The 144,179-nt window shown below is 46.9% G+C and overlaps 2 protein-coding genes and 2 long non-coding RNA genes across 9 annotated transcripts; all 4 read right to left on the bottom strand.

Annotated features, from left to right (window-relative positions):
- Window positions 1-13,246: 13,246 nt before the first annotated feature.
- LOC144933766 (procollagen-lysine,2-oxoglutarate 5-dioxygenase 1-like) lies at window positions 13,247-58,572 on the bottom strand. Of its 2 annotated transcripts, XM_078858852.1 has the most exons (19): window positions 58,350-58,572; window positions 43,088-43,179; window positions 41,895-42,034; window positions 40,225-40,388; window positions 39,584-39,690; window positions 36,908-36,971; window positions 34,557-34,654; window positions 32,628-32,729; window positions 31,175-31,306; window positions 27,897-28,018; window positions 25,530-25,634; window positions 25,283-25,408; window positions 23,261-23,402; window positions 21,913-22,026; window positions 21,003-21,068; window positions 19,822-19,926; window positions 18,993-19,139; window positions 16,844-16,969; window positions 13,247-16,196 (listed from the first exon to the last, which is right to left on the bottom strand). In XM_078858852.1, exons 1-19 carry the CDS (start codon window positions 58,474-58,476, stop codon window positions 16,041-16,043), a joined length of 2,235 nt encoding a protein of 744 aa, XP_078714978.1. In that variant the 5' UTR covers window positions 58,477-58,572; the 3' UTR covers window positions 13,247-16,040. The 2 variants fall into 2 exon arrangements, with proteins under 2 accessions (XP_078714978.1, XP_078714979.1); XM_078858853.1 differs by lacking the exon at window positions 43,088-43,179 and having other exon boundaries at window positions 58,350-58,571.
- Window positions 58,573-61,486: 2,914 nt separating this feature from the next.
- Window positions 61,487-76,274, bottom strand: LOC144933699 (uncharacterized). Its single transcript, XR_013637079.1, has 5 exons — window positions 76,130-76,274; window positions 72,828-72,909; window positions 67,040-67,105; window positions 63,115-63,264; window positions 61,487-62,586 (listed from the first exon to the last, which is right to left on the bottom strand). It is a non-coding gene; the product is annotated as an uncharacterized LOC144933699 (long non-coding RNA).
- Window positions 76,275-80,112: 3,838 nt separating this feature from the next.
- On the bottom strand, window positions 80,113-104,283 carry LOC144933700 (uncharacterized). The gene is made up of 4 exons (XR_013637080.1): window positions 104,254-104,283; window positions 99,680-99,726; window positions 81,956-82,066; window positions 80,113-80,181 (listed from the first exon to the last, which is right to left on the bottom strand). It is a non-coding gene; the product is annotated as an uncharacterized LOC144933700 (long non-coding RNA).
- A 5,532-nt stretch (window positions 104,284-109,815) lies between these two features.
- On the bottom strand, window positions 109,816-138,998 carry GTF2H3 (general transcription factor IIH subunit 3). Of its 5 annotated transcripts, none has more exons than XM_078858856.1 (14): window positions 138,946-138,998; window positions 132,521-132,600; window positions 131,859-131,965; window positions 130,571-130,719; window positions 130,330-130,395; window positions 128,810-128,839; window positions 124,857-124,888; window positions 124,156-124,230; window positions 123,281-123,335; window positions 118,274-118,341; window positions 117,863-117,998; window positions 117,293-117,329; window positions 114,911-114,955; window positions 109,816-111,159 (listed from the first exon to the last, which is right to left on the bottom strand). In XM_078858856.1, the coding sequence occupies exons 1-14, from the start codon at window positions 138,953-138,955 to the stop codon at window positions 111,078-111,080; spliced, it is 972 nt and encodes a 323-aa protein (XP_078714982.1). In that variant the 5' UTR covers window positions 138,956-138,998; the 3' UTR covers window positions 109,816-111,077. The 5 variants fall into 5 exon arrangements, 4 of the variants coding, with proteins under 4 accessions (XP_078714982.1, XP_078714983.1, XP_078714980.1 ...); XR_013637089.1 differs by having other exon boundaries at window positions 111,103-111,159; window positions 113,412-114,955; XM_078858857.1 differs by lacking the exon at window positions 114,911-114,955.
- Between the last annotated feature and the right edge of the window lie 5,181 nt (window positions 138,999-144,179).

A 144,179-nucleotide genomic window follows, 5' to 3' on the forward strand; every position in this document is an offset into this window, starting at 1 on the left:
CGTGGTGGCACCCCTTGCATGACTGGGTATGCACTATGCACGAATCTCCACGTACTGTGGCCATATGCACCTGTGCGAATTTACTCTGCTTGTTAAATTGGTTTATTTACCGTATTTCCGTTAACCGTAAGCATAAAAAATAATTGGTTAAACTCGGTTACCGTTTCGCCGCACATCAATTGTAATCGTTTTTTCTCATGTTAATAAATACATAGGAGGTTTGATTAAACAAAGCAGTTGTATACTTATGTGCCCGTGCTTAATTTGTCTTTCGATGATTTACCTTGTAAAAAAAAAATCAGGCCATGTATCTCACCCCCTAAAAGGGCATCTCGCACCCCCAGGAGGTGCATGCACCCCAGGTTAAGACGTCATCACTGAACCCATCAGGTGTAGATATCAGAGGCAGAGGAAGGGGAAGGTATTGTAATCATATGTAGATTACTAATCAGTTCATTAGCATGTGTTTCCTCTATGAGGAATTGTAGTTGTAAGATGTATTACATAATAATATACTTCGAGACAGCACTAAGACTGTAGCTGTCAGAGCGGTTAAATTATTTGTATTTCTCTCAATTTCAATGGATTCTAAAATTAGTCATGGCCAGTAATGATTAGTTTTATACAACACTTCAACGTTATCAATATCAATTGAGTGTCATTGTTGGCAAGCATGTTCTGTAACTGCCGACAGTTGTGTTTGAGAGTATTAATATTTATTTGGTGTTCCTTTAGTCTTACGCTAATGTCACGTCCCTTCTGTCCAATATAGCATCTGTCGCATAAAAAAATAATCCGATACACACCTTCTGTTGATAACTTAGGCAATTCATCTTTATTACAAGGTATTCGTTTTTTTATTTTGTGTACCGTGCCAAATCTTACGTAATTTTTTTGATTTTTCCATAACTCTAGCAATATATGGTATTTTCATTGTTTTTAATGACCTTATCGCTTTCAGTAGTATAGCTGTTCGATCTTGGTTTGGCATTCAATGCTCTGTTAATTTGAGAATGATTGTAGTCATTTAATCATAGCGCTTCATTAACATGTTTAATCTTTCTTCTCAGACTTTCACTATCTGACACTGTTTTAGCCCAATGTATGATCGTCTTGATAAGAGAGGATTTCTGTGCCAGGTGATGATGCGTTCATATAGGTGTAGAGACGTAAATAGCGTCTCTACGATGTATATGCCAACGACAACTACAATTGGTAAAGGAGGGTGCATGTACCTCTCGAAGGAGCCAAGGGAGACTTGGCGGAGAAGCAGGCCCTACAGAGCAGGGTCCTGTCGCAGAGAGAGAGAGGGGACGTGGCAACTCAGGGGAGTGAAGGGGGCCCAGAAACGGGGGCCCCAGATGACATGTGACGCTTGCTCTGGTTCTGTCTCGAGAGACTGAGGAGGGGGCGTGGCCGGAGGCGGAGCGAGGCCACACTCGGGAGGATAAGAGGGACGGGGGCAGAGTGATCGTGGTTGTCTGGCGAAGGAGCTGACCGTGCGGCATTGCTTCGGGGGTCTGAGAGCGTCGGTCGTCGGGGACTCAGTTTTACCCCTTTGGGGGTCTGGAGTAACTCCGGGTATTGTTAACCCGTAGCCCTGTTCAGTTGTTAATACATCATGGTGCTTCCAGGCTTCTGTGTGTGCCTCGTGAGACATACACTACATCTGGTGCCAGAAGTGAAAATACTGTATCGCTAGGTGATAGCGTAGGCTTAAAATGTACACAAGAAGAAGACAACCTACCAGGGCTTCTTCGGAGGAAGAAGATGAAGAGGGGGTGATCCCCCAGACAGCCCCAGGAGAGGCGGCCCTGGAGACGGACCGCGAGGGGTTTAGGCCTGCGGAGCAGCGCCAAGAGCGTGACCTCGCCACGCCGCCAGCAGCGGGGAGAGACAGGCGGGCGCGTGGTCGTGCTTGGCCGACCTACTATCCGTTGTGGTGGTGCTCGTCACGGAGATGGATCTGGACGAGCCGGCTGAACGAGTCGGAAGACCGGAGCCGCAGGGCGAAGACTCTGCCGCTGCTATGTCCCGCTTGCGGGAATGCGAGAAGCGCGGGAAATGCAGCTTGCGCAAACGGCCGCCATTTTACGCGGTGCGCGGGACGGGGTTCCCGCCATTGCAAGCGTCTTGCCAAAAATGCAAATGGTGGGGCCTGCTCTGAAGAGGCGCCTTCCATTTGTGAAGGAATTCGTCGCTGCTGGGGGGGGACTGGGTGGCCTTCAGCCGCCGCTTCACTGCTACATGCGACCTGGTGGGATGGACGGAGGGGGGAGCGCTACGAGCTCTCCCGACTGTTTTGGATGATGCTGCCATGGGAGCATTCTACTCTATTCGAGCTGAGGATCGGGTGACGTTGGCACAAGCTCTCACACAGATGGCAGGGATTTTCGACTCGCTTTCGAACATGCGCCATAGGTTTGCTGCGTGGAGACGAGAGGAGGCCGAACCACCTCTTGTTTTTGGCAGTGCGCTCATCTCGCTGGCCCAGGCCGCATACCCAAAGATGGACAAAGACGGCCTCGACGCTCTGGTCCTGGATCGCATGCTAGGCCTGACCCGAGACCTCGACATTGTGCTACCAGCCGAAGACGACTTGACGTCGCTAAAAGTCACGAGGTGCCTTCAGGCCTACCTCAGCATCAAGCGCCGCTCAACGGTGGCAGCGTGCACGGGTCCTGCCGAGGAGAGAGCAGCACCCGACGAGGTCGAGTTCTCCCAGGCCTTCGCATCGCTCGATGCCAGCAGGTGGTGGAGGGCCGAGAGGAGACAGAGGGATGACCGGGATCGACGGACGGGGGCCTCCTCCGGACCCGGATCTTCCCCCGTCGTTTGCTTCAAGTGCGGCCTTCCGGGCCACATCTCCAAGAGGTGCCGGACCAAGTGTGGGAGACCCTCCAGGACGTCGTCTTCCTTCGGCCGACCACTGATCCGGTTTGTGCGTCGGTCTTGGTTCGCGTGTGGGGCTGTCCGCTCGGGGCGCGGGGAGGGTATCTGAGAATTTGGTGGCCGACGGATGGCCACAGCGACCTGGTCAGTGGTCAGCGTTGGGCCAACGCATTGTGGCCGTGGCCGCGGCATCATCAAATTGTTGGAGGTGCCCTGCTTGTTGGGAATGGATTTTCTGGGGAAAATGCCCATTAAAATCCTAGTTGACCAGGGGTGCCTGGAGTTCCCATCGGGCCATAGAATGGCCTTTTTGCCCTACCCGACTCGGCTGTGTTAAGCCAACGCCATGATCCAGGCTCTCGCTCGGGAAACGGTTAAAATTTCCCCTGGAGCACAAGTGCTGAAGCCTTTGCGACCTCAGGAAGCAGCTTGATTGGGATGCCACTGAGGGAGGTGTTCTTCTAACACCATCCAACAAAGTCAGCCGTGGCCTTATGTTGGTAGGGGCCCAAACTTTTATCAGGAATAATCAGCAGCCTTTTATTAAAAATTGAAACGCTGGTCTTGGGCCCACGGTCATACAGGCAGTCACAGTCCAGGCTCACGCATCGCCAGCAGATGGCGATGTGGTAGGGACAGACCCCGTCAAGATGGTCGCAGCTGCAGAGTGGGGGGAGAGTTAAAATGACGTATAGTTGGACGCACTCTGCGCCGAGAGCCCGGACTTTCGCTCGGAGGTTCGGAGAGCCGTGAGGCGATGCAAGGATGGGTGGTGGTCGCGGGTTGCTGAGGAGATGGAGTCTGCCTCAATGGCCCGCGATCACAAATCGCTTCTTAATTCCATCAAAAAAGTAACCTGCAGCGCCACACCTATTACCATCATTAGGGGAAAGAACAGTGATCCAATCACTGACCCCCAGGAACAGGTTTGCAGAATTGCTGAGCATTTCTGTGAGGTCCTGGGGGAAGGGAAATCCCTCACCCAGGAAAACAACGTGGGACAAAGTGGGGATGACCCTGCCGAGGCCGCGGTGCCTCAAATATTGGAAGAAGAATTCACCCCCTGCGAGTGGCTGGCTGAGGTGGCATCTGTTGAGGAAGTACTAAAGGCGATCCAGAGTCTGAGACGAGGAAAGGCACCGGGGGAGATTATCTCCTAAGCAAAATGCTGAAGGAGGGTGGCGTTTGCGCAGACTGCCCTACATGACATCATAACAACAGTCCGGACCACTGGACGGGTTCTGCAGGATTGGAAGGATGCCGTGGTGGTCCCCCTCTTCAAGAAGGGGGACCGCACAGACTGTAACAACTATAGGGGCATCTCACTCCTCAGTGTGCCAGGAAAGGTCCTGGCAAGGATTATTCAACATCGCCTTGCTCGGCACGCTGAGGAGAGGCTTGCGAAGCCCCAATGCGGTTTCAGAAAGGGCGGTCCTGCACAGATCCCATATTTTCTGTCCGTTTGCTACAGCGCAGGCGTAGGGAATTCCAACAAGACCTTCATCCCTGCTTTATTGACCTGGTCAAGGCCTGTGATACCATCAGTAGGCCTGGGCTCTTGGGTTGTTCTTCGTGCTTTCAGAGTCCCTGATCCTCTGCTCACGATCATTAAGGACCTTCATGATGGTGAGCGGGCCCGGGTAAAACTACGTGGCCAGGAGTCAGAGTTATTCCTTGTACACCTTGGGGTGTGACAGGGATGTCCTCTGGTTCTCACATTATTTAACATCTATTTTGACCACGTAGTTCGTGAAGCCTTTAATTGCTGTACTGGAGGAATTTCCATCTGGTACAGATACAATGGGAGGCTGATGGTGCAGTCAAGGAATTGCTCCCTATTGCTCAACCATGTTATGTATGCCGATGATCTTGTAATTGCTGCTCACTCAGAGGAGGAGTTGGAGGCGCTGCTGCTGAACCTGGAGCTTGCCACCAAGAGGTGGGACCTTACCATCAGCTCCACCAAAACTAAGCACCTGCTTGGATATTTTGCACCAACGGACACTCCATCACCACAACTCCCAATTGGTGATGGGGCAGTTGTGGACATAGTTTCCCATACCTGGGCAGTGTTCTCATGACTGGCTCCGGTTTAACAGCAGAGGTCTCCCTCTGAATCAGTCGAGCGGCATTATCTTTTCATCGGTTGCGTAATGCTGTCTGGAAGCTACCTGGTCTCTCACTCTGCACGAAGCTTCAGGTCTTCTCGGCCACAGTAATTTCCTCCCTTCTCTACACTTGCGAAACGTGGACCCCTCTAATGGACATCTTCGCTGGTTAGAAATATTTAGGCTGGCCTGCCTACGATCCATCCTGGGTTTAACCAGGCTGAATTGTGTGAGAAGCTCACAAATCCTTGAAAGATCTGGACAAAATCCCATCGGTGAGCTCCTACGGCAGGCAAGACTGCGTTGGCTGGGCCATGTCGCCCGCATGCCTAGCCACCGCATGCCTAAACAGCTTTTGTTCGGCCGGATCGAGGGGTCTAAACGGGCTAGAGAACAGATGGAGTGATGTGGTAAAGGAAGATGGGGAGCTGAGTGGACTTGCCGATGACTGGCACCAGCGGTGTCAAGATTGGCCTCTGTGGAGGAGGCTCGTGAAAGACGCTACTGGGCAGTTGGAGGCAGTCGCCTTCCAACAACAACGGAGGGCGGAGGAGCGACGCTCACAACAACGAGCAGTGCGCCGGGTGGCTAAAGCACAGCAAGTTGGCACAGTAGGGGGCACAGGTGGTGCATCAGCCAGTCGTCTCAGTCAGTCGACCTGTGGCATCTGGGTCTGCCCCGTGACCTCCTGCCAGCGCGCGTTCGTCATTTCACGTGGCCTCAAGGTGCACATAGCCTGGCACAAGCATCGTGGCTGACGTCACCACCACTGAGTGGCGAATGGCGGTTGTTGTTGTAGATGTATGGGGAGCGGTAGTGTAGCGGCTAGTGCTATGCTGCGCTACGAACTCGGCGACCCGACGTCGGTTCCTGCTCACGGCCAACACCGGTGAAGATTATCTTGACCGGTCCTGGGCCTCCCCTAGGTCGACTCAGCCTCAAATGAGTACCTGGTGCGGTGTGTAGTAAACATCGACCCTACGGAGGCAAAGGCGGCGGGGTGTGATGCTGGCCACCATATATTTGACGGTTACTTACGATGCGTAGAGCAATGCACGCACACGATCTGTAGTATGTGTGGAGTGATAAAAGGGTCACTCCGATTTGCAGAGCATCGTCTGAAGTCACAGACACTCGCGCGTGGGTGTTTGTGCAACGAGCGCGCTCGTACCCCGGTTTGTCTGGGACGCAACCGCGGTATTCTGAAACCACGTGGCTGTTCCTGCGACACGTGCACACGTCCCGTATCAGAGCACAGCAGGTAATGGCGCATTTATTCGAGTACCAGTGGTTCTTAACCTTTACTGCAACCTGCACCCCTTTGGTTCTCAATCGTGAAAACATTTATAATGTTAATAACTACATAGGTTTGATGAAACAAAGTAGTTGTACTTACGTGCCCGTGCTTACTTTGTGTTTCCGACGATTTACCTTCTAAAAAAATCTGGCATCTCTCACACCCCCAGAAAGGGCATCTCGCACCCCCAGGGGGTGCGTGCACCCCCAGGAGGTGCGTGCACCCCAGGTTAAGAAGAATCACTGAACTAGAACCACTGCATTAGATTGCTTCTAAAACGCCCCCGAGCACAAAGAGCATCGTTACAGAGGCCATGCAAGTGCATGACTGTTCGTCCTTGTTTATCTCGTACGATAATTGCGAAGTTCCGAATGAATACATAACGATCGAATGATTCGCGTCGTTATGCGGAATAAACAAGTAAAAACATACACAAGCAGACCATTCGACTCCTCCACACAGCAGTGGTCCCCCCACACAAAATATAACAGTATGTTTTACACATCCCATCAGCCGACACGGAGTAAATGGTGGATGGTGGGGGGACCAGTAGAGCTGTTATGTGTTTTGTTTCCTATTAAGGCCACGGTGTTGTTTACGGGATGTGTTGAGTTGTTGTGTGTGCTTAAATTCAGCTGCATTGGTTCAACACAAGCTAACACTCTGGACCGCTTTGGACACTCGGTGCCTCGTGGACAGAGACACCACACGTGTGTCATGGGTGTTCGGGCTCCGACGCTTTCGCCACTGGTTTGCATCACGTGTTCTGGCTGCGTCTCGTTGCGTTTCAGCTCGTGCCAGTGCCATGCACGGAACCCGCAGTCTTCTTCTTCTTGTTGTCGTACGGCTGCTGATGTAGATGCAGAGCAACAACTACAATCTCACATTCAGACAACTACAATCTCACATCCAGATCATCGAGTCAGGAGCAGCGGAGTAGTGAATCGTCGCTGTGATTTCTCCTTCGTGTTTGTGGATCGGAGTGTTAAGTCCGTGTCACCGCGCGCCGTGCTGTTCTCCCAGTGAGCGTGCACACCTAGGACGACTCAGCCTTAAATCACGTAGGGGTATCGCTGATTGTGGTTAGGAAAAACATGACGCATTAATGGCCTCGAAGAGGCATCCCCATCACGGTCAGCAGCGACTTTTGTTTGGGGCCCTTTAAAAGTTTAATAGAACCGATGCTTGGTATTCATTTGACGTCGAACTGTGTATGTTGAACTTCTTTTGCACCGTACGTAGCCGACCATGCTAATCGTATGTGTATAACACATTTTTATTTAACACGTAGGCTAATACTTCACGGGACAGATTGCGTGCAGAAGGCGGATTTGCCTGCTTTTATTTTTGTGACGCTGCTCAACAATTCTCCGCCTGGCGCGCGACCGACAGATGCTGTGTTCAGCCCCATCGAACCCACGACCTCCTGTGGTACACAGGAGGTCGTGGGTTCGATCCCGACCCTGGCGCTTGCTATATATTTGGAGTTTGCAAGTTTTCCCCGTGGTTGCGTGGATTCTTCTCCGGGACCTCCAATTTTTATATTTCTCCTTCCACATTTAGAATCAACAACACGCGTTTCGAGCATTTGGCTGCGATACATTTCCGCACGATAAGTGGCCAGGCTTCGTTGAGCTGTCATTTGTGACCAGGTCGTGTTCTGAAAAAGGCCCCCAGATATAGATCAGTGAGTGGGGCCTCACCTGGTTAAATAGTTTACAGCTCGGGACATCTGTGTGGGCTGAGCGCCGCCCGGCGGACCGCGTGCGGTACTGCACGCGAGCCACTCCAAGCGAGCCAGGGTGGGAGAGCGTTGGTGGAAGGTGATTGGTTGAGCGCGCTGCAATTGGATGGAATGAATCGGCGACAGAACGAATGATGGATTATGTTCATGCGGAGGGAAGCCAATCAGCGTGGGGGGATGGTCAAACGTGGGGCTTTCTCCATCCACGAATCTCTCTTTAGATCCAGAAAACATGTGCGGGATTCATGATGTCCTGTGAAGAGCGCTGTTCAATGCTCGTCGTGTTCCAGGCTCACGGTCGACGCCGAGTGACGATTCATATTTGAGCCAGTCTTGGGCCTCCCCTAGATTGACTCAGTCTCAAATGATTACCTGGTGTGGTGTGTAAAAGATCGCTACTCGGGAGACAAAGGCGGCTGCGACATGTTTCTGAAACACGGTAGGACCAATACCTCTGCCGTTGCTGATCATTGTTTTAACGCTGTGGGCTCACACGAAATTGATTTTTCCAAGAAGGAGGTACTCTGCAAACCTACTGGCTACCTTCAGAGATTTGTTCATGAAGCCATCCAGATATATAAACACAGACACAACTTCAATCGAGAAGATGGGTACAAACTGAGCAATCATTATTGACCAGGTAAAGTCTTACTCTTAGGTTTTTTTCGGTAAGTAAGTCTTACTTGATACAGCAATCGTGCTGTGACGGTTCCACCTGAAGACGGAAGCTTGTGTTGCCTCCGAAACGTCGTGATTTTTATTTTACTTTTGTAAATTTTTATTTTTACCTACGTGACTTTACCGAAAAACCTAAGAGTATGAATCCTTGCAGTCACGAAAGCTTCAAATCTAGGTAAAGTCTTAATTGACTGTGATGTTTCCATCCTACCTGCCTATGTCAACTGTTATTTACGACTCTTTGTGTCTCTCTCTCTATGCCTCTCTCTTAGATCTCTCATGCTCACATGTCCTTTGGATTGCACTCTCATGCCTTTGGATTGCACCACTCTTCGTTCTTACATTAACATCTAATCTCTCACATTAACATTGCCACTTCCGTGCCCTCGTCGAGGTCGCACTCCGTTCGCACATTAACATAACTAGCCCCGCCCACTTCTTTATGACCCTTGGGCTTCACCCATTTCAAACCTTTCAAAACAGTCTGCCTCAGCAGCAGATCATGCTTTCCCACCTGATGACGGACGCTTGTGTTGCGCCTGAAACGTCGTCATTTATTTTATTTTATACCTATGTGACTTTACCAAAAGAACCAAAGTGTATGGATTCCTGCAGTCACGAAAGCTTCAAATCAAGATTATAACTATATATATTAATTTAGTCGCACCGTTTGGAGGAAGACAGTCTCATGGTGACGGTATTAATACTGTAATAAAGGACTCTTGCACTGGGTCTGTCTCCGTTGTCCTTTATTGGTTCGTACAACTTGCCCGCACAGCGTCTCGCTCAGAGTCTCCTCCGTCTCCCGCTCGGCAGCCCCCTGCTGCCGTCGCTCCTGCAGCCCCGTTGCTGGCCCACTATGCAGCCCCGCTGCTGGCTCGCTACACAGCCTCTCTGCTTCCCGACCTGCAGCCCCCACTGCTGCTCACTATGCAGCCCCGCTGCTGGCTCTCTGTCGCCTCTGTGCCCGGACACCGGTGGCCGACGGTGCCGAGTCCCAACCCTGTGGCGATCACCCCACTTTCCTTCTCCTGCCCCGCGTGGCCTCCTTCTGTCTCTACTCTCACACTCTCCTCGAGCCCTTCCGGTTCCTGTCCTTAAAAGCTCTCTCTCTCCCCACGTGACCCTAACTCCTCCCACCTGTTACGTCACATCCCGCGAGCCCGTTTACGCTCGCATTACAATACAAATAGATTTAAAGGTAACAATACTACTCACGAGTTATTGTGCGTGTGGCTTTCATCCCGTTTTCCCCATCGCTCTAGGATTCTGTGCTTCTCTATTGACACGATAGCCAATGCGTTAACGGGGCTTGATCCATGGTAGACCGCAGGTTATTTTTAATTAATACATTAAACTAAAACATCTTAACATGTTGTTACTTATTTATCTGTTAATTCGGGGCCCCTATGCATCGCATCACGCTGCCACCCCTACTGATAGTTGCGCCTCTGACCACACGCTCGATGGGGAGGTGAAATATCCGTCGCTCGTAGCGGTGACGGACACGTGAGGGCTGCAGCGAGGTCGCCTTGTCATGCAGCAGGGCGGGGGGGGGTCCCCCGGGGTCCCCCTCTAACTGACGCCTCCTGTGGGAGAGATCCTTTGCAGCGTCACTCAGCGATGACTTCTCAAAATGCGAGCAAAGACACCGGATTCTGTGAATGGGGCCAGGAGCCGGGGGAGTGTGGGGAGGGCACCTGGCACCACCAAATGTCCCTTTGGCCGCCGAATTTTCCTCTTCTCCTGAGCGGTGAGTCACTGCTGCGGTGCCCCCCCCCCCACACACTCAACGACTCCTTTGCCCCTCCACCCCACGCCACCTTCCGCTCTCCGAGAGCCGCCGCTGCCGCTGTTGAGTCGAGTTTCTCAAGTTCAAGTTCATTTATTAGGTATAGCCCTGTGAGCCATTCGGCTCTTGAATCGGGTGCAACCGCAACAAACAAAGGCTTGGAAATGACTCGCACCAGGGCGCTGAACATCGAAACCACCCAGGGTGTTGCAGCTTCCCAAACCCCCCGTGGTACGTCCGCACCCAGTGAGGAAGAGACACTGTCTAGCCTGCCACCTACCCACAGGGGGGGTAAATGTTTCAAACAGGCCATTGGTCCCAGGTGGAGCAGTGGTGACACTTGTGTGGGGGCTGACGCCCCCCTCCTCCTCGGTCACTTCTCGCGGGGTTGCCGCCGATCGGGTGATTGGCCCCCCCACACCAGCACCCTCTCTGAGGGACATGGCTAAGTGGCTGGCTCACCACTGCCCGGAGTAATCCCACACTCCCCAAGTACACCACCACTAATGCGGAGGTGGCTGCGTGCTCGCGCGTGTCTGCGTAGGCGCACCTTCGCTCACCACGGCTCGCGCTAAAAATAGTCGTATGAATATGCACGTGCCCCTCCGCCCTCCTATTGGTCGGCCTTAATCGGCGGCCGCTGCTGGAATGTGACCACGCGCACCTCCCCCTCTCCTGTTGGGTCCGCCTTAATTCGCTGTGCAAATACGCACGCGGGCAAAAGCACTCGGGCACAAAGACGGCCGTATTGATGATAATATACGCGCGCCCCACCGTGAATGCGATAATCGCGTCGTAAACACACTGCGTAAAACGCGCTGTGTAAATGCGCACGCGGGCACAAGCACTCGGGCACAACGACGGCCGTATTGATGATAATATACACGCGCTTCACACGCACGCACATACACCACACCGACGCTCTCCCCACACACACAGAAATCACGCGGCGTCGGTGCTGTGCTAAAGTTTATTAATGGCGCGTCTATGGGACCGTCCATAAATGATGTCAAGCACCTGGGGGGGGTCAGACATTTTTGACGATGTGTGACAAGGGGGGGGGGTTTCAGAAATGTGACGTCACATCAAAATGCGCAACTTTAAATAAATATAGACAACACGTTCGACTTAAATAACATCAGTGCAGCGCCACATTAAATATGCACTACAATGACAATAGTTTAAAGCGATTTGAAGCATGTTTTATTTTTTTTGGGGGGGGCAGAGCTTTGTGACGTCATATTTGAGGGGGGATCTGACTTTTTGTGACGCCGTGTGACGAAGGGGGCGGTCAAAAATCGTCCAAAATCGCATGACGTCATTTATGGACGGACCGGAGTAAAATTCTCAGCGAGCAGCGCCCAGCCTATTCCTATTCAATCCCTGGGTGGACCCTTACTCTACTTCTCACCTCGCGGTCGTACTCACGGTGTCCCACGGACGCGGTGGGAGTCGGAGGAACGAGGGTATGAGAGGTCTCTGTCTGGGGTCGAGTCGTAGCAGCACTCGCCAGCGTCCCTCGGACGCTGCGAGCGCCTAGGAGTCCGACAGGGCAGCTGAACGGCTGGAGAACTGCTCAACGTTTTTTCGCTCCCTCCTTTTATCCCCTCGGAATCCAAAGATCCAGGGTCACGTGGTGTTATCCTGCGCGGCCAATCGGGCGCCTACCTTTCGATTTTAAACTGATGCCCCGCCCTTGCCTAGCGCGGTGCCTCCTTCACCCATTGTTGCCTTCACCCATTGTTTACGCACCACTCCTCCCCACCCCGGACTCAACCGGTTTGATCTGGGTGGCCGTCCCGCGGATACCCAGCTTCACTCGGTCAAGGAATTCCCCCCCCACCTCCTCTTATGCGCTGCTCGCTGCCCCCGAGGCCCTATTTCCCTGTGCTGTGAGTGTTCTCATTGCGGTTCGCTCTGTGAGCTTCGTCGTGCCCATACAACTTTAAGCTAATTCACAGGGGCCGCAATGCAATTCGGCCTGGGGGGGGTCGGCCAATCTCCTGGCACTGGGAAACCGTGGGACATCCCCCCTAGGGGCCCCTCGGGTAAAAACCCATGGTACCAGGTGACCCCCCCGAGACCCTACATGGGTGCATGGGTGTGTTTAGTGGGGGTGTGCGTACGTTCGTGTGGAGGGGTGCGAGGGGATAGCAGCGCTGGCGGAGTTGCTCCGTTGCTGTGGCACCACACTTGTGCATTGCAGCAAGAAGGGGCTGGATTAGATCCCACATGAGGACGCCTTTCTGTAAATTAATTATTCCCCCCACTAGATCTGAGAAGGGGCAGAGCTTTGCTCCGTGTGGGTCTCTGAGCGCGTGGATTTCTGTGCACGTCTGGGTTTCTGTACGTGTCTGTGGGTATCTCTGATATAGTCGAGGGGTCTACCTGTAAGTTTTTTTTTAAAGAAAAGATTATTCCTCGATTCCTTCTGGAATGCAATAAGGTTCAAATGTTCACCCCCCACCACGGCGTTCCAGCCCATTTCCACCACAGGAGTATGTTCTCCCCATCCTGCATGGGTTTCCTTCGCCTTTTCCAGTTTCCTCCCAGAGCTAAAAACAAAACAACGTAACTGGTAATTGGCCAAACATCCCAATGCTGGAAATTACCCTCCAATGTACTCTGCTGAGATTACACAGCAGCGACATTGTATACCTTGCTGTGAATACATGGCAGGACCTTCCTGAAAATCGGCATAAAAATACTGTAATGAAGTCCCTCATACGACAAAGTGAATAAAATATGTTTTTATTGTAAATTCATCCAAAGCACCATTTGAAAACATAAAAAAAAAGTTAAAAGCATGACTAGACATGGCAGGGTAATAAAACACTGGACTGTAATTCACTCGAGGTGGGGAACCATTTGACAATAAGGCATCAGCGAGTTATGCACTGCAATTAAAAACAATCTCTTTTTTGAGAAAATACTTCTTTGTGTGTACACTGAACTTATTTCACACCGTGTACGCAGCCAACCGTGCTAATCGAAGGTGCGGAGGTACTTGCGTCACAAGAACGTAGCTTACAATGCGATTTAGATCGATGAAGTGTCACGGACAGGGGAAGAGAAAGCGGTGCAAGAAACTTGTGCTCCAGCCAAAGTGAGATTGCCCCCTGGGAGCGTTATGCCAAGTGCGCGACATGCGGAAGTGCGGAACTGCTGCTGCCATCGCCGAGGATGGAGATGGATTGAAGAGGCGTAAAATATATGCATTGAATAGCCCACGTGGAGTTAAAAACGATATAACCTGACTCAAATGAAAATTATTCCGTGAAGTTCAGTGTTAACTCCAATCAAAAAGGCTGGCAATTCAAAAGGACTTCATACAGTGTATATATGGGAAGCGCTGAAAGAAACGATGCAATATTATGATGGGCACTTAGCAGCAGAGGTGTGGACTCGAGTCATGTGACTTGGACTCGAGTCAGACTCGAGTCATGAATTTGATGACTTGCGACTCGACTTGGACTTGCATAACAATGACTTTGTCCCACCTATGAGATGTGGACTCGAGTCATGTGACTTGGACTCGAGTCAGACTCGAGTCATGAATTTGATGACTTGCGACTCGACTTGGACTTGCATAACAATGACTTTGTCCCACCTCTGCTTAGCAGATGTTAAGGTGTCTTTAGTCTTAAAATCTATTTGCCAAAAGTGACACTCAGTGTTATACACGTCAGGAACATTTAGATTGAAATGGGATTTTAATACATTACCTCAATTTATATGCCTATTTCAGATCCGATAAAATAAAAAAAACACAAGTCTTATGATGCATAAAAAGTGGGTGACCAATATAAAACTGTTCTGAGGCTGGAGGTCGCATTTCAGTATGTGCACTCCGTGCTAAGGCCGTCTAACCTTGTACACAGACCAAACCCGGACACGCTCCTGGGTGAGGCGAGGTCGATCAACGCCGAGCAGTCCACCGTCAACCCGGACACGCGAGAACCGCTTCCCTAACGCTGACGCCCATTGCCGGCCTGGCCAGGTCAAACCAGGGCAGAATGGCAACCCCCCAGTCGCACGAGGAGGAGGCGCCACCCCCCCTCTCCCTCCACCGGCGGTGCAGCGAGGCGTCCCGCGCCCTGCCGCACCGTGCAGGCACTGCGTGGTGAGCCGCGTGCCGCACTGCACCGACGCGCGCACGCGCACACTCTGCAATCTACCTGGCGTTAGAGATTACGGGTCACGGTTAGTGCGGCACCGACTGGCACGTAACGGAGGCGAGATGCTCCTGCGAGAGCTGCCGCTATGTGGACCCGCGTCTTCTATGGTGTCCACCCGCCTCCCCTCAACCAGCACTCGAGGCCAGTCAGCCGCTGCCCATGCAGCTCCAGCTGAGACACTCGAGAGGCAATAGGAACTATTCTTGAGAGCAACGGGATAAGAGACTGCAAGGGCAGAGCCGCTAGCGACGGGCACTTGCTAATATGGCTCGACGTTGTTTCGGCCAATGTGGAGCGGCACCGCGTGCGGCCCACCGACCCTGCGTGCGGTACGCAGCACGGCTGCGTTGCCCGGTCGGTCGAGGCAGAAGCGTGAGCATTCCGTTTGGCGGTAATCTGTGGTCAATGAGCCCGTCCCACGCAGAGGGAGCCAGGATACCTGGAGATCGCTCTGGATCTGACGGGGAGAAATGACGAGGCTGATCGGCGGCTGCTGCTGCTACACAAGGCAATTCCCTTCAGGATAAACAACGGAATCGGCGATGGCCTACGTCGTGTCACATCGTTTACACCGATGTCGTGAAATTGGCCACGGAAATCGAGGTCACGGCTCACAAGGCATTGAAGTCTGCTTGGCCTTGAACATGCAAGCGCTCTGCAGGTGAGTGGGACCTGCCATCAGCGTTTACTCGTGGTGTATAACAAAACTACGGTTGAAATTCTCACGAGGAAAAATCCCTTCAAATATAAACTTTACAGTGGCACCCAGCAGGGAAATACTGTTCACTGTTAACAGTATTGTGGATGTAAAAATATCGAAGAGTTTCAAGAAGGTTACAGAGTCAAATCTGGTTATGCTGCCCACACTGTTGAAGTTTTAAGGATGCACTTCTTACTAAGGGACACGGGACATTCCCAGGGACTTCCCAGGGTCTTCCACGGCCAAATGAGTGTTTTTACATAAAACAAATCAGTGCATGTGCACAGGTCGAGCTTGGGGAGCTAGGCCGCAGAGCAAAATCCCTTTTGGCAGATTTGATTTGTGATGTCTGAGATCAGCTTGTGACATAACTGCACGCGCTCGTTCTGAACGGCATTCACGAACCATTAAAAACCGGCTTCAATTCGCTTAGCACGTTATTTGGTGTGTGCAGCTTTTTTTTACGTTTTAAATAAACAAAGTCGGCAATTGATGGGGCCACCAGTGTCCAGAGTAATGCCACAGAAACCACCGCTTGGATTTTCAGGGTTGTTCTGCTGTGCTGCGTGGCTCACAGGCACCGGCGGAGGGCGGCGGGTGGGTGGGGGGTACAGGGAGAAGTGGAGTGTGGCTTCGCCGTGAGGACCCAGCTTAGGGGTCCACAAAGGAGACGACGATGTAGCGCGTGCCGTTGAGCACGGGCAGCCCCTCGTGGTAGTGCGTCAGGCGGCCAGGGTGCAGGAAGGCCCAGCCCTTGCGTGGGGCCGTCACGCTGCAGTTGTACCTCAAGAAGTTGCAGCCCCCGCCCTGCGGAGACGCCACAAGGGAGGGGACGCGGCGTCAGCCAGCCAGAAAAACGCCCGCGGCGTTAATCGCAGCGCGGGGGCGTTTGGCAACAGTGTTGGGATGCACCACGTTGTGCGCGCCAATTCGGAGAGCGAGCATCCAAAATCTTTCAGAATTGGAATGTTTGCAAAATACCAGTTACATCGTTTGGTTTTATTAGCTATGGGAGGAGGGAGGCGAACCAGAGTACCTGGAGTGTAAACCCATGCAGATCCGGGGGAAACATTCACTCTACACAGAAAGGCACCGTAGTCTGGAATCAAACCCAGGGCCTTCTTGCTGTGTGGCACGAGTGGTTACCACTGAGCCACACTGCCACCCACCCATATACATACCGAACACGTAATGACACGTAAACAAACACACACACTTGACGTATACTGACAAAGGGATAGGAGGCACTGTGGACAGGCATAAGAAGGTTGAGTACGAGGAGAGGGAAGCGGAGAAGATTGAAAACTATGTTCTTTAGAACTACTTTTTGTGTTTCGTTTGTTGTCCTTCCATCCGCAACCTCCAATTAGCTACGTACGGTGTGAAAGAAGTTCACCAAACATACGTACAAAAGGAACACGAGAGGGAAGGGGAGAGGGAAGGGGAGAGGGTACCTGGAAGTCCACCCCCACGCTGTTGAGCGCGATGTTGATCGTGAAGGTGGAGGCGTCGTGATGGGGGCGCAGGGAGGGCTGCTCGTCCGGCCGGTAGCGGACCACGAACATCATGTTGGACTGGCACTGGGGGAGCCACAGAGGGCACACAGTGGAAGTGGGGATGCTGCGGGCCGTCTCATGATCTTGGACATCTCACTTCCTATAATTCTACTTGCGCACAGATACGCAGCGCTAAACTTCAGGGCAAAAGCGCAGACTAAAGCAGAGTTGTGCAGCAGGGCGTGCGGAGCGCAGCAGCAGTGTGTAGGGTCCAGGTGCAAGCGGTGTGCGGAGCATGCAATGTGCAGCAGGGTGTGCAGGGTGCAGCGGCGGCGTAGAATGCAATGTGAAGCAGGAAGCACGATTGGTAGCAGGCTGTGCAAAACGCAGCACGGTGTGCAGCAGGGCAAGCAGTGCAGTAGGACGTGGTGTGCAGGAGGCAGTGCAGTATGACGTGTAGTGTGCAGCAGGGCAAGCAGTGCAGTAGGACGTGTAGTGTGCAGGAGGCAGTGCAGTAGGATGTGTAGTGTGCAGCAGAGCAAGCAGTGCAGTAGGATGTGTAGTGTGCAGGAGGCAGTGCAGTAGGACGTGTAGTGTGCAGGAGGCAGTGCAGTAGGACGTGTAGTGTGCAGGAGGCAGTGCAGTAGGACGTGTAGTGTGCAGGAGGCAATGCAGTAGGAAGTGTAGGTGCAGGAGGCAGTGCAGTAGAACGTGTAGTGTGCAGGAGGCAGTACAGTAGGACGAGTAGTGTGCAGGATGCAGTGCAGTAGGATGTGTAGTGTGCAGGAGGCAGTGCAGTAGGATGTATAGTGTGCAGGAGGCAGTGCAGTAGGATGCGTAGTGTGCAGGATGCAGTGCAGTAGGATGTGTAGTGTGCAGGAGGCAGTGCAGTAGGATGTGTAGTGTGCAGGATGCAGTGCAGTAGGATGTGTAGTGTGCAGGAGGCAGTGCAGTAGGATGTGTAGTGTGCAGGAGGCAGTGCAGTAGGACGTGTCGTGTGCAGGAGGCAGTGCATGGTGCAGCAAGGTGTGGAGCTCTGCCACTGCTTGAGACGTGTGCTGCCTGGCCTAGCGGCTGTTCAGTATGCTCAGTCGGCAGCACACCCAAGAATGGGAGAAACAGCCGGTCACGGTCAGCTATGGAGTGGCTAGTCACCGATAATATTGCCTAGCACTGGTAGTTTCACCACACCGTCTCATCGTATTTAGTAATGATTTTCTTATCCATAGTGAAACCATTAATTTGCTTGGCACGACCATCTCATCCGAGAGCCGTGGAACGGCTGCGTCACGAATCTGGAGACAGTGCAGAAGTTTGATTTCGTGTTCCGTAGCAAAGTGCTCGTTCGTAACTCCGAACAATAATCATTAATGCTGCTATAGGAAGCAGGCTTTTGGCCTAAGCTAAAATATATTGTTTATATGTCTGGAAGTGAGTGTAAGAATTTGAGAGTGTGAATGGAAAGTGGCGAGTGTAGATTAATGATTGTTAGTCGCAAGCAGTAATGAGTGTGATTGGCGAATAGTGAGTGGGGAAGTAGCGAGTGATAAGAGTGTTAAATTAGTGAGTGTAGTGAGTGAGTGTTGTGTTGGGGGGTGTGGAGGTATAGCAGTTCGCGCGCTGCACTACGAACCTAGTGACCCGAGTTCGATTCCCACTCACAGCCAACACTGGTGACGATTATCTGAACCAGTCATGGGCCTCCCCTAGGTCGACTCACCTTCCAATTGAGTACCCGGTGTGAGGCGGCCGGGTGTGGTGCTCGTCACCCACCCCCGAATGAGCTGTGCCCACCTTCATAGGTGCTCTATAACAGCACTGCCCCAATGGTCTGTTAAGGCTACACGGGGGATTTTTGTTTTTGTTAAAATAGTAAATGTGAGTGTTAAGTAGTCAGTGCGAGTGGGGAGTGAGATCTGGTACCGGTATTGTGTTGAACTTCAATGCAGGATACAGCATGCAGTTTTGATAATAGACATAGGCGCACTTGAGAAACATATCCGGGTTTTCTCTGTGGACAGGGTGGCAGCCCTAGCATGCGTTACGGGGGGGGGGGTGGGGGTGAAGCCCGGTGGGGTGGGGTGGGGTGCGGTGGTGGCGGCCGCACCTTGGTGAAGTACCCGGGGTACATCTTCTCCGTGACGGGGCCCACGTAATCGAGCAGGAACTTGAGCCACTCCTGCTCCATGGCGACCTGCTTCATGTGGATGTCGATGGTGGGCACGTTCTCGTAGCCCCCGTCCAGGCGCTCGTCCTGCCACGAGCAACACAGCGGACGGCTCAGAGAAACCGCACGCAACCCAAGCACGCAACCCAAGCAACTCACGCAACCCACGCAACTTGCGCAACCCGTGCAACAACCTGCACTGGGCGAACACCATCTGCGTTCAGTTCATTATCATTGTTCCTGCTACGCTCGTTCACCCTACAGGAATAACTAAAACTGAGTCTCGGGACTCTTTTTCAGGAAGGTCCTGCCAAGTTGTCTGGAGTAGGGGGCGATGTTGCTGCTGCTGCTGTGTGTGATCCCAACTGAGTAATTTTCAGGTCATTTTGCAGCATTGGGATGTTTTGGCTAGAGGGAGAAACCAGAGAGGACTTGGAGGAAACCCACGCAGAACAGAGGCAGAACATACAGACTCCATACAGAAAGGAACTCGAGTAAGGAATCGAACCCAGGCTCTTCTTGCCATGAGGCACAAGTGGGAGCACTTTGCCACCCAGCCACCAATCACAAATCAAGAATGAATATCAAACACGACGTTTCGATTGCAACACAAGCAACCATCATCAGGTGAGAACTGTACATTGAGGGAAAAACGTATTTGATCCCCTGCTGATTTTGTACGTTTGCCCAGCATCTTTGTTGGATGGTTATTCAAAAGCTGCTGCGAGGGTTATTATCGCACCGCCAAGGGTATAAGATTATAACTCACATTGTGGGCACCACTTGACCATTTCCCAAAATGCTCCATTTCTTCAATGAGTTCTTCACAGGCAGCTTCCGTAAAAATCGGGAACCAATACACATCTGGGCACGGCTGCAAAACAAACAAACAAACAGCATTGGGGATAAAAAATAGTGTGACAATAATAATGTTCAACTATTTTAGTTATTCACATGGCAATTATCCAATAAAAAGAAATGACACAAATAGCGGGCTGAATGAAATGTTAAAATCATGCACGCACTTATATGTGGAACAACTTCATAACATCACGATTTTTATTTATAAATTCATGTTTTTGTGGCAACCAGTCCAGTGTTGCCACCTTATTATCTACTGTAGAGCAAACCTAGCCAAGGCCTATCGGAAAGTGTGCAGCATCCTGCAATAAAGCGAAACACAATTCTGGCACCAGATCTCGGGACAAATAAATTCCTGGCACCCTAACGGAGATGCATATTCCCGTACTGTGTGGGTAGAGAACCCGCTCAGGTGGCGACCATAAATCAAGTCCCTTTAATCTTTTACGTCCACCAGGAAGCAGACGACGCGTGTTATGGTTAATACACCCGCAGGACTATACAGGGCAGCCTGCAAAATATATAAACTAAACTATTTTTTATTTTACCAGGTAAGGCCCACTGAGCTGCTATATAGATTGTTTTCATAAGCGACCTGGCCACAATTGATAGCTCAACGAAGTGGCTTATCAGTGGACATTGACAGCAGCCAAATACTCTAAACGAATGTTGATTCTAAATGTGGAGGGCAAAACCAGAGGACCCGGAGAAAAAGTCCACGCGACCATGGGGAGAGACAGGCAAAACTCTAAATATACAGGCATCAGGGTCGGCATAAAACCTACGACCTCCTGTATACCAAGCGAGGTAGTTAACATCTCGCCACTGCGGTGCCCACAATGAACCACGAACCTCTGCAGCAAGAGGCGACCATGCTACCGCTGGGCCACGTTACCGCCGCCAATTGGGTTTATGATTTAATTGATGTTGTTATTGGAGCCTTCGGTGTTGGGCTGTGGCTCCAGAGCTGTGCTACTAAAGGGGCGACGCTCACAGCCACTGATGGCACTGGAGTCTGAAACGTGGACGTTTCCAAAACCGGTTATGCAATTCATGAAGGGGGGGGGGGTACCTTTTGCAAGAACTTACCTCCTTCACGTAGCCTTTGGTTAAAACTTTAGAGTAATTCTCGTGAATGTATTTGTCTTTCCAATCCTAAAAAAAAATATCAAAAGATACAACTTAATATGGACACCTCTGATTAGGAACATTGGCTACGTACGGTGCGCAAGAAGTTCAATATACGAACAACAAAATAATTGTAACATATTGCCAGCTGCTGCTACAGGGAGCTATGTAAGAACTAATTCGGACTTGAATGCAGCGATTGTGTGTGTGCATAGAAAACAATCATCACGCACTCCGACACCCGAGCCAGCAGTGGTGCCACATGCTTAGAGGGCTAGGGTTGGCAGATCACGTGGATTGTATCATGTTCCTGCGAGAGTCCCAACTCCATAGGTTCCATTGGCCACAGATGACAGGCGCACCGAGTGGATTCGTCACACGAGGGGGTGGGTGACCAACACTGTGCCCGACCGCCTTTGTCTCTCCAGTAGCAATATTTTACACACCGCACCAGGTACTCATTTGAGGCCGAGTCAAACAGACACTCACAGACACGCTCCCACAGACACGCTCACAGCCTAAAGCTCTCCCGCGCATTTAGAATACAAACCCCGATGTTGCCCACCGCCCCCCACCCCCAACCACTTCCCCCACCCCTCTTGTTGTTTTCTAGAACATGAACTTCAACCTTGGTCACGAACCAAGACGAACGGGACACGCTTAGTTATAGCTGGAGAACTAACTTCATTGCTGTTGAGTTGCTGTTCTGTTGATGTTCAAAAAAAGGAAATTAATGTGAAAATCGATTGTCTGCCCTGCTTATCGTGCTTACTCGTGCTGGGATGACAACCCAATTCGCAAGGGTGGCTACTTACAGTGCGAAAGAAGTTCACCATTCGTACGTACATGCAACACGACAATATGTACATACCAAGGGGTTCTGGAAGATCTGGCGCAGGTCGTTGTGCAGATGCGAGGTGTCGTAGTTTTCCATCGTGATCAAACGGCCAAACTCCACCACGTTTGTGATGTACATAAACACACCCTGCGACGCACAAATGAAGAGGAACACGGGGGAACGGTGGTGAATGTTCATGTACGAGGATAAACGAATGAAACCTCCATTTCACAGAGAGCCACGGCTCAGTCGTCGCAATGCCCGGTCTCAACGGAGGGCATCGGAGTGCGCTGTGGCCGCTCGATGTTCTGGGCGCTGTGCTCCGCAGTCGCGTGGAAAAATTCAGCCAGCCTCCATCTAGCCCACCGGGTGAGTGCTGCTCGGCGAGCCCTCTGTGCCTTCAAATGTAAAAAAATAAACTCGAAACGCTCATCAGCAACACTGCCTCAAAAATAAATGTACAACAATGCTAGTAATTATTTTGTACTTACTTGCGCAGACCTTAATTTCGGCGATGTTTTGGGCATTGGCCCTTCTTCATAGCACAATGGAAATGCTACGCAATTGAAGCTTCTGCGGCAGTCTGGAACGCTCTTCCTTCCGATATTAGGAAGCCACTGGAGCTATGCACTTTCAATCTAGATTGAAAACTCATTTCTTTAGAACTGTTTTTGTGTTTAGTTTGTGGTCCTTCACCCACGCCTCCGATTAGCATGGTTCGCTACGTACGGTGCAAAAGAAGTTCAACATTCATACAAACATGCTATGAAGAAGGGCCATTTCTTAAAACGTGGGCCGATTTTATATTTTTCTTTGTTAAGGCACTGTTGTTGACGAGTGTGTCGAATTTATTTGTTAATTGTGATATAGGATGTGTTCACACCGGGAGCCACTGCTCAAGGCCAACACGGGCTTTTAAACACGGTGGGCGTGTGGTAGAAGCAGCGTGCGCTCTCATGTAATGGGTGCGAGATGTGGCCACGCGCATGCAGTGCTGTACGTTCTGCTGTGGGCACGTTTGGTAGTGAACTACGCTACAAACCCAGCGACCCACGTTCGATTCCCCAATATCAGTGACGAATATCTGAAACGACCCCGAGGCTCCCCTATGTCGACTCAGCCTCGAATTAGTACCTGCTGCGGTGTATAAACATCACCACTGGGGAGACAAAGGTGACCGGGCGTAGTGCTGACCACCCACCCCTTTGCATGCCGTGCCAGCCTTAATAGCTGCTCGCTAACTAGCACTTGCCCCAACTATCTTTTTTGGGCTCCCGGGAGGGGAGATGTCTCTGAGCACGTTGTGTAACTGCGCAGATGGAAATGTGCGTGCATGCGTGACGGCAAGGGAAGAGCTCCCCCAGTGTTTGTGCAGACCTACCAGGGCCCGGACATTCACGCAAAAGGTCATGTCGGAGTCCTGTTTGTTCAGCATAAATATGTTCTTCATCTTCAGTTCAGCCCGGAGGAGTGAGCCGTTCACCATGTACACACTCGACATGTACGGGACATTCCAAACCCCTCTGGAAACCAAAACACATGCACACAACGATGCTCATTCCCAGCACTGTCCTTTCCCTTCCTTATCCCCGGCACCTCCGATTAGCATGGTTCGCTACGTATAGTGTTAAAGAAGTTCAACGTACATACGCACACGCTGTGCTGAGGATGACGGTGACGCTGATCTCAGGGATGACGGGATGAGGAAGAAGGCAAGAGTGGGTGGTTTCCATCTCAGACAAGCCGGAGAAAAGCCGGCTCAAGACAGCTATGGTGCGTTGCAAGAAGAGGACACCCACACGGGAACAAGGAATGTGACTGACCATGAAAGTGCCGGGGGGTGGGGGCGGGATGGAGAGGCAGGGCCTAGATAGAGGCATTTGGAGGTGGTGAACCCAGGATGTAAAGGAATATGGAGTGGACGTGGAGATGGTGGCCCGGGATAGGAATGGAGAATGAGGAGCAGGAAGGCAGAGGTCACATGGGTGGGAAACGCACCACGGTTAACATTTTTATTAAGAATCATCTTCATTAGTCATCTGCTCGACGGCACGACTGAAGCTCTCTCCATCCTGTCCGACCGACCTTCAGCTTTCCTTGTCATTTCACTAAATGGCTGCCCCTTCTTACATACCTACTTTCAGTCATCAAGCAGCGTTTTCATGCTTCTGACTCTTGACCTCTTTCTCAACATCGATATTTCCAGAACCTCCTTTATCATGAAGGTACCCAAACCACCTTCTTTGCCGTTTCTGGATTTTTCATGATAAGGCTTCTCTCCACTTGCACCTGCTCCAGAACATCATCTTTACCAAGTCTAACTCGTGTAAATGGTGACGAACCTGTCGGGGGAATTAGTATCGAGCGTGATCTCACTTGTACAACCAGGCAAGGCCAATTATACAAAAAGTAAAGACCATTTATTTTTCAATACGCTCCTACCAAGTTTTAGCAGTAGAGGGGTGTTGCTGCTGTGTACAATCCCAAAAGGGTAAGTTATAGTATAATGTTTCAGCATGGGGATGTTACGTGTTCTTTAGCTATGGCAGGAAACTGCGGGAACCCTGAGCAAACCCATGCAGAAGAGGGAGAGAGCAAAGTAACTCCACTCACACACACTCTGCAGAACGGAAGGAGAACAGAGCGAGAACATATAAACTCCACACAGCAAACAGCAGAGCCGAGAATTGAACCCAGTCCCTTCTTGCTGGGAGGCACAAATGTGGAGTGATGGGTGGGGAGTGATTGGTGGGGAGTGATGGGTGGGGAGTGATGGCGAGGGGAGTGATGGGTGGGGAGTGATGGGTGGGGAGTAATGGGTGGGGAGTGATGGGTGGGGAGTGATGGGTGGGAAGTGATGGGTGGGGAGTGATGGGTGGGGAGTGATGGGTGGGGAGTGATGGGTGGGGAGTGATGGGTGGGGAGTGATGGGTGGGGAGTGATTGGTGGGGAGTGATGGGTGTGGAGTGATGGGTGGGGAGTGATGGGTGTGGAGTGATGGGTGTGGAGTGATTGGTGGGGAGTGATGGGTGGGGAGTGATGGGTGGGGAGTGATGGGTGGCGAGTGATGGGTGTGGAGTGATGGGTGGGGAGTGATGGGTGTGGAGTGATGGGTGTGGAGTGATTGGTGGGGAGTGATGGGTGTGGAGTGATGGGTGGGGAGTGATGGGTGTGGAGTAATGGGTGGGGAGTGATGGGTGGGGAGTGATGGGTGGGGAGTGATGGGTGGGGAGTGATGGGTGGAGAGTGATGGGTGGGGAGTGATGGGTGGGGAGTGATGGGTGGGGAGTGATGGGTGGGGAGTGATGGGTGGGGAGTGATTGGTGGGGAGTGATGGGTGTGGAGTGATGGGTGTGGAGTGATGGGTGGGGAGTGATGGGTGCGGAGTGATGGGTGTGCGTACACTCTCTTCCCCTCCACGATGTCGATGTAGTCCTCCGAGCGAGCGTAGAACCCGTCCAAGCTCAGTGCTCCCCAGAAGTTCGACCACAGCTTCCCATGCCGTGACACCATTGGCGCAATGACTCCCCTGAAGAGCACGGGAACAAGAACCAGGGCAGCGTTACCGAGCGGGGCAGGAATTTGGCGCTTTTTCATACAATTTCTTCTACAGACAACAGACAGGCGTTGCACAACAGTGCGTCTCGTACCTGTTTTGCTGAATAAGTATTTTGAGGGTTTGTTGGTTTGTCAGGACAACGTCCGAGTCGATGCTCATGTAAAAGTCACAGGCTTTATCTTGGCGGCACAGGTCCCTACAAAAGACAACACACGGAGGCACGGACCACGCTGAAAGGCACTGCTCTGTAACAGTCATTCCCAGCTAGTGATTCACAGACCACTGGGAGGTTCCTATGGCCGTGGGAAGTGATCCGCAATTCTTAACAAAACTCCCATTGTCTTTTTTTTACTGCATGGCGGTCTGCAAACAATGTCTGAGCTTGACTTTGGCGGCGAGTCCGGAGGGATTGGGAACCGTCCGAACCCCAGCTAAGAGGCCAGGCCTCCCCCAACCCCTCCTTAACACTCTCAAACCATTATCATCTTACATCCAATTTTATTATCGCTATAAAACGCCTTCGGCAAAGGCGCCAAATACAAAGTTTCGATACGATGAAATAAGACAACTGCGAGTCTGTCGGTCACAACGCATGACGGGCGTCAGAGGTCGACGCTTCTGGCGGGTGGCGGTGCGCCGCTCCTGACGACTCGGCTGTCGACCGCTGGGCTGCAGCACCCACAGGCAGCGCTCCACCTGGGTGGAGCTCGTTGGGCTTCGTTGCTCTGGCTCGATGGCTCTCAGTTAGAGAACGAGTGGGATGGGCTTCATGCATGTGGAGACGCAGCAGCAGCAGCTAGGGGGTGGCGCCAGCAGCAGAACAGAGCTGTCGCCAAGTCCCCACTCAGTGCAGCCACGGGCTACTGCTTGACTCGCTATGTGTCAGTAACTTTTGACCAGCGGAAAACGACCGGCAAAGGTGACTTAGTAGAACAGCGAGTGGTTCGCAATCGCAAAGGTTGCGAATTCAAATCCTGATTGGGGGTTAACTCAACCCATCATCCCCCTGGGTTGGTACAATTAAGACCACTGTGCAGCAATCAACAGGAGGTCGGGGGTTCAATCCCGACCCTGACGCCTGTATATTTGGAGTTTGCATGTTCTCTTCGTGGTCGCGTGGATTTTTTCTCCTGGTCCTCTGGTTTTTCCCTCCACATTTAGAAACAATGCATTTTGATTATTTAGATTATTTTGCTGCTATAAATGTCCACATTATAAGCCTTTGTTGAGACACTTTTTTTAGCAAGGTCTGAAAAAGAAGTTAATACCTCAGTGGGCTTTGGCTAGTAGGATGGGGATGGTTTAGTTTCATTTCTATGTGTTTGGGAGATTTGTTTTCCTTTCTTGTACTTTGCACTACTGTTGTGCTTTAGTAATGTTTGTTGCTGTAGCGTTCTTACCCCACCCTACTGCACATCTGTACAAAAGAGATTTATAGCTCATCGGATTCCTCCAGTACAAATAAATATTCTGATTCTGAACAGTGATTGTGGTATGGATAGGCTCACCCCAACCGTGAGAATGTAGAATTTGAACCGCATGCTCAGGGTTGTAAAAAGGTGTTGAGCAGTGACTCAATGCTCACTAGAGCAGGAAATGACTTTGAGCATAAACAACTCGTGAAGATGATAACGTTGGCGTCATCACAAGACGTTGGGGGCAGTGTGTTGAATAAACGTGGCAGGCCCTGATGTCTTAAAATGAGTGCACCATAGAAGGTACTGCAGTTGCCTGTACAGGTATTTGCAGGGCTGCAACTTGACCACATGTAACGTCCAAGTGGTGCTATCTGGATGAGCTTCACAGGAAAATATAAGTGTCTTGCTATGTCGCTTATGCTCTTGGGCAAAGCATCTTGAACAGTCAGCAGCTTATGGGGATTGGAAACGGGATGTAAATGATCATTACCTGAATAATCAAATATGCTTTGGTTATTTTATACAATTTGCAAGAGGCCAAACATACTTTTAACGCTCCTGTCACCCTGCACAACAGCTCACAGTATAACTCCCCGCAGCAGCGGCAACGCGACTCACAACCTCCTCCTGCTCCTCTCTACACCAAGGAGAAGAACTTTTCTCTGCCGGGCGACGTTTCTCCGTGGCAGCTCCTGCCATCTGGAACACGGCCATCATCATCGTCCCACTGCTGCACATTTGTAGGATTAGCAGCAACATTTACTCTACACCGACTTTTAAGAGTCACTAAGAGGCCCCACCTCTTCCATCTGGCTTCAGAGCAGTACTGAGCTTGGCTCCGTGCCTCAAGAGTCTGTGAATTATTGTGTGCGTGACAAATTGCATCATTATCATACTCTTTGGGTCTTTTGGTAAAGTCACTTAGATAGAAAAATAGCAAAATAATTATCATTATTAATTATAATTATTTTTATTCCGAGTGGCTGACAGGAGCGTTCACTCGCTGTGGTGGTAAATGACCGACACGCGTTCTTGCTTACATGGCCATGTTGCGAGCCTCCCCGGGGCTCAGGTTCTCCTCAGGTCCCACGACTTGCAGCTTTGCAAACACAGCTCCATATTTCCGGAAGAACTTCTCAATCTGGCGCTCGTGCAGCACCTCCTGCAAGGCAGGCCAGCGTCATGGAAAGCACCCCCAGTGCGCTGGGTATCTCACAGTATGTGACAGCATCTCAGAACACGTCACAGCATGTCACAGTATCGCAGGGCATGTCACAGCACGTCACAGCATTTCAGAGCATGTTACAGCATGTCACGGCATGTCACGGTATATCACAGCATCGCACAGCATTGCACCACATGTCAAAGGATTGCACAGCATCGCACATCATGTCACAGCTATTCAACACGACCCTGTTGTCAACTTTCAAGTTAATTTTGTTTATAATGTGATGAGAACTCAAGAAACCTGGATGAGTCTCATTTGCAAGAGTGACCTGGGTCACAAAAATGCACAAAAGTAACGGCATAAAACAAATTACAACAATAAAAAAAACGAAGAGCAAACACCGTCATGTAGAAATCAGAGCAAAATCCTGGAAGAAAATTGGCTTGGATATAATTTACTTTAAAAAACGATTCACTATAAAATGATAATTGTTTTTTTACCCTTCTATCTGGCAACAAAACTGACACCTTTTTACAAGGAGTCATGTTTGCATAGACCGCAATACCTGCAGTCATAATACAAACAAAAGACGTAACTCTGATAATGTGCACTGTCCTTGAAGTTGATTGGTCCACACCCGAGACAGCTTTCCTTAGAGCCTAGTCTCACATGGGTTGGACCAGATGATGGCAAATGAGGTTCCCATAGTGATTCACTATAAAATTAAGTTGTACACAAGTACAAAATAATCACCAGCATCGTTGTGGAGAATATAAATAACAAAATATCAGACAATTGGCCTCAGAGAGGTAAAAACTATCTACCCCATTATAGACCCAGACACAGTGCCCACTCAAAAGTCAACATGAAATAGAATACATGCCCTGTAGCAAAAAGTTGGCTCCGAAAAAAAATACTTTTACAAACCGTTCAACGTAAAGTTAAGTTACGGAAACATCAAAATGGACTCATGGTGATTATTTCACTCGTATGTAAACAGGCTCAGATATGTGTCAAGTTAAAATATTTAATCCTTACAATGCTCCACTTAAGTGTCTGCTTCATGTTATTTATTTGTAATTGTGTGGTGTGCTATTACTTGTTGAAAAAATGTCATTCTGCTATGTATAAGCACATTGAATTTAAACACAAGCAAACAAGAAGCTTCTTGGTTCTTTCGGTAAAGTCACGTAGAAGGGAAGTAATAAAATAATAAAAATAAAACATAATAAAATAATTCTCACGACGTTTCGGCCACAACGCAAGCAGCCGTCCTCAGGTGAAGAACAGGTCTGTCAAGAAGACAGAGTCTGAATGACAACCCCAGGCTTGGAGCGTCTTTTTAAGCTGGGTTGGAGGATGGGAAGAGCGCCTTGACAAAATAATTTGCATATCAAGAGGAATTTAGCATATATATAAGCTGGGTTGGAGGTGGAAGAAGAGCGCCTTGACAAAATAATTTGCATATCAAGAGGAATTTAGCATATTTATGGGAAATGCGTAGGAGGTGGGCTGGGGGGTTTCAAAGTCATATTATGCCCATGCATTATGCAGGATTAGCAGCTTTAAAGGGAGGGGGTAGGGGGTAGCATTAACAAAGGGAGGGAATGTTAATAGTATGTAGAAGCAGGAGACCCGCAGCAGAGCAAATAATGCATTCCCTGTGGAGAACACAAGATACACAGTCAATGCCAGATCACGGATTTTATGTACTGTGTTGAATCGGACCTGGATCTTGTGTTTAATCAGGATTTTGGAGATCTTTTTTGTGACCCCAGCAATGTAGGGTAAGGTGATGGTCTTGAAAGGCTCCTCAACAAGATCCTTCTTGATGGTTGGAGTGATGGCTTTGCGGATTGTGTAGTCGGAGTAGCCATTAGCCAAGCTCTTACCATTCACCCAAGCTCTTCAGGCTAATGGTTACTCCGACTACACAATCCGCAAAGCCATCACTCCAACCATCAAGAAGGATCTTGTTGAGGAGCCTTTCAAGACCATCACCTTACCCTACATAAAATCCGTGATCTGGTACCGTCTGTAAAAGATGTGGTTCCAGACATACAGTACCCTGGCGTCTACAAACTAAGTTGCCTCTGTGGTAGCAGTTACATTGGGGAAACCAAACGACATGTCTCGGACCGCATCCGTGAACATAAAGCTGACCTGAAACACGGTAGGACAAACACCTCAGCCGTGGCAGATCACTGTTACAACTCAGTGGGCTCACATGACATTGACTTCTCCAAGACAGAGGTTCTCTGCAAGCCATCTGGCTATCATGAGAGATTCGTTCATGAGGCGATCCACATATACAAACACAGAGACAATTTTAACCGAGAAGATGGATTCTGGCTTAGCAATCATTGTAAGGACGTAATAAACCATTTCGATACACATTAGGGTGGGTAGAATAATACATAGTGTTATATTAAAATGTATAAGGTATAGGGTGGTTTATAGCAATACAGTATATAATTTAATGTTGGGTTTATCTATGGCAGTATATAGTACGGTATATGCTCGTGTGATGTAAGAGAATAAAGTTTAGATGGAAGCATATTATATAATTTTTACGACGTAGAATTGTAATTTATTACTTGCTGTTAGTAACTCAGCTTATTGTAGAGTATAGTAAGTATACTGATGGTGCTATGCAGTTTATACTTTAGTTTTTTATGTAGTTTATACTTTAGTTTTCTACGTGGTTGTTTAGTAACTGCAGCTACATATCATTAACATTCCTTTCCTTTGTTAATGCTACTCCCTGCACCCCCCCCTTGGTGCTGCTGATCCTGCATAATGCATGGGCATAATATGACTTTGAAACCCCCCCCGCCCACCTCCTACGCATTTCCCATGAATATGCTAAATTCCTCTTCATATGCACATTCTTTTTGTTAAGGCGCTCTTCCACCTCCAACCCAGCTTATATATAAGCTCCTAGCTTGGTAGTGTCTCATTCTTCACCTGAAGACGGCTGCTTGCGTTGTAGCCGAAACGTCGTGAGAATTATTTTATTTGATTATGTTTTATTTTTATTATTTTATTACTTCCCTTCTATGTGACTTTACCGAAAGAACCAAGAAGAAGAAGCTATTAACACCTCGATGGGTGCAACTTGTAGGCACTCGGTTACAAACCAGCTCGCACCTTGTTGTGGATGAAGAGGGACACTTTGTCCATTGGGTAGTCCAGCTTCGCAATTCTGCCAAGGAATTCCGGGAGGAAGGGAGTCGGCTGATGGATGAAGGCCCCGATCATCACCATGGGGTACTCCGACTCCTAGGAGGAAATGCCACAAGCCAACCCAATGAAGTTCGTCGCGTCGTGGTCTCAGAAGCGCCAGCAGGAGGCCCTAACCAATGACAAACTGAGCAATGCTGAGCTCTCTCTTGCGGGCACCAAGACAAGGGTGGAAATTTGCACATTCCTAAGACAAGCATCTCAAAAAAGAAAATCATTTTACTGCCCAAAAAAATGGTACTCAATGCATCAACCAACCCCCCCCCCCCATCTATATCTATATATATAAAAGTCAAAAATTGTATGTCGGTTTGTGGCTTTGTGTGTGTCCCAGCGCTTGTGAACGATTTCGCTCTCCAATGGTGGGGTTAATATTAAATATAGCCAGGTACCATGCCGTAAGCCCCGCCGTGAGCAAGCACTATTCCTTTTTCACATCCGTCAACTTTTAATAAGTTTAATTAGCAATTTAGTGCGATTTTTGCGCGCTATCTCTTTATTTATTTATTTATGACGCATGCACGACCATACCAACTCGCGTGCCCTTTGGTGGGGGGGACGGCCCATGCCAAGTCGCACGCCTTCGGTGGGAGTGAGGGGGACATTTTCTTTCACGTTAAAAATGCTTTAAAAATACACTAAACACTGAGCTTAAATCTTCAATGTGTGATGTCCCCCCCACCCCGATGCGTGCAGTTACTAATATATACAGTCGCTAGAAGCTACCACTATAGGCTGTAGATATTACTGCAGAGCGGCCGGGGACATCGTGGCTGGGGAGGGGGGGGTTCAGGGGTAGCAGCCCAGCCCCAGCCTGCCAAGGTGCCACCTCGGCCGGCTGGACAATCTAGGCGAGGCCGGAGGCTCTGCACGGGACTAGGCCTCACCAAGCCACTCTGTCAGGTGAGTACTTTGTGCTATAGAGTCAATAAATACTGCTATACAGTCAGCATGTACTACTGTCATGACAGCAGGTACCACCACAGTCAGTACGCACTGCTGTTAGATTTGTAAGAGCAGTTTTGAAATATTTTTTCGGCCCGGGCAATGGCGGGTATATAAGCTAGCAGTAAATACAATTGTCCCGTGAACAAGCGTTCAACGTGCAACGTCTCATTGTTTCAGCTCGCTGGGACGTTCTGAATTTGGTTGCGAGGAATGTTCTTCAGGTCTCAAACAACAGTAATTCACAATAAACGCTTTTGCAAGGGGAAATAAAATTTGTTTACAATTCATAAATATGGCTGCAAAACCTATAAAAAGTAACCTTGGCTCATCTGTTCACTTCGCGTGCGATTCATGCGAAAGCTCCACTCTTAACACTTGTCGCACGGTATCCATCTGTGTGGGGTGGACGTACTGATCGAGCAGAAAGGTCGATGGTGTTGAGGTGGCACACTCCACACCCCAGCTCGTACGTCCAGCTGTTGGGGATGTAGTTACCCAGGTAGTTCAGCTGCAGCTGCACAGAACATGAGCATTGACCAGATTCAGTTACACTTGTACAAGAGTCTGAGCAGAGCACAAAGACAAAGAGATCTCCCGTATAGCCTGAACAGACTGTTGGGGCAAGTGCTGAAACACAGAGCACTCACCCACACACACTCCTAACACATGTGTGTGCACAGACACATGCATAGTGGTATTGAATAAACACCCACATGGCACTAACCACCACTGCTGGTGCATGACCATTACTGCCACCACTGCCACCATGACCATCACTGCCACCACTACCTCCACTGTAACCACCATCACCATAATCATCACCGACATCACCACAACCACCATCACCCCCACCACGATCATTGCCATCATAACCATCACCACCAAATTCACCTCGACCACCACTGCCATCACCATCGTCATTTAAGTTGACAAACATTTCCAATAAAGAACCACAGAGCTTGGGCAATTGTTGGCGAGAGTTCTGGCTGCCTTCCCACTTTGTCTTTGGTTCCCAGCAGGAAACCAAGCGCTGTGATAAATAACATTCCTTCACTTGTGATGAACCACAGCACCAATTATACGGGAATGACTGCTTCATGAAATCCATCACCAGTGGTGAAACTGGAGCACAACGAGAACGATGCAACAACTTGTGCCAAAGTTGTGAGCACCTCAATGATCTTCAGCTTTGACCATTAATGTCCAAGGCTCAGGCAGATTGCTTAACGAGTCGCATAGACAGCGGATCACACACTGTGCTATGAACCCGGCGACCAAAGTTCAATTCTAAAAGATAACAGCCGCGGATTTCAGTATTGCCTGAACCAGCCTTGGTGGCGAGATGTTAACTACCTCGCCTGGTATGCAGGTCATGGGTTCGATCTCCACCCTGACACCGGTATATTTGAAGTTTGTATGTCCTCTCCCCGTGCTAATGTGAATTTTTCTTCGGGTCCTCCGGTTTTTCCTTCCACATTTAGAATCAACATGTGTTGAGTATTTGGCTGATATAATTTACCACGTGATAAGCCACTTCGTTGAACTATCATTTGTGATAGCCAGGTCGCTTTTGAAAAAGAACTGTATAGCTCAGTGGGCCTTACCTGGTAAATTTTTATTTACATATATATATAGTTTTACCAACACGCAATGATGATTGTGGTGAAGTGCGGTAAAACATCCCCCATGACCAACGGAGTGGGGAGGCCTTCATATAACCAGAGAATAAATGTACACCATCATAAGACTGCTACATTTCAACATCATTTCCGAAACACAAACTCTTGTTGTACGAATGTGACTATTAATAACTCGTTAGCCTATGGCAGCATCTGTGAATTCAAGTTTTGCTGCCTACTGCATTTACTTGTCTATGCTTTCATTTCCTTAAATCAAAAGGGATGGTCATGGTTGAAGCACTTCTACGTCCCATTTACACCCCAACCCCTTCTCTATAGGCTCCATCCCTTTCCATGTAGACCCCACCCCCTTCAATATCGACCACGCCACTTCTCCTTAGGCTCCACCCCCTTCTCTTTAGACCCCACCTCCTTATATTTAGGCACCACCCCTTCACTTTAGGTTCCACCTTCCCCTCTTTAGGCCCCAGCCCCTCCTCTTTAAGCCCCTCCCCATTGGACCTCTCTCCTTTAGGCCCCGATTCCTCTACCCAAAGTGCCTGTGACCCACCACTACCACGAATGCTGAGGCAGCGCTCTTAACTCTGCTCGGATGCAGCACTGCAGAGCGTTGGGGGTGAGGTAGGTGGTGGGGGCTGGGGGCAGTGGGGGGTGAGGCAGTGGGGGGGGGGGTACCGGCTCTGCGGGGAGAGGTGGGTCACCTTGGTGGGGCCGTTGCCGTGCAGCACCACGGGGAGGGTGTCGTAGGCAGTGTTGCGCACGCGCACCCGCTCCTTCTCGAACTTGATCACCACCTCGTCTATCGGCGCGCACACGCGAGAGCATACACTTAGGAACCACGCCATTCCGCCCTCGCCCCGTGCGTTTACATAGTTCAGAAGAATCCGAATATTTATTTTTCTGAAGGAATCCGATGAGCTATAACGCTATTTTCCACAGATGGTGGTGGCGGCACTGGTGATGGTGATGGTGGTGGTGGAGGTGGTGGCAGTGATGGTCATGGTGGTTGCTGAGCAGAGGTCCAAAGGCCCAAAAGGTCAAGCAGTGTCTTAGTTGCAATAGGTAAGAATGTAACCCGTTCATGGCATTGAGCAAGGTTATTAGTTTAAGAACTTGAGAAAAGAGATGATAAGATGGAATTCTACTGTGGTTCAGGGCGAGGGAAGAGCAGAAAGAGAAGTATTATGATCTGCGGTGTGGAGAGTGTATGAATGTGCGAGTGGGTGAGTGATCGGTTGATTGAGTTGGTGGGTGGTTAAGTGAGTGATTAGTTGAGTAGGTGAGTGGGGCGTTGTGCCCTGCAGTGTGTGGGCTGAACGCAGTTGTAGATGAGATGGATGTCAGTGCCTGGTAGGCCGAGTCCTCAACATGGGTGAAAGGATTCAGCGAGTGAAGTTCATGGGAACAGTAGCCATGGTAGTTGCAACAGAAGAGTTATAAGGAGGCGACTGACCGCCGGTGAGCGAGTGACAGCAGTGAATCAGTGAGCACGGGAGCATCAATCACCCCGATTGCTCTGTTGCATTCTACAACTGCATCATCTTTGCCGACGTATGTGACGACCTGGGCTGAACAGGACGAGAGCTATCACCGAGTATCCCAAGCGCAGGCCGCGTCTGGCAGAAGAAGGTGCATGGGGGGGGGGGGGGGAGGCCCTGTGCAAGCATGGCCGTGGCACCCTAGGGGAGTCCTGGCGGAGCCCTAGCGAAGCCCTGGCAGTAACCTGGTGGCGCCCCAGTGCGGCCCAAGCAGAGCCCCAGCGGAGCGTCACGGTACGTTTAGGGGGACTACCCCGCGTCCGCCGCAACACTGCCTGGAGATTGGCATAAAGGAAAGTGGAATTATGAAATTAAATTAACGCATAAATTCCAAACCGTGGGATTGTGCATTTACGGAGTTGGACAAAAACCGCCCAGTATACGACCACAGAGTTTGGGCAATTGTTGGGTGGCTGACGCCGGTTCTGGCTGCCTTCCTCTGCTTGTGTGGTTTCTCACGCCTCCGTGCAAAAACTGGCCCGTTACAAATTCTACAGAGTTTTGAGAAGGAATTTGCGTGTATTATGCTGCTGCCACTGTATATAAATTAAAACGTTCAAACATTACTAATAAGCACATGAACTAAGTTGTTCCCAATTGTAATTCATAAAATTATAAATTAAAACCCTTTCCCAGCAGGGCAAATATTCAATATCACCTCTTTATAAGCCATTCATAAAATTACTTCCTGTCCAAACAACAATTCTGAAACTTTGTTGTTACACAGTGATCAGTGAAATAGCCTCTGAACGTAATCCTATACTAATTAAGAACGCTGTCGCTGCTGTGGAATGCAAGGCAACGTTTTGCAATTATCATACGTAGCCGACTTACGACGCTTCGAGACATTTGGTTAGCACCACATAAATTTACGTTGTTGTTGTCTGTACAGGGAGTTCAAGTTTAAATTAGATTTTGTGTAACGAGGTGCAAACTCAAGAGACCGGGATGAGACTCGTGTGCAAGAGTGACCTTGTTCACCAAAATTACAGAAGGAATAACGTAAAAGCAAAGTAGGGCAACGGAGTCAATAGAATGAGAGCGATGTGTTATCCACAAAGCAGAATGGACACGGGAATGTGATAACTCGCAAGTGCGCGTATAAAACAGCAACTCTACTGCTGGCGCACAGGGAACAGTGTATACGACACACGCCAAGTCAGCACACAGCACCCATGAATGCTACTCAACTATGGGCATGCATTTACCAGTCTCTGGAATAACAGGCACAGCTGTTCCTCACGAAGCACTGTATTCAAAGGGCTCTTTGTTGCTTTAACAGCAGCGTCAAACAGTCTCAGGCAAGCAAGCACATATTTTCTGACCTCCACACTCAGCCAGGTTATTGGCGAGTTGTCCGTTCGAGAACAGTTAACCCCCCCCCCCCCTGCACAGGGGTTTAAAGTTGTAAATCGGTGAGTGCTGGATCATCAAGCAAATGTGTGAAACAGTGTTCACACATTTTATTTCAAGCACTGTTTAAGAATCCGGCTGCTCCAATTACCATCCCTTACCGAGGGCGCCATTCAAATTTTGGAAAATCCGACACCGATGGTCAAGCGTGATGTTGATCTGGCCCTGAAAAATCAGAAGGAAAAAAAACACACATGAGTACGATAAAATTACCTTTGCTTAAGTGGACGCATTCACAAGAACGGTATGCTGAGGATTGTCTGCTTTCTGTACAGCAAGAATTTACCCGGGGCTCCCGCTGCTCTGGTGTGGGTGCCACTTGAGTATAGAAAAAACACTTCCACTTTATAAAAAAAATGAGAACAGGGGTTTCACCCTTTCTGGCCATAAGATAATGTTAAGATGCTCAAACACCAAATACAGACTTTTTGCAGGGAATCAAGTACTGCATTAACCACACATAATATTCTTTGGGTCTTTTGGTAAAGTCAAGTAGATAGGTTCAAAAAATATAACAAAACACTACGACATTTTGATCACAACACAAGCAGTCGTCATGAGGAAAAGGGGGTTAGCTTCTAAAGGGAAACTGTTAATAAAGGTTTAAAAATGGGCGTAGCCCAAATGTCAGCAGCATGGGTGGGGCAGCTAATGTTAATGTAAATGATGGGTAGCGACCGCGATGGCGGTGGGTTTCCACCCATTAAAGGGCTGCCAGGTAAAAATTAGCATGTTAATATAAGATCGGTGAACAGCATGTTTGAATGCATGTTCCCCACATAATATTTGTGGGGAACATGCAAACAAACATGCTCTGATAATATTTGCATTGTCCTTGAAACTGATTGGCCTACACCAGAGGCAGCCTTCTTTATGGCCTAGTCTTACCAGTGTCAGACCAAAAGGCGAACAGTAGAAAGACAATGCACTTGAAAGCATTTCTAGCTCGGAGTGAACAGCTCTATCATGGTATACCTTTTTTTGCCAGTATCAAAGTATGAAAAATAATAATAGGTGTGTATTATTATTGTTGCACTATGTCAAGACCTTCTTTTCAGGAGGGTCCTGCAAAGTGTTTGCAGTTGGGCAGCGATGTTCTTATCTTACCTTAAAGGAATGTATATAGCACCATAAGCAAGGCGCTTTACGAAGAATTGATAACGGTGCAACATATGAAGGTGATGGTGGAAATGTGAATGAAATAGATGAGAGAATGCAATGGGGGCAAATATGTTGTGCGTGAATTTGGTGAAATTGATGACCGTAAATGATGAATGAATGAAATGAGTGAATGGGGAATGAGTGATAGCCATATAATGAGAATATGAAGAGGGAACAGTAACTGTGGTGGTGGTTATGAGGGGGAGATTAAGGGGTTGTCGTGGGGTGAGCTAGGGAACAATAAGTGAGTTTTGAGTGAAGAGCGGAAACTAGTGAGCAAAGGTGACCGCTTAATGTGGAGGGGGAAGTTTGTTCTTGCTGCTGCTGCGTGAACTCAATTGAGTGATTTTGCATTGAACTTTTCAGTGCTGAGATGTGTGGCCAATACGAGTTACACTCTACCGTGGTCCCTCGGTTAACGATATTAATTGGATGAACAAAAACCATCGTTGATTGTAATGCTCGTTAATCGAATATAGGAAATGTGCGTAAAAAGCTTGATTTGTTCCAAGATGACGGAAGTTGACCATTTTCACCATAAAACATAGTTTCTCATATTTAAACAGGCAATTTTAATAAATAAACGTTATAAGAACATATTCAAGCATTAATATGAATCGAAACATGGATAATTAATGAAAAAATTGTAGACTATAAAGGTGCATAAAGCATAAAATAAAAAAAATCTTACCTTTATTTTCTGCTAAATTTGCACAATAATTGTTTTCCTCACTTTCTTGTCTTTCTTCACATTTATTTTGGGGACCACTGTTATTAATCTTATTTAACTTAAGTAAAAGAAAACACTGGAAACAGAGAACTGATTCCATAAGCAACGAACATCAAACATTGAAAAGCTAGCAGCCAGTTTCTCTCAAAACGCTCATAGAAGGGCATCACTGATTGGTTGAGGTTTGCAGAGTCCACTTCGGAGCACTCCGATCAGCCGAAATTGGTGGCTGCGTAATATCGTAAACATATCATTCATTGAAAATGTAGCGTTAATATAAACAATGGAACCCTATTGGAGGCGGATCGTTAATTTAAATATCCTCAATTGATGGCATCGTAAACCAAGAGACTACCGTATGCATTTGAAATTGTGGGATGAAACCCGGAGAACCCAGACAAAAAAAAACCCATGCAGAACAGCAGGGAGAACACAAAAACCCCACGCAGAAAAGGGTCCCAGTCGGGAATCAACCCGCAGGCCCTCATTGCTGTGAGGGTACAAGTGATATCGCTACACCACACCTGACGCTCAAAGGTGAAACATTTTTGGAGACGAGATGCAACAGTCAACACATTAATTCTCAGAATGGACTGAAACACCCGTGCATTACTAAATGCGTTTCCCCCAGACAGTGGTTCACTGGGGTCCACTGGCGACATGAGCGTACTCGGGACGTCTGCGCACTGCCTAATCGCTCGATTCCAATGACTAGATGTCACGCGTCGCTCGGCCACACTTTTCAGAAACTAGACAAGGGCAGCACACAACTTTACTCAACTATTTGCTGCAGACAAACCCAGCCCATGTAAGCACCCGCATCATCATAGCAAGTAATTTTAACATTCATCATAAAATGTTGGCATTTGGAAGGTGTTAAGCTTACCCTTTTTTTGAGGAATACATTGGTATAGAAGAGCTGGTCGTCCTCGTCGTCACCTCCTTTCCACTCGTTAACCATCGTGTGGATCTCCTTAGCAAAGCCAATAAACCCTTCGTGGGCGAGACGGAAGAGAACATCTGCTGTCAGCTGCTGTCTGTGAACTGTGGCATCATCAAGACGTCTAAAGACACCGAGTGACCCCAGCCAGGTCACAAGAGAATCTGCGGTGAGCAGCACCGCTGCTCTAAATATACAGAGCACGGAGCTTCATATCCAAAGTGTTGGCAAGGCATTCGAACCACTGTGGTGCCACTCTTCCTATAGGACTATAAACTTTTTTTTTATTATTTTTAAATGTATGAGTATAACCAGACACTCGCTGTCATCGCTCGCATTCAAGCCATATAACACTTTTAGACATAAAGGCAAGTAAGCATTTAGTATGTGAACTTGATTGGTGGTGTTTGAGGGCGAGTGATGGTGTATGAGGGTGAACGATAGTGAGATTGTGTATGTAGGGTGAATGACGGTGAGATGGTTAGTGATGGTGAATAATGGTGAGGTTGTGTATGTAGGGTGTGTGAAGGTGAGATGGTGTGTGTTTTTGGGTGAGTGATGGTGAGTGATGCGGCTGGCTCGGATACCTCCGGAGTTGAGGTAGGGCTTGCCGTCCCTCACTGCCGGGTAGGCCGAAGCAAGGCTCTCATCGGGCCACAGGAAGGCCTCGGCCCCGAACACCACGCGGCTCCCCGACAGATAGAACTTCCTGAGTAGCTCCTCCGGCCCACTTGCAAAAATGACGTCGTAGCTGGGGGCAAGGCAGGAACACACAAGGTGCATCACACGGATCTCCTGGGAGCCAACACGACTGTAGGATGCAGCAATCTGTGTACACACGAGATACTGGAATGCAGTGGCAACCCTCAACCACATTTCTATTTATTTCAAATTGGTTCTATTTTTATTGTTAAAGTTCTAATTCCTGACCCTACCTCATAGAGTAATGTTTTATTTTTTATTCGTGATTAAATTACACTTGTTTCCAACAGAAAAACCTCGCCGAGTCTCTCACCTTACCGAAAAACCCTCACCGAGTGTCAAGATTCGTTTTCAGGAAGGTCCAGCCAAGTGTTCGCAGTAGGGGTGGATGCTGCTGCTACGTGGGTGAGCAGTAGTGTAGCGGTTAGCGCGCTGCACTACGAACCCCGGTGACCCGAGTTCGATTCCCACTCACGGCCAACACCGGTGACAAATATTTAAATCGGTCCTGGGCCTCCCCTAGGTCGACTCAGCCTCAAATAAGCACCTGGTGCAGTGTGTCAGCATCACTACTGGGGAGACAAAGACGGTCGGGCGTGGTGTTGGCCACCAACCCCCTCGTGTATCGTTCCGGTCCTCATAGGTGCTCGCTAACAGCACTTGCCCCAACAATCTCTTAAGACTATACGGGGGTCTTTTTCTTTGTGTACAATCTAAAATTAATAATGTGCAGGTAATTTTTCTTCATTGGGATGTTTGGCCAATACCAATTACATTTTTATTTAAACATAGTCTCAAGACATTTCTCTTCAGACATATAGGTAGACTGCATTGCTTCCGATTGTTTACTCCCCAGGTTTGAAAAGCACCTGCACCATTGCTGCCGTCCACCTCTTTATAACTCATCGCTTTGATTCATCCCAGTCTGCCTTCAAAAATTGGCAAATGCTTCGGATGAGAAGATGACTTCAGCTCTGCTCAGATGAAGGGCTCAGGGAGCTTCGGGCTCAGTCGCCCTGGCTCTCGATGAAAACCGGCAACAACCCTCCCCCAACGCTTTGTGGTCCGACAGGACGGTGCATCATCACGGCACTCGGATATCATGACAAGCCGACACATCAGAAACCCTGCACGCATCCGTGATCGTGAAATTTACTTTTCGGCTATCCGGATTATGCTGCCGAGACAGTGAATGTCAAAATTGGTCGAGAGATTTGCTTGCATGAAACTAATCCTGCTGATAAACTTCACTCGCCGTGTGACTGACGGGCCATGTAAACCAAAAATATTTTCATTTTTTACGTAAAGGAATTGATATGAGGCGTATTGTCTGTTTATCTATTTTGTTGCCTGTAAAAGACGCACGCAAGAATACCTGGGCGCATACACACATGCCGCGATAAAACGCGAGCGAGCTCAGGCAAACATTATTTTATCCAAACTGCATCTGGCGTAAGCATCGCAAAGTAGGTGATGGCAAGAAACCACCAGCGACGCAATGATGTTGATGGTGGCTGCTGTGGCCAGCGATACCAAGCGCTAAAAAGCCCGTTACCTGTCCACGAACATAAGCAGCAGCGAGTCGAGCCGCTCCTCCAGGCTCTCCATGTAGCGACGCAGCAGCCGCACCTTCTGCCCGCCCCCCACGGAGCGCGCCACGTCCCCACCGGTCCAATCCTCGCCCAGCCCCAGCACCTGCCCTCCCCCCACACGCACAGCCAAGCCCAAGCCCGCACTCCGGCGGCGTCCGTTGGGGAAACGGAACGGAACATTCTCCGCAACCGAGGCTTCCGTTCGCGTCCAAGGAGGATCGCCCCCCCACCGCCCTGTTCTTGGCGTTGATCATTTTGAGTTTAAGTATTTGAACTTTAAAATGTTTAAGCCCGTACATTACGCGTTTTTTGACGTCGAGTAAAATCCGGATGATTTTGGACTGTGTGACGACGTTTGTATGTATGGATATGTATATATATGTCGAAAAATAAAGACAAAGATCCCCTGTATAGTCTTACCATACTGTTGGGGCAAGTGCTGTTAGCAAGCACCTATGAAAGCTGGCACAGCACATGAGGGGGTGGGGTGGCCAACATCCACTCCCGACCGCCTTTGTCTCCCCAGTAGCGATGCTTACACACCGCACCAGGTACTAATTTGAGGCGGAGTTGACCTACGGGAGACCCAGGACTGGTTCAAATAATTGTCACTGGTGTTGGCCGTGCGTGGGAATCGAACTCAGGTTGCCGGGATTGTAGTGTAGCGCGCTAACCGCTCCGCATATATATACATACATCCGTCACCACACAAAGTACAAAATGATCCGGATTGTACTCAACGTTCGAAACTTTGTCAAGAATGTACAACCCCCAGCACGTGGCTTTCAGTGCGTGCATGCGCAGCGGGTGGACACGTATTCTGTAGCTGCGTGTGGCTCCGTGTAGGCCTTTCGCTCGTGTTTTCTCCGTCTCTCTTTAACTCAGTTCTTGTCTCTTGCTTGCTGAATTGCAAGCCCATTTTACTAACCGTTACACCACGGCAACTCCCTTAAGTTTGTCAGTGTTGTTTGATATTCTAGACATTGCTATACGCGGGACAAACTGGTCACCGGATATTTTCTGGGTTTTTTTCATGCGGTTACTGGACCAGTTGGGAAGGCTCATACTTCCTCGCATCACCCATCACACAAATATTTCCCTTGCTTTTTTACAAAATTGCCTTGTGCGCTCTCGTCAGAGCAAGCGACACGCATACCTTGACGGTGTAGTTGAAGTAGTTTGCATTTAGCATAAATCTGTTAAATCCATCAGTAGCTTTTGTGGCCACAGTTACAACCACGAGATTATCTGGTGGGGAAAAAAAACACAAGCAAAGGAAAAATCAATGAGGTCCATTGACAGTCTGAAAAACCAATTGCGCTACTTTAAATTTGTTCTCATCTTGTTTTTATAAAGTCATTTAAAAATATGAAACAATAATTGCCAGATGCTATGTCCCCTAGCAGTATAAATGGGTACACCACAGTTAGCTGATTGGCAGGTCGCATCTGGTCAGCATGGAATCGACCAGCGGTCAGCAACCAAAATAACAAGAAGACTTTTTTTTATTCTGCAATGTAATGCGAATACGAGAGGGTGGTCCTTAATAGATATAGTCCTTAAAGAGCCGCATTTCTACTCCAGAGCTGTGGTTTGCCAACCTCTGAAATAAACCAATAACTTCCATAAGAGTTTTTTTTGGGGTTAGATCGCTTAAATATATATAAATGTGTTGTTAAAACCCGCTACCACTTGACACAGCTAACTAGTAAGGGTTGTCACAAACAGAACCTATGCGACTTCACCGAAAGAACCAAAGAGTATAGAACATGTCAATTCGTCACTACTACAGCACACCGGTGTGTTGGTGAGCCAAGCCACAACATTTACAATCTATACTTTTACAATCTATGATTTATAATCTAAGTTAATGTACTTGTTGTACTTGTGGCTTGGCTCTCCAACACACCGGTGTGCTGTACTAGTGACGAATTGACATGTTCTGTTTACGTAACAACCCTTAGTAGTTGGCTGTGTCAGGTGGTGGCGGGTTTTAACGACACATTTATATATTTACGCGATCTAACCCAAAAAAACTCTATTATGGACGATATTGGTCGCGAAAGCCTACGTGTTAAACTAACCAATAACTTATTTGGGCTCCCTCTAGTGAAGTCTTCCACCAGCACTAGCACGAGCAGGCAAATGCAGGGCTGCCCTTTTTGGCTCCCAAAGATCAAATCACACGGAAAACACCCGATCTCATCCGATCACAGAGCACTCAGCAGGTTTGTGCCTGACGACCGCTTGTGTTCTATCACTATCCGATTAGCGGGGTCGGCTACGTACGGTGCGACAAGAAGTTCAACATACACTACTGAACACACATACGAGCCACGTGGCCGGGGCCGGTGAGCTGTGCACGCTCCATCGTAAGTCGGCCGCGCGTTGTGCCGTTTAAGCCCCTGGTAAAAACGAGCTCCGTGAAGCTCTTTACTCCGCAGCCTCCGTCACGGAGGCCGTTGCCGTGTCAGGAACTCAAAACCATGCGGTCATGCGTGTGGGCCACCCTGACTGCATCTACGTTAACGGTAATGAATGCCACGACCTACGGGGGGGGGAGAAGCCTGGCGTGCCTCATCTCATTAGGCCAACTTTTTTTGTTTCCATATTCGAGTGCACGTGTAATCTGTCACGTAAGCACTTGGTTTGGTTGACCCCTCTGTCCACACTCTTATGTTGCGTCTGTAAATCAAGGATTGCTTTTAAAGAACAAAGAATGCCCTCAGATTTTGGGCTGGATGCCTTGAGTGAGTTATGCAGGCATTGCTGAAATATTTGGGTCAAGACAGTGTAAAAAAGAAAAACTTTTAACAAATTCTGGTTAAACAGATACTAATGAGACTTGAGACAGCACTGATGCCCTTGGATTTTTTCTACCTCATCAGTGTACTACAATGGACAAACTAAGCAATATATTAACAGCAGAAACCTCAACAGTACTTTGGCACTATATAGAGAGGAATAGAGGGAACATTCAAGAAAAGTGTCAGGTTTGTGGGTTTATATTACGCTTCAGTATAGGTGTGGTTATATATCGACTGTAGGAACGTGACGATAAACCACATTTTAAGCGAGGAATGTGACGAATTGGCATCCAGATTTAAATTCAGATTCGGCATTTGCTTAGGATTTGCCGACCTCTGCATCTGTACACTCAATCAGAGGCCACGTTTTGCACGGGCGTGTACCTGCTGGCGGAGCGGCGCGCACGTGGGTGCCACGTGGCAGCACCGCCGGGCCAAATTATGTCGTCCCTATGGGATATATATGGGCTGTGGATCAAAACCCTGTGTGAAGAGAGGGCTCGGGAATGCACCCCAGGTGGAGAGCAGGTTGCAGTGCTTTCTGAAAACTGCACTTAAATATCAAAAGCAACTCTGCCGAGTGATCAGCCACTGGTACTCTGCTGAGTTGCTTTTGGATCGCAAACAACGGACACTGACAAGAGAAAACATAAAACATAAGCACATAAAATTCGTGATCTGATCCCATCTGTGAAGGACAAGATTCCTGACATGCAAAATCCCGGCATCTATAAACTAAGCTGTATCTGCGGCAGCAGTTACATTGGGGAAACTAAGCGACATGTCTCGGACCGTGATCGTGAGCATAAGGCAGATTTGAAACACAGGAGGACCAATACTTCTGCAGTGGCTGATCATTAATTTAATGCGGCTGGCTCACGAAATTGATTTCTTGAAGACGATGGTACTTTTCAAGTCTACTGTCTTTCAACAAAGATTTATTCATGAAGCCATCTATATATACAGACACAGACACAATTTCAACCGAGAGGATGGTTATAAACTCAGCAATCATTGGAAAGATGTCATCAACGACTTTGGGTCAAGACTTCATTTGTGTTTTCTTGTCAACCTCCACCGTCAGCAGTGTGAGTGTGTGGAGCAAGGTGCAATTATTGCCTGGCGGCTCTTTGATTGGTAGAGACCCACTGCCGGTTAGTTGTTTTCTCCTACATTAACATTAGCTGCACTGCCCACGCTGCTGTCACACTTAGTCTACGCCCATCTCTAAACATTTATAAACTGTTTGCCTTTAGAGGCTAACCCCCCTTTTCCTGATGACGACTGCTTGTGTTGCGATCGAAACGTTGTGGGTTTTTTAATTCACATCATTTTTATGATTTTTTTTCTATCTACGTGACTTTACCGAAATAAATCTTTTTTTGACTTTGAAACCCCCCACACCTCCTACGCATTCCACAAGTAGTGACTAATCCCATATCTGAATTTCCCATAAATATGATAAATTCCTCTTGATATGCAAATTCCTTTGTCAAGGCGCCCTTCTCCCTCCAACCCAGCTTAAATATACGCTGCCAAGCTTGGTGGTGCTCATTCAGACGCTGTCTTTCCGACAGACCTGTTCTTCACCTGAGGACGGCTGCTTGCGTTGTGGCCGAAACGTCGTGAGAATTGTATTTTATTATGTTTAATTTTTATTATTAAATTATTTCCCTTCTACGTGACTTTACCGAAAGAACCAAGAAGAAGATTTACCGAAAGAACCAAAGAATAAGAGAAAAAGGATTAGCGAATACGACAGAGCTCCAAAAGATCCACGCTCAAATCATGTGCAAATTCCTGCAATGGATGACTGTTGCAACGCATTGCATTCGTGCAAATATAATGTGTATGGATAATGGGGACTATTACTAAATTAATAACTCACGGATTTTCCCTTGAGCGCAAATTAATAATCTAAAAACCGTAAAACATTGTTATTCTTGGAAATCTTTATTACAAGTCACTTGCTTAAACAGAACAAATATGTGCTATAGTTAATCCGAAATCCACGTGATCACCCCTACAGTAGAGTGGTTGCATATCTTTACAACAGTGGGCGGAGTTTGATTGATGTTGATTGGCTGTGGGTCTGCTGCTGTCCACTTTTTTTCCTACAAATGTTAGTTTTGTTCATTAACAAACTAAATTTTCTTAACCTAAACATAATTTAAACCTATATTAATGTTTTTTGGCATAGATATGCACGGAAAATGGGTATATTTTTGGATTATCCGCGATTTTGAATTATCCGCGGCCGTCCTCCCTACCAGGAGCGCGGGTAATCGAGAATCTGCTGTACTATTTTAAGGTAAGGCCCACTGAGCTCTAGTTATTTTTCAGAATCGCCCGGGCCACAAATGATAGCTCAACTAAGTAACTTATCGTGTGGAAATGTATAGCAGCCGAATACTCTAAACACAGTGTGCCACAGATTATGGGATCCATGCCATAGTGTCCCCTTATCACTGCAAAATTATTAGCATTCTGCTGTATATGCAAATCAGATGCGTCACATTGACTGTTACGAAAATTCAGTGGCCTTGGCCAGGATAGTAGCAGCTAAAGGGGGGGGGGGGAGATGCCAGAAGTACGATAAGATCAGCTCGTGTGCAGCTGCTCAAAGGGATTGTCTAGATACCTTGATTTAGACAGCCTAGGGAGGCCTTTATCCAACAGTGGATAGATGATAAATTGAGTTATAAATTGTTTCTACGGTGCGAGCAATAAAAAGTTACCCTGGTGTGAGAGTGGTTCGTGCAACACTAGGATTTCAGCATCCTGGGTTACATTGCTATCCGTGAACAGAAATGGCACACTGCATTCGAGCCAATTCTAGGGTAGTATTCTTAGCACATAGATAAAGGAACACAACACACTTGTTTTCTTTTGGTGCTTTATACTTGGGTCAGATTCAATATCGAATTTGAAAACTGAACGGAAGCTGAATTCGACTTGGCTTAGATGGATTTCCCTCATTCCTACTTTAAACATATATTATCGCAGCATCATGAAATTACAGTGATAAATGTGTCCCCTAAGTGTTAACATTGTTACTGATTATCTTTATGAAATATATAAAACCAAAGTGGCACCAACAAGAGCCTCTAGAACTCTACACAGCTGTTGGCTTGGAATTAAACACGCAAACAGATTGTGGGTAAGCTGTACACACAATACACATGCAATTAATAATATAATCCGACCTGTTGGCCCAGTGGTGGAGTTACTGAGCCACCAGGTTGTGAGTTCAAATCCTGGTTTAGGGGTTGACTCAGCCCATCATCCCTACTGGGTCACGAAAATAGGCACGCTTTGTGGGCAAGTCCTATGGATAGACACGCCCCTGTCATAGGAATGCGGAAATCCACTGCCGGTTCTGCACGGCTGTCAACAGGCGATGAGCACCAATGCCTCAGTATCTCATTGTGTGCGAAATTACTTTCGAATGATTAACGGCACGCAATTCCAGGAGAGGCGCCGAGTGGCAGGCACGACTGGGGGAACCAGGTAGAGCTCAGAGCCCGGGTGTGTTGGGACCTGCGCGTTGCCACGGGCCCTGCAGGCACGACCTCGCTGGCAGGTGGTGTCATCACGTCCCCAGTGGGAATGCTGCGCACATTCCTTCCTGCTGCCATCAAATCTCTGTGCTAAACGGGTGCGGCTATGTGGTTAGAATTAGAGGTTACGAGTTGGGCTAGCAAGTCGGGGTTTATGGGTAGGCGTAGTACAGTATGTAGGGCCGTCGTTAGGACATTTATTTTAACACAGTAGTTGAGCACAGGCTAAAAGGCACCAACATTCAAGCAGTTAGCAACAAACAGCGCTATCAAAGTTCTACTGGACAAGTCTTAACACGTTTATGCAATTGAGCACTGTTATACAACGCTTGGGGAAAGAGATGATGATGGTAGAACATTTCAGAGTGGAACAGTGTGGGAATATTTAGATAAATGAGGTGATCTTCAGTGTGGTGAGTGGGTGAGTTGTTGTGACCTGCAGTGTGGTGAGTGGGTGAGTTGCTGTGACCTACAGTGTGGTGAGTGAGTGAGTTGTTGAGACCTGCAGTGTGGTGAGTGAGTGAGTTTCTGAGACCTGCAGTGTGGTGAGTGGATGAGTTGCTGTGACCTGCAGTCTGGTGAGTGGATGCGTTGCTGTGACCTGCAGTGTGGTGAGTGGCTGAGGTGCTGTGACCTGCAGTGTGGTGAGTGGGTGAGTTGCTGTGACCTGCAGTGTTGTGAGTGGCTGAGGTGCTGTGACCTGCAGTGTGGTGAGTGGGTGAGTTGCTGTGACCTGCAGTGTGGTGAGTGGGTGAGTTGCTGTGACCTGCAGTGTGGTGAGTGCGTGAGTTGTTGTGACCTGCAGTGTGGTGAGTGCGTGAGTTGCTGTGACCTGCAGTGTGGTGAGTGGGTGAGTTGCTGTGACCTGCAGTGTGGTGAGTGGCTGAGTTGCTGTGACCTGCAGTGTGGTGAGTTGCTGTGATCTGCAGTGTGGTTAGTGAGTGCGTTGTTGTGACCTGCAGTGTGGTGAGTGGGTGAGTTGTTGAGACCTGCAGTGTGGTGAGTGCGTGAGTTGTTGTGACCTTCAGTGTGGTGAGTGCGTGAGTTGCTGTGACCTGCAGTGTGGTGAGTGCGTGAGTTGTTGTGACCTGCAGTGTGGTGAGTGGCTGAGTTGCTGTGACCTTCAGTGTGGTGAGTGCGTGAGTTGCTGTGACCTTCAGTGTGGTGAGTGCGTGAGTTGCTGTGACCTGCAGTGTGGTGAGTGGGTGAGTTGTTGAGACCTGCAGTGTGGTGAGTGGGTAAGTTGCTGTGACCTGCAGTGTGGTGAGTGCGTGAGTTGTTGTGACCTGCAGTGTGGTGAGTGGCTGAGTTGCTGTGACCTGCAGTGTGGTGAGTGGGTGAGTTGCTGTGACCTGCAGTGTGGTTAGTGAGTGCGTTGTTGTGACCTGCAGTGTGGTGAGTGGGTGAGTTGTTGTGACCTGCAGTGTGGTGAGTGGCTGAGTTGCTGTGACCTACAGTGTGGTGAGTGGCTGAGTTGTTGTGACCTGCAGTGTGGTGAGTGAGTGAGTTGATCTGACCTGCAGTGTGGTGAGTGAGTGAGTTGTTGTGACCTGCAGTGTGGTGAGTGGGTGAGTTGTTGTGACCTGCAGTGTGGTGAGTGGCTGAGTTGTTGTGACCTGCAGTGTGGTGAGTGAGTGAGTTGATCTGACCTGCAGTGTGGTGAGTGAGTGAGTTCTTGTGACCTGCAGTGTGGTGAGTGGGTGAGTTGTTGTGACCTGCAGTGTGGTGAGTGGATGAGTTGTTGTGACCTGCAGTGTGGTGAGTGGGTGAGTTGATGTGACCTGCAGTGTGGTGAGTGAGTGAGTTGCTGTGACCTGCAGTGTGGTGAGTGGCTGAGTTGCTGTGACCTGTAGTGTGGTGAGTGCGTGAGTTGTTGTGACCTGCAGTGTGGTGAGTGGCTGAGTTGCTGTGACCTGCAGTGTGGTGAGTGGGTGAGTTGCTGTGACCTGCAGTGTGGTTAGTGAGTGCATTGTTGTGACCTGCAGTGTGGTGAGTGGGTGAGTTGTTGTGACCTGCAGTGTGGTGAGTGGGTGAGTTGTTGTGACCTGCAGTGTGGTGAGTGGATGAGTTGCTGTGACCTTTAGTGTGGTGAGTGGCTGAGTTGTTGTGACCTTTAGTGTGGTGAGTGAGTTGCTGTGACCTGCAGTGTGGTGAGTGGGTGAGTTGCTGTGACCTGCAGTGTGGTTAGTGAGTGCATTGTTGTGACCTGCAGTGTGGTGAGTGGGTGAGTTGTTGTGACCTGCAGTGTGGTGAGTGGGTGAGTTGTTGTGACCTGCAGTGTGGTGAGTGGATGAGTTGCTGTGACCTGCAGTGTGGTGAGTGCGTGAGTTGCTGTGACCTGCAGTGTGGTGAGTGGGTGAGTTGCTGTGACCTGCAGAGTGGTGAGTGGCTGAGGTGCTGTGACCTGCAGTGTGGTGAGTGGGTGAGTTGCTGTGACCTGCAGTGTGGTGAGTGGCTGAGTTGCTGTGACCTGCAGTGTGGTGAGTTGCTGTGACCTGCAGTGTGGTTAGTGAGTGCGTTGTTGTGACCTGCAGTGTGGTGAGTGGGTGAGTTGTTGAGACCTGCAGTGTGGTGAGTGCGTGAGTTGTTGTGACCTTCAGTGTGGTGAGTGCGTGAGTTGTTGAGACCTGCAGTGTGGTGAGTGCGTGAGTTGCTGTGACCTGCAGTGTGGTGAGTGCGTGAGTTGTTGTGACCTGCAGTGTGGTGAGTGGCTGAGTTGCTGTGACCTTCAGTGTGGTGAGTGCGTGAGTTGCTGTGACCTTCAGTGTGGTGAGTGCGTGAGTTGCTGTGACCTGCAGTGTGGTGAGTGGGTGAGTTGTTGAGACCTGCAGTGTGGTGAGTGGGTAAGTTGCTGTGACCTGCAGTGTGGTGAGTGCGTGAGTTGTTGTGACCTGCAGTGTGGTGAGTGGCTGAGTTGCTGTGACCTGCAGTGTGGTGAGTGGGTGAGTTGCTGTGACCTGCAGTGTGGTTAGTGAGTGCGTTGTTGTGACCTGCAGTGTGGTGAGTGGGTGAGTTGTTGTGACCTGCAGTGTGGTGAGTGGCTGAGTTGCTGTGACCTGCAGTGTGGTGAGTGGCTGAGTTGTTGTGACCTGCAGTGTGGTGAGTGGCTGAGTTGCTGTGACCTGTAGTGTGGTGAGTGCCTGAGTTGTTGTGACCTGCAGTGTGGTGAGTGGCTGAGTTGCTGTGACCTGCAGTGTGGTGAGTGGGTGAGTTGCTGTGACCTGCAGTGTGGTTAGTGAGTGCATTGTTGTGACCTGCAGTGTGGTGAGTGGGTGAGTTGTTGTGACCTGCAGTGTGGTGAGTGGGTGAGTTGTTGTGACCTGCAGTGTGGTGAGTGGATGAGTTGCTGTGACCTGCAGTGTGGTGAGTGCGTGAGTTGCTGTGACCTGCAGTGTGGTGAGTGGGTGAGTTGCTGTGACCTGCAGAGTGGTGAGTGGCTGAGGTGCTGTGACCTGCAGTGTGGTGAGTGGGTGAGTTGCTGTGACCTGCAGTGTGGTGAGTGGCTGAGTTGCTGTGACCTGCAGTGTGGTGAGTTGCTGTGACCTGCAGTGTGGTTAGTGAGTGCGTTGTTGTGACCTGCAGTGTGGTGAGTGGGTGAGTTGTTGAGACCTGCAGTGTGGTGAGTGCGTGAGTTGTTGTGACCTTCAGTGTGGTGAGTGCGTGAGTTGTTGAGACCTGCAGTGTGGTGAGTGCGTGAGTTGCTGTGACCTGCAGTGTGGTGAGTGCGTGAGTTGTTGTGACCTGCAGTGTGGTGAGTGGCTGAGTTGCTGTGACCTTCAGTGTGGTGAGTGCGTGAGTTGCTGTGACCTTCAGTGTGGTGAGTGCGTGAGTTGCTGTGACCTGCAGTGTGGTGAGTGGGTGAGTTGTTGAGACCTGCAGTGTGGTGAGTGGGTAAGTTGCTGTGACCTGCAGTGTGGTGAGTGCGTGAGTTGTTGTGACCTGCAGTGTGGTGAGTGGCTGAGTTGCTGTGACCTGCAGTGTGGTGAGTGGGTGAGTTGCTGTGACCTGCAGTGTGGTTAGTGAGTGCGTTGTTGTGACCTGCAGTGTGGTGAGTGGGTGAGTTGTTGTGACCTGCAGTGTGGTGAGTGGCTGAGTTGCTGTGACCTGCAGTGTGGTGAGTGGCTGAGTTGTTGTGACCTGCAGTGTGGTGAGTGGCTGAGTTGCTGTGACCTGTAGTGTGGTGAGTGCCTGAGTTGTTGTGACCTGCAGTGTGGTGAGTGGCTGAGTTGCTGTGACCTGCAGTGTGGTGAGTGGGTGAGTTGCTGTGACCTGCAGTGTGGTTAGTGAGTGCATTGTTGTGACCTGCAGTGTGGTGAGTGGGTGAGTTGTTGTGACCTGCAGTGTGGTGAGTGGGTGAGTTGTTGTGACCTGCAGTGTGGTGAGTGGATGAGTTGCTGTGACCTGCAGTGTGGTGAGTGGCTGAGTTGTTGTGACCTTTAGTGTGGTGAGTGAGTTGATGTGACCTTCAGTGTGGTGAATGGGTGAGTTGCTGTGACCTGCAGTGTGGTGAGTGGGTGAGTTGCTGTGACCTGCAGTGTGGTTAGTGAGTGCATTGTTGTGACCTGCAGTGTGGTGAGTGGGTGAGTTGTTGTGACCTGCAGTGTGGTGAGTGGGTGAGTTGTTGTGACCTGCAGTGTGGTGAGTGGATGAGTTGCTGTGACCTGCAGTGTGGTGAGTGCGTGAGTTGCTGTGACCTGCAGTGTGGTGAGTGGGTGAGTTGCTGTGACCTGCAGAGTGGTGAGTGGCTGAGGTGCTGTGACCTGCAGTGTGGTGAGTGGGTGAGTTGCTGTGACCTGCAGTGTGGTGAGTGGCTGAGTTGCTGTGACCTGCAGTGTGGTGAGTTGCTGTGACCTGCAGTGTGGTTAGTGAGTGCGTTGTTGTGACCTGCAGTGTGGTGAGTGGGTGAGTTGTTGAGACCTGCAGTGTGGTGAGTGCGTGAGTTGTTGTGACCTTCAGTGTGGTGAGTGCGTGAGTTGTTGAGACCTGCAGTGTGGTGAGTGCGTGAGTTGCTGTGACCTGCAGTGTGGTGAGTGCGTGAGTTGTTGTGACCTGCAGTGTGGTGAGTGGCTGAGTTGCTGTGACCTTCAGTGTGGTGAGTGCGTGAGTTGCTGTGACCTTCAGTGTGGTGAGTGCGTGAGTTGCTGTGACCTGCAGTGTGGTGAGTGGGTGAGTTGTTGAGACCTGCAGTGTGGTGAGTGGGTAAGTTGCTGTGACCTGCAGTGTGGTGAGTGCGTGAGTTGTTGTGACCTGCAGTGTGGTGAGTGGCTGAGTTGCTGTGACCTGCAGTGTGGTGAGTGGGTGAGTTGCTGTGACCTGCAGTGTGGTTAGTGAGTGCGTTGTTGTGACCTGCAGTGTGGTGAGTGGGTGAGTTGTTGTGACCTGCAGTGTGGTGAGTGGCTGAGTTGCTGTGACCTGCAGTGTGGTGAGTGGCTGAGTTGTTGTGACCTGCAGTGTGGTGAGTGGCTGAGTTGCTGTGACCTGTAGTGTGGTGAGTGCCTGAGTTGTTGTGACCTGCAGTGTGGTGAGTGGCTGAGTTGCTGTGACCTGCAGTGTGGTGAGTGGGTGAGTTGCTGTGACCTGCAGTGTGGTTAGTGAGTGCATTGTTGTGACCTGCAGTGTGGTGAGTGGGTGAGTTGTTGTGACCTGCAGTGTGGTGAGTGGGTGAGTTGTTGTGACCTGCAGTGTGGTGAGTGGATGAGTTGCTGTGACCTGCAGTGTGGTGAGTGGCTGAGTTGTTGTGACCTTTAGTGTGGTGAGTGAGTTGATGTGACCTTCAGTGTGGTGAATGGGTGAGTTGCTGTGACCTGCAGTGTGGTGAGTGAGTGCGTTGTTGTGACCTGCAGTGTGGTGAGTGGGTGAGTTGTTGTGACCTGCAGTGTGGTGAGTGGATGAGTTGCTGTGACCTGCAGTCTGGTGAGTGGATGCGTTGCTGTGACCTGCAGTGCGGTGAGTGGCTGAGGTGCTGTGACCTGCAGTGTGGTGAGTGGGTGAGTTGCTGTGACCTGCAGTATTGTGAGTGGCTGAGGTGCTGTGACCTGCAGTGTGGTGAGTGGGTGAGTTGCTGTGACCTGCAGTGTGGTGAGTGCGTGAGTTGCTGTGACCTGCAGTGTGGTGAGTGCGTGAGTTGTTGTGACCTGCAGTGTGGTGAGTGCGTGAGTTGCTGTGACCTGCAGTGTGGTGGGTGGGTGAGTTGCTGTGACCTGCAGTGTGGTGAGTGGGTGAGTTGCTGTGACCTGCAGTGTGGTGAGTGCGTGAGTTGCTGTGACCTGCAGTGTGGTGAGTGGGTGAGTTGCTGTGACCTGCAGTGTGGTGAGTGGGTGAGTTGCTGTGACCTGCAGTGTGGTGAGTGGCTGAGTTGCTGTGACCTGCAGTGTGGTGAGTTGCTGTGACCTGCAGTGTGGTTAGTGAGTGCGTTGTTGTGACCTGCAGTGTGGTGAGTGGGTGAGTTGTTGAGACCTGCAGTGTGGTGAGTGCGTGAGTTGTTGTGACCTTCAGTGTGGTGAGTGCGTGAGTTGCTGTGACCTGCAGTGTGGTGAGTGCGTGAGTTGTTGTGACCTGCAGTGTGGTGAGTGGCTGAGTTGCTGTGACCTTCAGTGTGGTGAGTGCGTGAGTTGCTGTGACCTTCAGTGTGGTGAGTGCGTGAGTTGCTGTGACCTGCAGTGTGGTGAGTGGGTGAGTTGTTGAGACCTGCAGTGTGGTGAGTGGGGACGTTGCTGTGACCTGCAGTGTGGTGAGTGCGTGAGTTGTTGTGACCTGCAGTGTGGTGAGTGGCTGAGTTGCTGTGACCTGCAGTGTGGTGAGTGGGTGAGTTGCTGTGACCTGCAGTGTGGTTAGTGAGTGCGTTGTTGTGACCTGCAGTGTGGTGAGTGAGTGAGTTGATCTGACCTGCAGTGTGGTGAGTGAGTGAGTTGTTGTGACCTGCAGTGTGGTGAGTGGGTGAGTTGTTGTGACCTGCAGTGTGGTGAGTGGATGAGTTGCTGTGACCTGCAGTGTTGTGAGTGGCTGAGTTCTTGTGACCTGCAGTGTGGTGAGTGGGTGAGTTGTTGTGACCTGCAGTGTGGTGAGTGGATGAGTTGTTGTGACCTGCAGTGTGGTGAGTGGGTGAGTTGATGTGACCTGCAGTGTGGTGAGTGAGTTGCTGTGACCTGCAGTGTGGTGAGTGGCTGAGTTGCTGTGACCTGTAGTGTGGTGAGTGCGTGAGTTGTTGTGACCTGCAGTGTGGTGAGTGGCTGAGTTGCTGTGACCTGCAGTGTGGTGAGTGGGTGAGTTGCTGTGACCTGCAGTGTGGTTAGTGAGTGCATTGTTGTGACCTGCAGTGTGGTGAGTGGGTGAGTTGTTGTGACCTGCAGTGTGGTGAGTGGGTGAGATGTTGTGACCTGCAGTGTGGTGAGTGGATGAGTTGCTGTGACCTGCAGTGTGTTGAGTGGCTGAGTTGTTGTGACCTTTAGTGTGGTGAGTGAGTTGATGTGACCTTCAGTGTGGTGAATGGGTGAGTTGCTGTGACCTGCAGTGTGGTGAGTGAGTGCGTTGTTGTGACCTGCAGTGTGGTGAGTGGGTGAGTTGTTGTGACCTGCAGTGTGGTTAGTGGCTGAGTTGCTGTGACCTGCAGTGTGGTGAGTGGCTGAGTTGTTGTGACCTGCAGTGTGGTGAGTGAGTTGATGTGACCTGCAGTGTGGTGAGTGAGTTGTTGTGACCTGCAGTGTGGTGAGTGGGTGAGTTGTTGTGACCTGCAGTGTGGTGATTGGATAAGTTGCTGTGACCTGCAGTGTGGTGAGTGGCTGAGTTGTGACCTTTAGTGTGGTGAGTGAGTTGATGTGACCTGCAGTGTGGTGAGTGAATGAGTTGCTGTGACCTGTAGTGTGGTGAGTGGCTGAGTTGTTGAGACCTGCAGTGTGGTGAGTGGCTGAGTTGGTGTGACCTGCAGTGTGGTGAGTGGGTGAGTTGTTGAGACCTGCAGTGTGGTGAGTGGGTGAGTTGTTGTGACCTGCAGTATGGTGAGTGGGTGAGTTGTTGAGACCTGTAGTGTGGTGAGTGGCTGAGTTGCTGTGACCTGCAGTGTGGTGAGTGAGTTGTTGTGACCTGCAGTGTGGTGAGTGGGTGAGTTGTTGTGACCTGCAGTGTCGTGAGTGGGTGAGTTGCTGAGACCTGCAGTGTGGTGAGTGGGTGAGTGAGTTGCTGTGACCTGCAGTGTGGTGAGTGGGTGAGTTGATGTGACCTGCAGTATGGTGAGTGAGTTAATGTGACCTGCAGTGTGGTGAGTGGGTGAGTTGCTGTGACCTGCAGTGTGGTCAACACAGAGTGGATGAGACGAAACAGTGCCCTGAAGACAGTCTTCAATAGGGGCGGAGGAATCAATGAGTGAAGTTCAAAGTAACGGTATGAAAGGGGCGATAGAACGGCAGGTAAGGAGGCAATAATATCAGTGATATTTTTTTTATTCAAACAAGAAAGGTGGGCTTGGGTTTTAAATTAGTAATCTATGCTCGGCTGGCATCGATGTCATTGGACTCGGATGAACGGATGGATGGGGTTCAGCAGCAGTAACCGTGGGGATGACGTGCCCTGCACCCAGCACCAGGCGCTTGCCACGTCACACGCACAGCACGGAGAGGCCGACACATCCACTCGCCCTCCACTCTACTCGCACTAACATCCACTCGCCCTCCACTCTACTCGCCCTCCACTCTACTCGCCCTCCACTCTACTCACCCTCCACTCTACTCACCCTCCACTCTACTCACCCTCCACTCTACTCACCCTCCACTCCACTCACCCTCCACTCCACTCACCCTCCACTCTACTCACCCTCCACTCTACTCACCCTCCACTCCACTCACCCTCCACTCCACTCACCCTCCACTCTACTCACCCTCCACTCTACTCACCCTTCACTCTACTCACCCTCCACTCTACTCACCCTCCACTCACCCTCCACTCTACTCACCCTCCACTCTACTCACCCTCCACTCTACTCACCCTCCACTCTACTCACCCTCCACTCTACTCACCCTCCACTCACCCTCCACTCTACTCACCCTCCACTCACCCTCCACTCTACTCACCCTCCACTCATTCTCCCCTGGGAGAGGCCGACAGAACCACTCACACTTTGTTCTCACTCTCTACTCATCCTCACACTCGGACATCTCACCCTACTCACCAATCGCTCTCCTCACACTCACTCTCTGCCTTCCACTCGCTTTCTCATCGTCCAACTTGGCTTACACCAACACTCTCACAAAGACAAAGGGCCCCCGTGTAGCCTTAACAGACTGGAGGGGGCAAGTTCTGTTAGCGAGTCGCAGCGCCAGTGAAGGACGGGCACCGTGACACACAAGGGGGGGGGGGAGGGTGGCAGCACCACGCCACCTTTGTCTCCCCCAGTGGCCATGTTACACACCGCACCAGGTACTCATTTGAGGCCGAGTTGACCTAGGGGAGGCCCAGGACCAGTTCAGATCGTCACCGGTGTTGGTGGCCGTGAGCGGGAATCGAACTCGGGTGGCCGGGTTCGTAGCGCAGCTCACCACTCACATAACTCACCACTCACGTCACTCACCACTCACACCACTCACCACTCACGTCACTCACAACTCACGTCACTCACCACTCACGTTACTCACCACTCACGTCACTCACCACTCACACCACTCACGTCACTCACCACTCACCACTCACATCACTCACCACTCACATCACTCACATCACTCATCACTCACCACTCACACAACTCACCACTTACACCACTCACGTCACTCACGTCACTCTCACCACTCACTCACACCACTCACCACTCACACCACTCACCACTCACATCACTCACCACTCACATCACTCACCACTCACATCACTCACCACTCACATCACTCACCACTCACGTCACTCACATCACTCACCACTCACTCACATCACTCATCACTCATGTCACTCACCACTCATACCACTCACATTACTCACCACTCGCTACACACACAACACCTCACCCTCACCACTCACCCGCTACTCACTGCCCACACACACGCCTCTGCCCACCCTCCCCCACCCTCGTCACCTGTCCACAGTCGCTGTGTCCCCGTGTCCCCGCGCTGCACGAAGAGGAGGAGGGTGAGGAGGAGGGGGAGGCTCGCGGTGAGCAGCGAGGCCCAGGCGCGGCGCGGAGCGGAGGCCTCCATCATCATCACAGCAGCAGCGGCGGCAGCAGCGGCAGAGGCGAAAAAACCCGAGCCCCGTGCGACGCGCGGGCACCCACCACGCCCCTAGACCACCACCACCAGCACGCCCCCAGCACCACCACCACGCCCCGCCCCCAGCACCACCACCACGCCCCTACTCTACCACCACCACGCCCCTACTCTACCACCACCACGCCCCTACACCACAACCAGCACCACGCCCCGCCCATAGACCACCACCACGCCCCCAGCACCACCACCACCTCCACGCCCCTACACCACCACTCTCCACCTCCAGCCCCGCACTCCCCTCGCCCCGTCACACTCCCCCTCCACCACCGCACTCCGCCTCCTTCACTCCCCTCCCCCTCCTCGACCACCACCGCACTCCCCTCCGACTCCAGCTCCACGCCCCTCTTCCAGCATCCTCCATCCCGCCCACACGCCACACTTTCACGACGCCCCTCCAAAGGCAAAGATCCCCCGTATAGTCTGTGACAACAGACTGCTGGGGAAAGTGCTATTAGCGAGTAGCACCGATGAAGGCCGACACAGCACACAAGGGGGAGGGTGGACAGTACCACGCCTGGTCGCCTTAGTCTCCCTCGTGGCAATGTTTACACAACGCAGTTACTGGTGGGTTGAGGTTGAGTCGACCTAGGGGTGGCCCAGAACTGTTTCCGATAATCGTCTCTGGTGTTAGCCGTGATCCGAAGTCGAACTCGGATCACCCCGGTTTGGTGCACAGCGCGCTGACCGCTGCTCTCCAGCTCCACATTGTCTTGCTCTAGCACCAACAGCTGCCTACTTGGCGGTAACGTCCCCATGCAGCTTGTGCCAGGCTAGGTGCACCTTAAGGCCACAGCTCAAGTGTGGAAGGCTCGCTGTTGACAGATCACGGGACAGGCCCATATGCCATGGGTTCACTGAGATGATTGGCAGATGCACGACCAATTGCTCTCGACTCGACATGACCCAGCCAACGTAGCTTCTGCCGGAGAAAGTCGACCAGGGGTCGGCAACCTACGGCTCCGGAGCCGCATTTGGCTGCCCCTCCCCCCCATTAGAGCAGTCGTTTTTGGAAGAAAAAAATAATACATCTTAAAAGACAATTTAACGTGATGATAAATTATTCAATATGGCAGGGAATGGTCACTATGGAATGTCTTGGTGACAACAAAATATTGTTTAAGAATAACTTTATTCCATCACCTATTTTGTTTAAGTCATAGTTTGTCATCTGCTGTATATACCTGTGGCGCGTGTCTGACGAGGCACACACTGAGGTTGGAGGCACCACAATTTATTACCATTAAACGGAGTTACAAATTACAACATACTCTAAGTTATTCTAGACCCCAACAAGGGAGAGGGGGTCCCGACCCCACGGAGTCCCTACTACCGTCGGTCTCCCGCTTCCCCCGAAGTGACCACACACCGCCAGTTCTCGCACTCGACTGCCCGATGGCTCCGCCTCTTCCTTGACCCCTCCTCGAGCGTGGCCCCACTCTGCCTCTTGCCACGCCCCTTCCTCTAACTCTCCCGACGGAACCCGAGTCAGCGTGACAGGGCCCCTCGGGCCCCCATCGACAGGTAAGTGAAAGGTAAGTGCGCCTCCCCACAGCAGTCATGCAGTATCGGGCTTTTACGCCGCAGAGACGCTATTGACGTCTTTACATACCTACTTTGTGTATTTGAACAAGTAGCTCCGCTTGTGATGCGGCTCTCGAACTATTTTGGTCAAGGACGAAAAAAGTGACTTCTTTGAAAGGTTGCCGACCCCTGCTGTACACACTTTCAAAGATATGTCCAGTCGTGAGCTCCTCACACAATCCATTGCACCAACCCCCATTCCCCTGACCCATCACCACTCCCCCTCCAAAACTACCACAAAAACGATGTCTGCAGTTCCTCCTGCAGCAGTGCCAAGTCTCGCATGGCGGGAGATGGCTACGGTCGGTCATTATCCCTCCTGAGTCGCGTTCACTGTCAACGGGGAAAACAGTGGCACGGGTATCAGCCGTGCTTCACGATTGAGATGTGGGTCAGGCCACCGAATGATCCCGACAGGTTTGTCGCGGGACCCTCCACCATCTGACACGGCCAAACAAATAAAAAAGTCGCGTGCACAAGTGTGTAATGTTTCAATTGAACAATTCTCACAACATAATTGGGCACTTTCACTTTGCGACTACGCCAGTCATCTTCAGGACAAGATCCAGGAAGTAAAGATAAACACCAGGATCATTACGGGGCTTGCAACCCAAACAAATCTAATATGAATCAGAGCACAGTATTGGCTGCGAAAACCCTGCATGTTAATGTAGCCATGCAGACCCTTTGACCTCGATGCGAAATGGCATGACAAGTGGCTCGCTATTAGGAATGTCGAGACAGCTCAATGTAAAACAATGATCAGAGGACCCCCATTGACTAAATACATCTTTATTCATAAGAAATATAATTGAAAATCACCAAAGCAGAAAAAATTACTCCATTAAGCTATTTTAAATTGTAAATGTGTTTTTTATATTCATGTATCTCTGCCTCAAACATTCAAAGCCGCCCCCCCAGTCAGTGGCAGCTGTCTATGTGCGGCACAAGATGACTGAACGGCCTGCAAGTGGGCATTCTGTCAGTAGGAGGCGATGAATGCTGCTCTGTGTAATCCCCGCGGAGTAGTTCGCTGGTAACGTTTCGAATTTAGCAAATGTGGACAATGACGCAGAGCCACACAATGACCTACTCATTGCAAATGACGTCACGGGATCTTTAACATCCACTGTAAAGATGGTGCGTAGTGTCATGGGGTTAACACGCTGTAGCATTAACCAGGGCGGCCTGCCGGATTCAAACCGTGAACCTCAGCAACAAGCGACGAATGTGCTTCCACTAGGCCGCGTCACCACCACCCCCCCCCCCTAATCATTACTTAAGGGACGCGCAGGCAGCCGCGAGCAATCTGCTGTCACCTGGCTTTCTGACGAGATGTCCCTCTTCACAGCACCCTGGAACCGCCACCCACAGGTTGCAAAGTCAATCAATGTGCAGACTGCGACTTGGATACCATGCAGGAGAAATTACGAATACAAGTCGCACGTGGAGTTTATCACGGGTAGTTTGTGTGTGCAGCCAGTGTCGCTATAACGCAGCATCTGCCACTCTCTAATGGTATTTGGAATTAGACCAAAACTGTCTCCTGGCAATAACTGGCACAGAGGTGCCCCATTCCAAAAGTGCACAGCTACATTTTAAGAATGGTATTTTCTTTACAGCTAGGAGAGTGGACATTGAGGGATGTTCCACAGTGAAAGATGAGGCTTGGGCAGGACACGTGATGGCTGGAAGGGATGATGGTGTTGATGATGGCCAGCGGGCGAGACTAATGACCGAGTGGCGGCCAAAGGAAGGGAAACACGCCTGAGGAGAATGTTACCACAGTTTGAGCAATGTGTTCCAGCAACTCATGCGTGCCAATAGCTGTGTAGAGTTGCCATGAGTGGACTTTGGGGAGAGGGGGGTGCACGGTGAACCGGTGGGGGGGGGGGGTCTCCATACTTAAACGGTTGAAAATCAATTAATTGCATCTTTAATGAAAGAGTGTTATTATTTCACAGCGAGTACGTAATGGGTTATCTGCCACTGCAGGGTACGCTGTATGTATGTACACACCACAGAGACCTAACACGTGTGTGTGTGCCGAGCGTCGGTGAATTGTGCTGTGTGTGAAGTCAATGTATCCACTGCAGTTTCCTGCCATGAAAAATAAGAGTCAAAACAACCAACAGAATAAAGTATGCCCATCATATACTCTAGACACAGTGAAGTTTTCCTGGGCAAAGACTATTAAACATATCCAGCTTGTATTACGTATGCACAATACACATCAAATGTAACGGTGTTATGTGTTGAAGTTTATATATTGTGCAGTATGTGATTCAATAAGCTAGACTCATCAGCATACACAGAACGCCTCGTGAATATTTATTCGTGGTAAGTTGACAAATTTATCCAAAATCATAATTTGTGTTTATGTAGCCTCATGATGGACACTGCTTTGCGTAGGGCATATTTACTCGACAGTATCCAAGCAGGAATCCAACTTATCAGCCATCCCTGCAAAGGCAAAAAATAGCATCATGTTAGTATGCACAACAGCAGCAACTGCCAATCAGCTGAGCAGGGAACCTGACAGATAGATGCACTCTCTTCTGCCTCCTGTGATGGTATATTCCCTTGCCCAATCTACAGGGGACATTACAGGCCACTGGCACGAGCTCGGGCTATTCAGTTCCACATTCTCCTGCACCACATCCTGTACCCCAACCCCCCCATTCCAAACCAGCTCATCCCCACAAACATCCCCCACGTCCTCACTTCACCTCCTCTGGTCTAACAAAAATTATCAGGCTTGTTAGTGGCTGACACGCAGAACTGCATGACCCAGCTAATGCCAGCATTGATGCAGAGGAACTCGCACGTGATATTTGTGTCCAGATTATTGTAGCATCAATGAGGCCCCTTGAACAATCTAACCTGCTTTGTCCTTAAAGCTGGTGTCAATCGTGGCAACAGTTGCAATTTAATGTGGGTGTATATTTATTGTTATGTATTGATAACAAATATATATTCATTGAAACCCACCTGCAGGCCATGTGCTAAACAGCCATGTGTCCTCTCGGTTAGGCCAACAGTTCTCAGTGCTTCCTGAACAAACTGGTCTGGCTTCCGTATGAAAAAGCCAGGCTGCCTCCATTGGGTCATTGCTGTTGATACCAAAAAAGGCAACACGCTCTGTGGGAAAACAACGAGCCATGAGAACACATTGTGTCTGGCATTTCGCACTCATTGGCAAAGCTACCATCATTTGGCATCCGATCTAATCTGCAAACCTGAATTTCTAACTTTTTGATAGTTCAATAAACACACCAGCTAATGGTAGCCAATCTGATAACTTGACCATTGACCGTGGGTTTCACAATCATCTGCTGTGTTTTCTTATCCTTATTAACCACTTATTCCACTCGCAATACCATCAACTCCTTTGAAAAGTCTAAAATTCCCGTCACTCTTTAGAATTGCAGTAAAGTGTAGACGCTTTTTTTTTGCGTACACATATGTTGTTTACAACATCCAGTTTCTGAGGAATTTAATCAAAGTGATTTCCTGCTTGAGTGAAAATTGAGGCATTGGTGCTCATCTCCCATTTACAGCACGCAGCCAGTGATGTAAATTCCACATTCATAGATGGGGGGGGGGGGGGCGAGTCTATCCATAACACACTCTTGACTCCCCCCCCCCCCCACAGAGAGGTACCCATTTTACGCAGCCTGAAGGATGATGGGCCGAGTCAACCCCCAACCAGGACTTGAACTCACAATTTTCCCACCGAGCCGTTCACTTGACCGCTGAGCCACTGGGCTGGTTTTCATGAATGTTCGGGATTAAATGTGAATTACCTTGTCTTTTTTGGAGGCAATGGCAGTACTTTACAAAGAGTTTGCACTACAGGTCTCATTGCACCAACAGTCCATTGTGTTCATCTTCTTGGTTCTTTCGGTAAAGTCACGTAGAAGGGAAGTAATAAAATAATAAAAATAAAACACAATAAAATATTTCTCACGACGTTTCGGCTACAACGCAAGCAGCCGTCTTCAGGTGAAGAATGAGACACTGCCAAGCTAGGAGCTTATATATAAGCTGAGTTGGAGGTGTAAGAAGAGCGCCTTAACAGAAGAATGTGCATATCAAGAGGAATTCAGCATATTCATGGGAAATGCGTAGGAGGTGGGTGGGGGGGTTTCAAAGTCATATTATGCCCATGCATTATGCAGGATTATGCACGCGCACCGATCTAGATCAGTTAGACAAGACACTCTACAAATCACACCTATATTTGAGTGCAACAATGTCCACATCGGATTGGGAACATGTAGATAAAATGACTGCCTCTTCAGCTGCCGCTATGTCGACCAAATGTAAGGACAACTTGATTTCCAAATTCGATCGCCTCTCAAACAAGAAACCGGACCCACACATTGAAAAGCTAAATGTTAACAAAGTCGTAATTAATCGCAGTAACAAGTCTATTTCTGAAGGCCTGAAATCCGTTTTAGCTAAAGGACTAAACGTTGCAGTCACACCTAGACACATACCAGTTAATAATATCATTGCTAGAGTAGATGTAGCTCTCAAGGGCCTGAGTCACATCGCTGCAGACGTAGCAAGATCTGAAATCTCTGCAACCCTCAAAAACGCTAAGATGCCAGCTAGCAACATCAGCAAAGATGAGCGTTTTGAATTAGCTCAATTAAAAAAGAGGGATGACATTGTCATCCTCTCAGCCGACAAAGGCAATGCCACTGTCATCATGGACAAAACAGAATACAACAACAAGATTCAGGAACTACTCAACCATGGCAGCTATACAAAAATAAAAAGAGACCCCACCAACAGCCTCGTCTCCAAAACCAACAAAATCATTTCTGCTTCAACCGCATTAATTGATCAGACCAAACAGTTCTCGTTGAAACCTTCTGCAGCCAGGCCACCAAGATTGTATGGCTTACCAAAGATACATAAAGAAGATACACCTCTTCGTCCCATTGTCTCAACTATCAACTCCCCCACTTACAAACTGGCTCGTTTTTTGTCTGAAATCCTACGGCCTTTCACTGGAAAAACCACCTCTGCGGTACTAAACTCTACTGACCTGGTATCGACAATCAAGGGGATTTCCCTGTCCCCAGACGACCTGCTTGTCAGTTTTGATGTGGTTTCCTTGTTCACCAAGGTTCCTGTGCCTGACACCATCGCAATCATTGAAGACTTGGTTCATCAAGGACTGAATACTGGGGTACCCCCCCCTGGTGAGACACTGCTTAACCAATACATACTTCACCTGGAATGGCACCTTCTACAAGCAAACTGAGGGCACCCCAATGGGCTCCCCCCTATCTCCGGTTGTAGCCAACATTTTCATGGAGAAATTTGAGACTGACGCAATCCAGACTGCCACTCTACACCCGACCTTATGGAAGAGGTACGTAGATGACACTTTTGTCATCTGGCCACATGGCCGGCCTGCTCTAGACCAATTTCTCGACCACATCAATTCCATACACCCAGCCATCAGATTCACCATGGAAGTCGAAAAAGATGGCAAGCTACCCTTTTTGGATGTCCTAATTAAAAGGAGACCTGATGGTTCAATGAGCCATTCTGTCTACAGGAAAGCCACCCATACGGATGCCTACCTAAAACCGGATTCCCACCACCACCCATCCCATAAGAACTCCCTAATCAAGACTCTATACCATAGAGCCCAATGCATCTCCGACCAGGAACACATTGCCAGTGAACTCAAACACGTACGCCAAGCTCTTAAGGCTAATGGTTACTCCGACTACACAATCCGAAAAGCCATCACTCCAACCATCAAGAAGGATCCTGTTGATGAGCCTTTCAAAACCATCACCTTACCCTACATTGCTGGGCTCACAAAAAAGATCTCCAAAATCCTGATTAAACACAAGATTCAGGTCCGATTCAACACAGTACATAAAATCCGTGATCTGGTCCCGTCTGTAAAAGACGTGGTTCCAGACATACAGTCCCCTGGCGTCTACAAACTAAGTTGCCTCTGTGGTAGCAGTTACATTGGAGAAACCAAACGACATGTCTCGGACCGCATCCGTGAACATAAAGCAGACCTGAAACACGGTAGGACAAACACCTCAGCCGTGGCAGATCACTGTTACAATTCAGTGGGCTCACATGACATTGACTTCTCCAAGACAGAGGTTCTCTGCAAGCTATCTGGCTACCATGAGAGATTCGTTCATGAGGCGATCCACATATACAAACACAGAGACAATTTCAACCGAGAAGATGGATTCTGGCTCAGCAATCATTGGAAGGACGTAATAAACAATTTCGGATCTTAACTGATTGTTGTTCACGTTTACGGTGACTTTCAGACCGCAGTCCACTCACTGGCATTAACTGTGTATCATGTGTTCTCCACAGGGAATGCATTATTTGCTCCACTGCGGGTCTCCTGCCACCGTTCTCCCATTCACATGTTTCATTGCTTCTACATACTATTAACATTCCCTCCCTTTGTTAATGCTACCCCCTGCCCCCTCCCTTTGGTGCTGCTGATCCTGCATAATGCATGGGCATAATATGACTTTGAAACCCCCCCGCCCACCTCCTACGCATTTCCCATGAATATGCTGAATTCCTCTTGATATGCACATTCTTCTGTTAAGGCCCTCTTCTTAAACCTCCAACTCAGCTTATATATAAGCTCCTAGCTTGGCAGTGTCTCATTCTTCACCTGAAGACGGCTGCTTGCGTTGTAGCCGAAACGTCGTGAGAATTATTTTATTTTTTATTTTTATTATTTTATTACTTCCCTTCTACGTGACTTTACCGAAAGAACCAAGAAGATGAATCCCTGCAGTCACGAAAGCTTTAAATCGAAATTTAGTCCATTGTGTTATTATGTTCACTGTGAGGTGTTTGAGAACGAACAACACAAGTCTCCGGCCATGGCCATGGTTACCTGCACAATGATCCCACGGTCCTTATATTCGGCATGCAATGCTCTTGAAAAATAATCTGTAAAACTCTAAAGGCAGAAAATGCAGGTGAACATGATAGTGCAAGTAAGAATTTTAATAGTATTGCTTGGCATTTCTATCCTTAAATTAACACCACCTTACAGGACAACCTATAACAATCTTGGGTTTTCAACCCTTGTTTCGTTAATATGGGCGAAATTTCACATCTGCACAAGAACCACTCGATATGTAGGTTATGAAAAATTAGAATAGGTTTTACCATTTATGGAAATAAAACAGCTGTCAAGATGTTTAAACACCAAATAGATACATTTTGCAAGGAATCAAGTCTGCATTAACCACACGTACTTGTGGTAGACATGCAAGCATGCTCTAATGTATGCAGGATCTTTCAGTAATAAAGTACACGTTCTTAGCGTTCAAATTAGCTGGAGCATATTGGGAGGTGGGGCAGTGGTTGTGAATGGAATATATAAAAACACATCAAGCGGTCAGTCATTGAGTCATGTGCCCCCTTGCGTTCACGAATTTTTTATTTCACTCTTACCCACGCGTGCTTTGACTTCTTTGCTGGACTTTGCTTTGTTTTTTCTCTCTCTATAAACTGCAATCTATTTTATTCACTAAGGGCCCGCTGAGCTATGTAGCTCTTTTCAGAAGCGACCCAGCCAACACATTATGCTCAACCAAGTGGCTTAATGTGTGGAAATTTCTCGCAGCCAAATTCTCTAAACGCATGTTTCTAAATGTGCAGGGAAAAAGCGGAGGACCCTGAGAAAATTCCACGCGACCATGGGAAGAACATGCAAACTCCAAAGAAAGAGGCGTCAGGGTCCACAACCTCAATACCAGGTGAGGTAGTTAACACCTCGCCACCGTGGCGCCCCATTCAGCAGCACAGATCACAACTGATGATTATGATGATTTTTACACCATGCCCCAACTGCCCGGCTAGCTCAGCTTGTATAAGTTTGCACCCAAAGTGTGGTATGTCGGCAATTTTTTTTAAAATTCACGAATATATTTGCGTGAATGTCTCTTTAAATTAAATTCAAAGTCGACTATTGTGGCTCAGCACATGTTCTCAACCTGGACATTCGCAAATTTAAGAAACTCTCGTGGTTTAAACCCATCTACCACATTACCGGTTACATGGCTGTTCTGCCCTCTACAGACAGAGAGGAGTCATTGCAAGAGGCGCTGCAGCTTCATCGCCAGATCGTGACACACAAAACATTGCTAAAAAAACTGAATTACTTGCTTTGTTGCTACAAAGACATTATTAACTAACGCCGGTAAAATGAATATGTAATATATTTGACCGTTTAGTTGAATAATGCAATAAAAAACCTGCCTCAACCCAGGCTTCCCGAAATTTGCACAAAGTTCAGCAAATAGAAACATATAATCTAAAATGGATATTATCGCATAAAATAAGAAATATTTTTTACGTAAAAATACTCTAGAATATGTAATGTAAGCAACTGAACTAGAACACTTTACAAAATCTTCATACTATATTTATATATTTTAAGTTTTGCTGGCTGGCATGCACACAATTATAGATTTGCTAGACTACCAGACATTAAACAAAGACGGCCTTCAAGACGGCGGCCTCGGTTTTCAATAACGTATTGAGGATATGTTTTGATTCTCAAAAGCGATTAAACGTTCACTCATATCATCCCCATCATCCCTTGAAATGATCGATGCTAATAAAAGGAATACCACGAAGAGCAGCAAACAGGGGTAGCGTACGGCTGAAAATGTCCGCAAATAGCATTTAAAAGTGGTTAGCGAGCAATGTGCAATGCTGACTATAATACTCATCTTGACAAAATAAGTTGTCGTGCCTTTCGAGGCCACTGGCAGTTATTTTGACAGTTAAATGGCATCTATATATATACAGTACAAAGAGTATTGCCATTATCCGGTCACGACATGCTAAGTTATGTTCTTAATACTATTTTTGATTCAACAATGTAGCCAATTTTAGTATTTCATTATTCGTCACGGACCCAATAATATCTTACCACGTTGTGTGTTGTAAACATTTATAATAATTCTGTTAACCCGAGAAACGTGTGAGAGAGACCCGTTCAACGTTCTACCGATGCCAAAATTAGCCAATTGCCTCTTCAATTCTTTGGTGGTCCTTATAAGAGGCCACATATATCATGATCCCATCCTAAGAGCTGAAGCTGTGGAGCATGTTGTTAACAACTGGGGGAGGATTCAGGAGTATATTGTTGGTTTTACGTGTGAGGAATATAATAATTATACGGGACCCTTCTGGTGTATATACGGTGGGCATATAGAAATTGGGGCATTCAGTGAGAAATATGCTAAAATATAAGCCCGTGTCTAAAACAATACAGCGCCAGTCCCCACAGACATAGGTCCTGAAAACTGTGAGAGGAAGATACACTTATTTTAGAGTGGGACTAGAGATGCTGGACACTATGGTGTTTTATTACCATATGTAAGTTAACAGAAACATCATCCAGAGGCAGAAGGTCAGATAGCACAGACGGTACTGAAGGAAAGAGATGCAGTACAAAAAATATGAGATCAAGAGACATAAAAAATAAAGTGCCGTAAGGCTTAAAAAATAAATCAAGAGGCAGAAAAGGAAGACAGCGATACGACATGATGAGAAAGCAAGAATGCTTGAAACTTTGGCAGCACAAACTAAACTAAAACTACGAACATTTTTTTATTTTATTTTACCATCATGGGACCTCCTTTGCCAGTACCAAAATATTAGAATAGGTTTTTCCCCTTTTTTCTGGCAACAAAACTGAAACCTTTTTACAATAAATCATGTCTGCATTAACCACAATACTTGTGGTCAGAATGCAAACAAAAAAACATACTCTGATAATATATGCATTGTCCTTGAAACTGATTGGTCCACACCAGTGACAGCTTTCTTTTGAGCTTCGTTTCAAACGGTGTTCGAGGCATACAGCTCAAAGACAATGCACTATCAGAGTAATGAGAGCTCGGGGTGAGCATCTATATCATGGGACCTCCTTTGCCAGTACCAAAATATAATAGGTTTCCTTCTGTCAACGGTGTCCCTGTGTGTCCTGAGGTTGGATACGGATGACAAGCGGCGATACAACATCCCCAGAGCAAACGGATGCGCTACGATCTTCAAGAGCATGGATGGCTCCGGTCTGACGGACATAGACCTGCGCATATACCCAACGGTCGAGCGGAGCCACATCTGGTAGATCGGGTTGTGTTTCCGCGGATGTTCCCCTGGAGGCGACTACGGTTGGACCTAGACTCTTGTTTGAGAACCAGAGAAGACCTGGACCTGAAGGCACAAAGATGACTCCACTCCAACATTAGTTTCAATTTGGATCACCGCAAGGGGTTCAACGCCGTGCACAACTGTGGTCGTCTTATCACGACAGTAAGTGGTCCGTGCGTACATAATTATGGAGTAACCCACCTGGGTTAAATCAGACACCACCAAAAAAACCTCAGCATCGAGTGCTACGAGGCCCTGATGGACTACGTGAATTCCAGCGTTCTCACCGACAAAAAACTGTCTCGGATTGGGAATATGTTTGTGGCAACACGTGCGTTCTGCCCACAATGCACGGTGCACCACAATTCCATGCGCCATTCACGATTGAGCCCGCGGTCAAACTCCGTCGCCCAGAGCAAGTGGATGGGATCGTCCTTGCCGAGTTATCCGTCCTGGACTCGGATCCTGAGAACCACGCGATTGTCGTGGACTGCTTGCTCCATGGACCTCGCAGACTTCCCTGCCTCTTGGCGGGGAAGGTTGTAAAAAGAGGTTCCCCAAAGGGTTTGTAAGATGTTGTTCACGGCATCCCTTGCACCGTGACAACGTGGAGCTCGGATGCACACAGCCGAACGGCAATGACTCCCGTGGACAATTCGATGGTCGTGCCTCATTGACCCCCCAGTCAGACTCTTCCAGAAATACGATTGCCATGTGAACGCGCTTTGGTGGCCGGAGTGCAGCACGGACATAAATACACCCACAAGAGGGCATGACTGGGCAAAGGTCGGCATCAAGGTGGACAAGACACGATGAGATCAACACAAACATAGACACAAGGTTATGAGTCCCGTAGAGGCAGCTTGGCGAATCCTGGAACTGCCTCTCCACGATAAGGTCTCGGATTGTGATGACACCTGGAAAACCTCCTGTCGTCTGAAAAATAAGTATATAGATATAATTGCTCTACCTGAGATATAAATGCTCAAATACTTGCATTGTCTATGTACTGTTCGCCTTTTGGCATTCTCTGGTCTAACATTGGTGGCGAGACAAGGCCACAAAGAAGGCTGGTGTAGGCCAATCAGCTTCAATGACAATGCATATATTATCAGAACATGTTTGCATGTTTTGCCACAAGTATGTGTGGTTAATGCAGACTTTACGCCTTGCAAAAAGGTATCTTTGGTGTGTGAACGTCTCAACACTTCCTGTTTTATTGCCAGAAAGGGTAAACACCAATTCTTATTTTTCATACCTTGATACTGGCAAAAATAGGTCCTGTAAGATACTCCTGTCGTCTACGAGGATGGCCAAGAAGCAGACACCGTGGAGAAGACGACTCACAAAGCACTCCGACCATTTACTTCCCCCTCAAAAGGCCGCGAATCCCAAAGTGCGCTCCCCCGCTCTATTCCGAGATCCCCGTGACCTTTACGCATGGCACTGCAGAACCAAAAGAGCGGAAGCGTCGATTGAAACCCGGCAAAATAATTGGACGGATCATTTCAAAACGATCCATCCGATCGGGCCGCCTGCGTCTCCACGACATTCTGAGAGGTTTCATCTGAAGCTGCTCCTGACCTGCGTCATCGGAGACAGGCCCTTCACAGAACTCCGGAGCATGGACGGTAAGGTCTGGTTGAAGGAAGTGGCTCTTGGTTTCAGTACACAACACGCAATATGTACTGTACAGCACGTTTTGGTCTATATAGTAAAACAATTGGTATTCGCCACGAGGTGACGGTGATGTCACCATGGCGCCTGTGCCACTTTAGGGCCACGTAAAGTGTTGAACACCTGTCACTGGGCAAACCCAGGTGCCATGGGTTGACGGACTGAAATGACTGGCACCACACACACTGATGTATTGTTCACACAATAAAAGCTGGACATCTCAGCTCAATAAAATAGGGCTCCCCCACAATAGTCCAGCTAGCCAGGGTTCTATTGTCATGTTACGAGAGCTAGCCGAGGTTATACTGTTATATTGGAACTTTTAAAAGGAAAGGACATTTGGGCTCAAACCATTGATCTCATTACACAGGAGAACCGGATTAATCAGTCACCTCAATTGGGCGCACACAGATGAGTACTGCTGGTCCGGTGCTGTCACTCGGAGCACTATGACCCACCCAGGCGCTTCCCCAGTGCATAGCTCTCAACCCCTTATCAGTGCCTACCTTGTTACAGACCAATTCAGACCCTATTGGTCACCCCGTGCCCTTATAAATCTCAACGTTCATCCTGCAAAGCCCCATCACAAGGGGGAAATACAAACAAAACTTATTTTTTGCCCCTATTGAAACGGCTGTACGCCGTATGGACCTGAAAACTCAATTTCCCTGTACAAGAATACGTGTAAAATGTATGGGTCGACGGGTATGACATGAACACAAAATATTCAGTCACAACGATACTAAAGAATTTTTTTTGTTTAATGATCATTCACGTGACCATATAAAAGTTAATGTTATATTATTATTTGCATTTCAAAAGGGGGTTACCTTGGATGATGTGTACATCGTTAGCAAGGGAAACGGGTGTGCTGCCATGCCAGACGAGATGTTAATTATCACATCTTTGTTCCTGAAATAAATACAAACAAATTAGAAAACAAGAACAAACTAAATATTTTTGAGAAAACATATGGTGCAGTGCTGAGGGGCGATTGCAGTGATGATAGTCGTGGTGATGTTGTGATCATAATTATAGAGCCCAGATGATAATGATGTTGCCGATGGTTGTGCTGTTGGTGTAGATGTTGCTAAAGTTGACAATGTGGCTGACGGTGATGTTACTGATGTTGACAATGTAGCTGATGGTGTAGATGTTGCTGATGTTGACAATGTGGCTGATGGTGTAGATGTGGCTGATGGTGATGTTGCTGATGTTGACAATGTAGCTGACGGTGATGTTGCTGATGTTGACAATGTGGCTGATGGTGATCGGAAAAAGCAGGGAGTGTATGACTGGGACTCAAGACCAGTGGGCAGCAGGCAAGGCTACGGACAAATCAGCCGAGCCCTGGGTGGCATTCCGGAGTACTCAGCAAGAACCTGGGTTGGACTATGAAGTACACAGTGGGAACCTGGGAGACACTATGCAACATCCAGAGGAAACCTGGGAGAGAATACGGAGCACTCGCGCGGGAACCTGGGAGAGAATACGGAGCACTCAGGGGAAATCTAAGAGGTACTATGGAGCACTGAGAATTTAATGTGTGAGAGACTATTGAACACTCAAAGGGAACCTGGGAGAGATTACAGAGCAAACAGAGGGAACCACGTGCAACGCTGGGAAGACATCGCCGGGACAGGTGCTGCAGTAACTATAGCTGTAGTGATGATGCAGGGAATTTACATAGAGACCATGGGATTCTCGAGAGTTGTATTAGCACTTGCTGGAGGTTTTCCCACCAGTGTATTGTTATTGTTGTGTTAGCAATGTTTTCACAGAATTACTTTCCTGACTCCAAAGACACATGTTTGTGAATAAACTGTCGCCAAGCAAAAAGGGGTGTATGCTCTCAACTTCCTCGGGTAGGTTTGGAACTATGAACACTAAAATCGGCTAACAGGAGGAATACACAAGTGCCAATGATAATCAAACACATTGCCTTTTCTACTGTAGACCAAACCCATGCAAATTTTTCAGTCAGCCTAGATCTATCAATACTGCATTTTACTAAATAACAAGATCTAAGTTAACACTAAGCTACCAACAAGACCATTAAATCCAGGGTCAACATCATCCAAAAGCTGGCAGAGATTTCCTGGAGATGTGACACTGAGACCCTTCAGACATCAACACAGCAGCTTCATAAAACTTGGCCACCGCGGTGGCTGCCAGTACTCGTGAATATCTCGTTGTTGAACATCCATTGGGAATGCTGCAACAATTAGGGAGTGTAAGCTCTTTGAAAAAAAAACTGGATTCCGACATCAAATCCCCCCCCCCTACCATTTGAAATCGAGACGTCCATTTCGGACAAACAGCCCTGACTCTTCTGCGAGCCAAAAAAGCAACTATACTACCCAGTGGAGTAACACTTAGCACACCAGCGGAGTCCCAATCAAGACAACCTTCAGAATCAGAATATTTATTTATAAAGGAGGAATCCGATGAGCGATAAAGCTCTTTTTCAGAGATATTCAGTAGGGGCGGGTAAGAACGTAACAACAACAAACAGTGCAAAAAACATGATAGTGCAAAGTAGAAGAAAGGTAAAAAATCACCCAAACACATAAAAATACAACTAAACGATCCCCATCTTACCAGGCAAAGCCCACAAGGTATTAACGTATTTTTCAGAAGCAACCTGGCAACAAATGATAGCTCAACAAATTGGCCCATCATTTGGGCATTTATAGCACCAAAAAAATCTAAATAATCTCAACGAAAGAACAGCCTCGGTTTCTCTCTATCCGCTCTCAGCCGTCTCCAAACAAGCACGTTGACGGTGTGGATATTTCCTGCTTGAATGGAACAACAAGAGCCCACCAAACTGCAAATGCGGTGAGGTGCAAACCATGAGCTGCATATCAAAATCAGAATATATTTATATTTGAGGAATGCGATGAGCTATAAAGCTCTTTAACAGATGTCCAGTAGCTTCACTTAGCACTTATGACTACCCAATATAACACGCATGTTCTGGTGGAACAAGCAAGACTCTACTCAACTACCCCGGATGCCATGGAATGGCTTACAATTATATTCAGTTTCTGCTTTCAAATGCTATTCAAATAACGAAGAAAGTGCGAACGAATTCCTGCCATAGATGCCAGTTCCCGCACTGTACCGGGTCAAAATCGGACAGATATCAACAAGTCATTACCATAGTCACGATGCAGTCCCTAAATGAACCGCATGTGGCTCCTGAGCCGCAGGTTGCCGACCCCTATCCCATGAATATATTCGGCGTGTGTAATCCAGCAACCCTTTGTAAATGAAAGATTGGGTGATTCAGGCAGTTAAATGGTTAACTATCCCTTTGATGAGCAGTGAATTATTACATTTTATTTGGGAAACGTTTTGTAACCTCCATACACAAGCAACACTCTGGATTAGTTTATAACAATTATTGCCTCTTCAGCAGTCAAGGCTTGCTTGGTGAAATGCCAGATGTTTGTATGCAAGCACCCTTTATATTAGATATTGTTTAAGGGGATATGATTAAATCTCAGGTTTTTTCGTGCAAACAGGAAATATTTGGCAGTTTGGCAAAAGGACTGTTGTTAGGTTGTGATGAGCAGTTTCTTAGGGCTATTGAAGACAGTGAATGAAGGTGTGCTTTGGGCAGATTTTTTTTAAGATGGGGGAGGGGGAATTAAAAAAAGGGTTCGGGTTATATATGCGCGGGGAGATACGGTTGCATGGGGGTGGTGAGGTGTGATTTTTAAGCTCCGATTTGTAAAGGGAAAGGCTTTGGGATAGTTCACAATTGCCAGCTACAGAGATGTGCAGAGTATGACCTGCGTTTAGTGCTATCTATTTATGAACGAATTTAATACATTTTAATTAACGCTGCCTCTAAAACTATATGTCATTCTTTGAAGTCTCTCTGCACTTGGGTTCCCAGCTATTCAGGTTTGACCCAGTCAGCCCAGGAATTGGCATCTGTGATTGGGTGCCAGGGATTGGTTTTTAACAAGATCCGGTGGTACTGCGTTGAAGTTCATCACAGTAGACTGCATAACGTTGATAACAGATCTAGGCGAACTGAGGCACATATCTGGGTTTGGTCTACAGTGGAAGAGGTTGCGACCCTAATAAGTGTAAAGACCGAAATCAACAGACCACTTACCTATTCTTAGGTTTTTTCGGTGAAGTCACGTAGGTAAAAAATGTAAATTAAAATTAATAAAATTAAAATAAAATAAAAATCACGACGTTTCGGAGGCAACACAAGCTTCCGTCTTCAGGTGGAACCGTCACAGCACGATTGCTTTATCAAGAGAAATTCCAAGAAAACCGTCCTTGTATATATACTGGTTGAGGGTGGGAGTAGCCAAGGTAGGCCCCTGGATATTATTATTATACTGGTAGGAACGAAGTGGACCAGCCTACAATAGATTATATCGTCCGTCCGTTTGTCCGTCCGTCCATCCTTCCGTGTAGCAACATCGCCCCCTACTGCAAACACTTGGCATGACCCTACAAAAACCTTTAGACTCAGTGACACTTTCCTGGCTAAACAAGTGTAACATTCCCTTATAATTCCCTGAGATAGCTTTTAATTAAAACATTTAAATTACAAATTCACTCACAGCGGCCAAAAGCCTACAGCTAGGCCTAAAGCCTAGAACTAGGCCTCAAACTCTTCCTTCGTATCGTACCCCGCGTGTGTGAAAGGGAGTTAATGTTTAACAATGTTACATTCCCTGGTGTTTTTTAATAGAAACATTTACATTTAAAGCTTTTACATAAATAATTAAAACATTTATATTAAAAATTAACTCACAGCGGCCTAAAGCCTACAGCTAGGCCTAAAGCCTAGAACTAGGCCTCAAACTCTCCCTTCATATCGTCCGATTAGGTGTAGCAACATCGCCCCCTACTGCAAACACTTGGCAGGACCCTACAAAAACCTTTCGACTCAGTGGGGCTTTCCTGGCTAAACAAGTGTAATAATACATTATGTTTATATTTTTTGGTTATTCGTTCCTACCAGCCCACCCCGCAGGGTCCTGTTTATTGTGAGGTTGGTGCGGCTAAAGCCGCTGCTAGGAATGAGCCTTTGTTGTGTAGACTGGTTGAACTGGGAGGAGGTTCCAAGAGTTGTTAAGGTGCGGCTGATGTAAAGGTGTGGCTGCTGTAAATGGGACTGAGCCTTTGTTATGTAGAGGTTGGTGTGGCTGAAACCGCTGCTAGGAATGAGCCTTTGTTGTGTAGACTGGTTGAACTGGGAGGTTCCAAGAGTTGTTCAGGTGCGGCTGCTGTAAATGGGACTGAGCCTTTGTTATGTAGATGAAACATCCCTTTGCTACGTTGCTGGGATTAATTCTAGATTTGCCAAATATGTGTGATAAAACTTAAAGCAGGAAACCAGTGTATGAAAAAAGAAGAAGAAACTATACGGTAACTGAAGAATAGTGCCTGTCAAATGAGATGGTCCAAATATGTGGTGACGTTTCGGAGGCAACACAAGCTTCCGTCTTCAGGTGGAACCGTCACAGCACGATAGCTGTATCAAAAAAGAGAAATTCCAAGAAAACCGTCCTTGTATATATATACTGGTTGAGGGTGGGAGGAGCCAAGGCAGGCCCCTGGATATTATTATTATTGTGAGGTTGGTGTGGCTAAAGCCGCTGCTAGGCTCAGTCCCATTTACAGCAGCCGCACCTTTACATCAGCCGCACCTTAACAACTCTTGGAACCTCCCAGTTCAACCAGTCTACACAACAAAGGCTCATTCCTAGCAGCAGCTTTAGCCACACCAACCTCACAATAATAATAATAATATCCAGGGGCCTGCATTGGCTCCTCCCACCCTCAACCAGTATATATACAAGGACGGTTTTCTTGGAATTTCTCTTACTTGATACAGCAATCGTGCTGTGACGGTTCCCGTTAAGAGTGTGCTCCTAATCCCAGCTCGTTACCTGTATAAAAGACACCTGTTCACAGAAGCAATCAATCAATCCGATTCCAAACTCTCCACCATGGCCAAGACCAAAGAGCTCTCCAAGGATGTCAGGGACAAGATTGTAGACCTACACAAGGCTGGAATGGGCTACAAGACCATCGCCAAGCAGCATGGTGAGAAGGTGACAACAGTTGGTGCGATTATTCGCAAATGGAAGAAACTCAAAAGAACTGTCAATCTCCCTCGGCCTGGGGCTCCATGCAAGATCTCACCTCGTGGAGTTGCAATGATCATGAGAATGGTGAGAAATCAGCCCAGAACTACACGGGAGGATCTTGTCAATGATCTCAAGGCAGCTGGGACCATAGTCACCAAGAAAACAGTTGGTAACACACTACGCCATGAAGGACTGAAATCCTGCAGCGCCCACAAGGTCCCCCTGCTCAAGAAAGCACATATATATGCCCGTCTGAAGTTTGCCAATGAACATCTGAATGATTCAGAGGACAACTGGGTGAAAGTATTGTGGTCAGATGAGACCAAAATGGAGCTCTTTGGCATCAACTCAACTCGCCATGTTTGGAGGAGGAGGAATGCTGCCTATGCTTTGGGGGTGTTTTTCTGTCTAAGGGGACAGGACAACTTCACCGCATCAAAGGGACGATGGACGGGGCCATGTACCGTCAAATCTTGGGTGAGAACCTCCTTCCCTCAGCCAGGGCATTGAAAATGGGTCGTGGATTGGTATTCCAGCATGACAATGACCCAAAACACACGGCCAAGGCAACAAAGGAGTGGCTCAAGAAGAAGCACATTAAGGTCCTGGAGTGGCCTAGCCAGTCTCCAGAACTTAATCCCATAGAAAATCTGTGGAGGGAGCTGAAGGTTCGAGTTGCCAAACGTCAGCCTCGAAACCTTAATGACTTGGAGATCTGCAAAGAGGAGTAGGACAAAATCCCTCCTGAGATGTGTGCAAACTTGGTGGCCAACTACAAAAAATGTCTGACCTCTGTGATTGCCAACAAGGGTTTTGCCACCAAGTACTAAGTCTTGTTTTGCAGACGGGTCAAATACTTATTTCCCTCATTAAAATGCAAATCAACTTATAACATTTTTGACGTGCGTTTTTCTTGATTTTGTTGTTGTTATTCTGTCTCTCACTGTTCAAATAAACCTACCATTAAAATTATAGACTGATCATTTCTTTGTCAGTGGGCAAACGTACAAAATCAGCAGGGGATCAAATACATTTTTCCCCTCACTGTATGTGTCTGTGTGTTGAATTATGATCGTATAACATTTACTGCGTGTCGCTTCATCAGCTGTTAATTCTCCCGCAAACTCTATCCCTTCCAAAAGGTAACCGTCAGACAAATTATGAAGTCGTTTGATGACTGCACTCACAAGTTCATTCCAGCAAACTCGCTGACCTGCAGGCACTCTTCCATCGCTACTACCACGGAGACTCTTCCCAGGAAACGTCACTCGGCGATTCCGCCACCCATGCCGCAGACTCGGTCCGCCAGACACTCACTGTTCCGTCTCATCCACGCCTCATCTAACCACCGCAGTTTGGAATAATTCCCTCAAGTTTAACATGTAGTAGGCTTTCGTGACCAATAATATCCAAAAGAGGTTTTTGGGTTAGATTGCGTAAATATAAATGTGTCGTTAAACCCGCCACCACCAGACAGCCAATTAGTAAGCTTTGTCTCATGAACAGAACATGCCAATTTGTTACTCGTACAGCACACCGGTGTGTTGGAGAGTAAATCCAATTGTTGTGGGTTTACTCTCCAACACACCGGTGTGGTTAACTAGTAACGAATTGCCATGTTTTCTTTACGTGACAAACCTTACCAATTGGTTGTCGGGTGGTGGAGAGTTTAACGACACATTCATATTTGCGTGATCCAACCTACAAAACCTCTATTATGGACGCTTATACTAACCTTGCTCAATTCTAGAAAGGTGTCGACTAATTATCGACGACAGCTTTGATAGTGCTGCCACCCCTTGGGGTGCGAGATGACCTTTCTGAGAACCAAAGGGGTGCAAGGCTGCATTGAAGTTTAATAACCACTGATCTTGAGTTACAATACATACAGTCACTTGGGTTGAGGATTACCCAAATTTGATGGTTACCAACATGGATTTATATGAAACTAAAATAATGGTGGCAACAGTGCACACCCATCATACCTTATCGATTGCAGGCGTGTTGAGGAAGTGACCTCTATATTCATGAAATGTCATTCCAACATTGTTCACTGCAAATTTAAAATAATGTACAAATTACAGCAGACTCTCGATAATCGGTTTATCTGATTTAACCGCGCACCTGAGATTTTGATAAAAAAGGAAAACTCACAGATTTTCCCAGCCCAAATTAATAGTCTATAAACAGTTATACATTTTTATTATTATTAAAAATGTTACAAGTCACGTGCTTAAGCCGAACAAATATGTGCTCTGGTTAATCTGAAATCCACGTGATCGCGCTACAGTACAGTAGTTGCAATATCTTTACAACAGTGGGCGTAGTTTGTTGTTGATTGGCTGTGGCTCTGCTGCTGTCCACTCAGTGGGCAGTCTTATTATGCGCAGTAACAGGAAAGTGTTATAAAGTGTTGGCCTAGAAATCCGTGGAATATAGTTATATTTTTGGATTATCAGTGATTTAAGTATCCGTGGCTGCCCTCCCCATCATTAGCACGAATAAATAAGAGTTCTACTGTATAGCTTTTAATAGAATGCACCAATTCCATATCCAAACAATACAATGTGGGCCATAAATTAATAATTAATTCACTCAACCTTTGCAAAGTCACTCGGTAACTCGCTCAGTCACTGGAAAACAAATGAATTGGCGGTGCCCGAGTTGGCAGCGGTTCACAAAGCACAATTAACCAAAAACAACTCAACAGCTCAACAATTGTGGCTTTAATTGAAATATATAATTGATGATGTTCCTGGGTGAAAGCCCTTCTTCATAGAGGAGTTTCCTCGAGATGGAGTGGAAAATAAGACTAAGTAAACCCGGTTTGGACTCAAACTTGACCAACTGTAGAGTCTTAATGCACCACTGCACCAAGTTAGTCCGGCAGACCAAATACCATCATTTTCAGGATTCCCCTTTGGGGTATTTTTTTCATACCCTCTTGGATAAAAAAAAGATTATCCCATTTTTTTACTGGAAAGCTACAAAGAAAGACTTTTCGAAGGTAAGACGTCCGAATGAGTGCCATGGACGCTTTTTTGGCTCAATAGCAGTTGCTTTTGTGATCAAACTACGATTGTACATGGAGTTTACCCCACATCTTCCATGGCTCTTGTGCCACACCCTCTAAAATCGGGAATTACATTTTTCTCCCAAATCTCGGAATTTGAAGGCTATACATAAATAACGTTAACGGTGTTAGGTTTACCAAAATTGATAGGTAGAATGCCATGTTGTTACTTTTTTTTTTATAATCGCTTATATAATATCGTTAAAAAAATTGAGCATGTTAGAAAGGTTGTCAGTTGATACAGTAGAATGCGATGTACAGATTATAATCGTTTATCGTTATTATAAATAATGTTAACCATGTTATCAGATTATCAAAGTTGATGATATAGTAGATTGCAATGTTAATTTTATAATTTGAGTATATCGTTAGAAATAATGTTGATGTTAACTCAAACAACCAGAACCGTACACCTCAAGAAGCGCTCAAACAACAACTACACACCACAACGAGTCAACCACAATAACGACTCAAAACAACGACTTAACACACAACGACGACTCCCAGAGACTTCTCGTTACACCCAATAGTCGTGGCAGGGGGTGATGGCAGACTCACGGATGCTCGCTATTATTCGTAAATTCCCGTGGGGAATTGGCAACAGGACACGTTATTTTGTTGTTACCAGAAAGAGAAGCAAGAGGACACAAGAAGTTATTTTGACGTTTTCAAAAAGAGCAGTAAGAGGACGCACGATGTTATTTTGGCACTATCACAACAAAATAACTCAACAGTAGCAGAGAGATAAACTTACCCAAAACCCCAATGGTGAGATGTTCGATTTCACTTGAAATTTGAGGATACATTTCCACTCCTCCCGTGAAGTCTGTAACGATTACTTTCGTTTTCACACCAAACCCCGTTTCTTGGATACGCAAAATAAATGTAAAAAACACAGTGCAACACTTTAATATACTCTCCCAATAAGCACTTTTTTTATGGATATAAGTATGATTGAAATGTGTGCGATATTGTTTCATAGGTATTTACAAAAAATATATACATTTGTTGGATTACACTGGTCTACAATTTTTTAGATGTCGTCTGTTTCAGAGGTTAAATGTGCTGTTTATTATGGATTTTGATGTGCTGAAGTCAAATATGACAATTAAAACAACCGATTGGCTACTGTTCCCAAGATGTTTAAGTTTTTACATTTTACATCTATGTATAGTGTAGATGGAGTATTACTCATAAATTGTAAACCTAGGTCTTTTCATGTGTTTATGGTTGCTTTACATGATAACATGTCACCTGTCCTGTTCATTTAACACTTAAAAAATCAGCAAAAGGGTTATATAAATACAATGTATTATGAAACAAAAGACAAACAACTATTATGTATGTATAAGTATATAGTTTATTCATTAAATGGAGCATCTCTTGTCATTGTCCAGCAATAGTCTGCAAGCATTGAGGAGCTCCATTTGCCCTGATAGCGTTTCTCCATTGTTGCAATGTCCTGGTGAAGTCACTCGCCATGCTCGTCGCTCGGTGGGAAAAAAATCTAGATGAGAATGCTAAAAATGTATCTTTAGTGACATGTTGCAACCAAGGCTTTTGTATGCCTTGAGGTTTTCCACCTACTCCCTGTCGTTATCTTGCCTTGTTGTTGCCAAGGAAAAAACTATTTTAGAAAGTACATAGTTTAGTCCTTATTCAGTGTCATCTCGGTGCTTCTTGGCTTGTCTCTTGTATTTGTAGTGAGTAACTTCGGAGACATTAGTAGTAGGAGGCACTCTCGTTTATTCCGCCATCACAGGCACAGGGGATAACTATATAACTGGTCAGGACAGCCGGCACACTGCCTGACCAACAACGCCGAGGAGGTGAAGATGAAGACGTAGCACGACGGGTTACATTCCAAACGACAGCCCTGACCCAGCGTCGGGACCTCCCTTTTATCCCCCCAGCGTGGCCTGGCTCCGCCCTCGGCCACGCCCCCTTCTGGAACCTACCCGAAGGTTTTGGGCTTCACCCCACGTGTCCCCTCTGTCACCTTTGCCTTTCATCCCTTTCTCCCGCCTATCACGTGCCCTGCTAGCTGACCGGGCTGCTACGTCCTCGGATGCCCCTTCTCTGCCAGCAACCAGCTCTACACACCCTAGTGACCCATTCTATGTCACTGCATGCCCTGCAGGCAGACCGTGCTGCTACACTCACAAATCCCCCTCTCTGCCAGTACCCAGCGCTACGTGCCTTAGTGACCCATTCTATGTCACTACATATTCATTAAATGGAGCATCTCTTGTCACCGTCCAGCAATAGTTTGCAAGCATTGATGGGCTCCATTTGCCCTGATAGCGTTTCTCCATTGTTGCAATGTCCTGGTGAAATCGCTCGCCATGCTCGTCGCTCACTGCTTCGCAGTTCGGTGGGAAAAAATTTAGATGAGAGTGCAATTTTTTTTATACAGTGATACCTCGGTTCACGAACGCTTCTGTTCACGAACAACTCGGTTCACGAACAGAAAAGTTCATAAAAATATGATCCGGTTCATGAACTCCGCTTCGGTTCACGAACAGGAGCCGCGGCCATTTTAATGCTATTTCCAGGCTGTCACATGGTCGTGACTTCCTGTAGGAAGATCGTGGAGAGAAGAAGAGACACAGAAAGAAGTACTGTGAGTACTGTGAAGACACTTTCAGTGACTTTTTGCTTTTTGGTGTGCTTTTTAGCACATACAGTACTGTACTGTACTACTGTACTGTACTGTACAATACTGTACTTACTGTATTGTACAGTTCACCCGTTTGAGTGCTTACTGAAGTCATCTCAAGCAAGGTTAGTGTTCTCTCTTTATACATTACTATACTGTACAGTACTAATGTGTATTGTAATTTGTTTCATATTTTTGTGCTTCAAAAACCAAAAAAAAGGTCAGAACGGATTAACCGGATTTACATTGAACCCTATGGGAAAATGTGCCTCGGTTCACGACCAATTCGGTTCGCGACCAGAGTCAGTTCACGAATTAAGTTCGTGAACCGAGGTATCACTGTATTTAGTGACATGTTGCAACCAAGGCTTTTGTATGCCTTGAGGAGGTGTTCCAATAACTCCCTGTAGTTGTCTGCCTTGTTGTTTCCAATACAATTTGCTGCCACTAACTGGAAGGCGTACCATGCCGTCTTTTTCTTGCCACACAGTGTACTGTCAAATGCATCATCTCGAAGAAGTTCACGAATCTGAGGACCAACAAAGACACCTTCCTTTATCTTAGCTTCACTTAACCTTGGAAATTTTCCACAGGAGGTACTTGAAAACTGCTTTGTTTTGTCCATGGCTTTGACAAAGTTCTTCATCAGACCCAGCTTGATGTTTAAGCATGGTAACAAAATCTTCCTGGATTCAACAAGTGGTGGATGCTGAACACTTTTCCTCACAGGCTCCAATGACTGTCGGAGTGGCCAATCTATCTTTATGTAGTGGGAATCACTCGCACGACTATCCCATTTGCAGAGAAAACAGCAGTACTTTGTGTATCCAGTCTGCAGACCAAGCAAAAGAGCAACAACCTTCAAATCGCCAAAAAGCTGCCACTGATATTGGTCATAGTTTATGCACCTCAAAAGTTGTTTCATGTTGTCATAGGTTTCCTTCATATGGACTGCATGACCAACTGGAATTGATGGCAAAACATTGCCATTATGCAGCAAAACAGCTTTAAGACTCATCTTCGATGAATGAATGAACAGTCTCCACTTATCTGGATCATGAACGATGTTGAGGGCTGCTATCACACCATCGATGTTGTGGCAGGCTACAAAATAACCTTCCATGAAGAAGAATGGGACAAGATCCTTTTTACGGTCACGGAACATGGAAACCCTAACATCACCTGCTAGGAGATTCCACTGCTGAAGTCTGGAGCCCAATAGCTCTGCCTTACTCTTGGGTCGTTCCAAATCCCTGACAAGGTCTTTCAGTTCACCTTGTGTTATGAGGTGTGGTTCAGAGGACAATGGGAGAAAATCTGGGTCATGTGACCTTGATGGTTCAGGACCAGAAGTTCCATCCCTCTTACTCCGTCTGACTCAAGTGAGAATGATTCTGGTGCATCAGGAACTGGCAGTCCTTCTCCGTGGGGTACTGGGCATATAGCTGAAGGAATGTTTGTATAATGCAAAGTCCACTTTTTATTCTTTGACACACCTTTCCAAACTGGAGGCGCCATGCAGAAGTAACAATTGCTGATATGATCGGTTGGCTCTCTCCAAATCATTGGCACTGCAAAAAGGCATAGATTTCCTTTTCCTGTTCAACCACTGGCAAAGATTTGTTGCACAAGTGTTGCAGATTATGTGTGGGCCCACATATTGTTCTGATCTCCAATTTTGCAGCTAAAATAAATGTGATACTTTTTTAACCATAGTGGTTATACTGCACTTTCGTGATGCAAAAGTCACTTCACCACAACCATAGCAGAAGTTATCTGCTTTGTTCACACCAGTACGAGGCATCTCTGCTCACTTTGACTAAACAGAAATGTGTCCCTTTGCAAAATCAAACACTGACAAATACGAGAGCACAACACTGCATGATTTCTAGAGCTGATGTAGGGCAATTTGTTCAGCAGAGGGATATAAGCCTAGTTATGATTGTATCATCCATGACTTCTAGGAATAACATGATGGAATTTATATCATGTATGATGCAATACCACGTTCAGATTGCATCAATGTTTTTCTCAAAAAGCAAGTACTGTCCAAATCCAGTCATAGATGTATAGATCCAGTCAAAGATGTATTTTAGTCATTTCTGGTTTAAATTGAGATCCCTTCCCTTCATAACCAACGTATCCTCGGCCATTCCAAAGTCAAGGGTCGTATATACCAACTCGGTAGAATTTATTGAAAACTAGAGCCAATCAACAATTTGAAGCATCATTTTCATTCTCAGCGACCCAGAATTAGTAAATTTGGACTACATTTATTTCGGAAGCATTTTGGCTAGAGACCAGTGTTATCAGCGATGTAGAAATATACAAAAAACAATTTCTTCTGCCACCTTCACCAACTTGTGGCGGGTCCTGCTGACAGCACCACGCTCAATCCTTGCCTCGCCAACTACAGACACAGCAACCACCATGTTCAATCCATGTTCCTAAGCCCAACAATAGCCCTAACCTCGAACTGTACAGGTTTTGTGAATTCGAGTATGGGTTTGCGGTACTGTGCCCCTCCATAATCATGGCAACGATTCACGCAATGGCGATTATGAAATCACGCACTTGGTTGTTAATTTTTTACTGCCATTTGCCATAACATATCGATGATTATTAAGTCTCATTCTATCGTGTCACAGTGCCATTTTGCATACCTGTCAACCCATTATCAGTGCCTACCTTATTACAGACCAATTCATACCTTATTGGTCACCCTGTGCCCTTATAAAACTCAATATTCATCCTACAAAGTCCCATCACAAGGGAGAAACACAAAGACAAATTTAGGCTTTTTTTTGCCTGTATTGAAATGGTTGTATGCTGTATGGACCCGAAAACTCAATTACCCTGTACAAGAATATGGCTAAACTGTATGGGTTGACAGGTATGATTTCAGGTCACAATCTTTCTCCACTGTAGACCAAACCAAGAATAAATTTTCGATTTAAAGCTTTCGTGACTGCAGGGATTCATCTTCTTGGTTCTTTCGGTAAAGTCACGTAGAAGGGAAACAATAAAATCATAAAAATAAAACATAATAAAATACAATTCTCACGACGTTTCGGCCACAATGCAAGCAGCCGTCCTCAGGTGAAGAACAGGTCTGTCGGAAAGACAGCGTCTGAATGAACACCACCAAGCTTGGCAGAATATATTTAAGCTGGGTTAGAGGGAAGGGCGCCTTGACAAAGGAATTTGCATATCAACAGAGGAATTTATCATATTGATGATATTGATGTAGTTTATATTTTAGTTTTTTACGTGGTGGTTTGGCTGCTGCAGCTCCTTACTATTAAAATTCCTTCCCTTTATTACTGCTAACCCTACTTCCTCCATTTGTTGCTGCTAATCCTACATAATGCACGGGCATAATATGACTTTGAGACCCCCCCCACCTCCTACGCATTCCACAAGTAGTGACTAATCCCATATCTGCATTTTCCATAAATATGATGTTGATTGGCTGTGGCTCTGCTGCTGTCCAATTGGTGGGTTGAGTCTTCTGTGCAGGAGTAGCAAAGTGTTATTAATTAGCACGCGCACCGATAGGTAAACAAATTTTTGTTTAGTTCATTAACAAACTAAATTTTCCTAACGTATACATCATTTTCTTGGTTCTTTCGGTAAAGTCACGTAGAAGGGAAGTAATAAAATAATAAAAATAAAACATAAAACAATTTATTTTTATTTTTTTATTACTTCCCTTCTACGTGACTTTACCGAAAGAACCAAGAAGATGAATCCCTGCAGTCACGAAAGCTTTAAATCGAAAAGTATACATCATTTATATCTATATTAGTGGGTTTTTGGCATAGAGATCCGCGGAAAATGGATATTTTTGGATTATCCGCGATTTTGAATTAGCACGATTAATTGAGAGCTTTCTCTATAACAAATATTCATGACAATGCGTTATTTGTGTAAGTGACCGTGCTGACACAGGCAAGAGTGTTTATTAGGCAGGCTAAATTTATATGGTCCAGATGTGGTGGAAGGGCAATGTGGTTTTCATTGTCATATTGTGATTGTCGTTATATTATGGCTGTTGTGGTTACAGTAAAACCTTGGATTGCGAGTAACTTGCTCTGCAAGTGTTTTGCAAGACGAGCAAAAATTGTAAGTAAATATTAATTTGATAGACGAACGAGGTCTTGCAATACGAGTAGTATATATACGCTTTGTCTGCCGAGCGTCACGTGATCACAACTGATATACGAGTGCTTTGATATACGAGTGCTTTGATATATAAACACATTTCCGGAACGAATTATGCTCGCAATCCAAGGTTTTACTGTATTTGGTTATGGTTTTAACTGTGGGGAGCAGTAGTGTAGCGGTTAGCACGCTGTGCTATGAACCTTGCAACCCGAGTTCGATTCCTACTCACGGCCAACACCAGTGACAATTGTCTGAAAGGGTCATGGGCCTCCCCTAGGTCGACTCAGCCTCAAATTTGTACCTGGTGTTGTGTATAAACATCGCCACTAGGGATACAAAGGCGGCTGGGCGTGGTGTTGGCCACCCACCCCCTCGTGTGCTGTGCCAGCCTTCACAGGTGCTTGCTAACAGCACTTGCCTCAACAGTCTGTTAAAGGCTATACGGGGGTCTTTGTGTTTTTTTGTATGATTGTTACTATAATGCCGGTTTGCTTATGGTTGTATTGCAGACGTTTTGGTTATAATGTGGTTGTAGTTATAATGGTTGTGGATATATTATGGCTTCAGTTGAGGTTGTAAAATAGTTGTACATCCGTCTTAGTCATATTTATACATGTCATGATGTTATCATTATTGTTGTTGATAATGATTACTTTTTCGGTTGTTGATATACTGTTGATGTTAATATGAACAATATTATTATATTTTGGTTTTGATGTTGATGTCTTGTTATTGATATTATTATAACCAAAAAAATAAGTTTGATTATCGAGGGAACATTAAATCACCAGGTATTAAACATTTTCCATGATAAAACATAAATATGCTGAATTGGTATGTGTTGTCGATTATCAAACATAGATTTATGCTGTAATATTAAATTGGTCTGCCCCACGGCAGATATGGGGGTGTGTTTACACAGGAACTTCCTGATATGTTGAGTTTTGTCACGTTACCAGGAAGTTAGGGGTCGTCCATAAATTACATCACGCGATTTTGGCAGATTTTCGACCCCCCTCGTCACACGGCGTCATAAAAAGTCAGACCCCCCCCCCTAAAATATGACGCCACAAAGCTCTGCCCCCCCCCCCCCCAAAACTATATTTCCATTTTGAAAATAAAACATGCTTCAAATCACTTTAAGCTATTGTCATTGTAGTGCGTATTTTATGTGGCGCTGCACTCTAATGTAGGAGGCGTTGGAAAGCTGAAATTTAGCATAAAATTCACTTCTAAATATTCATCGTTTAACTAAAACTGCAGATGTTCAGAATATTATTTTAAAATTATCTTATAATTATCAAATATTAAAAGTAATTATAACTATAAAAAAATACTTGAAACTTTGTAGTAGAACGAAGCAAAATGGAGAGTACAATTATAACAATCACATATTCCTTCCACAGAATGAAAAGCCCTGGTAGAATCAAAATTTTTAATAACAATCATTAAATATATTTTTTTTAAATGTAGCTTCTCCATTCTCCCATGTTGAAGCAAAATGCTCCTTCATGGAAAAGAAATATTATTTTTTGCGCATAAAATACTAAATCGTGCACAAGATATACTGAATCGTGAGCGGTTTAATTTTTTTTTCATAAGGGAACTCCGTAGTTAAATTAAAGATCCTAATGGTTAAATTCAGTCACTCATGGTTCATAGTAGGCCAATGGCGAAAAGAAGGATGACGCCATTTTCTGGTTACAAAGAACTACAATTTCATGGAGGAACAATTAATCATGGAGAACGCGTTGGCTATTGTACGCTTGCCTAATTAACGTATATTTAGTAGGTACTCCATGATTAATTATCCCTCCATGCTCAAAAATGGCTGCTTGATATCTTTGTACCCAAAACCGTTTCTCTCTATATTATAAATGTTATCGTAACATCATAATATAAAAATGTAATTATCTCGGCCTCGCTGTGCGCTGCGTTGCACCGCTAGTCGAGTAGATAACCATGTGTTCAATAAACCCTCGGAGCCAGGATGACCGTCCAACTCCGATCGTCATTTATTGATTGTAACAGGTAAAACTGGTGAGAAAACACAGATACAGCATCTGTTATAATTCGGAAACACCCACACAATGAACACCACAGCATCAGAACATTGTCTCAGATAACAATAGATCCTGGAAGGACCAGGCCCCCACATTACCCCTGAACAACTAGACAAAGGCACAAGCTGGTGCGTTGCATACAGGCACATAGTGTAGTCATCCCACTGCACCCCAAATGTACAGCATTACACTTAACACTAAACTGTGGATGAGATACTTCGTCATCTCTCTCAGGATCGCAACATAGGCACAAGTCTGACTCGACCTACTAAATCACAAGTAACATCCACAATAAGGAACCTCACAGGCTTCGTTACTAACTAGGCCTCGTATTTACTACAACAACTTAACGGCACCATAAAGGCATTTACATTGCTATAACGGTCATTCCAACATTACAACAGCATTTCCAATATTATAGGAATATAAACAACTTACAGATAATGCTTCTTAAGCTCCCACAATGGACAAGTGCAGCTGTGATCTCACTGAGATGCGATGCGTGCCGCCATCTTGACTTATCTGTGTAATGGCTGACGCCCGCGTGGTACAGTGGAAATCTAACATCGTCACTTCCTGGTCACGTGACCAACATTAGCATAAAAAACAGGAACTTCCTGTGAACACACGCTCCACATCTGCCGTGAGGCAAGACACTCCCCGTCTGGTATCTAGGAGATACCACCATTTATTTCCTATCTCATAAACAAGTGTATAACAACTTCAACGGGTCGACTTATTTGTCCATATCTTTGCGAGAGAGAAGTAGTACTATCTCGACTATGGGCCTGATGAAAGTTCTTGCGACACCTTGCTTCGCAATCATAACCTCGACCTTTCGAACTTTTCCATCGGCACTTGGAATCGACTTGAGGATGCGGCCCATTGGCCACTCATTCCGTTTGGCTTGGTTGTCCTTCAGTAGGACGAGGTCGCCTTCTTGGATGTCTGGTCTATTAGACTGCCACTTGTTGCGCACTTGGAGTGTCGTAAGGTACTCGTTTTTCCAGCGACGCCAGAACGTGTTCGCGAAACTCTGCACTTGTCTCCATTGACGTCTGTAAAGGTCTGCAGTGCTGGCCTCCTCGGTAGGTGCTGTGAGCACATCTGTCTTCTGGGTAAGAAGTGTAGCAGGAGTCAAGATGAATGGTGACTCCGGGTCGGTTGAGACGGGCATCAGGGGTCTTGAGTTAATTATGGCTGAGACCTCGGCCATGAGAGTGGTCAAGACCTCGTGAGAGAGCCGTGTGGACCCGACATCACATAGCATGGAGTCGAGAATGCGTCGAGCAATCCCGATCATGCGTTCCCAGGCTCCACCCATGTGCGAAGAGTGGGGAGGATTGAAGATCCATGTGCAGCCTTGGTCACCAAGGTATTTCCTGACAGAATAATCTTCGACATTCTCCGTATTGATCTTAAGCTCTTTACATGCTCCTATGAAATTGGTTCCACAATCAGAACGGAGTTGCTTGGCTGGCCCTCTGATGGCGAAGAATCTCCGGAGTGCATTTATAAAGCTCGAAGAGTCCATGGACTCGATGACTTCGATGTGCACTGCTCGTGTACTCATACAGGTGAACAGCACTGCCCAATGTTTGCTGTTCGCGAGCCCTCCTCTGGTGCGGCGGGAGATGACTGTCCACGGTCCGAACACGTCAATCCCTACAGAGGTGAAGGGAGGTTCCACACTGAGTCGATCGGCTGGGAGGTCTGCCATTTTCTGTTCTTCCTGTTTTCCACGTAGCTTGCGACACCGGATACACTTGTGGATTGTGCTGGCGATGCACCTCTTTGCTCCAACGATCCACAGCCCTGCAGATCGGATTGCTCCTTCTGTGAAGTGCCGACCTTGGTGCTTGACCTTCTCGTGGTAGTGGCGCACGAGTAAGATTGCGATGTGGCTCTGGCTTGGGATTATGAGGGGGTTTCGTTCATTCTCATCTAATTTTGCATTCCCTAGCCGACCACCGATCCTGAGCAAGTCGTCTTTGTCCATCCCGGGGTTTAGCTTCCTGAGGGTGCTGACCCTAGGAAGGTCTTCTCCCTTGTTAATGGCCTTGATCTCACTTGCATAAGCTGCCTGTTGCACACAGCGGAAGATTGATTTCCTTGCTCTGGAAAGCTCGTCTTCAGTGCGTGGCACTGTGCAGTAATGCCATCCATTGCAGCTACCAGTGGTGCCTCTCATCGGGCGATGGAAGCAGTCTGCGATATGCGTTAAATGTGCTATCGCTCGCATGAGCGTCGTCCATTTCGAGAAATGTTCAAAATGGTGTGGACTCAGTGGACTTCTTGGTCGCACATTTGTTACGAAAGTTGTCACTAGAGGACGAATCTCCTTGTCGGACTCGGGCTCTAAGAGTCCAAAGGTCTCCTTGGTAGTACATGGGCCAACGTCACGTCATAACAGGAACGCTGGACCCGTCAGCCAGATGGTTTGATTCAGCAGAGATGCAGGGACGGACCTAGTTGCAAGATCTGCTGGATTCTGGTCAGTTGGAACGTAATTCCATTGCTCCGGCTGCGTCGATCTCCTGATGCGCTCCACCCGGTTGCTGATGTAGGTGTAGAACCTTCTGGTTTGGTTGTTTATCTAGCCTAGTACGACCTTACTGTCCGTGTAGAACTTGACCGCGTCCAGTTTGACGTCAAATTCGTCTAAGATCAGTTCCGCCACCTCTGTAGCAAGAATGGCTCCACACAGCTCGAGCCTTGAGATGGTATGTTCCGGTTGTGGGGCCTTGCCTTGGAACTCCTTCCAGAATTCCCACTCGGACGATAGCTCCGAGTCGAGGAACCGAGAGGCCACGGTCACAGCGACCACCGCCACGACCACCAGCATAGCGACGAGCAGCGGCTTCACCTTAGTCTTCTTCCCGTCAGTCAGGACTGGCTTGGAGAAACGTGGAGGAACAAACTCCAACGAAGACAGTGGATGCACAAGCGAAGTCATGGTGGTTTCTTCGTAAGTCTGCACGGTACAGCCTTGACTTTTCTCGCCGAGTTCCTCTTTCAGCGTGAAGTGGTTGGGGCACGGTTTGAAGAGCGACGTGCGTCCATTCGTGAGCACACTCGTTCTGAATGTGCTAATGTGGTCTGGTTTGTGGGTCCCATCGAGACAAACGTCACCCACGATGACCCATCCTAGATCGAGTCTCTGGGCGTAGGGAGCGTCGTGAGGTCCATTGCGTTGGTTACGAACCTTGTGGACTCTCAGCATGTCCCTGCCGAGCAGAAGTAAAATCTGTGCCGCGTGATCCAATGGCGGGATGAACTCTGCTATGGGTTTCAGGTGTGGGTGGTGACGTGCAACTTCGGGCGTGGGAATCTCACTCCTGTCGTCCGGTATCTCGTTGCACTCTGTCACCGTAGGAAGGGCTAGCTTCATGGTGCTATCTATAGTTTCCACCATGAGGCCGCTCGCTCTTCTTCCCGCTGTCTCCATCAGTCCTGAGCATGTTCTGAGCGTGTATGGAAAGGAATTCCCACCTACACTTAGCTGATCAAAGAACTCTGACCTTGCCAAAGACCTGTTGCTCTGGTCGTCCATTATGGCGTACATCCTTACTGCCCTTTCAGGATGTCCTTTGGGATAGACTCGGACGAGGCATATCTTTGAGCAAGATCTTCCTTTGAAGCCTTCTCCACAGACTTCTGTGCATTTGGTTGTGATTGACGAAGTGAGTGCGGCGGTCTCGCCTTGCTCCCCGCCGTGCTCTGCTTCGGGATCGGAAGCCTTAGTGCTACTGGGTTTCGAGTAAAATGTGTGCAGAGCAGTTGCGTGTTTGTCGCTGCCACATTCCTCGCACTTGATATCTGCCTTGCAATTCCTTGCAAGGTGGTTTGTAGAAGCACAGCATTTGAAGCACACTCCAAATTCTTTCAGCATGTTCTTCCGATCTTCCAATGGCTTCCTCCTGAACTCACGGCATTTCTGGAGGGAGTGAGGTTTATCATGCAATGGGCATTGCTTCTCTAGATCCTCTATCTTTTTCTTTGTGGTGGTTGCCTGGACGGAGTTTGCGAATGTTGCAGGAGAGACCTCAGTCTTGTGTACGGAAATTGGCACTCTCGCTGTTCCTCGTTTCGCCGTTGTCCTTTCCATTTTTGGGAGATCTGGACTGGAAATCCCCGTGGTGCCAAACATGAAACTCGGGTCATTTCTAGTCTTAGCCAGGTTGCGGATAAACTTTGAGAAAAAAGAGAATGGGGGGAATGCAACCTGATGCTCTGACTTGTATCTTGAACCCGCTGTTCTCCATTTTTCCTGCACGTCAAATGGCAATTTCTCTACGATGGGGTTCACACCATGGTAGGTATTCAAGAAAATGAGACCTGGTAAGTAGGGATCAGCCTGGGCTGATTCAAGCTCCATCAAAAGATCTCCAAGCTCCCGTAACCTTTTATTGTCTCGACCAGAGATTTTTGGAAAGTTCTGCAACTTCTTGAAGAGAGCCTTCTCAATGGTTTCTGGGCTACCATAGCACTCCTCGAGCCTCTCCCACACCGCATGCAGGCTTGAGGCGGGGTCGTCAATGTTTGCTGACCGGATCCTCTTTGCGTACTCTGCAGATTCATTTCCTAACCATTTCACCAACAGGTCGAGTTCTTCACTTGCAGAGATGTCTGCATTTCGGATTGCATTCCTGAAGGTAGATCTCCAGGCTCGATAGTTCTCAGAGTGGTCATCAAACTTAACGAGTCCTGTGTTGATTAGTTCGCGGTGAGCCAGGTACCTAGCAAAGTCTCCTAGTCCTGCTGATCCAGGGTGTGTCCATACTGGCGCTTGTGAGGCGACATTATTGGCTGTATTGCCTAGCATGCCATCATTTGCAATGGCGTTGGACTGTGGGCCCAAAGGGTTTCGATCACGTTGGTTGGATCCCCTTATGTGACTGTCTGGAATGTGGGTCTGACTTGGTACATCCACGTCTGACCCCACGTGCGCGACGCTGAGTTGGCGACTAACTGCCAGAGCGGGATATGCATTTCCACCATTCCTGTAGACAGCATTCATGTTCATTCGGAGTGGAGATGGCAATGCCTGAACGTCCACCCTTTGTTCGGTATGGTTTGGTGGAGGAGCATTGATGCATTGTTCAGACCAGTCCAAAATATTTTTTCTGGTGAGTTGATCACGGTCCTTGACAAGTATCTGAGTGCCAAACTCACTCCAATTATCTTCCTTATCCATGTTGGCTGCTGCCTCGAGCACCTCTGCCTGGGCCCTTGCAGCAGCTGCTTCTTTTTTGAGTTGTAGGGTGCTTAACTTAGCATCCAGCTCAATTTTCTTCCGTGTGGCGGTAGCCACTAATGTACTCTCTGCTATGCTTGCTTCTTCTTGTATACGAGCCCTTTCAATTAGCATGGCTTCCTCTTCGGCCATGTAGGCAATACGGGCGTTTGCTGCTTCTGCTGCGGCGCGTGCCTGCGCTGCTGCCATACCAGTAAATGATATATGTGAGTGTGCTGAGGCTTTAGATCTTGTGGTGGACCTGGATGAGACAGAGTGCTGAGATCGTGTCTCTCTTAAGCCCTCCACACGGTCCATTGCATCTTGTATCACTGCCTGCACATTATCATCGAGCAGTTCGAGGAAGTGCTCTTGTCTGCGCACTCCCTCAATGCCCTCATCTGTTTTCACCTTCATCAGGAGGGAGATGTATCTATTTGCCAGGAGCTTGTAGCTTGAGCTGCTCACATTCACTTGCTGGATGGCCCGCTGAATTGAGGCCACTGTGTCTGAGGCATTTGAAGCTTCAGATAAATCTGCTTCAACCCGGTTCCATGCCCGTTGTATCCTGGCATCCAGGTCCTGTTTCTCAGCCTCATAGCTTTCCAAGGCCCGTTGCGTCAACCTGACCTCCCTCTGGGGCCTTGAACTCCCTTGGTCCTCTTGAGGCAGGATGGGAGATTCTGGATTGCTTGGTTCACCTTCTTCAGCATCTCTCCCTGCTGAACTGTGGCTTTCCATGCTGCGATGCTTGCAGCACGATTTTAATGTAGACTCGTTGCAGAGCTCCTTGCTTGTTGCAGGCTGACTGCAGTGCTGGCTGCAGGGCTGGCTGCAGAGCTGGCTGCAGAGCTGGCTGCAGAGCTGGCTGCAGAGCTGGCTGCAGAGCTGGCTGCAGAGCTGGCTGCAGAGCTGGCTGCAGAGCTGGCTGCAGAGCTGGCTGCAGGGCTGACTGCAGAGCTGGCTGCAGGGCTGGCTGCAGAGCTGGCTGCAGGACTTCTTGGGAGCTTTAAGAAGAATATCTTTTTACTATCTCGGCCTCGCTGTGCGCTGCGTTGCACCGCTAGTCGAGTAGATAACCATGTGTTCAATAAACCCTTGGAGCCAGGATGACCGTCCAACTCCGATCGTCATTTATTGATTGTAACAGGTAAAACTGGTGAGAAAACACAGATACAGCATCTGTTATAATTCGGAAACACCCACACAATGAACACCACAGCATCAGAACATTGTCTCAGATAACAATAGATCCTGGAAGGACCAGGCCCCCACATTACCCCTGAACAACTAGACAAAGGCACAAGCTGGTGCGTTGCATACAGGCACAAAGTGTAGTCATCCCACTGCACCCCAAATGTACAGCATTACACTTAACACTAAACTGTGGATGAGATACTTCGTCATCACTCTCAGGATCGCAACATAGGCACAAGTCTGACTCGACCTACTAAATCACAAGTAACATCCACAATAAGGAACGTCACAGGCTTCGTTACTAACTAGGCCTCGTATTTACTACAACAACTTAACGGCACCATAAAGGCATTTACATTGCTATAACGGTCATTCCAACATTACAACAGCATTTCCAATATTATAGGAATATAAACAACTTACAGATAATGCTTCTTAAGCTCCCACAATGGACAAGTGCAGCTGTGATCTCACTGAGATGCGATGCGTGCCGCCATCTTGACTTATCTGTGTAGTGGCTGACGCCCGCGTGGTACAGTGGAAATCTAACATCGTCACTTCCTGGTCACGTGACCAACATTAGCATCAAAAAACAGGAACTTCCTGTGAACACACGCTCCACATCTGCCGTGAGGCAAGACAGTAATACTGATATTAAAAATTTAATAAACAAATGTGTGATTTAAAATTCTGTCCATTGATATGACAGGAAAAAATAGTGCTTACGTTTTTTAAAATTCGTATTCGAAACTATAAAGCGTTTTTAATATAACGACTGCATTACATTATTATTTGCACTTCCTCTTCCTGACGAAGTATTATTCTCTATAAAAGTGTGACGTAGTTTGACTGCCAGTTCTTATGTTTAACATTATAATATAATCTATACTATTAATAAAAGGTGACCTTAATAAATTTAAATAATCAAAACGTAAATAATGAAAATTTACTGTTATACCAATTATATTTAATTAAGTAGAACGTTTTGTTTATATTTATTTAAAGTTGTGCATTTGAATGCGACGTCACATTTCTCAAACCCCCCCTCCCCCCCACTAGGTGCGTGACGTCATTTATGAACGGCCCCTTACAAGTTAAGGGTCTCGAAGCCACGAGGCAAGGCAGGGGTGTCAGCCATTACAAAGAGTACAAAATGGAGGCACAATTAGCGTCTCAGTGAAGACGGGTGCATCTGTTCATTGTGGGACTTTAAGAAGCATCATCTCTAAGTTCGTTTATGTTCTTATAATACTGGGAATGATGTTATGTTAGGATTGACGTTATAATGCTGTTACATTGTTATGATAAATGAGGCCTAGTTAACAACGAAGCCTACCTCTTGCATTATTGTGAGCAAGGATGAAGAAGTATCTCATCCGCAGTTCAGTGTTACGTGCAGCGCTGTACATTTGGGCTGCAGTATGGTGATTACACAAAGTGACCTTATTTAACACAGTAGCTTATTCTCTTGATGTATAGCTATTCAGTGCTAATGTAGGTGTCTGGTCCATTCAGGACCTATTATTGAGATTCATGTTATCTAAGACAATGTTATGATACTGCAGTGTTCATTCATTGTATTGATATTGCAAGTATTAACAGATGCTGTATTTTGTGCTGTGTTTTTCCATCAGTTTACCTTGTACTATTTATTAAATACGTTGGAGTAGGATGTTCACCCTGGCTCTGAAGGTGTATTGAATGCGAGGTTAACTACTCGGATAGTGGTGCAACGCAGCGCACAGCGAGGCCAAGACAAATACTTTTACTAAATATGTTGGCATTTTTTGAATGGATACAAAACTGCAACAATTAAACTAAAACTCAACTATATCTTTATTTGATCAGGTAAGGCCCACCGAGCTATTTAGCTCTTTTTAAATCCTTTATATTAAGTTTGCTTGCTTGCTTGCTTGCGTGCTTGCTTGCTTATGACCGTGCAAATCTTTCGGTCGTTTTTTAACCCACTTCCCGTGATCCAATCGAGCTGACATTTTGCACACAGACTCGTTGTGCGTGACAATTTATTTTCGTGAAAAACATGTTCCATAACTTTACACTTTTAGGAATTTTTTTTTTATATTTAATTACCAATTGCTTAATGGTGTCAGGCAATCATCTGACCCATAGGTGGCAGCCATCTCAAGCCAGAGGACGAGAGGACTCTAGCCGCCACGCATATAAAGGATTTATAGTGAAAAACTTTGTTTTTACAGGTTAATTTTTTGAGAAGCTACGTGGCCATAAATGATAGCTCAACAAAGTGGCTTATCATGTGGGAATTTATATCAGCAAAATACTCTAAACGCATGTTTCTAAACTTGGAGAGAAAAACCAGAGGACCCGGAGAAAAATCCACACGACCACGGGGAGAACACGCAAACTCCAAATATACAGGTGTCAGGATCGAACCTATGACCTCATGTATACCAGGCGAGGTAGTTAACATCTCGTCACCATAGGACAAATTCCATGCCATACAAATGCGCAGGCACTTTGTGCCATTTAGTCTATAAATGTGTCATTACTAATTGGCTGATCGCTATTCCAGGACGATCCTGATTGGTTAGGTGGAACAGCCACTGAAAATTGATGGTCTGTCCGACCAACCAGCATTGGGATGGGCAAGGGGATTTGAACGGGAACTGGTGGGAGTTTATTTCAAGTTGTCATCGGCTGAGAGAAGGTTCTAGTAAGGATTGTGAGAGAGTGCTAGAAGGGACAGGAGAGCTTAGGGTCCATGGAGGATCTCCCTGCGGGGTGGACCGCTGATGGTGTGAGCTGTGAAGAAGTGTGCATACAGTGGACTTTCAACTTACGCATGCAAACTCTACTGCACTCAAATAAAGTTGTCGGTCGAGTTGCCACCTTGTCTGGATTGGGCCCCGCACAGTCTGGAAATTTGGTGGTGGTCTGTATACGGGTGCCAAGACATGATTTGTACCGAGATCTGGTATTGCTGTGTTGAACGTTATCACCCTTGACTGCAGACCTGGGCTTGATTGAGACATATGTATGGGTTTGGTCTGTGAAAAAATATATTATCACCCTATACAATAGTAATATCACTATGGCTATGTATGTGGCAATGTAGCATGCGCTCAACGTGTCAAATGCAGTAATAGAAAATGCCTAATAAACATGCACTGTACTCACTTCAATTGCATAAGCCTTTCCAATTCCATCAGAGGCACCTGTAACAACTGCAATATGGAGAAGAAAAATAGAATCATGAAACATCCCCAGACGTCTGTGCAGCGTTTTACGGAGTCAACTGGAACGACGTTCCCTTCATCTCCGAATTAAAGGCGGAGAAAAAGGACGGAAGCACTTGTGGTTATTGTACGGCTTAACAAAAACAAACTAAAACTACGCTATTTTGTATTTTACCAGGTAAGGCCCCACTTAGCTGCTGTGTAGCTAATGTTTAGAAGCAACCTGGCTATCACAAATATTAGCTCAACAAAGTGGATTGTCACGTGGACATTATTGTGATCAAATACGTGACCACGGGGAGATGCAAACTCCAAATATACAGTAGGCGTCAGTCGGAATCCAACCTACGATCTCCTGTATACCAGGCCACCGCGGCACCCAACAACAATGATGATCGTATCACTCTACCAAAATCGCTTCATCCATTCCCGTAACAAAAAAACAGTGCATTATCGTATTTCGTGACGTAATATTTGCGAAACACACACTAATTATGTTTAAAATGTAAGACAGCTATATCACACGTCGAACAATGTGCTTTTATTTCGCATCACAACCGAAAGCCCAGACTACCCTAGTCACGCATGTTATTTATACCTTGTGTTACCGCGAGTTGTGTGCGCGACAAGTGTTAAAGATTGTAAAATTGTCATGATTAATAGGAGACTCGCGGCAGACAACTAAACTGCAAGTGATGTTTTTACTTGCACTGGGACTATCTGCTGTATAGCAAAGCATGAAAATAGCCGCATGATTAGAATGTGACAAAACGTAATTCGATAAGACGGGCGATGGTCAACTGAATAAGTGCGACGGGTACGCATCCAAGAGGATGTCAGCTGAGGAGCCAGAGGGACGAACTCTGACCGTGGTGCGGCACGTTGGGTTGTTGCGTCGCAGAAACGTGAGGTGGCCGACGGCTTGCAGAGACCTTGATCCAGCAGTGGTTTGATCGCGGTTTTGTGACGACGAATACTGTCCCGAATAAGGTACTGTTCGTAATTACTGCCAAATGCTTTTTTTTGGGCCTGTTATGGGCGTTTCACTAGTTATATTGTAAACCGGTATGAGTGAACTAATTCTAGTTTTGCTTGAAGGCAAATAACCCTGGTCCAGTAGGGCCATTTTACTTGTGAAATTTTGGAAAACATGCCACACATTCGTCAATTCAAGTGAATGATCTACGATTCACGTGTTTACTTTCCACCTCAGAGCAGTCAGGGACATTTTGGCATTACGGTGATGCCACCCGATAGCATGAATCTCCTTACTAACGAATCGAAAAGTGTTCCCATGCGGTCGTACACAGTGCTGGCTCGTGGCAGGTATTTTCACTTTCCTTCAGTGAGAACCCATCTGTTCTCCAGTGAGCACCCATCTCTTCTTCTGAGGTCCCACCTCTTCTCTCTCTCGTAAGAGGAATTGTCGAGTCTATCTTGACTGTGGATTTACCATAAGCACAGTGATCGTGAGCATAATGATTGAAAATAAGTTACCCCATTAAACGATTATGCTTTACTTAACATGTAATCGTGTCTGTGCCACGGTGGCGAGATGTTAAATACCTCGCCTGGTATACAGGAGATCGTGGGTTCGATCCCGATCCCGACCATGACGCCTGCTGCTGTATATTTGGAGTTTGCGTCTCTGTCTCTCTCTCTCTCCGTGGTCGTGTGGATTTTTCTTCAAGTCCTCCGGTTGTTTCTCTCCAAATTTAGAATCAACATTACTCGTTTAAGAGTATTTGGCTGATATGAATTTCTACGTGATAAGCCAATTCGTTGTGATAGCTAGGTCGCTTCTGAAAAAGAGCCGTTATAGATAACTTAGTGGGCCTTACCTGGTAAAATAGAAATAGTTCACTAATTGTTTTATAATTATCACCAGCTACGATCTACCCCCACCACTCGACGAACGCCTTCCCAATATGGTGGCGTCGGCGCTGGTCCTGCCATGCAACAATACAGCCAGCGCCCGCACACGGAGCTGATTTCATCGCTCCATCTCCTCGGCGGCCATCCTCTCTGACGCGTTCACATTCTTCGGCTGCCACTCCACGTTATTATTCTTGACCATGGTCCATCGTCCGCTGCTCGCGACGTGTCCTGCCCATTGCATTCGTCGTTTCGCTCAATGTGGTTGTTTTCCCTCGCAGAGTGATTGAGGGCATGGCGATTATGTATGCCATCGTTTTAGTAGCTTGTTTTAACGGACTTGTGTGTTGTGTAACTGACAGCGTGTGCACTATACATTAATGAGAGAATTGTTTGTGGGTAGGCTCGTTCTGCGTGCACTGCGGTTAATTAATTTAATAATTTTTTTTGTTCGGACCGGCAGTACAGCGCACACGCACAATAACAGTGTGAGATACGGGCAAAGCGTAGTGCTGCCCACCAACGATATCGCGATAATCGTGGCATGATGTAATTGTATATCTTATCGTGAAAAAATATATTTTGCAAGCCCAACAAACACACGTACAGACAGACTCACAAACATGCCCTCGAAAATCTAGTATTAACACACGGACTCATACAAATACACACACACACATCCCGCAAACGCACGTTCTTGGGACATTAGCAAGCGCCTTCGAAGGGCGGAATGGTGCCGGTAGGGGTGGCGTGGCCAGCCACTCGCCCGGCCGTCTTTGTCTCCCCAGTGCTGATGTTCACACACCGTGCCGGGTACTCATTCAAGGCCGAGTTTACCCTCTCACCCAAACAAAGACAATGATCCCACATAGACCCTTTACGTGACTGTTTTTGGCGAGCACCAATGAAGACTGACACGGTACGCGAGGGGGTGGGTGGCCAGCATTGCGCCCGACTGCCTTTGTCTCCCCAACGCTGATGTTTACACACAGCACCGGGAACTCATTTAACGCTGAGCCGACCTAAGGGAGGCCCAGGATCGGTTCAAAATATTTCTCACCGATGTCGCCGCCGCGAGCAGGAATTGAACTCGAGGGGCCGCGGGTTCGTGGTGCAGCGCGATAACCACTGCGCCACCGCTCCCCCCAAACGCGCTGTCACGCGCTGACCCGCAGAGTGCGCGTGTCAGTGTGACCCACACTGACACGCACGTTGACCTACACTGACCCTCTCGCGCTCAACACAGAAATGCCTAACTGTGTCCAAAACACTCACGGTGTAGCACAATGAGTGGTATTCATGTCCACACAACACACTCACACGGAGACAAAGACCCTCCGTCGAGCCGAGAATAAACAATTGTGGCGAGCGCCTCTGAAGGCCCGGACGCACACGATGGGGCGGGTGGCCAGCACCCACGGGTGCCTTTGTCTCTCCTAGTGCTGATGTTTAACACAGCGCATCACAGAGTACCCGCGCGTACCCCGCATCGAATGTTGGGGCTACTGCTGCTAGCGACTCACACACTCACACGCCGACTCGCTCACACACTCACACACGGACTCACACGCTCACTCACACGCCGACACACACGGACTCACTCACACACTCACACACGGACTCACTCACACGGACTCGCTCACACACTCACTCGCTCACACTCACACACGCCGACTCGCTTACACTCACACACGGGCTAACTCATGCACACGGATTCACTCACACCCACTTACGGACTCCTTCACACTCAGACGGACCCGCACATCCACGGACTCGCTCACACGTTCTCGCAGACTTGCTAACACACGGGACACTCTCACACACTCACACAATGACTTTCACACACGGACACTCTCAATCTCAGTTTAACACGTAGGCTTTCGCGACCAATATTGTTCATAATCAACGATTTTTGGGTTTAGATCGCGTTATTTATAAATGTGTCGTAACCCTCCACCACCCGACACGGCCAATCAGTAAAAAAGTGTCACGTTGACAAAAGACAAATAGTTCACTGCTTTAGCCCACCGGTGTGTTGAAGCGTGGAACCACAACATTTACAATTTGAGTACGACGTTTCGCTGGTAATTGCCCGATGATGCTGGATGCAATTACCAGCGAAACGTCGTACTCAAATTGTAAATGTTGTGGTTCCACGCTTCAACACACCGGTGGGCTAAAGCAGTGAACTATTTGTCTTTTGTCAACGTGACACTTTTTTACTGATTGGCCGTGTCGGGTGGTGGAGGGTTACGACACATTTATAAATAACGCGATCTAAACCCAAAAATCGTTGATTATGAACTCTCAATCTCACACGCGGACTCCTTGAAACACGGACTCGCCCACACTCACCCACACGGATTCATTCACGCACACTCACGGACTCACGCACATACTCGCACACACTCACACACACGGACTCACGCACACACACACACGGACTCACGCACACACACACACGCACTCACGCACACGCACACACTCACGGACTCACGCACACACTCACGGACTCACGCACACACACACACTCACGGACTCACGCACACACTCACGCACACACTCACGGACTCACGCACACACTCACACACACGGACTCACGCACACACTCACGGACATACTCACGGACTCGCGCGTTACCTGCCCAGTCCCCGCTGGCGCGGAGGAGCGGAGACACCGCGCGGGGTCGGCCCCCCCAGAGCGCGCGGTGCGTGCGGAGCGCGATCGCGAGGAGCCACGCGGCGCGACCCGCGGCGAGCAGCAGCGCGCAGAGACTCATCACGGAGAGGCATCCCCACGTGGCGCTCATCCCCAGCCCCGGGACGGCGGTGGGGACACTGCGCACGCAGCGCTCACTCACAGAGCGCGCGGACGGACGGACGAGCTCCCCGCAGTGTCCGGGCGGGGATTGCCCACCACGCACACTCGGCGAGGACGGCACGCAGAGGGGGGTTTAGGGAGAATTGACGAAGCGCACACGCAGAGCAGGAACCGCCCATATATATAACAGGAGGCAAAGATCACCGGTGTAGCCTCAATACACTTTTGGGGCAAGTGCCTTTAGAGAGCACCTGTGAAGGCCAGAACGGCACTCCAGCGGGTGGGTGGCCAGCACCACGCCCGTGCCGCCTTTGTCTCCCTCGTGACGATGTTTACACACCGCACCAGGTACTCATTTGAGGCTGAGTCGCCCTAGGGGAGGCTTATAACAGGTTCAAATATTCGTCACTGTTCTTGGCAGTGAACAGGAATCGAAATCGGGTTGCCGGTTTCCTAGCGCATTGCGCTAACCATTACACCACCACTCCCCACAGCTCCCCCATACACATATACCCAGGAACCCCCATTCGCTATACGTGGCTGGTCGTCACACGTGCCACTTTGGCTGCACTTAAGAGGGCACAGGAAGTCAGTCCCCCTGTAGAGAGGAAGGTCCCAGGTGGTTTTAGTTAATACTAATGACCGCCAGATGCGCCGATTGCACTCCCAAAAGTACCAAATTGCTCCAGTCATGATACATTAAGGAGCGGTTTAACATACCGTCACTCATGCAGGCTACACATTAAAATGTTGCACCATCCGCAACATACGGAGGCTCAGGCATATGCAGATGCTTTCACCCGATTAATGGGCGTTTATCCACGCGAGAGGAAACCGGATCAACCAGAGAAAACCCTCATGGTGCAGAAGGGTCAGATGATAATTATACTTTTGGGTTCTTTCGGTAAAGTCACGTAGGTAGAAAAAAAATAGATCACGACGTTTCGATCGCAACACAAGCAATCGTCATCAGGTGAGACTACAGCAAAAAAAACTGCTGTAGTAGACGAGAGCTGCCGTGGCACGAGGTTATATAGGTATCGGCGGTAGGGGGGAGAGAGAAGGGGGGGAGGGGCGGGGCAGAAAGTGGGACCCCGCAGCAGCACCGGGTGAGAGATCTGCTGAGAGGCCCCGCAAGCAGCACCTGAGTCACTGGGGGAGAGATCCGAGAGAGGCACAGAGAGAGACAAGGAGTCGGAAATAACAGCTGACATAGGCAGGTAGGATGGAAACATCACAGTCAGTTAAGACTTTACCTGGTTAATAATGTCCTTCCAATGATTGCTCAGTTTGTACCCATCTTCTCGGTTGAAGTTGTGTCTGTTTATATATCTGGATGGCTTCATGAACAAATCTCTAATAGCCGGTGGGTTTGCAGAGTACCTTCGTCTTGGAAAAGTCAATTTCGTGTGAACCCACTGCGTTAAAACAATGATCAGCAACGGCAGAGGTATTGGTCCTACCGTGTTTCAGATCCGACTTGTGTTCGCGAACACGGTCCGAGACATGTCGTTTCATTTCTCCAATGTAACTGCTGCCGCAGCCACAACTTAGTTTGTAGACACGAGGGTATTGCATGTCAGGAATGACATCCTTTACAGATGGGATCAAATCACGGATTTTGTGTACTGTGTTGAAACGAACCTGGATCTTGTGTTTGTTTAAGATTTTGGAAATATTTTGGTAACCCCTGCTATATATGGCAAAGTGATGGTATTGGTTGGATCCTCAGATGTTTGTCTCCCCATGGCTGGGGAGACAGCTTTGCGGATTGTACGGTCAGAATATCCATTCATCCTGAGGGCTTGGTGTACGTACTCCAGCTCACTAGCTAGGTGGTGCTGGTCGGAGATGCAATGGGCCCTATGGTGTAGTGTTTTGATGAGGGAATTCTTCTGGGCTTGATGGTGGTGGGAGTCAGGCTTTAGATATGCCCTGCCCCCCCCTTCTCTCTCCCCCTACCGCCGATACCTATATAACCTCGTGCCACGGCAGCTCTCTTGCTGTAGTTCTCACCTGATGACGATTGCTTGTGTTGCGATCGAAACGTCGTGATCTATTATTTTTCTACCTACGTGACTTTACCGAAAGAACCAAAAAGTATGGATTCCTGCAGTCACGAAAGCTTCAAATCAAGATAATTATAATTCGTCCACACTTGGGCTGTTGCCGCCTTCTACTGGCAAGCCAGGGTAGGGCACCTCGACACCCACGAGAAGGAAGTTTCACTACACGTGTGATCCACCAGCCCTCGTCACCTCCACGGAGTTTAATTACAGGCCCTTTTGTGATAACCATCTAGTGCTTTGCTCCTGTGGTGCGCATCACTCCCATTGTTGCTGTAAGCCGACTGCTGCCAACCGCCAAGTTGCATCGTTATCAGCAAAGATCTCGCATATGATTCTTATGGCGGTACCCCGGGGTACCAAATAATACAAAATGGCCGCGGCAATAAAATATTTTATTTCTGGGACACTATTTTTTCCCAGGGGTGTACTTAACTCCGCGACTGGGGTACCAATCAATCCGAAATTAGCGGTACTCCGCGATGTCAAAACGTCAAACAGCATTAAAAAAATCCGTTATCGAAAATGCAACTTTGAATAGTGCATCGTGTCCAGCTCGTCGAGATGAGTCGATTGCCGCATCGCCGACCATCAACAGACTAGAAATGACTGCATCACGGACATATAGCCTGTAAACAAACGGAAGTACTATTAACGAGTAGCGCCTATGAAAGGCAGCACGGTGCACGAGGGGGTGGGAGGCTCAGCATCACGCCCTTTTGTCAACCAAGTGACGATGTTTACACACCGCACCAGGTACTCAATTGATGCCGAGTCGACCTAGGGCAGGCCCCAGGACCGGTTCAGATAATTGTAACTGGTGTTGGCCGTAAGCAGGAATCGAACTCGGGTTTCCGAGTTCGTAGCGCAGCGTGCTAACCTCTGCACAGCGCACAGTCTGAGCTAAACACAGCTGGTACCATTCATCAATGAATTCACTCAATTATAAGTCCTCCTTTACCACATCTCATCTCCCTAGCCTGTCAGGCTCCCTCTCTCTAGCCAGCCAAACAGAAGCTGCTTGGGCATCCAGTGGCTGGGCATGTGGCTACATGACCCAGCCAACTCATTCTCGCCTGCTGGCAGCTCACTACGTCCACAACTATCAAGTCTCCGAGCTTCTACCGTAATCTAATCTGGTTAAATCAATCTCGAACGTTTCAAGCTGGCACACATGTTCAATGCTGTCAAACAATATTTGGAGCTTTGGGTGGTGGCTGGCTTATACACTGCCCTGTAATTGGGACTCCTCCACCCTGTAGACCAATACACGGTAACTCAAGAAGTTATCGGGGTTTGATGACACCTGACACATCTTCTATAAACATATAAAAGGGAAATTTGTGAATGTGTCTGTTCAAAATGTTTAGCGTACCTCCCGACATGCAACAAACTGGAAATTTGCCTGTACACCATGCAAAAATTATAAAAATAGATTTTTGTATTTTGGGGGGGGCGCGCAATAATGGATATATTTTGCACGCAAGTGAGCGGTGACGTCACATCTGTTGTCACCCGCATGTGGAAGCGTGACGCAGTGTGCCTGCTGACGTCACGCATCCTCCCCCCCCAACCCTCCGCGGAGGCCGTGTATCCCGCACAAATGCGCGGCTGGGGGAGGGAAAATAGGTAACAAACTTTAAATTTACCATGTGGCTAGCTCCCATACTGTACACAATGTAAAATGCATAAAAATTACTTTTGTATTTTGGGGGGGGGGGGGGGGGGAAATGATAAGCAGGTGTTTTTCTTTGGAGGGGCTGATGGAAAGGTATCACCACCTCTTTATAGCAAGCTCCTGGTGCAGAAGTCTCCAACCACTCAGCGAATGAGTAGAAATGTCCAGGTCATCAGCAAATGTAACATGGCTGACCGGTAAGAAGCCATTCCTTGACCACACTGGGCATTTTGCTAAAATACATCCATTTAACCCTGAAATATACTTTAGGGGTCCTACCGATTTCCCATAAACACAAAAACAATTCCGGCCATTAGTTAATTACGATTGCGCAGTGCCAATTGGGTAGGGTGGCCACCTGTCCGTGTTTGACCAGAACAGTCTTGTAATTTGATCCGTGTTCTGGTGGGAAGAGTTGATTTATACCGAGATCAGGTGGTGTTCTTTTGAGCTTCAGGACAGTTTTCTGTGTCGGGGTTGCCGTGTGATGTCACGCAATGCGAAATCTACATGTGCTGGGTGGCGGAATTGGTTGATCGGTGCCACACGAGGCCTTGCTGGCATGGCGAGTACTGGCCCGGGGTAGCTCCCGCCTCTGGTAGGCCATCATAGCTGGTCTTGGTTAGCAACTCCTCCGGGGGCGCGTCGCGTGGCCCTCTTAATACGCCGCCGGGCCTGGCTGCAGACTCGATGGGCCCGCCTCCGGCAGGTCTCCATCTCTTCCTCATTGTCCTCATTCCCTGTATAGGACAGTCCTTCCCCCGAGCACGGCAGCTCCTGGGAGGTACTTCTCCACCTGGTGTGCCCAGCTCGGTGGCAATCGAACCCAAAAGTTGTGGGTTCCAGCAGGACACAACGCCTCCCCGTTTCTCCGCACGTCCACTCCCCAGTTCGCCCTCTGCCTCCCCTTTCCTGGTTCCCGCCCACTCTGGGCCCTAGCTTCCAGATTCGCTACCGAACAGGAGGGGTCGTGCGGGACTCGTCAGCGCCGATCATATCACCCAGACTTTCCCATTCCAAACCCACCCCTCCTCCCTTAAACCCCTCAACTGCCCGTTAACTGCTAATTAGCTTTTGAATTAATCCCAGCGAGAAGTAGTCGTTCTCACAGGCTTTGGACCCGGCCATTTCCTTCATTCTGCTGGGGACCACCACGTGTATTATCAACATTGAGCCTCGTACATTCGGAAAACACATAGTCAGGCCTCCAACTTGGGAGTGACTTGCTTAAAGACTTTTGTCCTGGGTGTGGGGAATGACGGTCCTAACATAGACCAAGTGGCAGAGAGAGATCCGTAAACAATGTGTATTTCACATTGAGCTTGTCCCTGCGTAGTAAACGGGGATTTCCAAAGGTTCCTTTGTGTTTGTGTGCTTATCTACATCTGCATGGCTGCATTATATGCATGGCATCTTTGGCACACGCAGGTGTGTGATGATGACGTTAATCATGTGAGAGCTGTGCCTCCTGGGGGGCGCACCTGCCCTGCTGCCCACATTAGCAGGTAAATGGTGCAGGCTTGAGCACAGGTCATGGTCCGCTCGGTGGTCTATGGCTCCACAGACGTTTGCCGGGGAGGTGAGCGGGGTGTATCGGTTGCATCAACTCTCAGCCCGAGTTAAGCTCGTTCTTCAGTAAAAACTTGAAAATTTATCAAACTCACAAAAGTATGCAATCGGTCAACTACAATAAATGATATGTACACAGTTTTCACAGTTGAAAGGAATTATCTTGAATGCGATTACTCTCCGTTAAATCGCCGGTGTGTAACCCAGCCTCTTACCGACCCCAGCCGAACAGCAGACCGCCCGCCCCGGGTCTTCTCCCTGTCCGTGGGCTCCCAACACTCCTACTTTTAACCCCCCCCCCCAACACTGCTCGTCACGTAGGCCACCCGTCTCCCCCTAGCCCCTCCACATGAAACCTTGCCTCATTAACTTCAACATTCTGTAGCCCTGGGTGGCCGTTTTGAGAGATATCGCAACTGCGAGGTGCGCTGCATCGTGTCAACCTCGCTGCGAGCCCTGTTGACCTCCCCTCTTCAGTAACCCCCCACCACACTATTCTCCAACTTATCGCTGGCCCCCTCGCTGAGGCAACCTCAATGCTATTCTAAGTGCTGCCCCTATCCGTGGCAGCACCGCAATGACTCCCAAATCAGTGCGACGACGTCACTGTACCTATTGGCCTATTTTAGGTTTACAAAAACGGTCACTGCATCGCGCACTCTCAGATGCGCTTCTGCGGCTGTCTGGAACACTCTTCCATCCCATATTAGTAAGCCACTGGAGCTACGAACCTTTAAATCTAAATTGAAAACTCATTTCTTTAGAACTGCCTTTTGTGTTTAGTTTGTCCTTCTCTGTACCTCCAATTAGCACGGTTGGCTACGCACGGTGCAAAAGAAGTTCAACATACATATGTTCTTTGGTTCTTTCGGTAAAGTCACGTAGGTATAAAATAAAATATATACCTACGTGACTTTACCGAAAGAACCAAAGAGTATGGATTCCTGCAGTCACGAAAGCTTCAAATGAAGATCATTCATATGTTGTTGTTGTTATTCACCAGCTAAATAAAATTTTGACATCAATTGGCTTATTTTATGGCTCAATACAACTGCACGTTACTGACAGACCGAGGCTGACTTTGAGAAATATGTCCGGGGTTGGTGAGTGGAACCTGCAGTAACCCCCAACACCTCCAAGGTGGTTCTTGCAAAGCACGTGTGGGTCACTTGTTGCATCTGTATGCCAAATGCATTTGTATGCCAAATGCAATAAATGTGCCTTTGCCAGCGGGGGAGGGACAGGGGTAAATCTGAAATAAGAATGTACACAATGCTTAACGTAGCGTCGTGTACGTATACACAGTGCACATCCACATTCTGTTGGCATGTCTAAGATGTCAGCCCAGATGGAAGTTTTGATTTCTTCTTCTTGGTTTTGAGTCCAAGAGGTAGAGCCAGCCGGAATGCTGTCCTGTATGTGCATAGTGATGTAACATAGTGATATATTTAGCAGTCAAGCATGTAGCATAGTGATGTATGTAGCATCGTGACGTATGAAGCAGTCATGTATGTAGCATCGTGATGTAACAAACATACATGTAGCATAGTGATGTAACATGATAGAAATAACAGTGAAATATGTAGCATAGGGATGTATGTAACATGGTGATACATGCAGGATAGTGGTGTATAATGCAGATATTTAGCGTGTATGTGCGATGTGCAGCTTTCAATGAAGGTGATAGGTTTATGAAGAACTAGTGTTAAGTAACTGGCGGTGCCCCGGCGAAAAAGACAAGACACACACATTGACTTACACACAGACATCGACCCACACACATCGAAACTTACACGCACACACACATATAAGGACTCACACACACAGACATCGACTTTAGACACACACACATCGACTCACACATACATATATAGATTCACACACACCTTGACCTACACACACATATGGACTTACAAAGACACTCATATGAGACACACACATGGACTGAGATGACTGGCTGATGCACCACCTGTGCCCCCTACTGTGCCAAATTTCTGTGCTTTAGCCACCCGGCACTCCGCTCGTCGTTGTGAGCGTCACTCCTCTGCCCTCCGTTGTTGTTGAAGGGCAACTGTGCCTTCAACTGCCAGCATCCTTCACGAGCCTCCTCCACATAGGCCGATCTTGACACCGCTTGTACCAATCATCGGCAAGTCCACTCAGCTCCACATCCTCTTGTACCACATCACTCCATCTCTTCTCTAGCCAGTGCCGCGTCCGTTTAGCCCCCTCGATCCGGCCGAACAAAAGTTGTTTAGGCATGCGGTGACTTGGCATGCGGGCTAACTGACCCAGCCAACGCAGCCTTGCCTGCCGGAGGAGCTCACCGATGAGACTGTGTCTAGATCTTTCAAGGATTTGTGAGCTCCTCACATAATCCAGCCTGGTTAAACCCAGGATGAATCGTAGGCAGGCCAGCCTAAATGTTTCTAACCGGCGAAGATCTTCCATTAGGGGGGTCCACGTTTCGCAAGCGTAGAGAAGGGAGGGAATGACTGTGGCCGAGAAGACCTGAAGCTTCGTGTGGAGCGACAGACAAGGTAGCTTCCACACAGCATTACGCAACCGATGAAAAGATAATGCCGCTCGACTGATTCGGAGTGAGACCTCTGCTGTTAAACCGGAGCCGGTCATAAGCACACTGCCCAGATATGGGAAACTCTCCACTCTCTCCACAACTGCCCCATCACCAATTGGGAGTTGTAGGGGTGAAGTGTCCGATGGTACAAAATACCCTGGCAGGTGCTTAGTTTTGGTGGGGCTGATGGTAAGGCCCCACCTCTTAGTGGCAAGCTCCAGGTTTAGCAGCAGCGCCTCCAACTCCTCCTCTGAGTGAGCAGCGATTACCAGATCATCGGCATACATAACATGGTTGAGCAATAGGGAGCCATCCCTTGACCGCATCCGGGCATCGATCAGCCTCCCATTATATCTGTACCAGATGGAAATTCCTCCCGTACAGCTATTGAAGGCCTCACGAACTACGTAATCAAAATAGATGTTAGATAATGTGGGAGCCAGAGGACATCCCTGTCGCACCCCAAGGTGTAAAGCTAATGGCTCTGACTCCCGGCCACATAGTTTTACCCAGGCCCGCTCACCATCATGAAGGTCTTTAATGATCGTGAGCAGAGGGTCAGGGAATCCGAAAGCACGAAGAACAACCTAGAGCCCAGGCCTACTGATGGTATCATAGGCCTTGACCAGCTCAATAAAGCAGAGATGTAGGTCTTGTTGGAATTCCCTACACCTCTGCTGTAGCAAACGGACAGAAAATATGGCATCCGTGCAGGACCGCCCTTTCCTGAAACCACATTGAGGCTCCACAAGCCTCTCCTCAGCGTGCCTAGCAAGGCGATGTTGAATAATCCTTGCCAGGACCTTTTCCGGCACACTGAGGAGTGAGATGCCCCTGTAGTTGTTACAGTCTGTGTGGTCCCCCTTCTTAAAGAGGGGGACCACCAAGGCATCCTTCCAGTCCTGCGGAACCCATCCAGTGGTCCAGACTGTTGTTATGATGTCATGTAGGGCAGTCTGTGCACAAACGCTACCCTCCCTCAGCATTTTGCTTGGGAGATCATCTCTGCCCGGTGCCTTTCCTGGTCTCAGACTCTGGATCGCCTTTAGTACTTCCTCAACAGATGGCACCTCAGCCAGCCACTCACAGGGGGTGACTTCTTCAAATATTTGGGGCACCGCAGCCTCCGCAGGGTCATCCCCACTTTGTCCCACGATGTTTCCCATGTTCAGGGTTTCCCCTCCCCCAGGACTTCACAGAAATGCTCAGCAAATCTGCAAACCTGCCACGCACACACAGCGACTAACACACACGCACATTGACTGACACACACATGCACATATCGACCCACACACACAAACACATCGACTTACACACACACATATGGACTCTCACACACACATAGACATCCACTTTAGATACAGACACATGGAGTTACACACACATATCGACGTACACACATACAGAGACTCACACACACACACATCGACTCACATACACATTGACCTAAACACACATATGTACTTACATACACACATATCGACTAAGACACACACACATGGACTTACACACACACATCGAGTGACACGCACACATCTATGGACTTACACACACATGTGAATTAACACACACACATTGACTGACACACACACATCGACATACACACACTCACTTCGACAGACACACAAACGCACATTGACTTACACACTCACATGGAGCCATGCACACACATCGACTACCACACACATCGACTAACACACACACACAGCGACTGATACATACACATGGACTGACACGCACACTTGGACTGAGAACAACAACAACCGCCATTCGCCACTAAGTGGCGGTGACGTCACCACGACGCTTGTGCCAGGCTGATACACACACACACATAGACGTACGCACACGCATGGACCTACACGCACATACATATGGACTCAAACACACACACATCGACTCACACACACATACATCGACGTGCACAGCAGTCCCCGATGATGGCACAGCTATTAGCATCGCAGTACTATGTATCACTAAATAGCATGATGTGAGCAATCGAAACAATGGAAATGAATTGAAGATATAAGCTAGAATAAGTCGACATTATAGAGCAGCAGTATGCGCAGGTAAGTTAAGAAGCAGGCTACAGTCTAGATTATAGACCTCCAGGATGCAGACTCAATGACATAGGCATCACAAGAGTTGACATAATAAGCTGGGAATATGGTCAGCAGCTGAAAAATCCGGATACAGTCTACATGAAAGGCTGGCACTACCCTGAGTGAGATAAAGAAGCAGGCAACATTATACAGTGGCATACACTCTAAATGGCCAAAATAAATATTAACAGTGGAAATAATAGAGTGGCAGTGCACTGACGTTAATTAAGAAGCAGGCAGCAGGCCACATGACAAGACTGCCAGTACACTGGCTCAGCCTCATGAAAACATACCTAACTAAAAAAATGAGCTACTTTATATTGAAATCTAAGTTGTCTACACACAAACATTATTAAAGTAATATTTGCAAACAAAATTGTTTCATAATAGTAAACGATCTACGTGAGTTATTCGTGAAAGAAGCAATACAATTGTAACGAGCATTGCCGTGGTGAGGCCTAGTCCCGTGCAGAGCCTGCGTACTTGCCTAGATTGCCCAGCCGGCCGAGGTGCCTCCCTGGCAGGCTGTGGGCTGTGCCGCGACACCCCCCCCACCATGAATAATAATGCGAAAGCACTATAACATATACATATAGGGACTTTATAGTAGTAACTGCACGCATGTTGGTAGGGGGGGGGGGGACATAAGACTGTGAGGAATTAACCTCAGCGTTGTGTGTATTTGGTGCATTTTTATCGCGAATTGAAATGTGTGCCGATCATGTGTGCGTTGCTAGGGGCAACCCCTGTCAGCAGTTAAAAGTATAATTTTATAAATACGTAGTGAGGGAAAAAAGTATTTGATCCCCTGCTGATTTTGTACGTTTGCCCACTGACAAAGAAATGATCAGTCTATAATTTTAATGGTAGGTTTATTTGAACAGTGAGAGACAGAATAACAACAAAAAAATCCAGAAAAACGCATGTCAAAAATGTTATAAATTGATTTGCATTTTAATGAGGGAAATAAGTATTTGACCCCCTCTCAATAAGAAAGATTTCTGGCTCCCAGTTGTCTTTTATACAGGAAACGAGCTGAGATTAGGAGCACACTCCAAACTCTCCACCATGGCCAAGACCAAAGAGCTCTCCAAGGGTGTCAGGGACAAGATTGTAGACCTACACAAGGCTGGAATGGGCTACAAGACCATCGCCAAGCAGCTTGGTGAGAAGGTGACAACAGTTGGTGTGATTATTCGCAAATGGAAGAAACACAAAAGACCTGTCAATCTCCCTCGGCCTGGGGCTCCATGCAAGATCTCACCTCGTGGAGTTGCAATGATCATGAGAACGGTGAGGAATCAGCCCAGAGCTACACGGAAGGATCTTGTCAATGATCTCAAGGCAGCTGGGACCATAGTCACCAAGAAAACAGTTGGTAACACACTACGCCGTGAAGGACTGAAATGCTGCAGCGACCGCAATGTCCCCCTGCTCAAGAAAGCACATATACATGCCCGTCTGAAGTTTTCCAATGAACATCTGAATGATTCAGAGGACAACTGGGTGAAAGTGTTGTGGTCAGATGAGACCAAGATGGAGCTCTTTGGCATCAACTCAACTCGCCGTGTTTGGAGGAGGAGGAATGCTGCCTATGACCCCAAGAACACCATCCCCACCGTCAAACATGGAGGTGGAAACATTATGCTTTGGGGGTGTTTTTCTGCTAAGGGGAAAGGACAACTTCACCGCATCAAAGAAACGATGGACGGGGCCATGTACCGTCAAATCTTGGGTGAGAACCTCCTTCCCTCAGCCAGGGCATTGAAAATGGGTCGTGGATGGGTATTCCAGCATGACAATGACCCAGAACACACGACCAAGGCAACAAAAGAGTGGCTCAAGAAGAAGCACATTAAGGTCCTGGAGTGGCCTAGCCAATCTCCAGACCTTAACCCCATAGAAAATCTGTGGAGGGACCTGAAGGTTCGAGTTGCCAAACGTCAGCCTCGAAACCTTAATGACTTGGAGAAGATCTGCAAAGAGGAGTGGGACAAAATCCCTCCTGAGATGTGTGCAAACCTGGTGGCCAACTACAAGAAACGTCTGACCTCTGTGATTGCCAACAAGGGTTTTGCCACCAAGTACTAAGTCATGTTTTGCAGAGGGTTCAAATACTTATTTCCCTCATTAAAATGCAAATCAATGTATAACATTTTTGACATGCGTTTTTCTGGATTTTGTTGTTGTTGTTATTCTGTCTCTCACTGTTCAAATACACCTACCATTAAAATTATAGACTGATCATTTCTTTGTCAGTGGGCAAACGTACAAAATCAGCAGGGGATCAAATACTTTTTTCCCTCACTGTATAATACTAATGTGTGCGACTTACCTTGTAGAGTGTGCAGGCGAATAAAGAACCACACACACCTCTGGCGATGGCGCGTGTGGATTGCTAGGGGCTAACCTTGTGGGTGTTGTGCGCAAGTGCAGCCTGCTGCGTTGTCGCTGCAGAAGCGGCGAACGGAAATAAATAATACCAAAACTAAATATATAAATAAAGAAAAATCGCCCCGAAACACTATTTAAACTAATTTCAAGGTGACGGACGTGAAAAAAAGCGCTTGCCAACCGCGGGGCTTACGGCGTGGTACCTGGCAAAATATTTTTTATGTAAACCCCACCGTTTGAGAGCCAAATCCCTCGCAAGCGCGTGAACACACACAAACAAAAAATGACATTTATACATAAGATGAGACATGACATAGTACGTGACACGGTACGTGGCATGTTCATGAAATATTTGCACACGAGAGAAAAAAAAACTAATTATGCATTGTCAATAACAATAATATTGTACCTTTTGGAAATATTACAGTTTAAAAAAACTAGAACTCTGTCATGATGTGCAGTTGGGAACACTTACTCGCAAGTTGTGCAGATTGGGCTAAAGGTGCAGAAAACTGCAGGGCAGAGGGAGGGAGGAAACACAAATGGACTTAACACATTAAACAAACGTGTGTTATGGTTTATCGTCCTCGAGTGGCAGATCGCTATTTCTTCTGCACTTCGAGATGAAGGCCTCTGCATAATGATGTCATCCCTTACAATCCCACTGTGTCACAATCCATCTAGCTTCTGGAAACTAGCTGATCTCACAGCTCCAACTCCGTGGTGGGCTTCCTTTCGGGCATGTTCCCTGTTTTGACTGCTTTTCAATCAGCAGTTTTAACAATGGGCCATCATCCTGTAAAAGCTACATGTCTTGCCCAACCCACTTACTTTTAAGAAGTCAAGATGATATCTCTGACTGTGAAAGACACACATTTAATATGATGCGAGAATGATGCTTGCAGGATAGGTATGCCACCATTTCCACAGACCAAATGCGTATTTCTCTACAATGTTTTGGTCAACCAAAACCCAAACACACAGATGCCAGTTCCTATACTAATTGGTTCAAACCCGGCCGGGTGGTACACGCGTAGGGCCTTACTGGAGAGGCAAACAGAGCAGACGTAGCCGATGGCGATGAGGTTGCGATGGCAGAAGCAGGCAGCGCGGTAGTCCACCTGCACGGGGGGTGGGAGGACCAAGCTGGCACGCAGCTCAGGGTCTGGGAGGAACACCCACTGGGTGAAGTGGGGGGAGAGCAGGAGGGGGCACATTAGGGTGCGACGGAGGGAAGGCAAAATGTGGCAGTGGGGAACAGATCCAAGTGGAATTGGGAGGGGCATGAATGATGAAGGAAAAGGGAAATTGAGAATAGAAAGGAAATTACACAAATCAGGGAAAAACAATAGTTAGCAAAATTTGCAAAGTACAAAATTCTACGTTAAAATATTAAGTTGCATAGTTTATAATTAAAGCACGTGTGTGTAATTTTACAATTAAAATAGTTACAAACCTGCAAATATTGCAATAAGGCTGCTATCTGTGGAACTTGCAGATAGATGCCACCTGTGATGTCACATGCCTGTCAAAATATGAAATACTCTTAATGGAGATGCAACTTTCCATGATTTACTTTTACAAACTTGCTAGCATAGCCAAAACATTCGTATGTGTAAGTACAGTAGACTCTCGATAATCCGCGCTAATAATGCGGAGGCCGCGGATAATTCACAATCATGGATAATCCAAAATAACCATTTTCCGCCGATCTTGATGCCAATAGCCACTAATATACATTGTTACTCTTTGGGTCTTTCGATAAAGTCACGTAGATAGAAAAATAATAAAGAATTACGACGTTTCGATCGCAACACAAACAATCATCTGCAGGTGAAAAAATACAGCAGGGGAACTGCTGAGGCAGGATAAATATAGTGAGAGAACTACTGCAGAAAGAGGTTATATAGGTTTTAGATGGGTACAACCCAAGGGTAAGTGGGCGGGGCGAGACATGGAATTTACTAGTAATATCCCTCGGCCATTGTATTGCTAGAGATTAGCATGTCAATCTGTTAATGTAACCCCATGACTACGGTGCTGAAGAAGCCATTGTATTTCTAGAGATTAGAGATAAGCATGACAATGTGAGATGGCTACCGCAGCAGCGGCTATATTAATGAGACACATTAAGCCTATTAAACAATGAGCCACCGCCACATCGAGGAAAAGGAAAGCAGCGGCTATGTTAGTGAGACATTTAGCCTGTTAATGTAAAGACATTTAACAAGGTAATGTAACTCAGAATCGGAAATAACTGTTAACATCGGCAGGTAGGATGGAAGCATCACAGCCAGTTATATGACTTTACCTGGTTAATAACATCCTTCCAATGATTGCTCAGTTTGTACCCATCTTCTCGGTTGAAATTGTGTCTGTGTTTATATATCTGGATGGCTTCATGAACAAATCTTTGTTGATAGCCAGTGGGTTTGCATAGTACCTTCGTCGTGGAGGAATCAATTTAATGTATGCCCACAGCGTTAAAACAGTGATCAGCCACGGCAGAAGTATTAGTCTTACCGTGTTTCAGATCCGCCTTGTGTTCACGAACACGGTCTGAGACATGTCGCTTGGTTTCTCCAATGTAACTACTGCCGCAATATAGTAATATACCTCGGCCATTGTATTGCTAGAGATTAGCATGTCAATCTGTTAATCCATAAAGAAGGTACACCACTCCGTCCTATCGTCTCCACCATTGACTCATCCCACCTACAAACTGGCCTGATTTCTGAGACCTTGCTTCCATTCACTGGCAAGACCACCTCAGCTGTACTTAATTCAGATCACTTGGTATCTCTAATTAAAGACATCTCACTATCTCCAGGTGATTTGCTTGTCAGTTTCGATGTAGTTTCTTTGTTTACCAAAGTTCCTGTGCCTGACACCGTTGCAATCATTGAAGATGTGGCCCAACAAGGACTGAATGCTGATGTACCGGCCCTGGTGAAACACTGCCTCACCAACATTTACTTCACCTGGAATGGTACATTCTACAAACAAGTTGAAGGTACCCAAATGGGTTCTCCATTATCTCCAGTGGTAGCCAATGTTTTCATGGAAAAAATTGAGACAGATGCCATCCAGGCATCCATCTTACGTCCTTCCTTTTGGAAAAGATACGTAGATGACACGTTTGTCATCTGGCCACATGGCCTGCCAGCTCTGAACCAATTCTTGAACCACATCAATTCCATACACCCAGCCATCAATTTCACCATGGAGGTGGAAACGGATGGCAAGTTACCGTTCTTGGATGTTTTAATCGAAAAGAGACCAGATGGCTCATTGGGACACTGTCTACAGGAAGGCCACCCACACGGATGCCTATCTAAAACCTGACTCCCACCACCATCCAGCCCAGAAGAATTCCCTCATCAAAACTCTACACCACAGGGCTCGTTGCATTGCCGACCATCACCACCTAGCCAGTGAACTAGAGCACATACACCAAGCCCTCAAAATGAATGGATATTCGGATTGCACAGTCCGTAAAGCTATCACCCCAACCGTTGGGAGAGAACCACCTGAGGACCAATCAAAACCATCACCTTGCCATGTATAGCAGGGGTCACCAAAAATATTTCCAAAATAATGAGCAAACACAAGATCCAGGTTCGATTCAACACAGTACATAAAATTCGTGATCTGTGAAGGATGTGATCCCTGACATGCAATACCCCGGTGTCTACAAACTAAGTTGTGCCTGCGGCAGTAGTTACATTGGAGAAACCAAGCGACATGTCTCAGACCGTGTTCGTGAACACAAGGCGGATCTGAAACACGGTAAGACTAATACCTCTGCCGTGACTGATCACTGTTTTAACGCTGTGGGCACACATTAAATTGATTTCTCCAAGACGAAGGTACTATGCAAACCCACTGGCTATCAACACAGATTTGTTCATCTTCTTGGTTCTTTCGGTAAAGTCACGTAGAAGGAAAATAATAAAAATAAAACATAATAAAATAATTCTCACGACGTTTCGGCCACAACGCAAGCAGCCGTCCTCAGGTGAAGAATGAAACACCACCAAGCTTGGAGCGTATATTTAAGCTGGGTTGGTGGGAGAAGAGCGCCTCGACAAAGGAATTTGCATATCAAGAGGAATTTAGCATATTTATGGGAAATGCAGATATGGGATTAGTCACTACTTGTGAAATGCGTAGGTGGTGGGCGGGGGGTTTCAAAGTCATATTATGCCCGTGCATTATGCAGGATTAGCAGCATCAAACCGAGAAGATGGATTCTGGCTCAGCAATCATTGGAAGGACGTAATAAACCATTTCGGATCTTAACTGATTGTGTTCACGTTTATGGTGACGTTCAGACCGCAGTCCACTCACTAGCATTGACTATTTATCTTGTATTCTCCACAGGGAATGGATTATTTGCTCCGCTGCAAGTCTCCAACCACCACTCTCCCATTGACATATTTCGTTGCTTCCTCTTAGTATCTTTCATGTGACGATCAATGGTATAGTGTATAGCAGATTGTATAAATAGTATAAAATTGTAATGTTTAATACAATGTATAAGGTAATATACAGTATCGTAATTGTATAGTGAATATACAGCAGTGTGGTATACAGTAGGGTAGGTAGAATAATACTTAGTGTAATATTATAGTCGAAGGTATAGGGTGGTGTATAGTAATCCAGTATATAATTTAATTTTGGGTTTGTCTATGGGAGTATATAGTTACGGGGTAGACACGTGTGATGTAAGAGAAAAAAGTTTAGCTGGAAGCATATTAAATATATATATATTTTTTGCGACGTAAAATTGTAATGTATTACTTACTGTTAGTAGCTCAGCTTATTGGAGAGTATATTTAGTATACTGATGATACTATGTAGTTTATACTTTCGTTTTTTACGTGGTGGTTTAGTAACTGCAACTACATACTATTAACATTCCTTCCCTTTGTTAATGCTAAACCTATCCCCTCCCTTTGATGCTGCTAATCCTGCATAATGCACGGGCATAATATGACTTTGAAACCCCCCGCCCACCTCCTACGCATTTCACAAGTAGTGACTAATCCCATATCTGCATTTCCCATAAATATGCTAAATTCCTCTTGATATGCAAATTCATTTGTCAAGGCGCTCTTCTCCCAACAACCCAGCTTAAATATACGCTCGAAGCTTGATGGTGTTTCATTCTTCACCTGATGACGGCTGCTTGCGTTGTGGCTGAAACGTCGTGAGAATTATTTTATTATGTTTTATTATTTTATTATTTTCCTTCTACGTGACTTTACCGAAAGAACCAAGAAGATGAATCCCTGTAGTCACGAAAGCTTTAAATCGAAATTTAAAGATTTGTTCATGAAGCCATCCAGATATATAAACACAGAAACAATTTCACAATTTCACAATTTCAAACTGAGCAATCATTGGAAGGATGTTATTAACCAGGTAAAGTCATAACTGGCTGTGATGCTTCCATCCTACCTGCCGATGTTAACAGTTATTTCCGACTCTCTGAGTTACATTACCTTGTTGAATGTCTTTACATTAACAGGCTAAATGTCTCACTAACATAGCCGCTGCTTTCCTTTTCCTCGATGTGGCGGTGGCTCATTATTTAATAGGCTTAATGTGTCTCATTAACACAGCCGCTGCTGCGGGAGCCATCTCACATTGACATGCTAATCCTAATCTCTAGCAATACAATGGCTTCTTCAGCACCGTAGTCGTGGGGTTACAGATTGAGATGCTAATCTCTAGCAATACAATGGCCGAGGGATATTACTTGTAAATTCCATGTCTCGCCCTGCCCACTTACCTTTGGGTTGTACCCATCTCAACCTATATAATCTCTTGCTGCAGTAGTTCTCTCACTATATTTATCCTGCCTCAGCAGTTCGCCTGCTGTATTTTTTCACCTGAAGATGATTGCTCGTGTTGCGATCGAAACGTCGTGATTATTTATTATTTTTCTATCTACGTGCTTTACCGAAAAAACCAAAGAGTATGAATTCCTGCAGTCACGAAAGCTTTAAGTCAACATTATGTTACGGTTAAGAAATTTTGTTTGTTAAGGAACAAAACTAAAATTTGTAGTAAAGAATGTGTTGATCTTGTTTTCTTGCAAAATTCCAGAAGACTCAGCCTACCAAGTGGACAGCAGCAGAGCCACGCCAATCAACATCAATCAAAGTCCGCCAACTGTTGTAAAGATATGCCACCACTGTATTGTAGAGGCGATCACGTGGATTTAGGATTAACCAGAACACATATTTGTTCGGTTTAAGCAGGTGACTTGTAATAAATATTTCCTAGAATAACAATGTATAACTGTTTTTAGATTATAAATGTGGGCATAAGGGAAAATACATGAGTTACTAATTTATGTAAAAATGTCAGGTACTCGGTTAATCCGCAAATCGGATAAACCATACGTGGATAATCGAGTCTACTGTACACAGTAAAAACATAGGAAAACTACTTTCCTGTTGCAGAAGACCTGAGTCTGATCCCAAAACACAGGCATCAATAAATATATTCTGTGGGAAAGAGGAACATATCAGAACAGCATTGGCATCATACCGTACATACACATGATATAATTAATGGGAGGTTTTAAAGAGCGCATCTTAGAATTTGCAGGGAATTTGTTGTAATTGGTGCAATGGTAAGCGAGGCAAGAAGGTGGTGCGAGTTGAAGGCAAGGTGGAATGATAACAATGGAGAAGGTTTCAATAGTTGTAAAGATGCAAGCAAACTGATAGGGAACAATTACAGAACAGTGATACGTTCAGTACTGTTATATGGTGCAGCGACATGTTCACCAAGGGACAAAGAAGAGGCTTGAAAAGACAAACATGCCGAGATGGGGTTTGAGATTATCTTCCAAGGTAAAGGAGAATTGGAGAAGTTAAAGCCTCTTCACAGGTGACTAAAATATGTTCTAGGTCAGAGAGGTGAGACTTCGAAGGAGATTAGAGTTTCAAAGACTCACATAAAGACCCACAAGTCTCACACGGAGACCCATAGACTCACACAAGAGACCCATTTACTCACATAAGAGAGCCATAGATTCACACAAGAGACCCATAGAGTCACTCAGATACCCACAGATTACAAGAGCTAAGGAGATGCCAACAGTGCAGGGCAGAAGTATAATACTGAGAAGGCAATGGGAGGATGTGGTGGAACAAGATACGTGGACAGCGGACCTTACTGGAGAAGAGGCACAGAATATAAGCTCATGGAGCAGGGAAATCCGAACAGCCGACTGCCGTGCAAAGATGGGACTTTTTGGCTGAGTGTAAGTATAGATGTATACACAATTGTATACATTTTAAGTAAAGTGTTGATACAAACCTGTTTCTGTGCAGCAAAAATGACATTCATGAAGTTCATGTACTGAGAAGCACTGTCGTCCGCAGCTTTAATCACCTGGCAAGACACACACCGGAGTTTCAATAGTTGCAGGTCAATATACATTTCAAAGCTTTTAAGGTGGTTAAGAAAATTATCTGCATGGTTGTTGGTCTATATAACAGATGCTGAAACAGAATTTTTTTTACGTGATAAAGGCAAAATCGATGTTTATCACAATTTAAAATAAACATTTTCATTGAAATAGAATTTTTAATTAAATTGGAATTTGAAATTGTCTCATTAAATGTTAATGGATGATTAAGACAAGCGTACTGTAGAGTTCCACTGTGACCCTTACAATTAATCGAGCATTCTCCATCTCCCTTGGTGCTGATAGCATGAGCAAAGCTCCACATGAGCCGCAAGACTGCGCAGCCTGGAAGGCTTGTGGGGGATGTATGTTGGTGAATACAAAACAAAAGGATTGTGGCTCTGCTGATTTGTATCTTTATGTGTCTATGCCATGCTGCTTAATACCAGATGTGTATTCAGGCGAGTCTAATTGCTGTTACAAGAAAAAAATACAGCTCACACTAATACATTTTAATAAGGGGCCAAAAATGTGTATCGTAGAAGCTGTAGTTGAGACACTGTGTATAATGTGTAGGTGATGGGATTTCAGTGTATATGAATAAACCGACCAGAATTCTGGACTTTACATCTTGTCCTGCCCCTACACACATTGGTGAACACATGCGCACACAGTTAGAAGCAAATAAGGGCTTGGATAATGCATATAAATTATAACATTAATAAGTGCATCACTACAATGTTACTATACTCTTTGGTTCTTTCGGTAAAGTCACATAGGTATAAAATAAAATAAATCACGACGTTTCGGGCGCAAGACAAGCGTCCATCATCAGGTGGGAAAGCATGGTCTGCCTCAGCAGCAGACCATGCTTTTCCACCTGCCTCAGCAGCAGACCATGCTTTCCCATCTGATGATGGACGCTTGTGTTGCGCCCGAAACGTCGTGATTTATATTATACCTACGTGACTTTACCAAAAGAGTATGGATTCCTGCAGTCACGAAAGCTTCAAATCAAGATACAATGTTACTCTTAAGATGGTTAGATGAAGGAGGCATAGAGTAGTATGGCTGGAGAGAAATAACTGCAAAGCCTTTGCCAATGCACTCAAGTGCGAAGGCCTCTCAATCTAATGAGGAGCTGTTTGACCATACATCATCATCCTAAGTCGGTGCAAGTTAGTGAAAGCGGGGCCCAAAGACTAGTCCAGATATCACTTGCCACCGATGTTAACTGTAGACATCTGTTCTCAAATAACCGAGGGCATCGAATCTGCCGTATACTTTCTGCCCATGTATCCTAAATTATAATCAGAATTTGTATTTATACTGGAGGAATCCGATTAGCTATAAAGCTATTTTTCACAGATGTCCAGTAGGGGCAGGTAAGAACGTTACAACAACAAAAAATAAAAAAAGCACCAGAGGAGTGTAAAGTAGAGGAAAGGCAAACATATCACTTCAAATATACAAATCTAAATATTTTTTTATCTTACCAGGTAAATCCCACTGAGGTATTAACTTATTTTTCAGACGTGACCTGGCCACAAATGAAAGCTTAAGAAAGTGGCTTATCATGTGTAAATTTATAGCAGCAAGTTAATCTAAATAATCTCAATGTCGGGCCTGCCACCAGTCTCTTTACCACACTACATAGTTTAAGTTTATTGTATTTGTCATACAGATGGTCTCGTTTAGCCAGTTTCCTGGCTATTTTACAAGGGGGATATGTGGTGCATGAGCACAGCAACAACAAAACAAAAACATAAATGTCGCCAAGGTTGAGTTACTTGATCCTTCTGGAATATCGCACAACAATCGAGGTATTTAACGGTTGTCAATGACACACACACGAATAAAAAAAACTGTGCAAATATAATGAGATCAAAATGCGCCAAAAAAAGTGATCTATAAATGCAATTAAGCTCTGTGTATTTGTTGTTTAATAGAGAAATAAAGGGGAGTGAAGCGAGGAATAAGGGGGTGCTTTTGAGGCTAGGGGAGAGGGCGTTAGAGGAACAAGTGGTCCTTTCAGTAATTGGTGGATTTAAGACGACGTTTAGGATGAAGACAGACCAGTGACGGTCTCTCTGGATATCCAGGGGGGACAGGTTTGAGTTAATTCATTCATTCAAAACTGTTTTGGAGTAAAAACTCACCCCCTCTAAGCAGGGCATCACAATACTTTACAGTATAAATTAAACGAAGGTAGTCCTACCTATAAAATCAAGACATAAAAACATTAAAATAAGGGGACATGCTCAAGGAAAAGCTAATTTATAGGTTGTGCTGATGAGGAGGCATCAAGGGCAAAACAGAGTGGAGTTGTGCAATGGAATAAGACATCTTTGGGGAAACTAAGCGACATGTCCCGGACCGTGTTTGTGAACATAAGGCAAATCTGAAACACGGTAGGACCAATACCTCGGCCGTGGCTGATCATTTTTTTAATGCGGTGGGCTCACACGAAATAGATTCCTCTAAGACGAAGGTACTTTGCAAACCTACTGGCTATCAACAAAGATTTGTTCATGAAGCTATCCATATATATAGACATAAACACATTTTAAACCGAGAAGATAGGTACAAACTCAGCAATCACTGGAAGGATGTTATCAACCAGTTTAAGTCATAACTGGCTGTAATGTTGCCATTTTAGACCTGGCAGCCCTTTAATTGGTGGAAGCCCACCACCGGGACCATCACTGTCCACTACTACCATCACCACTAGCAGTAGCCCTTTATTGGTGGAAGCCCACCACCAGTGCCGTCACCTCTAGCAGCAACCTCCACCGTCAACAGTGTGAGTGTGTAAAGCGAGGTGCAATGATTACTTGGCAACCCTTTAATTGGTGGAAACACACCACCAGCGTAGTCGTCACCCTCTACGAGTACCATCACCTCTTACGCCTCACTACATCACCTTCTAGCACCCCCTACATGCTGGGGCACACCGTTTTTAATCCTTTACATTAACATTAGCTTCCCCACCCATGCCGCTGACACTTGGGCTACACCCATTTCAAACCTTTATAAACAGTTTGCCTTTAGAGGCTAACCCCCTTTTCCTGATGACGACCGCTTGTGTTGCGATCGATACGTCGTAGTTTTTGTTATTTTCCTTGAAACTAACAATGTGACTTTTACCGAAAGATCCAAAGAATATGGAATGAGACATTTTAAGGAATATACAGAAGCTAGGTGGTAGATAATGTCACATTTGACAAATATGAGCAGGGTGGTAGCTTAAACTATATTCAAACGGAGTCGAGGTGGAATACAACGTTTGTTTATGTATAGGAATCCAATTGTGGGTTTTACATTATTGGCCATGTGATCAATGTGGGACTTGAAAAACGATTTTGAGCCCAGGAAAATAACTAGATATTTAAAATTGTCAACCTGCCCAACAATACTATTACTATTGTTGTCGATTATCAAACATAGGTTTATGCTGTAATATTAAATGTTTTTTGAACGTAAACAAAATGGCAACAAATCTAAACAAAAACTCCAGGTAAGGCCCACTGAGCTTTTCGCTCTTTTTCAGAAGCGACTTGGTCACAAATGATAGCTGACATTTCTAACAGTGTTGAGGATGAGTTTTAGGGCATTAAGAAGAAGTTGAATATGATCAAAGTCCTGTTCGAAGATGCTGTTGCAACTCCTCCATGAAATGACCGAAGGCCATGGAAGCAAAAAGGTTAATGTCAGAGTACAGATTGTTGAAGTAGAGAGAAAACAGGATAGGACCAAGGACAGAGCTCCGAGGACCTCCCTTAGTAAAGGCACATAACTGCATTCATTAGTAAAGGGAGGTCCTGTCAAATGATGTAGTATTGATGGAGACAATTTGATATTGGTCAAAAAATTAGTTACAAATCCAGTGGATTGCACAATCCAAAAATTAACGAATTTAAGCCTTTGCAACATTACAGCATGATCCACAGTGTCAAATGGTGCAGGCACGTCGAGGAATAGGTTGTCACGATGACAACGAGACTCAAGACTGTTGAAGACAGAATCAGGAGTATGGAAAACCGCAGAGGCTGTGATAGATTTTTCTCGAAAGCCAGATTGCTTAGGGTGGACTAAGAAATGTTCTGAGATGAAATTTGTGATTTGTGATTTTAAGACCTTCTCAAAGATCTTGACGAGAAGATTCAGATTCAGAAATTGTTTGGGTCGTCTGCAGCGCCACCTTTATGATGAGGGTGTGCAAGAGCAGTTTTCCATTCAGGAGGGATGCATGCCTCCAGAATGGAAAGGCACATTGAGGTACATCGTCATTCTCTACAGTTGGGCTTTCAGTCTCAGTGGCACACGCTTGTCACATGCAACCCCCTCCCCCCGAGGTATTATTTCACTCTTGCATCAGGCCCTTGCACAAATAACCATGGCAGCAAGGAATTTAACTGCTCGCTCACAAGGGGTTGTTAATCTAAATTTTATAAGCTGAAGATATTACTATTTTTGACCCATAAATTGTACAACTATTGGCCCATTCGGTGTTTGTCCCCACAGGGAAAAAATGTCACACAGACATTTACAATAAATACGTACCTTCATTCTCTTTCATGATTCTGTGAATGTCTGATGAGGTCAAGTCAAGGTTATGGTCATGGTTGTTCATGTACACGTAGTAAGCCGAAGATAATATTACATATACATATTAAGTATAGGCACATAACTGCATTCATTCATCCATCAAATGAAATCGATTATGCTCACAATACATATGAATCGTGCAAACGAGTCAATTATCTTATATTCGTGTTTGTTGTCATGAGTAAACATCAGCTTAGCCACTGTTCCAAAACACACGTTTCTTGAATTTAATCACGACCCAGAATGACAATTCTTATAATCGCGAGGGAGAAGCATTTAAGCCTTATTGAATCTCAAGATTGTTTTCATGAGGGTCCTGATAGGCATTTTTGCAGCACAGGCAACAATTGCAATGTTTTCCAATTGAGCAATGTGCCATGTAATTTTTCTAAATTTGTATCATGATGCTGCACGCAACAGCCTGCTCTTCTTCGAATTACATCACAGGTAACTTCAACATCTTCCGTGAGCACACGACACATTTCATGATTAATACACCCGCACAATAAACCTTCTGGATCACAGCAACCTCACTCCATTCCACAAATACAAATGAAGAGGAGAGATGGAAGCAAGTCTGGACTGCGGCCGACATCAAAAATAAACATCTCATACAGGACCCTACCGTTGAATCTCCCCGTTTCAACCTTCCACGCCGCCAACGGTCGACCATCAACCGAATGGGGACCGGGCATGGCCGATGCGACCACCCAATGCACAAATGGTGCATCGAAATTAGGGCGGCCTGCGAGTGCGGCCCAAAATCCCAAACCATCAACCGCATCGTAAACACCCCGCTGCTGTTGTGGTGCCACGACCGCGGAGCCACTCCGCAAGCGCCGCGATTCCCCCCCTACCCCCGCCCTGAACGCAAAAACGCCGCGCACACACACACGTAGCGTCCTGGCGGGGGATCGCCTGGCACCATGGGTTTTCATCTGAAGGGTCCCTAGGTGGGAAGTCCCGCGGTTTCCCGGTGCCAGAATGGCCGACCCCCCCAGGACAAATCACATTGCGGCCCCCCTAAATTGGCTTGAAATTGTTTGGGCGCACAAAAGTTCACCGGGCCAGCCGCAATGAGTCACTCACAACGCCGGGGAGGGGCCAGGGTGAATATTAAGCGAGCGGTGCAGGCGATGAGGTCAGGGGGAAATCCTAGGGCACACTCGCAGGTGTGTATTCGCCAACTGGGCGGCCTTCCAGATTAAACCGGTTGAGTCAGGGGTTAATGAGACAATGGGAAGAAAAATAGCATAACGTAATGCTCTAGATAAGGGCAGAGAAACGTTTGAAAATCAAAAGGTAAGCGCACAATTGGCTGCGCAGGATGACGTAACGTAACCCTGTATTTTCGAATCACAGGGCATAAAAAGGGGAGCCGAAAACGGTTAAGGCAGTTCTGATCTTCAACAGCTTGGTCGACAAGACCCCCTCTGCCTTCCAGAATAGCGGACCCTGAATTGAACAAAGGATACAACACAGCGCCTTTGCCAAAGATCCAGCCAAAAGTGAATCAGACCTCATATCTGCTGTCACTTCAGCTGAAAAAAACAAACAGAAGGCATTTTGAGAGCTTTAGAATAATATCATCATCATTAAGTAGCCCCACTCCTTAACCTTCTTCCATTCCTCTCCCAAAGCTTACACTGGACAAGTGGTAACACCACTACAATGTAAATAGGGAAGTGGGGAAGTGGGGAAGTGGGAGATGCCTACTGTTGGCAAGCAATGCCGTGATCTGGGTGGCGATGGCGTGGTTGGCGGTCGCCAGCAGCTCACAGCGGCCGTCACGTGGGCCAGCCGAATCCCCCGCATCACTCGCCTGCTGTTCCGTGGCTGTCCCACTCGCCGGGTACAGGAACCGACTGTGCACACGTACGTGGAAAAAGAAGCATCAGTCACACGAGCACAGGCCCAGCAACAAAACAGCACCATCAAATTCGTAACAGATAAAGAGTTCACATGTCCCTTGAATTGAGCAGTCATACGAGCGTGGGAAAATAAACGACGGGAAGATATTCCAAAGTGGAGAAGTGCGAGGGAAGAAGGAGGAACAGAAGTGTTGTGAGCGGCAGTGTGGTGGGTGGGTGTGTTGTTGTAACTTGCAGTGTGGTGGGTGGGTGGGTGTGTTTATATGACCTGCAGTGTGGTGGGTGGGTGAGAGGGTGTGCTGTTGTGACCTGCAATGTGGTGGGTGGGTGAGAGGGTGTGCTGTTGTGACCTGCAATGTGGTGGGTGGGTGTGTTGTTATGACCTGCAGTGTGGAGGGTGGGTGAGTGGGTGTTTTTGTGACCTGCAGTGTGGGGGGTGGGTGTGTTGTTGTGACCTGCAGTGTGGTAGCTGAACACAGTACGAATTAGTCCAAACAATCAGTTTTGTAGGCCGTGTCCTTAATATGGCTTAATGAATAAATGAGTGAAGTTCACCCAAACAGCAACCATGACAGCAGCGATATAAGCATGACTAGGAGGCGATTGACTGCTGGTGACTGAGCAACCAGAACATCAATCAACTTGACTGCTTTACGTTGAAACCTATTGAGTACTGTGAGGTAGGACTGAGTGCTCCACTCCAGATATGAGAATAGCATTCCAACTTCAGCCAAATTTGCGCTTGGTACAGTTGTAATAATTGTTTGAAATTAAAAAGCGTTTGACACGGAGGGGAAATGGAATGGGATGTGCCCACGGCACTATTCGTGGGGGTCATGACTCGGCCTGGCTAGTATGTATGTCTTTGTATGTTGAACTTCTTTCGCACCATACGTAGCCAACCGTGATAATCGTGGTTTTGGTTTGGCTCAGATCCCAGCATGGCTGTAGCTGCAATGAAGCGAGCGTGCAACCATGGCATATGTTGATGAGATCTGATAATGTGGTCCACATGAAAACATGGCTTCAGGCAAATGCGTTGTTCACGCCAGGAGATGCAACTTCTCGCACGGAAAATCACAGGCAAGCGCACACACGCACGCCCATAAAACCCCCAGCACAAATGGTCTCGCCTCTCTTGGTTGTGGCTTGCGATGACTGCAAGGCGATGGTTCCTGCTCATTGCCAGATGGGAGTTGGCGAAGACCATCACAGCATCCACACAACGTGGCAGTGTAAACTAGGTAAAAAAAACATTACCGAGTTATAATCGTAAAATGTACATTTATTTCTAAATAGAGGCATTACATGCCAGTACCACACGATGACAGCCAGTGAAAATGACAGAACTGTCGAGTCAAAAAGCAACTATTAACGATGCCACATATGGTCAACAACATCCAGCTGTCTTTCTCCCCGGCTGTGATGTTGACAGATTGCACCCAAGCCAATTTAGGGGAGGGCTCGGCCAAATGCAAAAACAATTTGCCAGCGATTGTGAACATGGAAAGGAATTGAACACAGGTCAATGAAAACCTAGTGCAGTGCAATGATCACTCAAACACGACTACCCATAAAAATAAGAGGTAAACATTACATATTATTTTATTATTTCCCTTCTACGTGACTTTACCGAAAGAACTAAGAAGATGAATCCCTGCAGTCACGAAAGCTTTAAATCGAAATTTAAACATTCCATAATTAAGAGTTATAAAATACCAGAGCAAGTTCTGTTAGTTATCAGGATGTATGTCACTAATAGACACTCACACACATTTAAAGTTGAATCAGATACCTCCAGGTTTTGGAGTTTTCTTGTTCCCCACCATATAGGATTCACATCCAACACGATCACCAGCAGGTTAATGTCCTCATCTGTTAAAGAGAGTCAAATCACTTAAAACGTAGGTTTGTGTACCCAATATTGATCCATATTTGTTATTTTCCTTTAATCTATGTGACTAGATTTACTATCTTGCTTCGCCCGAGATTTGGATTCTTGTCTTGGATTAATACACGGCCTACGTGGAGAATTGGGGGGGATGCGTGACGTCAGCAGGCATACTGCATAATGCTGCCGCATGCGGGTGACATCACAGATGTGACGTCACCGCTCACTTGCCGTGCAAAATATATGCATTATTGCGCCCCCCCCGCTCCCTAAAATACAAAAGTCTATTTTTATACTTTTTGTATTGTGTACAGTCTGGAAGCTACCCACATGCCAAATTTCAAGTTTGTTGCATGTCGGGAAGTACGCTAAACATTTTTAACAGACACACATTCGCAACTTTGTCTTTTATATATACAGTATGGAGATTGAAGGGTTTGTCAGGAACTCAATATCTACTAATAGCAAACTATTTATAGGACAATTTGAGAACTGTTCATAATTATAATTTTTACTTAATGTTATTAGGTTCCATGGTTTAAAGTGCAGACCCCAACTGTTATACTCATCCACTCTGTCTCTGTGGCCTATGTTTGTGCCACGAAGGAAGGCCATTGCCTAAAACGTCGCCTAATGCAATGGTTCTCAACCGGGGGTACGCGGGCCCTTGGGGGGGGGGTACATGGCAATGTCCCAGGGGATATGTAAGGTGATTTATAAATAAAAAATGTGAAATTATATCATGCATGAGTCATCGGTGAATAATGATGTATTAATCTGGCAATATAAAACTACGATGAAATTAAAATCCATAGGGTAACCGATAACGGTATCGAATAACTTTCTAAACTCATTGATCATCAACAATGCGGTTTCCAAGAGTAACCAGCGAGAGCATTCAAATCACGTGACGCGTGCAGTCAGTTATTTAACTAGTTAGGATACCTGACAAAAAAACAATTGGGTTTAAAATATTGACGTTCATTATTCATACATTTATTTCTCAGAAGCGTTTTGGGTCAGTCACGGGGGATTACTCGGTTAAAAAAATGCAACAAGGCGGGCAGAGTAGGAGCAATACAAGGTTGAGAATCACTGGCCTCAGGTACACTTTAACATGCAAGGCAGTCTTAATTTTAGAACTTTCGTGACTGCAGGAATTATTATTTGTTTCTTTCGGTTAAGTCACGTCTAAAGATAAAATAATAAATTAAATTAAATAATAGAATACGACGTTTCGATTGCAACACAAGCAATCATCATCAGGTATAATGAAATAGCGACATAAAATCTAACCAGAAAACTATAGACAGACATATTAGCAGACAGATATCACCAAGATACATAGCGAGAGCAACACAGGTAACAGAGAGGGTGATCGTCTGTGTGGTGGCCTTAAATAGACAGAGGGGGCGGAGGCAGAGAGAGGGAGGAGGGTTAGAGAAAAAATTAGCATATCAATGAGTGGTCAACAGACGTGGTGCTGCGAATGCGATGGCACGGCAAGCAAGCCTGAAAATCAGGAGAAGGACACACTAACATTAAATAACCTAGTAAAATATCGAAATGTAATGTAATACAACACAGAGGGTCGGTCAACACACAATTAACGCATAGCCTGGTTGATTACGTATTTCAAAGATTGCTAAGTTAGAATTTAAGTGTGAACAATCTAAAGAGAGGACACAGGCAGAGAAAACAAGTCGCCAGAGAGAGAGAAAAAAGATAAGCTTAAAACTTCCCCGTAGAAGTGGTTCAATCTTAATTTTAGAACTTTCGTGACTGCAGGAATTATTATTTGTTTCTTTCGGTTAAGTCACGTCTAAAGATAAAATAATGAATTAAATTAAATAATAGAATACGACGTTTCGATTGCAACACAAGCAATCATCATCAGGTATAATGAAATAGCGACATAAAATCTAACCAGAAAACTATAGACAGACATATTAGCAGACGATATCACCAAGATACATAGCGAGAGCAACACAGGTAACAGAGAGGGGTGATCGTCTCTGTGTGGTGGCCTTAAATAGACAGAGGGGGGGGCGGAGGCAGAGAGAGGGAGGAGGGTTAGAGAAAAAATTAGCATATCAATGAGTGGTCAACAGACGTGGTACTGCGAATGCGATGGCACGGCAAGCAAGTCTGAAAATCAGGAGGACACACTAAAATTAAATAACCTAGTAAAATATCGAAATGTAATGTAATACAACACAGAGGGTCGGTCAACACACAATTAACGCATAGCCTGGTTGATTACGTATTTCAAAGATTGCTAAGTTAGAATTTAAGTGTGAACAATCTAAAGAGAGGACACAGGCAGAGAAACAAATAATAATTCCTGCAGTCACGAAAGTTCTAAAATTAAGATTGAACCACTTCTACGGGGAAGTTTTAGGCTTATCTTTTTTCTCTCTCTCTGGCGACTTGTTTTCTCTGCCTGTGTCCTCTCTTTAGATTGTTCACACTTAAATTCTAACTTAGCAATCTTTGAAATACGTAATCAACCAGGCTATGCGTTAATTGTGTGTTGACCGACCCTCTGTGTTGTATTACATTACATTTCGATATTTTACTAGGTTATTTAATTTTAGTGTGTCCTTCTCCTGATTTTCAGGCTTGCTTGCCGTGCCATCGCATTCGCAGCACCACGTCTGTTGACCACTCATTGATATGCTAATTTTTTCTCTAACCCTCCTCCCTCTCTCTGCCTCCGCCCCCCTCTGTCTATTTAAGGCCACCACACAGAGACGATCACCCCTCTCTGTTACCTGTGTTGCTCTCGCTATGTATCTTGGTGATATCTGTCTGCTAATATGTCTGTCTATAGTTTTCTGGTTAGATTTTATGTCGCTATTTCATTATACCTGATGATGATTGCTTGTGTTGCAATCGAAACGTCGTATTCTATTATTTAATTTAATTTATTATTTTATCTTTAGACGTGACTTAACCGAAAGAAACAAATAATAATGCAAGCCAGTGTTTTGATGAGTGTGTATTGTTTTTTTTATCTTTTCACACAATCGAAATAGTTCGATTGAAACATCACATGTTGGTGTTAAATTAAACAAGTTAAATTCAGGAATCAAATTCTTACACCACCAGTGAGGCGTTTTGATCGGTCACAATTTGATCAATCTGGGATGGATAATAAGTATATTTGTATACGCAACAATCTTTTTGAGCATAGGAGTTGACATGAATTTTGACAGAAAACTAATAATTACTGAACCCAAAAACAAATATGGATCAGCAGCGTCAAACATCTTAGATAATACACATTGTTATTTTGCGTCATTGTGGAGAATATAAGTAACAAAATAAATGAGCAGATAAATTACAACTCATCGGCCATGTCACCCATTACATCTTGCCCCCAGTGTTATCGCTGTCAAAGGGTTACCACTCGCCCAGTGTCACCACTATCCCACTGTCACCGTCCCGGTGTCACCACTAGCTCAGTGTTAACACTGTCTAACTGTCACCACTGGCACAGTGTTAACACTGTCTAACTGTCACCACTAGCACAGTGTTAACACTGTCTAACTGTCACCACTGGCACAGTGTTAACACTGTCTAACTGTCACCACTGGCACAGTGTTAACACTGTCTAACTGTCACCACTAGCACAGTGTTAACACTGTCTAACTGTCACCACTAACGCAGTGTTAACACTGTCTAACTGTCACCACTAACACAGTGTTAACACTATCTAACTGTCACCACTGTCTCAGTGTTAACACTGTCTGTCACCACTAACACAGTGTTAACACTGTCTAACTGTCACCACCAACACAGTGTTAACACTGTCTAACTGTCACCACTAGCACAATGTTAACACTGTCTAACTGTCACCACTAGCACAGTGTTAACACTGTCTAACTGTCACCACTATCTCAGTGTTAACACTGTCTAACTGTCACCACTATCTCAGTGTTAACACTGTCACCACTGTCTCAATGTTAACACTGTCTAACTGTCACCACTAGCACAGTGTTAACACTGTCTGTCACCACTAGCACAGTGTTAACACTGTCTAACTATCACCACTAGCACAGTGTTAACACTGTCTAACTGTCACCACTGTCACAGTGTTAACACTGTCTGTCACCACTAGCACAGTGTTAACACTGTCTAACAATGACCACTAGCACAGTGTTAACACTGTCTAACTGTCACCACTAGCACAGTGTTAACACTGTCTGTCACCACTAGCACAGTGTTAAACACTGTCTAACTATCACCACTAGCAGTGTTAACACTGTCTAACTGTTACCACTGTCACAGTGTTAACACTGTCTAACTGTCACCACTGTCTCAGTGTTAACACTGTCTAACTGTCACCACTGGCACAGTGTTAACACTGTCTAACTGTCACCATTGTCACAGTGTTAACACTGTCTAACTGTCACCACTGGCACAGCGTTAACACTGTCTAACTGTCACCACTGGCACAGTGTTAACACTGTCTAACTGTCACCACTAGCACAGTGTTAACACTGTCTAACTGTCACCACTGTCTCAGTGTTAACACTGTCTAACTGTCATCACTAACACAGTGTTAACACTGTCTAACTGTCACCACTAGCAGTGTTAACACTGTCTAACAGTCACCACTGGCATAGTGTTAAGACTGTCTAACTGTCACCACTAACGAAGTGTTAACACTGTCTAACTGTCACCACTAACACAGTGTTAACACTGTCTGTCACCACTAGAACAGTGTTAACACTGTCTGTCACCACTGTCTCAGTGTTAACACTGTCTAACTGTCACCACTAGCTCAGTGTTAACACTGTCTAACTGTCACCACTAGCACAGTGTTAACACTGTCTAACTGTCACCACTGGCACAGTGTTAACACTGTCTAACTGTCACCACTAGCACAGTGTTAACACTGTCTAACTGTCACCACTGGCAGTGTTAACACTGTCTAACTGTCACCACTAACACAGTGTTAACACTGTCTAACTGTCACCACTGTCTCAGTGTTAACACTGTCTGTCACCACTAACGCAGTGTTAACACTATCTAACTGTCACCACTGTCTCAGTGTTAACACTGTCTGTCACCACTAACAGTGTTAACACTGTCTAACTGTCACCACTAGCACAGTGTTAACACTGTCTAAGTGTCACCACTGTCTCAGTGTTAACACTGTCTGTCACCACTAACACAGTGTTAACACTGTCTAACTGTCACCACTGTCTCAGTGGTAACACTGTCTGTCACCACTAACACAGTGTTAACACTGTCTAACTGTCACCACCAACACAGTGTTAACACTGTCTGTCACACTGTCTAACTGTCACCACCAACACAGTGTTAACACTGTCTGTCACCACTAGCAGTGTTAACACTGTCTAAATGTCACCACTGTCTCAGTGTTAACACTGTCTAACTGTCACCACTAGCACAGTGTTAACACTGTCTGTCACCACTGTCTCAGTGTTAACACTGTCACCACTGTCTCAGTGTTAACACTGTCTGTCACCACTAGCACAGAGTTAACACTGTCTAACTATCACCACTAGCACAGTGTAAACACTGTCTGTCACCACTGTCACAGTGTTAACACTGTCTGTCACCACTAGCACAGTGTTAACACTGTCTAACTATCACGACTAGCACAGTGTTAACACTGTCTAACTGTTACCACTGTCACAGTGTTAACACTGTCTAACTGTCACCACTGTCTCAGTGTTAACCCTGTCTAACTGTCACCACTGTCTCAGTGTTAACACTGTCTAACTGTCACCACTAGCACAGTGTTAACACTGTCTAACTGTCACCACTGTCTCAGTGTTAACACTGTCACCACTGTCTGTGTTAACACTGTCTAACTGTCACCACTGTCTCAGTGTTAACACTGTCTGTCACCACTGTCTGTGTTAACACTGTTTAACTGTCACCACTGTCTCAGTGTTAACACTGTCTAACTGTCACCACTGTCTCAGTGTTAACACTGTCTAACTGTCACCACTAGCACAGTGTTAACACTGTCTAACTGTCACCACTGTCTCAGTGTTAACACTGTCTGTCACCACTGTCTGTGTTAACATTGTCTAACTGCCACCACTGTCACAGAGTCACCATGGGCCTCGCCGCACGAGCGCGGCACTCACTCGCCAGCGGCACCCCTCGCTGTGCCACCGGCTACTGCACCAACACCGCACAGCGCTGCACAAACACCGCACAACGCTGCGCCAACACTGCACCAACACCGCACAGCGCTGCACCAACACCGCACAGCGCCGCACCAACACCCACTTAGCCCGCGTGCAGCACAGCGGCACAATGCCGCACTGTACACACCACTGTACCTGTGGCCATGTCGCCTCCACCAGCGCGCGACGTCCGCGGGGGGGGGGGGGTCCACGTGATGCACGCGGGGGCGTGGTCAATCAAAGGGGGTGGTTCAGGAGGCGTGGTCATGCGGAGGGGCGTGGTCAGGCAGGGGGGGTTACGCAGGGGAGGCGTGGTCACGGGATATATGGGCTAGGTATGCGTATTTTTATTACACGCTTTTATTATACTGGTAGGAACCTGGTTACACCAGCCCACATGGGATTATTGTGTCCGTCCGTCCGTCGTGCATCCAAAAATGGGAGGGGTGGGGCTGGGTGGAAAGGGGAGGGTGGGGAGGGGCTGTGTGGGGAGGGTGGGGAGCGGCTGGGTGGGGAGGGGAGGGGCTGGGTGGGGAGGGTGGGGAGCGGCTGGGTGGGGAGGGGAGGGTGGGGCTGGGTGGGGAGGGGAGGGTGGGGAGGGGCTGGGTGGGGAGGGGTGGGAGTGGTGGGGCTGGGTGGGGAGGGGCTGGTCACCCCGTGGTGCCCTTATCAAACTCAATGTTTAACCTACTCAAGTCGGCTTGTGCCCGCCCTCACAGTCGGCCATATTTGCGGATTACACCACGCCGCCGTTGACCCTGGCCATTGACGAGCAACCCAACGTTCCTACCAGCTCCCTCCGCAGGAATGTGTTTTAACTCTGTTGTCGTATCCTCAAAAAATCTTGTAGGTAAATTTTTACCCACTTCCCAATGTGCTAACGACTGCAAACTTGGTAATCTTATGTCATACTGATGACAAACCTATATTCTATCATAAAAAAAAATCTAAAACATTTATTTTAAAACATTCTTTTACACGCTTTTGATAAACTCACTCTGTCTGTTGTCGTATTCTCAACTCTGTCTGTTGTCGTATCCTCAAATCTTGTAACTCAATTTTAACCCACTTCCCAAAGTCGTATCGACTGCAAACTTAGTATATGTATGTCATACTGGTGACAATACTATATTCTATCATTAAGATTAAAAACATATGTTTTTATACAATCTTTTTTATATGTTATGTTTCGGCTTGGGTCTAATTGTCCACGCTCAACTCACGTTGGCTGTAAATCACCACGGTCCCTTGCTTATGGCAAGCCTCGGGATCACATTCTGGAGTCGTGGAGTTCTGCTATTTCTCGTACGGTACATTTCATTAAAGCGTGTTTAAAAAAAGTATTTTTAAATGTTACTTATTAAAGGAGCCTTTTGGCGTCCTCTGGTCGCACACCGTTTGAGACGAGTGTCTCTGGTGTGGACCAATCAGTTTCAAAGACAATGCCAATATATTATCAGAGTATGTTTTTGTTTGCATTCTGACCACAAGTATTGTGGTTAATGCAGACATGATTCATTGTAAAAGGTTTCAGTTTGGTGTTTTAACTTCTTAACACCTGTTTTGTTGCCAGAAAAAAGGGGAATGATTTCCACACAACTCAGACATGACTTCAACCGTGAAGATGGATGCAAAATGTAACAATATTTGGAAGGACGTTGATCAACCAGGTGTAGTGTTAACTGTTGTGTTGGCCGACTCTCTGAGTTGCATTACATTTCTAAGTTCGCTAAGTTTGATTTCTTTTTTCTCTCTGTCACCTTTTTCCCTCTGTAAATTTCACTCCCACCCACTCGCCCGTTGCGGCAGCCCCCCCTCCCCCCTACTTTGCCAATGACTCGGTCTCTTTGCTGGGCTTGTCTGAGTTCACACCTTGGGATTGGTTGCACCGAGCAAGCTAGTGAGTCACAATCCTCCTGTATTTCAATGACATGGAGTGTTATCAATCTGGACCAGACTGTTGATTCCTTATGCTGAATGGGGACTCCATGCATTGTTGCACTAATCACCTCTGGGCTGACTTTTTCAATGCACTGAGCTATGAATCCATCAATGTCCAGTGGCATCCTTGACAGTCCATCAGCATCTGCATTGGTTCTACCTGGGCGGTACTTGATTGTCAAATCAAAGTCGGCCAATTCGGCAACTCATCTTTGTCCAGTTGCATTGAGTTTGGCAGTGGTGAGGACATACGCGAGAGGATTATTTAACACGTAGGCTTTTGCGACAAATATCATCCATAATAGAGGTTTTTTGGGTTAGATTGCGTAAATATATAAATGTGTAGGATAGTGACAGTCTAAGAAGTGAAATTCAACATGTTAAAGAAGTGCTGCAAATGAACGGTTACAATGATGCACAAATCAACACGACATTGAATACCAAAACCAAATCAAATAACAAGAGCATTGAAACTGCCCAAGTAATTAAAACGATCAAAATACCGTACATTGCGGGAGTAACTGATAAACTAGCCAAATGTTTGGAAAAACAAAACATCCGAGTCAGATTTGGCACGTTACATACAGAATTTAATATCTGGTACAAAATATGTATTACTGAAGCTATCAACAGGTGTGTATAGGATTAACTGCACGTGTGGTAAATGTTATATCGGGCAAACAGGACGAATGATCAGCACGAGACTAAAAGAACATCAGAGAAATATTAAATTCACCAAATGCAACTATCAGCAGTAGCAGAACGTAGGTTACTGCAGGTCCCCCTGTTCTTTAGATGCAAATCATAGTCTGTCCTTTAATTCGATAGCTCAGAAAAAAAAGTTTAGTGCAGTTGCTCTTGGCTCCTGAGAGATGTTCATCAACTTCTGATAGAGATCAGATGTGCTTTCTTATCTATAGTGTCCCTTCAAAATGTTTTTTTTTACTTAAAAATAGTCAAATCAGTTTTTATTTCTAGCATGTCCCTCAAATTTAGACCAGGACTGATTGGTCTGACTACTGTGACTCTTGTATTTCACCATCCATATCTTCAGATAATTTTGATGGTGGAAGTGTTTGACCTGTTCCCTTGCTGTCTTTGTCTTTCTGCTGTATTGTTTTAATTAAAGACAGCAGGTTTTAAACATATGCACAGGTCTCATCATCTTCTTCTTGGTCTTCAACTTCATCGAGTACCCTTTCTGCCATACGAATCAAAGCCCATCTGCTTTTTATCTTTACCAGTCTCATCATCATGGAAACACTTCAAATATCTGCATGTTTCCATGAGCTGGGCTCTTTGCAGCTGATTCAAAGCAGTACTGGCCTTATCCTGCAGCTGTTCCAGTGCCATGATGTGAAGACCGTTCCGATCCTTGCACGACTGTCTTTACATATGCTGCCTGTACAATTGCTTGGTCCGTCTCATTGTAAGAGTTGATCCTCGTCTGTGAACTCTGGGAAACTCTCCTTCCTGACTCACCAAAATATGTTGCACACTCAAAATGAAGGACGTGGGCAGGTGCTCCAAATCGAGGGCAAACACATTTATTGTGGTCAATCTGTAAAATGTAACAGCACGTGGTGCCACACACACCAATCCGCGTGACTGGTGTACAAGTCTCGTTAATTAATAACAGTTTCTCTTAAACCAAATTCTACTACTGTAAAAAAACATCTTTGTCTTTGACAATAACCCTTGCACTTTACTATTCAAATATTACTTTAATCCTAAGCTGTAGGTCTATCTATACCATCCACTTATATCTGTATCTTACATCCATTATCGGTACTGTATGTGTACCGTATACGTAATGTACTTGTCACCATTGTACAACTTACTACTATAAATGTGTTCTATTCTCAATAGCATTGCAAGTCAGGGGCGGTTTCTTCATTAGGGCGATTGGGCGACGCACCACCAATGTCATTCAACCACAGAGTCACGCTAGCCGTCACTGTGCCTCTGGATATAGTCCAATCAGCGTCATGTCACGTTCTGTGGAGTACCGCCTCCTTTTGGGCGATTTCACTCCGGCTGAGAATCGCCCCGTGTGGTCCCATAGACTTACATTCAAAGATGTTTTTTTTCGAACGGGGGGCGCTGCAATGCATTCTCTATGGCTTCCGGGAGGGCTCGCACTAACGTGCTTACATCATCATACGTAAGCACGTTTCATCCAACAATATTATTTATCGCCACCTAGTGGAATCTTTAATAAAAGAAACTTGAGTGGATTGTATTAATAGTGAGTATAGAAACAAACAAGATGTATTGTAAGAGTCACTTTATTTTTCATTAATATTAAAGAAGTGAAGTTGCCTTTACATGCTTAAGCTGTTAATTTATCCTTTGCATGGGTGGACCTTATCCTTATAAATCATCCAGACATTTGCCCCCCCTGAGAGATTTTGCAGGAGCCGCCAATGTTGCAAGTAGTCATACTCTGGGTGCATGGGCGTGGTTATAGAATAAACAGTATTAGGGTTAGATAATTACAAATATTAACTACAGTACATCATCCTTTACAGTGCACAGTGCTAAAACCCCTCCTATTGAATATATTACAAACGAACATTTCAAAGCCAAGCTTGAAGTCTAGAACAAGTCTAAAACATTTCTATAACGATCAAAAACAACCTTTGGGTCCTTTACCTGTGTAATGCTAGCAAGGACAGGGTGGTTGCCGGCCTCCGCGCCGCTCACACGCACCGGTGTAGTGAGAGCGTGTGGGAGGGGCCACTGCTCACCTCGCTCCAATGGGAGCGGGGTGAACGGGGGGGGCGGAGGCAGAGGCAGGATGGAAGGTGGAGTTGGGTCACCTGGGAGAGGGGAATATAAGAGGAGGGCCAGAAGGAGAGAGGGAGAGGAGAGAGAGAACCAAAAAGGGATTCACGCAGGAGGGTGGAAGGAGCCGTGGCGCCATTGCCACGTGGTCGAGAAGGGATAGGCGCCCACGGGAAGGCAGCGTGCGTGGGGGCGGCCAGACAGGGGAGCGTGCGGGATCGCACGGAGAGAGACAGAAGGGAGCGTGTGCGGAGTACCCGAAGGGTGGTGTGGCCGGGCCGGGTGAGGGAGAGCGCACGGAAGGGAGCCAGGTGACGGCGTGGGCGAGAGCCACAGGAGAGCGTGCGCAGGGCGCACGGACGCGCGGGAGGCGAGGCTGGAGCGAGGAACAGCGGGTGCGTGGAAGAACCCAATAAAGGACACGGAGAACAACGAAGTGTGAAGGAGTCCTTTATTACACCTGTAAAATGCAACAGCACGTGTGTCACACAGTAATCCTCAACCGAGTCGCCATTAACCACGTGACTGGTGTACAAGTCTGGTTAATCAATAACCCTGCCAGCCACCCACAGGCCCAACTCAGTTATCGCATGCTGGTGTACACACGTGCATTGATGTACTGCACAGCACATAAGGACTGTCACAAAACCACACTTTACTCC

The sequence above is a fragment of the Lampetra fluviatilis genome, chromosome 8, assembly GCF_964198595.1.
Source record: "Lampetra fluviatilis chromosome 8, kcLamFluv1.1, whole genome shotgun sequence".
NCBI classification, from domain to species: domain Eukaryota; kingdom Metazoa; phylum Chordata; class Hyperoartia; order Petromyzontiformes; family Petromyzontidae; genus Lampetra; species Lampetra fluviatilis.

Excerpts from the sequence above, each read along its gene's own strand:
- LOC144933766 (XM_078858852.1), bottom strand. The coding sequence starts at position 58,476 with ATGATGATGGAGGCCTCCGCTCCGCGCCGCGCCTGGGCCTCGCTGCTC. Across the intron at positions 21,069-21,912 it reads AGATCTTCCAGAACCCCTTG|GATTGGAAAGACAAATACAT; the intron begins GTATGTACATAT and ends ATTTTTTTTTAG. Across the intron at positions 19,140-19,821 it reads GGTCAAGTGGTGCCCACAAT|GACGAGCGCCTGGACGGGGG; the intron begins GTGAGTTATAAT and ends TGCTCGTGGCAG.
- GTF2H3 (XM_078858854.1), bottom strand. Across the intron at positions 124,231-124,856 it reads ATGTAAAGTCCAGAATTCTG|GTGATTAAAGCTGCGGACGA; the intron begins GTCGGTTTATTC and ends GTGTCTTGCCAG. Across the intron at positions 118,342-123,280 it reads CTCAGGTCTTCTGCAACAGG|CATGTGACATCACAGGTGGC; the intron begins AAAGTAGTTTTC and ends TATTTTGACAGG.